The following is a 144,179-nucleotide window of genomic DNA, read 5'->3' as shown; positions in this document are numbered from 1 at the left end:
AGTGGATCACCTCCTTCCTCGCCGGAAGGACACAGAGAGTCCGCCTCCCTCCGTTCAGATCTGAAGCCACCGAAGTCATCTGCGGCGCCCCTCAAGGCTCCTCGCTCAGTCCAACCCTCTTCAACATCTACATGAGCCCCCTCGCAGACATCGCACGCCAGCACAACCTCAACATCATCTCCTACGCCGACGACACCCAGCTGATCCTCTCCCTTACCAACGCCCCCGCCACCGCCAGAGCCAACCTTCACGAAGGGATGAAAGAGGTAGCCGAATGGATGAAGAACAGCCGCCTGAAACTGAACTCAGATAAGACGGAAGTCCTCATCCTGGGATCCTCAGCCGCCGCTTGGGACGACTCCTGGTGGCCCCCCGCCCTAGGCAGCGCACCCAAACCAACAGACCACGCACGCAACCTGGGCTTCATCCTGGACTCCTCCCTTTCCATAACCAGACAAGTCAACGCCGTCTCCTCGTCGTGCTTAAACATCCTGCGCATGCTACGTAAGATCTTCCGGTGGATCCCCACCGAGACCGGGAAGACGGTCACCCAGGCCCTCGTCACCAGCCGCCTGGACTACGGCAACACCCTCTACGCCGGAACCACCGCCAAACTCCAGAAGAGACTCCAGCGGATCTAGAACGCCTCAGCACGACTCATCCTGGACATCCCCCGTCGCAGCCACATCTCCGGACACCTGAGAGACCTGCACTGGCTCCCGGTCAACAAAAGAATCACCTTCCGTCTCCTCACCAACGCACACAAAGCCCTACACAGCCAAGGCCCAGGATACCTCAACAGCCGCCTCAACTTCTACGCTCCCAAACGCCAGCTTCGATCGACCAGCCACGCCCTCGCCACTGTCCCCCGCATCCGTCGAGCCACCACAGGGGGACGGTCCTTCTCCTACCTCGCCGCCAAGACATGGAACTCCCTCCCCACCCACCTCCGCCTGACCCAGGACCACCTCGCCTTCAGGAAGCAACTCAAGACCTGGTTGTTCGAGCAGTAGCAGATCCCCCTCCCCCAGCGCCTTGAGACCCTCTGGGTAAGTAGTGCGCTATATAAATGCGATGATTGATTGATTGATTGATTGAATGTTTAAAAGCAAATATATGAAGTTTTATTCAAATACGGATGTAGCCTTCTATTAGCTTGAAGTTTTCAGTACCACTGAAATACTTGTACACCTTTCACAGCTCTGATCCACCTGGGAGCAATATTGCTCAGTGTTCTACTTGGCACATTTCCCAATGGCACAGCCTTGTTTTCAAAGTTGGCAAGGGAAGAGGGATATTGTGAGAGTAATGAATTACATCTTCCCTCAAGGCCCCTCTGCGCTTTCTTGAGGGGAAGATCCTGACACCTAGATATTAGATACGTTTTTGGTGAGAGTAAAAGGTTTCTATCATGTTATCATGCAGCATTGCATGGGTCGGAAGGGGCGCCTGGTTTGGTTAGTTGTATTAATTCTGACACTCTCTCAGTGGTAATAGATAGGAGCTTGAGTAATGTCTGGTAATTGGGATCAAAAAGATCAATGGGTATTGATAGTCGTAATAGTGTTGGATGCCGGGCCACTAACCTCATCATTTTTTAAAAGTTTTATTATTTGTGCCATTCATTTGCATATTGCAGATGTTTTTAAAAACTACGAAAAAATCGCTTGCTTGTCAAGGCAGATCTATTCGATTTGCCAATGTCTGTTCTCATTAGAACTAACTCCTGAGCTGTATTGTAAATCATGATAATAATTCTAGTGAACAGGCAGAGCAGAACACAGTACATATGGTGTCTTAGGGAAGACGTATAAATAGTGGATTCACATTTCATAAAACTACCATTTGTAGTTAAAAACAAACCCCTTCACGCCTCGGAACACATGAGTGGTTAGGAATAATGTGGAAGACTCATAGGTTCATCCTCCTCAATACCCGCCTTCTCTGCGGAAGGGTGTGAGTGCACTACCTTCACACCTACCCATTACTTTGACTGACAAGTGCATCCAACTTCTGCTGGTGGCTCTCAGGAGCTAAATTGCCTTTGAAAACAAATGGGGCTGCCAAAGAGGCCTCTTATACCATTCAATAAGAACTCTACCATGAATGATCTTCAGAAAATACTGGTGGATTCTGTGTGAATGTCATTATGGACCAATCATTTTTAGGTTTCGCCTGGCCGTAGCACTGCGCAGCAGTGCTCGCGCAGGCGAAATCTTTTTATCTACAGTATGGGGCTTTGTCCCGCCTCTCTCTTCCATTGGCTAGCTCCATAAATGGAGGCTAGCCATTGGAAGAGATGGTTGTCAATTACTCTTCCCCCCGTCACGACACGATTCAGGGGCGTTTCCGTGTCTTTTTAAGTCCCGCCCCTTTTGTCGTCATGCCTTTCTGGGCGTTTTTTGTTGCCGGATTGATTTTTTTCTGTTTGTATCTTTTACTAACAGCCCGTCCCGACGTTGTCCGGGAGCAAAAGGCTGCTTCAGGGCACCCGCCTGTCCGCAGAAGAGTTGTCTGTGCAAGTCCTGGCCCTGTTCAACTGATTTGGCCCACTTGTGTTATTTTTTTAATTCGTATGTATTGTTTTCCGCATTTTATGTTGTCCGCAAGATGTGAAGAAAGTCTCGTGAATGCGCAGTCGATTGCGTTTCTCCGTTAAGAAATGCCGGCTTTTTTTGTACGTGTTTACCCCCCTGTGACATCGTTGGTCAATGGCCAATGGTTAAAGACTTTTTTTTTTGGTAAGCCGAAGTTGTGTGTGTGTTTTCTTTAGTGCGTTGTGATTGGTGTAGTATGCGATTGATCCTGCCCCCTGTGTGGCGTCATTTGACACTCCTCGTCGATGGAAGGCCCGCCCGGTTTTTAATGCGAAGGCGTCAATGTTGTCTGGGTAACTGCAACGAATGTGTGTATATTTCTTATAGCGCGCACCTCTGCTGTTATTGTATATTGGTGTTACCGCGCTGTATGTGTGAATTTAAATTCATTGAAAGCGCATTTCCGCTGTATGTGTTGGGATTTGCAAATGTTTGTTAGAAATTCATTGAAAGCGCATTTCCGCTCTATGTCTGCATATTGTGGATTCTAAATTCAGTGAAAGCGCTTTTCCGCTCTATGTGTGCATATGTAAGTGTGTTGTGAAGTCGCTTGGCCTATGTTTGTTATTTGCACTTGGCACGGCCCTGTAAACGCCCACATTTGTTGTTTGAGACGCCCACGGCCAAGATAACGCCCCCAAGGGACTACTTTACCGCTTTTGGCGTTTTTGCTTTTTTAATGTATATGGTGTACATATCTATAGCCTATGTCCTTCTGCCACATCCCCCCTTTCAAATGGTGTATTGGGTGTAGTGATTGGTGCATTACTTTTGTAGTTTACCTGGCTCAAAGGTTTGTGTTCTCTCTTTATAATAGTAGTATAGATGTAATCCTAAGTCCTTATGTATCGCAACTGGTTCTTTTGTAAAGCGCTCGGACATCTTCGGGTAATGTTCGCGCTATATAAAATCGCATTAAATAAATAAAATTAATAATTCCATGATTTATTGAAGTTGGGCTAGATTTGGTAGAAGTTTAGGGCTAGTTTGGGCTTCTTTCATAGAGGAAAGTGCTCGTTTTCGAATTCGAGTTTAGAAACACAATTGGGGGACACCTGTCCGTTTGCAGACGGAAATTCCACATATCCTCGCTAACTTAACTACTACTGGTGAGTGCAATAATTTCCGAGGCAAGTATGCCCTTTCCTCCGATCCAGATCCGCCTGGCAGCCAGTGTGGCTCTAGACACTGCCCAGAGCCACCCGGGCTATACCATGGTCAGGACGACGTCACTTCCTGCGCCCAGCCTTCTGTTGCTTGCTGCTGCTGGCCTCGGGTCTCCCCGCCAGGTCCTGTAGTCTCACCCCTCCCTAACGGTACCGGTAATGTGAGTGTTCTGTAAGGGGTGGGCGAACTCTGCCAGCCCCCGTTTCTTTGCCACAGGCCCCAAGTCACGCTCCATCTTGTGCCCGCGCTGCTGAAAGTGCTCCAGTGTGCATGGCCATCTCCTAGCCTGGCCAGACAATCACCACCTCTGGGCTGCCTGGAGCAGCGGTGAATATTACTTTCGGTTATAGAATGGGTCTGCCCCTTCATCCCCGCATCTATCCCAGATAAGGGTGTGTGTGCCTGCTAGATGCATAGCATCACTAAGGATCCAGGTGGCTATGCCATGTTCGGGACGACGTCACTTCCACGTGCATAGTGTTGTTTGCCTGTGGTTTAAATTGGGAACTAGTAGTTAAGCCTTGTTGCTGCTCCCTATAACTAGACATGGAAATGAGTTAGAAGGCATCACACAGGTGTTAACAAAAACCTGGCCAAAAACGTCAGTGTCACTGTATACTTTATCATTACTAACCGTTATATACTATACCCTCTGGGGCCCGCTGCAATGACACTAAATAAAACCAAAAACAGGGAGAGGGAAAGAAATCGTTTTATTATTAAATGTTAATTTGTTCTTCTGTTTTCCTGGACAAGTTTTATACAATATTTTAGCCTCTGCTTTGACGAGTATCTATCTGTCTGTCTATCCTTGCCTACTCACTTCTTTTCCTCACTGTTTACCTCTTACCAACTGCCACCATTTATCCCTGCAACCATCCACCCACGCATCATCCATCCATTCATCCGTCCGTCCATGCAGTCCTTCATTCATCCGCACATCCATCTCTCTTTTGGTCGTTCTTTCCTGCCTACCTTCCTCTTTCCCTACACCCCTCATTGCATCCACCTGTCCATCAATCAGTCCAATCACCCACCTATCATTATATTCGTCATAACTCCAATGCATGTTAAGCTACCATATTCATTCACTTTTTTTTTTTTTTTTTTAATTTTTAAAACCTTTATTTTGAAAAGAGCACACAGCTATTCAGCCTAACATCCCGGAGGCAAGGCAGCATGGTGAATCAGGAGCGCAATAGTGCAAGAACATTCGTAACAGAACAGTGAAGGTTGTTTTTTATATTTTATATTGAAAGAGAACAGAAACAAAGGAAGGAAACGCCAAACGGCGCCAAAGAGTGGCAATGGAGTAAAGAAATCTGTCAAGGTATTGGTAGCGGGTAGTGGAGAGCAAGCAGAGAGTCACTGATACAGGAGAATGAAGCAGGATGGCAGAAGGAAGGAGGAGAGACAGGATCAATCAGTTCAGCGTGTCACAGTTGGTGTCACAGGCTAAGGTCACATATGTTCATCTAGAGAAACAGGCTCTGGCGGCAGGCATACATCACCCCGGTAAGCATTCCAGGCTCCCCACACTTTACTCTATTTCTGGGGCCTACCCCTGGCCACATAGACCGTCTTTTCCCGGAACATACACCAATCCATGTTGGCTTTCCACTGCACCACAAGGGGAGCCATGGCTGCACCCCACTTTTGAGCGATGTCCCGCTTGGCCACCATGTTACCCAGGGTCACCCACTGTGTCTGCGCCGTGTTGTGATCAGATGGTTCCCAGATGTTGAGGAGACACCTTCGAGCTTCCGCAACAGTCACCACTCCAGTCACTGCACTCATAATCTGGTGCACTCTTCTCCAGTAGGAGGCTATGACGGGACATTCCCATAGGATGTGTAGGAAGGTAGCAAGGGCACCACAGCCACGACGACAAAGTCCGTCTGGCGAGTATCCCATGCGCACAAGCCGGGGGCCAGTCACATACACTCTGTGCAAGATCTTGAATTGCACCAGCCTAAGACGAGAGGAGATGGCAACCTCTTTAGGGGAGGACACTGCACTCTGCCAATCCTCATCGTCGATCTCTAGGCCATCTCCCACCCATTGATCACGCACTCCAAGGAGAAGGTCAGTGCGGACATTGATTAGTTTTTTATATGACAATGAGATAGCACTATCGGACATATGGCCATCCAACACTCTGTCTTCTAAGGGAGAGCTCTCTGGTATTGCCCCCTCCGCCGGTTTGGCAGAGAGCAGCGCGTGCCGCAGCTGGGCGTAGCGGAAGAACTCCGAGCCGCCCAACTGGTATTCAGCCTGTAACTGAGGAAAGGTCTTGATTTCGCCCTTAGAGATCATATCGTCCACCCTGGAGATGCCTATGAGGTCCCATTTGTCGAAGCCCTTGGTGTGCCACAACCTGCCCAAAATATCAGAGTCATACAGAGGGGTGAATCTGGTCAGCCTGCCCTGCCAGCCCTGCGCCTTGGTAATCGCCCGCCAGATGTGGACCGCCGTCTTCGTTGGACCCGACATCCGCCGATCTAAGGACCTCGAGTACAGGGCCCGGTAATAGTTACCACCGCCCAGGAGCCATCTATCCATGGCGTAGCCGGGGCTGTTCATCTGACCGTAGAGTCTCCTGAGGCGAAAAGCCGGGAGAAGCTGCTAATATTGTATAGATTGTGTCTTAAATACTTTTACTTGCTGCTATTTGCACTTTGCATACTGAGGGCGCCGTGTAGCGGATCCATCGCTCACGTGACCCCCTCCTACCGGCTATCATCGACGCTGGCCACGCCCACCTGCAGGCCACGCCCCCTTCCCGCCCTTCTTAAGCGCTGGCTCACGAGCGCTCTGTTGGTTCGAGTCTCCTGAGGCGAAAAGCCAGGAGAAGCTGCTAATATTGTATAGATTGTGTTTTAAATACTTTTACTTGCTGCTATTTGCACTTTGCACACTGAGGGCGCCGTGTAGCGGATCTATCGCTCACGTGACCCCCTCCTACCGGCTATCATCGATGCTGGCCACGCCCACCTGCAGGCCACGCCCCCTTCCCGCCCTTCTTAAGCGCAGGCTCACGAGCGCTCTGTTGGTTCGAGTCTCCTGAGGCGAAAAGCCGGGAGAAGCTGCTAATATTGTATAGATTGTGTCTTAAATACTTTTACTTGCTGCTATTTGCACTTTGCATACTGAGGGCGCCGTGTAGCAGATCTATCGCTCACGTGACCCCCTCCTACCGGCTATCATCGACGCTGGCCACGCCCACCTGCAGGCCACGCCCCCTTCCCGCCCTTCTTAAGCGCTGGCTCACGATCGCTCTGTTGGTTCGAGTCTCCTGAGGCGAAAAGCCGGGAGAAGCTGCTAATATTGTATAGATTGTGTTTTAAATACTTTTACTTGCTGCTATTTGCACTTTGCACACTGAGGGCGCCGTGTAGCGGATCTATCGCTCACGTGACCCCCTCCTACCGGCTATCATCGACGCTGGCCACGCCCACCTGCAGGCCACGCCCCCTTCCCGCCCTTCTTAAGCGCTGGCTCACGAGCGCTCTGTTGGTTCGAGTCTCCTGAGGCGAAAAGCCGGGAGAAGCTGCTAATATTGTATAGATTGTGTTTTAACCCCTTCGAGGCTATTGACGAGCTGGGCTCGTCATCGCGCTTACCTGTCCTGCGCGGATGACAAGGCCAGCTCGTCACGTAACGCGGTAATTTCGAATTTGCCGCGCACAGCGGGAAAAGCCGCCGCAGCGATCCGGTTAAATACTTTTACTTGCTGCTATTTGCACTTTGCACACTGAGGGCGCCGTGTAGCGGATCTATCGCTCACGTGACCCCCTCCTACCGGCTATCATCGACGCTGGCCACGCCCACCTGCAGGCCACGCCCCCTTCCCGCCCTTCTTAAGCGCTGGCTCACGAGCGCTCTGTTGGTTCGAGTCTCCTGAGGCGAAAAGCCGGGAGAAGCTGCTAATATTGTATAGATTGTGTCTTAAATACTTTTACTTGCTGCTATTTGCACTTTGCACACTGAGGGCGCCGTGTAGCGGATCTATCGCTCACGTGACCCCCTCCTACCGGCTATCATCGATGCTGGCCACGCCCACCTGCAGGCCACGCCCCCTTCCCGCCCTTCTTAAGCGCAGGCTCACGAGCGCTCTGTTGGTTCGAGTCTCCTGAGGCGAAAAGCCGGGAGAAGCTGCTAATATTGTATAGATTGTGTCTTAAATACTTTTACTTGCTGCTATTTGCACTTTGCATACTGAGGGCGCCGTGTAGCAGATCTATCGCTCACGTGACCCCCTCCTACCGGCTATCATCGACGCTGGCCACGCCCACCTGCAGGCCACGCCCCCTTCCCGCCCTTCTTAAGCGCTGGCTCACGATCGCTCTGTTGGTTCGAGTCTCCTGAGGCGAAAAGCCGGGAGAAGCTGCTAATATTGTATAGATTGTGTTTTAAATACTTTTACTTGCTGCTATTTGCACTTTGCACACTGAGGGCGCCGTGTAGCGGATCTATCGCTCACGTGACCCCCTCCTACCGGCTATCATCGACGCTGGCCACGCCCACCTGCAGGCCACGCCCCCTTCCCGCCCTTCTTAAGCGCTGGCTCACGAGCGCTCTGTTGGTTCGAGTCTCCTGAGGCGAAAAGCCGGGAGAAGCTGCTAATATTGTATAGATTGTGTTTTAACCCCTTCGAGGCTATTGACGAGCTGGGCTCGTCATCGCGCTTACCTGTCCTGCGCGGATGACAAGGCCAGCTCGTCACGTAACGCGGTAATTTCGAATTTGCCGCGCACAGCAGGAAAAGCCGCCGCAGCGATCCGGTTAAATACTTTTACTTGCTGCTATTTGCACTTTGCACACTGAGGGCGCCGTGTAGCGGATCTATCGCTCACGTGACCCCCTCCTACCGGCTATCATCGACGCTGGCCACGCCCACCTGCAGGCCACGCCCCCTTCCCGCCCTTCTTAAGCGCTGGCTCACGAGCGCTCTGTTGGTTCGAGTCTCCTGAGGCGAAAAGCCGGGAGAAGCTGCTAATATTGTATAGATTGTGTCTTAAATACTTTTACTTGCTGCTATTTGCACTTTGCATACTGAGGGCGCCGTGTAGCCGATCTATCGCTCACGTGACCCCCTCCTACCGGCTATCATCGACGCTGGCCACGCCCACCTGCAGGCCACGCCCCCTTCCCGCCCTTCTTAAGCGCTGGCTCACGAGCGCTCTGTTGGTTCGAGTCTCCTGAGGCGAAAAGCCGGGAGAAGCTGCTAATATTGTATAGATTGTGTTTTAAATACTTTTACTTGCTGCTATTTGCACTTTGCACACTGAGGGCGCCGTGTAGCGGATCTATCGCTCACGTGACCCCCTCCTACTGGCTATCATCGACGCTGGCCACGCCCACCTGCAGGCCACGCCCCCTTCCCGCCCTTGAAGCTGCCTATATCAATGTGCAATTTCAGAACGCGCTGCGGGCGAGCGCAGCGGGCGCGCCTAAGGCAAGCCCGTCTGCGCCCGTCCGCGGCCGGACGGGGCCAGGGGCACGACACCATGCCAAAGTCATATCATACTCCTTTAAGGAACTGACCACCCTTCAAGGCCATTGGCCACTTTCGGATACCGTCCGTAGGCTCATCACCTCATTGGGGCTTGCCCCTTCTTTTCCTCCTATACTACATCCTTCGGTGCCGGCTCCTCCGCTACATTGTTCCTCCCCCCACCAAACCCCCCCCTACCATTCCGTCACTATCTGTTCTCTTACTCAACACCAGGTCAGCGGTCAAGCACCACCATGAGCTGTTTGTCCTACTCGATTCAGAGAAGCCTGACTTACTGCTCTTGACCGAAACCTGGTTTTGTGATTCTTCCCTCCCCGTTCTCTTGGCTACCCTTCCCCCCTCCTACGTTGCCCTTCGTGCCGACCGCCCGGCGGGCAGGGTTGGTGGTGGTGTGGTGTTAATCGCTCGGTCTGAACTGAACTTTCAAACACTTCCCTCTCTCCCCATCCCCCCCACAGATTTCCTGGTTGTTCGTTCCCTTTTCTTCTCTCCCCCGATTACCTGCCTCCTAATGTATCGCCCACCCCAGTCTTCGTCCCTATTCCTACCGGCATTTCAAGACCTGCTGGCCAACCTGGTGGTCAACTACGCTTCGGTCTTGGTGCTAGGGGATTTCAATTACTGGCCCTCAGACCCACTTGAGTGTACTGCCTCGAAAGAATTCACAGAATCCCTTCTTTCTCTTAACTTTGTACCACACATAACTGTCCCCACTCATTCTCACGGGCACATACATGACCAGGTCTGGTCCCTCAACCTTCCAGTGTCTTCGGTAACTGTCTCTCCCTGTCCCTGGTCCGATCATGCTCTTATCTCTTTCTCCATCTCCCTAAACCCGGTACCCAAAGCTCCGCATGCCAAAAACACCTGGGCGCGGAATTGGAACAGATTGGATCTTCCCTCCTTGACCTCCTTGGTATTCCATCCGTCTCTCAAGCCAACGCCATTAACACCTGGCTGGCTGGAGGCTGTGACTCAGTGGCTCCCCTTCGTCGCATTTCCATCCGTCGACCTAAGGATTCCAACAGGTGGTTTAACGACCACCTCAAAGAGCTTAAACTGATCACCCGACAGGCTGAGAGGCAATGGAGGAAAAATTACTGTCCCTTACTTAAAACCCTTTTTCTCACATCACTGGCCAAATATAAAACTGCAATTCTTGCTGCCAAAACCACCTACTTTTCAACAAAAATAATGTCAGCCGAAAATAAACCCAGAGAAATTTTCGGTATAGTGAATGACTTGGCCTTTTCAGATAGAACTTCACCCCAAATCCCCCCTTCCCAGCTTCTATGCGAACAACTTAACACCTATTTCTTGGATAAGATCGTAACCATCAAGGCCAACATCCCCCCTCCTTCGCCTGCCTTTGTTGATCCCTCCCCCCCCACTGTTCAATGCCATCTTACCTCCATTCCCCCCCTCACCCAGGAAACATTCCTGGAGATACTTCCCAAAGTGAAGTCGGGTTCCCCGGCAGATGTCTGTCCGGCACGAATCCTGCAACAAATCTACTCCTGTTGCCCTGAACCCCCCATTACTTTCCTCAATAGCTCCCTAGCACAGGGAGTAGTGACCCCTGCGCTCAAAGCAGCCACCATAGTGCCCATCTTGAAAAAACCTGGCGCGGACCCGTCCATCTCAGCCAACTACCGCCCCATTTCCCTGCTGCCCTATTTGGGCAAGGTGCTGGAACGCCATGTTACCGCAGTTCTCAGCGCCCATGTAGAGGCTAATGGGGGACTGGCATCCCGCCAGGCCGGCTTCCGTCCTAGGCATTTGACTGAATCAGTTGTGGTCTCAGTCCTAGACAACCTCAGGAAGGGTATGGATGATAACAAACACCAGGCACTGGTCCTTGTCGATCTCTCCGCCGCCTTTGACACGGTGGACCATACCATCTTACTCTCCCGTGTCAAGGCGGCTGGAATCGGGGGATCAGCCCTGGTCTGGCTCTCCTCCTTTCTGAGGGACCGCACCCAGGCGGTCCGGTTAGGAGACTTTACTACCACCCCACTTCCTGTCACTTGTGGTGTCCCCCAGGGTTCCTCTCTCTCTCCTTTACTTTTCAACCTCTATATCTTTCCTCTTATTTTCGCACTCCAGCAGCTGGAGGTCACCGTGTATAATTATGCGGATGACCTCCAGCTCATCTTTGACCTATCTTCCTCTCCTCTCTCTGTCTCTAATTTCCAGTCAATCATGACATTCATCAGGGACTGGATGAACCACAACCATCTTAAGCTGAACCGGGACAAAACCGAGTTGGTTCTCACCGGTGGTTCATCCAGCCCCGGGAACTCCCTGTTCTGGCCCCCCTCCCTCGGCCCCGCACCCTCACCCTCAACCACGGTCAAAACACTGGGTGTCAAAATGAACAACCAGCTCACCCTCCACTCTCAAATTGGTTCTGTGGTCTCCTCCTGTTTCCTCACTCTTCGAACCATCCGCACTGTTTCCCGCTTTTTCTCCCCACAGGCACTTAAGTTGATCATGGCCGCCCTGGTGATATCGCGGCTGGACTATGCCAACGCCCTCTATCATGGCATCCCAGCATACAGCCTGCGGAGACTCCAGATGATCCAGAACCAGGCGGCCCGGTTGGTCTATGGTCTCCCACGCTATCACCACTCCACACCTCTTCTCAGGGAGCTTCACTGGCTTCCTGTAAAGGAACGCTCCCTCTTTAAGACCGGCTGCATGGTCTTCCAGGCCCGTCAAGGCACTGCCCCCGCCTTCATAAAAGAATACGTTCCCACCAGAGAGCTTCGCTCTTCTTCCAAGTCCCTCCTTCAGATCCCACGTTTCAAACGCAAAAAGTGGGGTGGGACCAACTTCTCTACCCTGGCTCCCACGTTCTGGAACTCCCTCCCTGACCATCTCCGTTCTGCCACTCACTATCTTTCCTTCCGCAAGGATCTAAAAACGTTCCTTTTCAATCAGGCCTTCTCCGTGTGACCCCCCCCGTCTCTTTCCCACAGGCTCCATGTTTTTGTCCTCAGTTGCCGAACCTCCTACCAGCGCCAAAAAACCGTACGGTGCACGCTGCGCTTTATAAATGTTTTAAATTAGAAATTAGAAGCCATGATTGAGTGCCGCGAGCTGGGAGGCCCAGTAGTACCTACGCACTTCCGGCAGTGCTATGCCCCCGTCGTACCACGGAAGCGTGAGCTTCGTGATAGCGACGCGGGGGCGACCGTCCCAGAGCAAGGCCCTTTGAAGACTCTCAATCTCCCTAAAGTAGCGGGCCGGAACCGGATCCTGGGTGTTCTGCAAGGCATATAGGAACCTGGGCAAAGACATCATCTTAAATAATGCCGCACGGCCAAGTAGGGAGAGCGGAAGCTTGCGCCAACTGTCCACGTCGCGCCGGAGACGCTGGAGAGGAGGGAGCAAGTTGCGATCGTATTGCGCCTTCGAACTCCCGGAGATGTAAATCCCTAAGTACTTGAAACCATGTCCGGCCACCTGGATGTTGCAGCCTCGGGTACGACGCGGCTGGCCATCTCCCTCCTGTCCAACCAGGCCAGCAACTTCCCAGCCTTGTCACCAACGTCATAAATGCAACCTTGCTGTTCCTTAGCCAAGGACAGGGCAGCATTTGTGGCAAGATCGTGGTATTCCGACTGTTTGAGGGAAAGGGCATGTAGGAGCTCGGGATAGGGTTTGGGCCCCAACTGGGAGTCAAGGTTCATAACCTCCTCCTCGATGCGTAGCAAGTCGGCATCCCTGGTTCTACGGGCCTCCGCTATAAGAGCGAAAGCCTCGCCCCTCAAAACAGGCTTGAATGCCTCCCACAGGGTCTCGGCCGAGTCAACCGAGCCCTCATTTTCAGAAAAATAAAGGTTGATGGCCTTGGCTAGGAGAGTGCGAGTTTTAGGATTTCGGAAATACCACGGGTTAATTGCCACCGGTCGGTCCGACAAGACGATGTCAAAATCAAATGAAACCCATAACGGGGAGTGGTCGGAAATGCCCCGCGCCAGAAATCGGGCCTCAGACACGGCAGGCGCGTGCGCTGCCAAGGTGAGAACATAGTCTATACGAGAAAGACTACCATGTGCACCGGAAAGGAAGGAGAAATGGCAGAGTGTAGTGTGTAAAAGCCGCCAGCTATCCACTAAGCCCATGGACTCAAGGAAAGAAGGCAACCACAATTGGGAACTCCGGAGGTCTCTAGGCGGATGTCGGTCCAAGGAGCCAGAGCAAACTGAGTTGAAGTCACCCCCCACAATCAGCAAACCAGCGGGCAGAGTTAAAATGGCGCCACCAAGGTCTTGGAAAGTACTAGACTGTAGGCCTGGGGGAACGTAAACCGAAAGTAACGTCAGGGCACGCCCTTCCCACCTCCCCGCCACTGCAGCAAAACGCCCTCTCTCATCAATCATGGTGACGTCTATCTCAAGCGGAAGGGAAGTACGTACAAGGACACCCGCCCCCCGAGAGCCCGAAGAGAACCCCGAGTGGGCCACCATCTTATACCCTTTACGATTAAGTGCTTTGCACGAGTTACCAACCAAGTGCCTCTCCTGTAGAAGGACAACATCAGGCATGTGGCGTTTAAGCAGTTGAGTCACAACCCCTCTCTTGATACGGTCACCCAGCCCATTAACATTCCAACTGATTACTCTTAGTTTCCTACCCCCCATCATCGTGCCGCCCGCCCCACCCAACCCCAACAATCCTCAACAGCAAGTGAAACTCAGCAGTATACACGACCCATTGCCTAAGAGAAGAAAGAAAGAAAGAACAAACAAACAAATAAACTTGCCCAATCCCACCCCCCACCCTGCACCCCTGCATCAGACTAAAGAGCCCCCCCAACCAGCAGTGTGCCTGTCGCCCCATTAACTAGTCTACGAGAAGCCCCCAGAGGAGTAAGGAATCCCCACGAACACCTCCCGCCACCCTCCTTGTAAGCGACAGGAGAATTGGCAAAGTCAACGCAAAAACAGTATCGACAGTCACATACAGCAGGGCCACCAACCGCCAAAGTCCTTGCAGTAGAGCCAAGTGTCATTGATCGGAACCACCAGTCGCGCCCCCCGTGTGTCCGCCGTGGTCATCCCGGCGCTGCGGCAGAGTGTCCAGCCAGTCGCTCACATTTTCAGGGACGTCAAAGAACAGGGCATGACCATCATGTTCAATCCGAAGCTTGGCAGGGAACAACATCGAGTACTTAAAGCCCATGTCCCTCAGGCGCCGTTTCACTCCCGCGTAGCTCTGGCGCTGTCTCTGAACAGCCCTGGTAAAATCAGGATAGAAATGTACTTCCGAGTTCTGGAATTTAAGCGGTCCATGCCTTCTGGATGCTTGTAGGATCGCGTTCCGGTCCCGGAAATTGAGGAGCCGTGCAATGATGGGTCTAGGTGCTACGCCCGACTTCGGCGGGCCACCCGGTACACGGTGAGCGCGCTCCACTGAGAAGAAATTACTCAGACCAGAAGGCGCTAGATGGGTCTGCACCAATTCCTCCACAAAAAGGTCCACTGCCGCTTCCTCAGAGCCTTCCGGAACACCAATGATGCGGACATTCTGCCGCCTGGCACGTCCCTCAAAATCCTCCAGCCTCCTGGAGAAGTGATCAGTAGTCAACCGCAAAGTCCGGACCTCAGTCTGCAGGTCCGAGACGTCGGTGGTTAGGCTAGAGGTTTTGATATCCAACGACTTCACACGGTCATTAGTCTTACCCAGGTCGGCCCTGATAAGGGTGAGATCAACTGCCAAAGTGTCCACCTTGTGGGTCAAGACCTCATGCTGTTTCTGCAGTTCGGCCCGTATGCCCGCGATGGCCCCCATAATGTCAGTGAGGGTGGGCTCGGAGCCATCGGGCGAGCCCGCTGAAGGAAGGTCTTTAGTGGAGGCCACTGCAGCAGGTGGCGTCCGCGGCTGAACATACCGCTCGATCCTGTTCAGTTGTGTTTGGGACTTGCCGCGAACGCCTTTGTTCGACGTCTTGTCGGGGTCCCCTCTGCCCGCCATGATGGGTCCGATGAGAACAAAGGGGCACACCACCCAAGCCAGAGCCAAGCGAACCAAGGAAAGGGGTAGAAGCCAGATATTCAGGCCAGGCCGATGGTAGGGAGCACCGCAATCAGAAGCACTTCGCCAGTAGGGACCTCAAGCAGCCACTACGTATTCCAGTCGTGCGGAGTGGCGGAGATCGGGGAGACAATGGCGCATCCCTGGCACGGAGTTCCACTCGACGTAGTTCAGCGTAGGAACCACCGATTTGGAGGCGGAAGGCGGCTCCCACTTCAGTGACCCGTCAGCAAGTAGAATCCACCAACGTGGATCAGGATTTCGAGCAGGATATTTGCGGAGGATCGGAGGGTCCGCGGAGCTCCGAGCTTACGCGGCCATCTTGGTTGCCCGCGAAGCTCCTCCCTATTCATTCACTTTTAACTCACTTTTAAGATCAGTATTCACTGAGGGCTCTATTCTTATCTACATTAAAATAAACGTGAAAATAACTTGTGGCTTCCGAGGGGACTAATCTTCATAAGCATGCTCGCCCCTTCCGAGTGCTGGATGCTGACTTGTAAAAGAATTACACACCAGGTGCCCACCAATAGTGATTTCTCTAACAGAGCCTAGTTATGATGGTTGTTTTGAGATCTGGCCTTTCAGGCAGATTTAGCCGTATCACCAGTCTACTGTTTTTTTTTTGTTCGGTCTGGCCTTTAAGACCTTTGTTTTCTCTAAACATTTCCCTCATAATCTATCCACTTAGAGGGGCTTTGGTCAGAAAATCTTCTTCCGTAAATCTGTTAAAAAACAAAAACAGCCATCAAGTCCAGACCTATTTGTTTTGCCAAAGCTTGTTTGCTGGTGTTTGTCTAGTTTCTGTCTAGTGTTTGTCTGTCGAGCAGTCTTTTCTCCTCCACCTTTATTCCCTCTCTCCCCTTTAGTCTTCAGAGCTTGTTGCTTCCATTCCCTCTTGAAGCCGGCTTCTCTCCTTAACTCCTCGCTGCTGACATCAGCCATTCGTACCTCCGCTCTCGGCTCATGCTGTCTCTTCTCCTCTGCCCTTCTTTCCTCTCTCCCTTTCAGTCTTCAGAGCTTGTTGCTTCCATTTCCTCTTGAAGCCGGCTTCTCTCCTTAACCTCTCGCTGCTGTCATCAGCCTCTCATGCCTCCACTCTCGTCTCATGCTGTCACTACAGCAGTCTCTACTCCTCCACCCTTCTTACCTCTCTCCTCTTCAGTCTTCAGAGCTTGTTGCATCCATTCCCTCTTGAAGCCGGCTTCTCTCTTTAACTCTTTGCTGCTGACATCAGCCATTTGTACCTCCGCTCTCGTCTCATGCTTTCACTCCAGCAGTCTCTTCTCCTCCGCCCTCCTTCCCTCTCTCAAAGCTGCCAACTTTATAGCTGGAGAAGCAGGTTCAAGTTTTGTTATTATAGTCCAATTTTCTTATTTTTGAAGAATGCAGTTCTACCGCTTATATTTGTCCATCGGCCTCCCATTTAGTTGTTCCCCAAATCCTTTTTGTCTCGAGAAAGTGAGGTCATGTCGTCGTTGTTAGAGACGTAGTAAAGTGACAACTTGAAACCTGCGTTGAATGTGTGTGGGGGTCTGTCTGTGTGTGGGGGGTTCTGTCTGTGTGTGTGTGGAGTTCTGTCTGTGTGTGCGTGGGGTTCTGTCTGTGTGTGCGTGGGGTTCTGTCTGTGTGTGTGTGGGGTTCTGTCTGTGTGTGCGGGGTTCTGTCTGTGTGTGGTTCTGTATGTGTGTGTGGTTCTGTGTGTGTGTGTGTGTGTGTGTGTCGTTCTGTCTGTGTGTGGGTGCATGTGGCTCTGTGTGTTGCTCTGTGTGGGTGCAAATGCAATAGGTCTCGTATTTGCGAGAGATTAGCTATTGGCATTGTAAATGACCATGCCATTTATTTATCTATTTTCAAAATCAACACATAAATAAAAATGTTGTCAATTACAATGCCAATAGCTCTAACTTTTGCAAAGGCGAGACTGTTGCATTGTAAATGCTCGTTTTTTATGCTGCCAAACACAAAAAGGTGGGTTGAAGATGCACACTTCCGGGACGGGCATGCCATGCAGGAAGCTGCCTCCTGACTATCCATTGACTCATAATAGAGTATAGAATATCTCTCAAACGGAACCAAGTGGTCAACAACAACCATCCAACAAAAAGAGAATGCGAGTGCCCAAGAAAACGAAAATTGTGATTTTGTTTCCATTGGTAAGTACAGGAGAACAGGAAGGAGCTATTAATTAATATGAGTGATTCTCCCACTGCAAGCGTGGTTCTCACTGGGAAAAGATACTGAGTGAGATGCGGAAAGTGCATGAACAGAAGTCTAATGTGCTGTCCGACATTAAACACGGTGGCTTTCTCTCTGTGAGAGTACTGTCTGAGGTACGGTAGAGGACGTTATGGAAAGTCAAACTATATAAATCAAGTACGGAACAGAAACCTTTTGTTTGGAGAGCAGAGGCGTAGCTCAGTCAGTGAGATCTGGGGGAGGGGAGGAGTCTGAGATTCCCCCACTATCTCCTCAGTGGACCCTATTAAGACTAGAGTGTTCGTCAAACATGGGGTTGTATGATTGAATAACCAACATCAGGAGGGAAAGGGTTTTGATTGTCAAAGGAGTCAACGGGAAGAAAGACAATTGTTTTGAAAATGAATCACCATTCTTCAAGACCTTCAAATATATCTTTTCATTTTGTGTTGTTTATGAAGAGTTTTCGAACAGCCGGCAGAAGACTGGTTAGTTGGGCGCCGGCTATTAGAAACTGTCTTCTGTGGAAACTGTAACCTACACTTTACAGGTTTCGATCAAATACATACAACATGGTGTTCTGCTTGCGGAAGACAAAAGATAAATATAATGTGGAGGTAGAGGATAGAAACGTCATAGAACACAGTGGATAATTTGCAATCTACGTCTTCCGCCAAAAGGAGCCAACGTACACAACTGATACACTATACAATCACTTTAATGAGGGTACAGTATATCAATTAGTTCAAGAAACAATTGACTTTGAGAGACATATAATACTTTTCATTTAATGTATATATTTATATTTATGGTCTGATGGCAGCAGCATACGTGGACGAGCCTTGTAATCTCTGGTTGAGGGGATTTGGAGATAAAGAAAGAGTTAAAGCAATATATAGTATTGCATGTTGTGAAGAGAAGAGGATGGTCCCCACCTCCCTGCTGATGCTGCTGTCCCGGGATGGGTGCTCCATTCCTTGTGGTGCCTAGGAGACATACTGACGGGGTTAAGAAGTTTATGCTGAAGAGTTGGGCCGTTAAAATATTATGGGGTGTCTCCCCATGAAGAACACTGTGTCGGAGGCTCCCAGTGCTCCAGTCTATGTATGGTTGGGTGCTGTTGGAATGGGTAAGAGCCTTGCTAACTCTAGTGGAGTGCTGATTGGTTTTAGAATAATTGTTGTATGGTCATGAGCCAGCTCAGTGGTAGGAGGCCCAACCACTAATCACCTCTAGCGAGCGAGTAGCACTGCAACAATACTACAGACAGGCTGACTGGTAGCCTGACATACAGTGCTTCTGGAAATCCCATCAGATCCACTGAAGGAATTTGATTCCTTTCCTCCCCCTCGCTCCAGTGTTCTGGGAGGTTTCTACCCTGTGCCACAACTGAGAGCTCAGCAGATGCCTGAACACCTAAGAGAGAAGATGGGACATAAGTGTGCAACCCTCTCACAACCATAGAATAAACTAGATCAACACACGTTCATTCGTGGTGAAGACCCCAGGAGCAGTGGGAACAACCGCAGGTGTGCTACGTGTTAAGTAGTGACCCTTCCAAGTTCACAAGGTGATATGTGTGGATGGCACTAGCAACATGTGTTGATGGAACTGAAGGACTCTATAACTGCTCTGGAATAAAAATCGGCCTTAATCTCTTGCTCACTGACCTCAGTAAAGTTTCTGAAAGAGTATTTGACTTTTTTGGCGATTACCTGATTCTCAAACAACTATTCCCTAGGAGTTTGTCTGTCCTCTTCTTGCTTTAGAGAGTCCATAGGGGCCCGCTGCCTATACTTTACCAAGGTGCCCTCCATAGTCTGATGATTGCCCAGATCTTTAATTTCCGGATAGGCATGTAACCTTCTAGGCAACCAGACAGCATGATAAAGCCAGGACCCTACTCTTCCCTGATTTTACATAAGTTGTGCAACAACAGCAGTGTACATTGGAGGCTGTAAAAAAGGAACGTAGGAAGTTTAGTGTTCAATATATGCTGATTTTTCCATCCAGACTAGATGTTAACGCTGAAATGAAAATTAATGGCACTGCCTCAATCCTGATGATGTCTGGAAGTGGTTGAAAAGATGGCATCCAACAGGAGATCCTCAGGCTGCTGACTGTCCCAACACTCAAAGGTTCCCAACTAATGGGAACAAAGATGGAGTGCTGGCCACAGCTCCCGCATCTGTCCTCCCTTGGGCTGCATGAGCCTATGAACTGCACCCCACCATTCATCAGACAATGCCTGAACCCCAAACAAATGTGGAACATGAAGACAACACTGCCACTGTGATGAAGGTGATGGGACTCTGGCTAACCAGCATGCTTACCCTTGCGATCTATGGTAGTGGTGTTAAATAATATATTGGGTAATTACCCTTCTGGTGTTGTTATTCGAAGACTGATGTTCAGCTCCCCATTGAGTATGAAGTACAATATATTAATTGGCGGAACCATGTGTTTTTTTTAGTTGTGCACTTTTGGGATGTGGGATGGTGACATGGAAGATGTTTTTGTTCACTTGTGAAGCAGGTACTCCTTCCACTGTGATGTCATTTCTAGCACTAAATCCATGTATAATGTTTGTCAGACAGGCACCTTCAGCACTGGGAGGCGAGTAAGTTAAGATGCATTGCACAAGGATAAATAGGAGTACATTGTTTCATTTATTCTTTTTATTCAGCTTCCCATATACAGAAATATCGAATGGTATATTGATAAACGTGGGGGTATATTAAATGATGGACATGGACCAGATGTTAGGTAATATCAAGATACTTACATGGAATATTAATGTCTCATGCCATTATTTAAAGATAGGGGTTGTGCTGCTATTTCTTAATAGTCATTATGGGCCAGATGTAAGACCATTTTTTGCACTCGTAAACGGGTAATCGGCCCATTTGCGACTGCAAAATAGGTTTGCCCTATTTAAGAACCCGGTTTTGTGGGTCAGTAACCTACTAACGACTCGCACTTCAATGTAAGATTGTTTCGCGGCCGCAAAACACTCATAGTTCACCACCCATCTCAAATGGGTGGTAACCAACTTGCAAATGGGAAGGCTTCCCCTTTGTGACTGGCATTGGAAATATTTTTTAAGTGCAGGCAGTGGTCCCACGGACCACTGCCTATTCTTAAAAAATGAAACAGTAAAGTTTCATTTTTCTATTTTAAATGCATCCCGTTTTCCGTCAGGGAAAATGAGTTGCATTAAAAAAAAACTGCTTTATTTAAAAAGCAAATGCAAAAAGAACAATTGATGGACAGAATGCAGAACACTGTCATTCATTCACCAGAGTACAGAGATCTAGGCCTAAATCCATCGTTTTTTTGCTCAACAAGCCATTCCAATTTGGACCCAGCCATATGCAAATCTTGACCCTGCGCCCAATGGGAACAGTCCAACCCGAACTGCCAGGCCAGGTCCTCCCTGGAATGGAAACAAGCATCCTAATACCGGTTTCGGACTTTCAGCCCTCATCAGCCAGGATAGCTTAACTCCGTCCATCAATTGTGTGTCTTTTGCTTATTTAAAAAGCAGTCACAGACATGGTGGTCTGCTGACCCCAGCAGGCCACCATCCCTGGGAGTGCTAGCCAATCTTAATTGGGTCGCAAATCGCACCTGCCTCATGAATATTAATGAGGCAGGCAATTTGCAACCCCATGAGGAATAGCAAACAGTGTCTGTGACATTGTTGTACATTCCTATTTGCAAATCGTAAATTTCAAGTCATAAAACAATGTAATTTGCGACTCGCATATTGGTAGGTTCGTACATCTGGTCCTAAGTCCATTATGGTTTTGCTTCAAGAAATATACCTAATAGGCCATGATAATAGGTTTGTTGGTAGGGTCCAATATAATCTAGCATATTCAAGATTACACTTGTGTCTTGGAGGTGGAGATTCTGGTCAGGACGTCACCCCCATTTAAAGTAGAATAATGTGACCGCATCCCCTGAGTTGCAAATCCACGGGTGTGGGAGTGGGATATTGGTCTAGTGAGAAGATTGCACTGGTATTGATGTGTTTGACTCCAAGGCCTCAATTGAGTAAACTGGGCGAATTGGGAACTGCGCTATTACAGATCCCAGGGACGACATTGGTGTTGGGATGGAATTTTATTTTGGTACTGCAGGATAGGTTGGATAGGTTAATCCCTCCAGGGAAAATAGTTATGGGAGAAACAAAATTGCATACATTTATCAAGTTTGATCCGGACTGACATTTAAAGGGAAAAGGACAGTGAAAAAATTCTATGCTCCATTTTTTCGAGTGTGAGTAGTTCTTCTTGAGACCAGACTACCATTATGTCTGATGGCCGAGAGCTCGATATTTAAGAGCAGGCCTTATTATGTTAAGGCCACTTGTGATAAGTTTCTCATAGAAGAAATCCTTACCGCCAATGCCCTTCATTTACAGTTTGGTGGTTGGGATACTCCATCAAAACATGATGTCTATCCCATCTGCTATGTCACAAGTACCATAGGCTAAAGTACAGTAGTAATACGGCGGATGATTGTGACGAAGTATCCCATCTGCCAAACTCTAACAGTCCCTTGGATTAGGGATCTGGAGAGTTGACACACGATACCTGTATGACATGGAGGTACTGTCAGACTGTTTTGTTATAAAATATATATATATATTTAAAGTGTGTTGAAAAAAAATATACCACACTTTGCGACCGGAAAGCTTGGACTTTTGGTACATCACCTCATGCTTGGCATGGATGAGCAATATGAAAGATCTTCGGAGTTACTGAACATATTCGCCCAGCACACAGGAGCTCAAACTAGCAAGTTTTCTAAAGATTTAAAGCTCATCAATAGCCTAGAGGAATAACACTCATGTTGATACAGGTTTGATTCCTAAAGAATCTCTTTTTTGTATCAACAGTGTACAGCTAGTCATTATAAGAAACAAAATAAGGCTTTCGTTGTTTGCCAGAATGTAGGGCAAACATTAAACAAATCAATGTTACCAAAAACACATTTTCCAGTCTGGAGATAGCACTTTTATTTCCATTACTTCAGACTCCACTCCTCACAATGCCAGACAATGCATTGAGGGTTTTATTAGTCCCAGTGACCGTGTGGCATAACGGCCATATGAGCCCTCATTCTATGACCCTGGGGCACTTTGGTATTAAAGAATGGGTCGCAAACGCTTGTAATTTCCTGACAATTAGATCTGGGGAAAAGCAGTACCTAGCAATTACTGCTTCCCTGAGCATACCAAACAAGTTGATCCTCTGCATACATATTTTCCTTGCTACTCAAGGAAATATTCTTCAAAACAAGGGGCAAGATATCAAAGACAATTACTAACATAGTGAAAAGTGTGTTGTCTTGCTTTCTTATGTGGACAGTCTGTGTTTAATTGGTTGATGTTGTATTGTAGTGTAGTCCATATCAGAGCCTCCCCTGATTCGATGTCATTTAGAAAGGCACTGAAAACATGGTTTTTCAGTACTTAGGGGCAGACCAAGGTCTTCATGCTATCCTGCTGTAGCGACTGTTTGAGCTAAGCGCTAGGACGCCCTCGGGTAACCGCTGCGCTTTATAAATGTATATAACATAACTTGATGATGGGAGTGGTATTGACTATTGACTCTCCCATTTCCTTGCATTAGCCAGTGTGTTTAAGATGAATGAAGCCTCATTCCTATGAGTGTTCTCTACTAATTCTAGTTATGTTTATTATTGTTTGTGTTTTAATTGCAAGATAAAAAAATTAAAAGGTATGATAGTTTACAATACATAAAATTTTCTCCCTTGTATTTTTCTACTTGTTCTTATGGGCGGTTAGTGTTATTCCTTGCCTCATCTGATTTGTATGTGCCTACCCTGTGGTTCCAGTGAGTGGCCTGGTGTGGTGTTTGACTTACTCCAAGGCTTGCCTGGAGGAGATTTACACCTATTTGGGTTATAGTGCCATTGGAGTAGATCTGGATCTAACTTTTGTAGATAGCAATTGTCTTCCTCTATTGAAGGTATTTTTTTATTAGCATATCCATCAACCCCTACTTAGTGTTCCCATAACTCCTCCCATTTATCAACAGATATTCCCCATTTTCCAACTACACCCCTTTGTCCCCATCCCCATATTTACCTCAAAAATATAGATCTCCATGTGCCATGTTGTCCCCGCTTGTGGCAGAGAACCCCAAACAAGTGAGAAAGGGCAGGCATTAATTAAGTAGATATCTCCTCTCCGCCCGCGTTAATGAATAGCAATTGTGAGTACTTAAGCTGGTGAGACTGGACTACTGCTTTGGTGACTAGGCATCATGGTGCTTGTGTGTATGTATGCTACTATAGATGACAGAATAAACCTAACTTGTTATGGCCTCCTTTTTCCCGTGCACGTCCAGTGTAGGGAAATCTACAAAAGACCTCCCTTGTTGCCAAGATAGACATCATTGCCAAGATACGCCAATATAAACTCCACAATAGAGCCAACGAGTTAAAAGCATACACCCTACTCAGCACGCCTAAATAAAAGCTGTGCTTGGTTTCAAGATAAAACTCCTCCCACCTTACTTAGGGAAACCCACAACTAGTTACCATCATGGTTCTCCGACTTCCAACAGTCATAAGGCACAAAGGCACCCACCCTAAATTCCTTAGCAAAAACCCCATACCTTTGGGAGTCACATTGGAGTAACTGCATTTATAGCAGATGCCACTCTAATACTTTGAGGCGAAGCAGCAGCAATAGTGCCAAGCCTACAAAACGCGACGCCACTGTGGCGCTTCTGGGTCGGAGGAATGGTCCTAAGATGCAGCAGTCCATTGCATGCCACTGGTTTATCTCACAAAGGTCTGCTAGGGTAGCAGTGAGGTGCGCCCAGTCGGAGGACAGTGTGAGGCAGTCCCATAACATGTGTAATAAGTTGGCATCTGGTTTGTGGCATGACGAAGGTAACTGGGGAACACGGTATGACGTCTGTGGGGGGTGAGATAAGCTTGGTTTAAGATGGAGAACTGTATAAAGTTAAACTGAGAGTTGCTGGAGATTTTACGGGGGTATGCTGTAAGGAATTCCCACTGGAGGTTTTGAGCTGAGTCGTGCTCCCTTTGGGCCCTTAAAAAAGTCAGTGTGACCACTGAGAGGGTATTCATTCTTGCAGAGCAATTATTGTGTTTAGATCTTGAATTAGCCAATGTTTAGGTCGTGAGTCAGCCAAGACCTTTTAATTTTACTAAAATGCTTTATAAATGTACTTACTTATAGTCAACCCTCTTCGCTCATTAGTCCACTGTTGTGTAACTCACTTTTTTATTCTGAGCACTACAGCTTACAGCAAGGGGCACTTGCTAAACCCACTTCAGCCTCTGGTTAACTTCACCCTGAGTGACAGCATTCTGCTGTTTCACAAAGCGCACATCCACACAAAGGAGCAATGGCAAAGCGTGCTTTGTAAGGCCCCAAACATATTTTTGCTTTTAGCCATTGTTTATTTATTCTATTAGAGAAAGCCCAGAAGCCCCTTCAAAATTAGATTTTACAAAAACCAGGCTAAAACAAACACAAACTTTGACAAAGCGAAAAGGCTGTTTAGCCAACGCCAGGCATGTTTGCTTTGCCAATGCTTGTTGATATTTCCGAGCACTACCACCTGACTGTCGAGTGAGGTTACTAGTGTACATTTACGTATATGTGTTTGAAAGCACATTAACTGAAAGCCATGCAGGTGATATACATTTCACAGGTGCAGTTTGAAGTGGACTCCATGAAACGTGAGACAGGCTGATGTCCAATTGTAATTGTCACTGAGCCACCACGTATCGGCTCACTCTGGCCTGTTCCGTGCTCTGAAGATTACAAGCGCTCTCGGGTTGCAGGGAAGAGACCTTCGGAGCGGCGCGAGCTGCGAGAGGCCTTTACCTGGGATCAGAGAAGACGGTGGGCCCGCAGCTCTGACGGGACAGGACTCCACCGATGTCGGTTCGCTGCACGCGCGCTCCGCTCTGGGGGTGAAGATTGTCTGTTCTGGCACGTTGCCAGCTGCAGGATTACTTACAGGATTTAAGGTTCGACGTATTTCGCCAAAATGAAGAGAAATGGCCACGCGGTCGCCTCGGTGTGGATTCTGTTTGCAGCTTGGAATCTGAAAGGTGAGGAGGCATTAAGTGGAACGATGATGAGTAAGATGCACTGAGGGTATTTTTCATGTATCATGTTTACGTTGACGTCATTTTTTCACGTATATTATTTAAGCATTATTTTCTGTTTTAAGTGGGTTGTTTAAAGGTATACACAGTGCTTTAAATGGAAAACATAGGGGCAGGTACTCATCAAATTGAGATAGAGGAGTGGCTATGGGTTGGGCTAGAGGTGGGACATGATACAATGACACTACTTTCATCTGTTGTGTATTCATTTTGTACTTGTTAGTAATCTCAAATTTACCATATGTGCGGATTCCCTCTGCGCATGTGACAGAACACAATAATTAATAGCTCTGCTGTTATGACCCACTAAAATATGTATGCAGACCAATACACTTTAAATGATCTTGACCTATTCTGCATGGTCTTTGGCCAGAAATGTGTGCAAACCGATACCGCTCAACACTGTGATTTTTAAACCTTCCTTGTCTGATAATGAGCCCTTGCTGTGATTCAGGCCAGCCCTGAGTGACGTTAGGCCACCAATGTACTGTCTTGTGCCAGTAATGTGGGGACCAGGTTCAGCCGTATCAAACCTTGCCTCTGGAATTTCAGATCTTTGCTCGGTGCCTTGTTCCTCACAGAGAACACAGACCATGAAAAGATCAGGACGAGCTCACGAAGAGTAGCACTTAGTTCAACATGGCATGCATGCGAAAACTTGTGAAACAAAGGCGAGACTTTTAGCTTTAAATTATATTTTAACTTTCTCATCCTTTTTCCTTTATTATGAAGCAAGCTAACAGAAAATAAAAGTGAAACGTATCTCTCTAATATTAACTCCTAGGTATTCCCAATATGTTGACATGTATGCATTGGGGGTCCGTAATGTAAGTGGTCATGGTCCTTCCACCTATCTTTACTACATGAAAGGAGATTGCAGGGGAAAACTCTGGCAAACCAGCTTCAACATGCACACTCATAGACTACTGATTTACAATTTTTTCTTTAAATCGGGTAAACCCAAACAGTATTTAAACAGTCCTGGGCATTGTCCCTCCTTTGGCACCAAAGTTTCCAAGAGATCCTCATTTAAAGGGCACATCCTTGTTTCCTCTTATACACAATGGGCATATTCATGCATCCTGTTCTATTTATATGGACTGGCCAGATCAGAAAATGTGAAGGAATCCTCAGAAAGAGTTTGACAAATTAAAAAACATGAACATTGGTCATCACTGTCAGGGCCGGACTGGGAACCAGAACCGGCCCTGGCAAAGTGCTCGGCCGCCCCCCCCCCCCCCACCCCCCTCCAGGAGGAGAGGGGAGGGGGGAGAGGTGCGACCGCGCTCTGTGACAGGGCCGGTTTTCGGCCGTTTTTGTTACAGGGCCGTTTTTCCAGCATAACGGCCCTGTAACAAAAAACGGCCCCAGGGGCCCAAAACCGGCCCCAACCATGCGGCCCACCGGGGGATTGCCCGGTGCCCTCAAAGGCCAGTCCGGGCCTGATCACTGTGGGTTAGGCTAGGCCTGCATGGTGTTGTAGGCCAGCATTATGAGATCTCAGCACTGTGGGGTAGTGGGTGTTGGTAGTTTAGTATGTTAATTTGGGTCATTGCTGCACACCGGACAAGCACTGTGTCATACTGGTTCTGCGGAGCAGAGGAGAGGCAGTGATGGGTGGGACCCTTGTTGGTTCATGGTTTTTAAGCACTATGGAAACCAATGACCAACATTTTTAGGTTCTGAATGGGGAATGTTAAACACCTCAACTATCCCTATTTATGAGTCATGAATGAATCCAACAGCCAAGGTGTGGCACAGCCGAGCATGAAGGCTGATATGTAATTATGTCTCCCTCCCACCGGATCTTCTTACATTGTCGTTCATTGGTATCAGAAGGTGAATAGATAAATATTCTAGGGTACATTCTTTGCAACATTATGCACATCTCATTATCTTAGCTCAGTTATCCCTAAAGATGACATCACATTATTTGAACAGTATTATTATTCATTCATTACAGCCACCACACTATAAAATACTTACCATCTGCCACCCTCTGTTTGAAGCCACCGACCTTCTAGGAATTTCTAGGGTCATTGTTCTCGCTATCCTACGTAAAACTTGGAAATATGTTTGAGACCTCAAATAATCAAGACTGACTGACTTGTGGTGTCTTCTGGCTGAAAATGAAGCCAGCTGACCCCTTTTGATTGTTAGGCTAGGTCAAAGACAGCTTTAGCTGTCGTATCAGCATTATGAAATTAAAATACATCCATAAATAAAAAATGCATACATGTAGAGGGGCATTTACTCAACCCTCTTCATCCATGGGTCTGTTCAGCTACCATTCACATTCTGCTTCCACGCTCCACAACAAATAGCATGGGGTAAAGTGTCATGAAGGGAACTAACCATCTTGCACAGTGAGTGACAACATTTTTCCTGATCACGGGCAAATTTGCCTTAAAATGTGCACTTCAATGCCAGGCTGGTGCTTTAGTTAAGTTTAGTTTAGTTACTTTAGTTACTTTAGTTTAGAAATTATTTTTTTCTTTCCACTTTTTATCAATTTTTTTGTCATTGTATTTGTTTAAAATAGGTCTTTAGGTTACAGTAATTAAGGGCCAATAGTAGCCTTTCCTTGCACCAACAAAGATCATACTTCCATGTGATGTGTATTAAAACTAAAAAGGGGTTCAAAACCAATTGGGGAGAGGATGTGGCCGAACGGCTAGAGAGGTCGACCTTGAAGCTGGGGAACCGGGTTCAAGTCTTGACAGGGATGCTCAACATCATGTGAATCTGGGCAAATCATGTAATCACGTGAGTACCGGGCCATTTAAAGCACTGGGTATACACAATACAGGGTGACAGCGAATAGGAAATTTGCTGGAGTGACTGGCCCTACCGGAAATATGAACGTTGGCTAAGCCCATTACAGTTAAATTACGGTGTTGTAATCATAAACCGTGGATGTACCAGACATCAAATATCCTGCTTCCCGCCATCTAAGTAGCCATCTACAGATCCACCAGAAACCACCTTTTCTCATGTAATTGTTTTGTTTACTGGCATTTCTCAAATATTTTTTATTTACATTGTTGCTTTTTCTTTCTTGCATCTACCACACTCAAATCAAGTTCTGTCTTTTCTTCTAAATGTATTATGTATTTTACATACACACACGCATGCGCGCACACACACACACATACACACACACACACACCTCTTCCTAAATCGAACCCATTTTACTTCCACACTAACTCACATCAACCGTTTTGAAACCAGGCATTAAAATACTCTCTACTAACTACAAGCAAACAACATTTATTATCAAATCATGCCAGGAGAAAGAACCTGAGGTTCCCAAATAATGCTAAAAAGCCATATTCGAATGCAATAACACAATATTACATACAATACATACATCTGCCCACATACCATCTGACACCATCACACATGCTATCTACATCATTAGAGACACAGCACACATAATAGGTCTCTCTAACATACACATAGGCAGACAATCACACACATGCAATGCCTGAAGCTTGCACTTTTGCTGTGCATTCAGTACATTGAGTGGCTCAGGAGCATGCGCCACAGCTTTTGTGGTGCTGTTTAGTGTTGTGGGGCACCAGCACTAGGCGGTTGGCTGTCAGTGCTTGTGTCACTGTGGAACTTTGCTCCACATCGTTCAACCATTCAGTGGTTGTTGGAACTGAAGTATGGTGCCAGAGCCACCCAGGCAAGGCAGAAAAAGAGCTATGACAAACGCTTTGCCTGCTTGCCCTGGCCTGCCCATAGTAGATAGTGATGGTTGCATGTCCGAACCACGCATGCATTTACCACGCAGGCCTTTACAGTGCGATCTGAACCACGAATGGGTCTTTACAGCACATTCCCTTACCACTCAAGTTGTTACGACTTGCCTTAGGGAAAGTGCTGGACTTTGGAATAGTATAATTTACTAATTCCAACCCCAGTCTGCACAAAGGTAGGGGAACTGTTTTACTTAAAGTCTACCATCAGTCCAACAACGATTTACTTAGGGCAAGTAGTTGTAACGACTTGCGTAGTAAAAGAATGTGTAGTAAAGATGCATTCGTGGCTCAGACAGCGTTTTAAAGGCACAGAATGGTTCGAGCTGCATTGTAAAGGCTGTTTTCCGACAGTGACAACTCCAGAGGTTAGAACCTGGCTTGTCAGACATTAGTGTGAATCCTGGGCCAAGAATGTAATGCTTCTTTTGTCTTAGCCATGTGTGATAAGCATCATCTGTTTCTAAGTATTAAAAAATGTTCTTCAAGGAAAGAGAAATCAGGGCATCTGGCACTGTGAGTGGTTTGGCCACACAAACGGCCGAATATTTAATAAAGATGACAGGCTTGCTTACAATTCAAAATCTATAAATGTTGCTGAAGGAGAGCAGTACTTTGAAAAGCACATGGTCTGGGGCCTTATGCCCCCTCGGAACAGGATCCTTCTAGTGATCGCTCTTGCAAGAGCCACGAACCTCATTTTTGTCTCTTTCACTTTTCAGCAGTAGAGTACTTTTAGACAACAGCTCCACATGAGCCCTTTGTTCCAGAATACCACAGGACAGGATTCTCGAGGCAACCCTCAGTGAAGTACACTAAAATGTAAAATAAAGTCAATTAAGAAACTAATCACAAAAACTACCTAGAGCTAAGGCCTATGAGTTATGGCGTCAGACATTAAAATATGCAAATGCTTTTCACGATCAAGTCCCCAAAGCATCACTTCTCTCTATAAATATAAAATATACATGCATTGTTCCTTTTTTGCAGAATAATTTTCTGCTTAAATTTGCCTGCAAAACACCAATTAATAAATAGTGTAATATTCCCATATTACATGTACTACGAACATATCTAAATGTATCTCACTGATAGAATTATGGTTATCATACATTTTACCAAGCATACCGTGAAGTACATTTGTCACCTTAAATAGGACATTTCATCATGGATTCATTGTCTTCACCTTAAGTAAATTTTCTCTTTTCTTTTATTTGCACTTTGTGAATAATTGGTGACAAATGTGAATTCACTCCATACTTAAAAAGGTTGCATTCGGTGTTTTACCTGCATTTGTTCGCACCTGTTATACAACAAATTCTGCCTGATTCCTGCAGTAATGTTCCTCTGTTGCTGTTATCTTGCCTGCAGCTTTGTGGTTTACTGGTAGCACTAACTCCTAAATGTAATCCCGGTTGCCCTAAAAACATTTGTAATGTTATCTCTCCAGTGAACCAGAGATTCACTTCTTCATCTCTTCACAGTTAGACAACTGCTTTTGATTAAAGATCTCCTGGAATAGAAGCAGATGCATAATTTAGCAGCACCCTTGCTGCAGCTCCCCAGGAATCGAGAGTCCATTACATCAGTAGCGGCCGGTGTCAGGGAAAAAGGGTGAGACAGCACTGGTGAGGGGGTTTCTACATTAACAAAGTAAAACATGACAAACAAAAAAAGAACAAACCTGCCGCCTCGCCGCTCTCCTGCTCCTTTGATTCCACAGCAGCACAGGCTGAAGCTCCCAAACTCCCGTACGGCTAATCAAGATGCTGCTCTCATGCTGCTGTCAGCAAGAGAGAAGCGCCGGGATCGGCCTGAGCGGGCTAGATGTGCGCTCCCACAGGGCCTGAGAGCCTGTGCCTGCTGTCTCCAACCCAGCAACAACTCAGCTCGGGGTGGAGGCATCTCAGTATGTATGTCAGTTTGGCCATCCTAAGATGGCCGGCCAAACCACCATGCGCACTTGCAGCAATGTCCACAACTCCTCCTCCATGCCGGTCATCACGATGGCCCCGCCCCCAAGACAGCTCTGGGAAGAAAAATAAAATTATAAAAAACCTATTTTATTATAATTTTATTTTTCCCAGGTTTGCATCTGCTGGCAGGGTGGGAAACGCTCCTCCGCCATAAAGGAGAAGCTGCCCCTAAATTACACGGTCTTGTCTAGACTTGCACTAGTAAGCTAATGGTTGATGAAAAACTTCATTCGATTCATCACTCACATTGCCTCCGATTACTTCGTGGTTGGTATTGTATGTACTAACAGTCCTCAATTTGGGGCTGCATAGTTCAGTTGGTATTTGAGTTCATGGGCATTACGGCATTGTAGGCCTTTTAGAAAGCACTGTTTGTAAATTGCTTTGATGGGAAAATAATACATGCAGAACAATGCAGGAAATACTATGTTGGTGCCTATTGCAACTATTCTTTCAAGAAACCACGTATTATGTCATGTCTGCCCTCACAAATGCCATCCAGTGCTACCCTTCATAAACCTATTATTTGATAAAGTATTGCGGGCCTCTTGGCTCTGCTCCATACTAAAGTATTTATCAACATTGCACACCTACACATTTGTATTTGAAAAAATAAATATCAGAAATTGTAAAGAACACTTAACAATGGAAATGTTTAAAACAGCAATTGAGAACAACTAATGAATGGTAAAGGCAGCAAGCCTAGCTCCAAGGTGCTATCTCAGAAAAGTTTAATTTGTTCATGCTTACATTTGGATGAGTAACCACCTTTAAATCAATCATGTTGGCTTTGCCAATGCTTGCTTTTTAATAGTACATTGTAACCATCAAATACATAATACTGACCTGCTAAATTTTATATATGAAGCATATCTGTCAATTTGTGGTTCTGGAGTGTAACTTCGGGTGTCGGCAACTGCTCAGGAATTAATAGTTACAAAAGCTGATATATTGTACAGATTCAAACATACACATCGCACTAAATGCTCAAGGTGCATCTGTTGCTAAAATTGATTGAAACCTTTTTTATCCATCTAAATTTAATACATCTCTTCCTTAAAAAAGTTAGAGCAGCCAGTTCAGTAAAATAAATATTGCTTTCCCTGTCATTACATGCATTTTGGGACTGACATTACCCTTCCTCAGGAGATCACCTGCATATTAATAGTCCAACGTCTTTAAGGAAGAAGTACTATAAAAGAAAAATTTACTTTTAAATAAACTTAGTTATGAACATATCGTCTTCAGTACTTAGTGTGGAGTGTAAGTTTGAACCTACACAATATATTCTGGTGTGGGACTACACATTGTAACCTAGAGCCGTACATTTACATTGTATTAAACAAATGAAAGCTGTGGATTATGGAGGATGCACCACTAACTGTATCTTTAAAATAATTGCAATATTTTGTAAAAAAAACATGGTTGATTTCAAAGTCACGGTTATGTTATATTAAACGTATGTGATGACAATAGGGTGGGCGGATGAATTCACCATCGCAAAACCGTATGAAGTCAATTTAACTTCAACTTATATTTACAGGTCTACATCAATGTGAGTGGGCTAAAATAAATGTCCAGCTAAAATATTAAGCATCCTTCAAAATGTAACTCTCTCGTGTGAATATCAAATGTAAGTACATTTTGAAAAAATGATGAAAGATTTTACATGGTTTCTTAAGACTAAAGGTAGAATCAGCATACGTAAGTCGAAAATTCAGGCGGTTTGTGTTCCCTAAAGAAATACTCCTAAGAATTCATACAATCACACGGTCTGTAGTGGTTACTGCAGAACTTGCCAGAAACTCCCAGATGGGTCATAATGGAGAAAGAAGGGTTACACAACAAGTGCATCACAGTATTGCGAACTTCAGAAAGATATATAACCAAAGTAGACACTATACTCTTTGCTAGCTCAGGATTTCAACATCAGCTGAAGGGAGTAAGCAAAATCTATACCTATCCTAAAGGACACCATAATTGGAAATCCCTCACATTCAAATTAAAACAATCAACCATTAGAGAAACAGAGGCAGGATTGGAAAAGGGAGCCAAGCAATGACATCCCTTCACCCATTTGGCAGAAATACATGTCTGTTCCGAAAACTAACATTAATGTGCAAACAGATTACACCACATAGCACATTTTAACGGGGTATTATTGGACGTCAAGCAAACTATTCAAACTAGGTCTTATAAAAAAAAGATGGTTGCTTGAGGTGCGACTGCCCAGATAACAATTGAATGCACATCTTTGTGGACTTAAGAAATCCTACATTCAGGTGTATATAAATAGCTGACATAATCTATTTTTTTTTTTGAAAACCTTTATTGACATTTCTACCAAATACGAGTATGGGCCTACAACCCCCGGGGCTGGCCGCTAAGCAGTTAGATGAGCAGAAAGCAAATTTTGAATCACGTGCAGAACCTCGGGGAGCAGAATCACCATGCTAGCGTAATCTTAGTCACTGAATAGCACAATTAGAAAAACAGGATATAAAAGGTTCTCATTTTGTAGTATAAGATGGAAGGATCAGGTGCCGAACAATTTCCCAGCAGTGAAAAATGGCAGGCAGAATAGTAAACATGTCAACAGTAAACAGTAATCGGTCAAATCAATGGCGCTAAAACAGGCGGTTCAGGATATAAAGAAACATTACGATCAGTTCGCGCCTGCTAGTCACTTGCCCCAAGACCCAGAGATCACCACGAAAATTGAGGCACAGATGAAAAAGCAGTGATTGATACCAAAGGAAACCCACTGCACTGACCCAGAGTAAGAAAAAGACAAAGGAAGATAAGAGAAGAGAACAAAGGCCATAGAAACAAAATAAAAAATAAAAATCCCCTCCCCCAACTCCCCACCCTGCACCCCTGCAGATGACTACGGCCCTCCCCCCCCAGCAGTGTGCCTGTCGCCCAAGAACCAAACCCGAAATATAGAAGAACAGAGAAAAAGGAGACAGAAAGGAAACCCCACCCAACGGGGAAATGGAGGAGGGCGATAGTCTCTGCGCTCCCGGTCTCTCCCCCCCGCCCTAACAAAGGGGGCCCCCCTAAGCCAGCACGAATAAAGTTGTCCACCGTACAAAAATTCCCCGGGGAAACCACAAACCCCCCGCCCCGGAATCCGTCTGTTAATGAAGCAGTCCCGTTACCAATAGGTCCATCGTGAACAATTCAACCCACAATCTCAGCCTTGGCCCCGTCTATCAAAGTTGCAGAGTCCCTCGGATAAGTAAAGCCCCATCCCCGGAAAGTCAAAAGTCACACAGTAGCAGCCGAAGATTGGGCCAGCAAATGGGAGAGGAATAGCAGATCCCTAAGCGCACGGCTTGCACAAACAATGTCCCTCCCCGTCTCCGAAGCCAAGCATCTTTACATCCGCCATGTTGGGAGACCGATTGGGGAGGGGGTGCGACTCGTTCCAATACAAGTTATAGTGTGGGCCATCAGTGTCCAGGATGGGGGAAGCAGTAGAATGTTCCGATGACTCTAGGACCGATGTTTCCGAGAACGTAAGAAAGTCACCAATCTCAGCACACACAATGAGTTCTATTTCCTCGGGGCCGGGCACAGCTTCCAGCACCGGGTCCAAACGTGCCCAACAGGAGGCAAGTCGGCTGCCTGGTCTCAAAAATCAAGTCAGGGCTTGCTCCCGGTCCAATGATCCCATCTGCTGCCGACAGCAAACGATTGACCTGGGCCCTCATCGTTGCGCGAAGCGCCGCAAGTTCCGCCATTACCATCCGCAAGGAAGGCCCACATTGAGTCCGTTCCGCCAAGTTCCGTACGTCCGCAGGCATAACGATCCCCACGGGGAAGCACCCCTCTGGGGCAGGATACGCCGGAGCAGAATCAAGCCGTGAGGGACGGGCCAGCAGCACGCAGCAACGCGCCGCGGGACCCCCGCCCCGGGGCACCAGCGGTGCTAGTGCCGGGCCTCCGGGCCGGGACCCCCCGCAACGCAGCAACGCGCGTCCCCGCCACCTCACCTCAGGTACAACACCAGGCAGCAGATGGTTGCAAAGTAGTCCAGAGAAATTTTCAAAAGTTCCAAGGACCGGACCAAACCACTCTCCTCAGTCCGTTGTTGTTCACTTTGGACCCGGGTAGACAAGCAATCGAGACCCCGGCTTCCAGTCTGGGTTAGGCCTCAAAACATTTTCGATTGCACTTCACCCCAGAACATCAGAAAAATTCCGTGGTCACACCATCGGGGTGCCGACTAGTTCACCCACACGAATCCGGGACAGGAGATCAGGATATTCGACAGGATAAGCGAGCGTAGGATGGAGGTCAGCGAAGCCGGGAGACTATGCGGCCATCTTGGTTGGTGTTGTAGCTCCTCCTGACATAATCTATTTGATAACCTCTTTTGACATTTGTTTATACAAGTCAGTTGTTCTCTTCAACATTGTCTTAGAATAGTGTACATGTGAAAAAACTAAAATAGAATAGATTGTCTAAAGCTTAATGGTGGCAAAAAAAGTAATTCTAAAAAACTGGAAATGTACCTCCTGCTGGACAACAAAACCTGAATTACTGACAAGTTAAATCTGTCACTGAGTGACCACTGTTCAAGATGTGAAATGATGTCCAACTCTTTCAATGCTTTTGGAATTATTTCCTTCAAATAAATAGCCATTATTAGATTTAATTAGACATTCTTTGACAAGAAGTTATATCTCCAGTGCATAAATTTTTGGCAGAAGAATTTTAGTCAATGTATTTAAGTCTTAAATGTATCTTTATATAATAATAATAATTAATATTTTTACCTAGAGTACACTTAAAATGGATGGTAGAACTCATGTCACTTTATCATTTGATTGGTTTGACAAACCTACCTGTTGGATATTTTAATATGTATAGTATCATTCTACTAAACTATCTGATATTAGTAAGAATGTTCATTTTATTCAATTGATACAATAGGACATTCAAGCCCAGTCCAACAATACAGTGTACATATTAAAAGGTTGCTGAATATTTGTCACCTTACTGTTTTAATGAAGTTACCTCACTATAGAAAGTCTAAAATGCATATAGCATTGTCCACTAACTAGTCACGCAGTCAACATAGAGTAGTTGTGGAGAGTATGAGATTGACAATGCCTGGTTGCAGGTTGGTTTTGTCTTTGCATTTGGACAGCCTGTCCCAACAATGACTGCCCCGTAGGTCAACATGGCTGCACCTTTTGTTGCTCATTTTGCAAGTCTTCAGGGAGGCTACAGTGGTGTCTCATTGTTCTAATGGCAAAGACAAAATACAAACAACACCAATAAAAGATAGGTGCAATGTTCAGGTTAGCAAGGTGTAGAAAGAGCCACTAAAAAAAGACAAGGTGAGAAGAGAAGCATTGGGACTAGACATAGTCCAACGGGATGATAACATTGTAAACTATCATGGATAAAGGACTGCAATAGTCAAATCAGAGGTGCAAGAAGAGACAAGGAGAAAAACTGGGAAATGAAAATGAAGGAGGTGAAGAGGGCAGGGCGACAGGAAGGATTCAAACAAGAGAAGTGATGTGCAGTGGGAGGTCCCAAATCTGGATCACTATGTTAACATAGTCATGTTAAGAGTTTACCACAATTAAGCAATTTGAACCAATAGGTAACAGAGCTGCGTGTGCATTCACAGCACAGCCTCTCTGACTGTACCACATCTGAAAGCCATGTATGAGGAGAGTTTGGAAGAGGGTCAGCTACCCCTAGATCAGCGTCCAGCCACTATTGTAGTTATCTATAAACAAGGTAAGCCAAAGGAAGACTGCAGCACCTATAGGCCGATCTCACTGATAAATGTGAAAACGAAGATATTAGCAAAAGTACTGGCGAATAGGTTGGCGACAGTTATGACCTCATTGGTCCCCTCGGACCAATCTGGTTTTATGCCAGGGAGAAACACGCCCCTCAATTTACCTCGTGTACACAACATAATGGCTCGTAGACAATACATTGAAAAAGACGCAGCGATACTGTCCCTCGACACCTCCATGGCGTTCGATTCCATAGAATGGCCATACCTATTCGAGATGCTGCAAATGGTGGGGCTGGGCCCCAAATATGTGGCCTGGGTGAGACTCCTCTATACTGGGTTATTGGGACAGGGGAGGGTTAACGGTTTTACATCCCGGACATTCGAACTCCGTAGGTGTACGAGGCAGGGGTGTCCGCTGTCCCCACTGATCTTTACTCTAGTACTGGAGCCACTCGCGGCCTGGATACACGGGGATGTGATGGTACATGACATGCGCTTGGCAATTGATGTACAAAACCGCATATCGCTCTATGCAGACAACATCCTACTTTACTTGGCATCCCCTTTATAAATCGATTAGTGTTGTTTTGGACATATTCACAAATGTTGGCAAATATTCGGGATACGCAATTAATTGGCACAAGTCAGTCTTGTTCATGCTGAAAGGAGATGTCTCCCACCACAGTGTGCTATAACGGTTGCAACTGACGGATTTCGCTACTTGGGGATTTTGTTACCTCGGACCCCGCCTGTTTTCATGACTCGAATTTGGCCCCACCTCTGGCCAGACTGCGTGCAGATGTGAAGCATTGGAGGACCCTGCCCTTGACACTGGTGGGGAGGGCGGCACTTTTCAAGATGCTGGCCCTTCCTCGCTTTCTCTACGTTCTGCATAACTGCCCCCACAAAGTCCCAGATTCGAATTTTAGAGCTGTTGAGGGTGAGATTAACACGCTGCTATGGGACGGCAGGGTCGCTAGAATTCCAAGGCAGAAACTGACAAAAAGTTGGTACGATGGGGGCATTGCCCTCCCAGACCTGCAACGATACTACTGGGCGGCACAACTGGTGACTGTTAACCACTGGATATATTACCCCCCAGACGACCCAGCGTACGCCCTCAACAGATACCAAACTGACCGCTCTGGATATCTGGGGGCTCTATACACCACTGATAGGAACAATAAGGGGAAGTTCTTCGGACCGACCAAACATACACTGGAAATATGGCGTATAGTCTAGGCTGGGTTGGACAGGCACTCTCTCACTAGCCACTCCATTGTGGTTTGCTCAAAAACTGGGAAGGCTAGGATATCAGCCCGAATTTGACAAATGGGACCTCATCTAGGCTGGGTTGGACAGGCACTCTCTCACTAGCCACTCCATTGTGGTTTGCTCAAAAACTGGGAAGGCTAGGATATCAGCCCGAATTTGACAAATGGGACCTCATCTAGTTATCCACAGTGGGGTATCTGTTCAAAAAGGGGGCAATACTGACCTTTAGTGAGCTCCAGAAACTATATCAGTTGGCACACGGAGAAATGTACAGATACCTACAAATCAGACACGCGCTGCAGTCAGCTTTTCCGTCTCTTGCAGACATACCGGAGTCGTCACCTCTGGAAGACCGCCTGCTTGATGGGCCTCTCAAGTCGAAGGCAATATCTTTAACCTATAAGAAACTGAGTAATAACCTTCCGGATACCTTCCCGTAGCTCAGAGAGCACTGGCAAGACGACATAGGTACTATAGAGGACGAAGACTGGCAGTCGGCACTGATGTCCCCACGTGAGGCAGCTATCACTCAGAGATTTCGACTGATACAACTTAGAATACTCCACCGCTTGTATATTACAGGGGCAGTCTTGTCCAAAATAGGGTCCAAACCTGATGACAGATGTGTAAGGGGGTGTGGCCAGCAGGCCACATTTTACCATACTCTGTGGTCCTGCCCCAAGGTACGCCCCCTCTGGGAGGGAGCCACGAATCACATGTTCACTGCCCTAGGAAAAGCTATAACACTAACCCTGCAACTCGGATTATTGAACATCTGGGAGGCCACTGACCTAACGGAAACAAACAACAATTCACAACACTGGGCTACACGCTGGTATAGAGAGAAGTGGCTAAGGGCTGGGGGGTACATAAACCCACCTCGTGTCACCCTATGGGTCAAAGAAATGGACAGATGTATGCTGGTAGAGACTGAGGTCTATAAGGCTAGGGGATGCCCCAAAAAATGGGACAAGAAGTGGTCACAATAGACCAGGCACAGGGGAGATTATGTGTGTCACCCACGATCGAAATGGAAATGCGAAGGCAAGAAAGACTGGTAGGAGATATGTAATGAGTAATCTTGATTGATGTTTGCTGGAATATTTTGGTGAAAGCATGCAATGTGTCGTACAATCATGTAATGTACTACTGTGATTTCAATCAATAAACAAAGTTTTCAACAAAAAAAAACCTAGAAAAACACAGCAATCATCTTGTCTGTATGTCCTGAGGTCAGGCAGTCTCCCTTTTCAAATATGTATTTGCTTACCATACACAATGTGCTGCTTGTAATTGGGAAAGCCTAATTTTCAAGATACATTCTTAAAAAATATATATGTTTATTGAGTGTCAAAGCACAAAACAATAAAAAGGGCCTGTGTATTACAAAAACCATCATATTATTTCACAAGATCTTCCATATTAGAGACGCCTTATCATGTCTCTGGTGGGGTCCACTCCTCTGGTGTCCTCGGCTACTGCCAATCCTGGATCTATCTACTGTCCCAGCAGTGTCTTTAGGGGGATAGTGAGTGTGTTTACAACAGTTCTTTGTATCATCAGGCTGAATCCTTACTCATATAGATTGAGTCAAAAGTCCATTTTTGTGTAGAAAAAGGATCTTTATTGATTCTAGTAAAAACATGAACAGCCGACACGTGTTTTGCCCCCTATGGTGATTTGCGCCAGGGCTTTTTCAAGGCTATTTACATATCAGTCTGCTCATTGCAGTTCTTCATCATTATTGTACTGTTTTCCAACAATCATCTGGTCTTTCAGAGAGTAAATTTGTGAGGGGAATCCCTAGGTTTCAAAGTCGGGCATCTGTGACTCGTTCCTGCCGCTTTCGCGTGTTCGCGGCAGGAACGAGTCACAGACGCCCGTCTTTGAAACCTAGGGATTCCCCTCACAAATTTACTCTCTGAAAGACCAGATGATTGTTGGAAAACAGTACAATAATGATGAAGAACTGCAATGAGCAGACTGATATGTAAATATCCTTGAAAAAGCCCTGGCGCAAATCGCCATAGGGGGCGAAACACGTGTCGGCTGTTCATGTTTTTACTAGAATCAATAAAGATCCTTTTTCTACACAAAAATGGACTTTTGACTCAATCTATATGAGTAAGGATTCAGCCTGATGATACAAAGAACTGTTGTAAACACACTCACTATCCCCCTAAAGACTTTACTGTTTAAAACTCAAGAGGTCCAGAGTTTTTTTGAGTGTGTTCCTCTTACACAAAACTACGTGAAAACTGATATAGCCTTGGATTCTCCTTTGGACCACTTCCCTTTTCTACAAACTGTCCCAGCAGTGTGCCTCTCTTCACCTCCCCCCCTCACTATTCCCCAGTCTTCATTCCGCTCCATGAGCCCCATACCTTAGTCAACTTCCTGGGGCATCTCTTGCCATATATATCTGCTCTTCCGATCTCATGCACTAGTCGATGTTAGATTCCCATGCCTGTATAGTCAGAGTCTCTGTCCATCCCCAGCATTGTATGATATCCTGCCGGGCCACTATCAATACAACATTTCAGAAGAAGGACGAGTATCTATCTAATGTTTGCGTCCTCCAAATCCCCAGTGACACCACCTGAGGGATAAGCTTCAGGACACCATCCAAGGCCTGTAAGACCCTCTGCTTACTCCGTCTCGGGCATTCCAATATTGTGTGTATGATAGTACCCCTTTGGTTATAACCTCTCAGACACTGATCATCTGTGATGTGTCCCACAGCATAAAGTCTGGTCCTGGTGTAATATGATCTATGAAGAAGTTTTAAATGAATCAGTCGAAACCTCACTTTAATGGCCAATTTCCTCGGTTATTTAATTGCCGTACCCCAGTCATCATCCCCCACTCTGCCCAGGTCCCTTGCCCACCTCTCCCTCAGTGCTGCTAGTAGGGGCTGTTTGTTATTTAACAGAGTGGAGGAGGTTAGGAATATTGCGAGTCTATGTAACTGTGCCTATAAAATCCGGAATTCAAAGGGCTTCTATTTAGCAATTTCTTGGTTGGGTTTGGTGCAAACCTGTAAAGTATGTTAGACTTGTATATCTCTCTGAAATGGTTGCTGGTTAACTCATTTTGTTGTTGGAGTTCAGGGAAGGGTAATTGATAAGCGTGGCTCAAATCCACCCGAGTGACTTACCGCACTCACCTATAATTACCAAGTAAGAAGTCAGCCGGACAGTGGAGAAGAAATAACAAAGTAATTTATTAGGCCAGAAACTCCCATATGAGAGGGCCCTGTCCGACCTCACCCCTAAGAGTGCGCCAAGAGGACTGACCCATCTCATCACAGCAATACATTATAACATGGTACAGCAAAGTAGAACACGCCCATACTGGAAAAGTACTGGACCCCAGAGAGGGCGAACAATGGCCTCACACAAGAGGCATCTGCACCTGCAATAGCAACATTTGGTTATCTCTGCCCAAGGCCGCGGAGCCGGGCCTCAGCGTCTCCAGCGCATGAGAACATTACTGATTAGGATTTTGTTATTAGTTTCGGCCACAGTTAGCTAAGAAACGAAAACTGCTGCGTTCAGGGTTTTTCCTATTCCTACGGGAGGGGGAATGAGCGAGTGTGACTCGCACGCAGAGAGAAGCACCCAAAATGGTGGCACACAAGCTAAGCTAAGAAAACTGAATATTATCACACGCATAAATGAATAATGAAATGGAGAATACAAACGTAAATGCATAAATTAATACATCATTAGTTAGACACATTATGCTAACTCATATATGTAAATGTAAGTGGGCTGGGCATCGGAAAATGAAACCTATCAGACCCTCCTTTTCGCAATATGTGGCTAACATGAGCGTAGCCGTTATTAGCCAAAAGATAAGGCCTTTACACATCATGCTAGGGACGGGGAAACATATCAATCAAAAACATCATCATCAATAAGCATCAACCAGTGAATATCAGGAAGCTCCATATCATTAGAAACAGGATACTGGCGAGTCAATCTTTTAGGAGATTGCAAATTACTGGCACACATGGAGCAACAAGGGGGAAGGCAATAAACACAGAGGCAACAAGTCAGCAATACACCCACTACTCCTACAACACCCATCAGAATCTTCCAGCCCCAAGAGGAGAAAACGCCCCACATCCATTTCTGAAGTGACCAAGTACCAGTGTCCTGATGAAGTTCAGTCGCTAATCTATGAAGCTTCTGTACAGCTAAGTTAACAGTGGGGGCCGAGTCTGGAATATACACACAGCAAGACGTCCCGATGACGCGACAGGCTCCACCCCTATCAGCAAGAATGACGTCAAGCACCATCCTATTCTGAATCGTAAATAATCTCATAGCCTGCATTTCGACGTACATATTAGCTGCGATGTCTGCCTCAGTATTCACTACTTTCTCCATCACCCATGACAGTCTCCGAATAGCCACACTGTTAAATATGGGACCCCAGAACGGCAGTAGACCCTTAGAAAAATCTGTCCATTGTTGTAAAGAAGTATCAGTCTGATCCACATCCTCAACTTGGAGTGCCCTCCTTGTACGCTGTCCAGGCATTATAGCAAACCGACAATGAGTTTTATGATAGTCTGAGGGTGCTACATAGACAGGAGGAAGCAGGTAAGCCAAATAGCAGATCCCACCCCAACCCTCAGGCAACCACAGGTATCCATTATCTCCACAAACGAAGTAAATATTCGGGGGAGTGACCGAGAAGGACTAAAGAGCAAGCGGATCGAATCAGTCACATTGCAAGAACTGTTCCCAACCTTTATAGGGCCTCTCCCCATGATACAGAAGAATGGTGAGGGCCCAACAACTGCCAGAGGCACCAAAGAATGACTACTACTATTTGTCGCAGGAGCGTGTCTATAAGCCAGAGAAGAGTTCAACTGTAGAAAACTCTCCCTAACTTTGTCAGTGTCGTTAGGAGTCACAAATCGTCCCACTTTCTTCGAACATGTGTCCAGAAATGTCTGATCGAAACGTCCGTCAGTAAACAGCTGTCCAAGAGAAGGGGTAGGCATAGGGCGTACTCGCATGGTCAACGTAGATCCTCTACTAGGTAATCGAGGATCTAGAAAATCGGGTTGTTGAAAGAATTTCACCATACCAATTAAAGTGTACCATCCCACACAACTATTCACAGGTGTTAAAGGGAGTGCCAGCAATCTATCCTTTTTATACGCAGCAGAAGGTAGCAACCCACAAACCCAACAATCTGTCACATTATACACAGCATGGGCATGATGTAGAGTCTTAATAAAAACATTATCACAGTAACCTTTGCGCAAACATTGGTCACCACAATCAACAGTAACCATATTGTGCTCAGGAAGGGCAGAAGGGGTAGGAATAAACATATGAACAGGGTAGGCTTTATCCAAGAAAAACAGTATTCCAAGAATTATCAGAAACACAATGATGAATATCACAATGGCCACAATTTTTGCTTTTCGGGGCAAAGCTAGCCATGGAGAGTCGGGTTCTGGTCTACGAGGAGCTGCAAAAGGCTGCTCCTCTTCAGGGATGGGACGGCCAAAAGGGTACATATTCCCTAACTAAAAGTCCAAAACTAAACTAAAAAGTAATCAAACAGTCACAGGCACACTGAAGCTGGCCAAGAGGGTTCTTCACCCTCAGAAGGGATCTTCTCCCTGTGTCCGTTAAAGCCTCACAGGCAGCCTTCTATTGTTCATTCCCTAATCCCACGATGGAGTCGCACAGCTTTTGCAACTCAGGAGCACTTAATCCGGGCCCAGGCGCAGTCCTAGTGTCCCATCTGACAATGTCTCGACTGTGCACCAGGGCTCTTCCAGCAGTCCGTCCCTAACACTTAACTATTTGTCAGCACCGTACTCTTCTAAGTCCCTATCTCAGCCCTTCTTCCAGTGCTCAGTTCTCCTTTCTTCCCTACCTGGGCCGCAGATTATAACGAGTGCTCCCTCGCACCTCTGGATCTGTGAACAGAATGGGGGGCTCAATGGCAGGGGACTTATCCGCTGATGTTTGCTCACTGTGATCAGAAGAGGCCTCACCACTAGCAATCAGAGCCGGTCTCTTCTCCTTTTGATCCGGCTCCTCACCTCCCAATAAAGCATCCGAGAAGGGTATGTACCGAGGAACTAGTTCGCATTCGTCATCAGCGACGCCTTTTCTCACCCATTCGTCATATGGCACTGGTAGTGGGACGCGCTTCACGTGCGATGCATGTGTCCACGCCTTGCGGCCCTGGATCCGGAGTGCGGTGCGGGTGGTAAGGAGAACGTGCCTCGACTCCGACCACCTTGGATCCAAGCAGGACTTCTGCTGGTACTTCTTGACGACAACCCAGTCCCCGGGTTTTATAGTGTGTCCCTCCTCCTCCGGCCGTGGCTTCAGGGTGTCTGCTACCTGCTGATGAACAGAACGGAGATCTTTAGTCAACGCATACAGGTAATCTATCAACAAAGGGTATTCTATTTCTGAGAAGCATTTAGGTCTATTGACACCCCACACATTGGCTGGACGGCCAAAAATAACTTTGTGAGGTGAGACGCCTGTTGTGGAATTGACTGTCACTCTAGTGGAAAGCAAAGCCAGGGGGAGTGCATCCGGCCAACGTAACCTTGTACTCTCTTGTATCTTGGTCATTTTCAGCTTCAACGTCCCATTAAACCTCTCTACCAAACCCGCAGCCTGGGGGTGTCGTGCTGCATGAAATTTCTGTGATATCTGTAGTCCCTTACATATCTATTCCATCAATTTGGCATTAAAGGATGTGCCATTGTCACTCCAGATCACCCGGGGCAATCCGTAGCGAGAGAAGTATTCCTTTATCAACATCTTAGCTGTTGAGCTAGCTGTACAATCCTTAGTTGGGACAGCCTCCACCTACCCACTAAAGGAGCATACCACCACCAGGATGTACTTGAGGTTATTGACTCTTTCCATCTCAATATAATCCATTTGGATCACTTCAAAAGGGAAAGAAGGAGGAGCAAAATTTCCAACAGGGACAGGTGTTCCCCCTGGATCCGGAGTGCGGTGCGGGTGGTAAGGAGAACTTGCCTCGGCTCCGACCACCTTGGATCCAAGCAGGACTTCCGCTGGTACTTCTTGACAACAACCCAGTCCCCGGGTTGTATAGTGTGTCCTTCCCCCTCCGGCCGTGGCTTCAGGGTGTCTGCTACCTGCTGATGAACAGAACGGAGATCTTTAGTCAACGCATACAGGTAATCTATCAACAAAGGGTATTCTATTTCTGAGAAGCATTTAGGTTTAGGGACACCCCACACATTGGCCGGACGGCCAAAAATAACTTCGTGAGGTGAGACCCCTTTCGTGGAATTGACTGTCACTCTAGTGGAAAGCAAAGCCAGGGGGAGTGCATCCGGCCAACGTAACCCTGTACTCTCTTGTATCTTGGCCATTTTCAGCTTCAACGTCCCATTAAACCTCTCTACCAAACCCGCAGCCTGGGGGTGTCATGCTGCATGAAATTTCTGTGATATCTGTAGTCCCTTAAATATCTGTTCCATCAATTTGGCATTAAAGGATGTGCCATTGTCACTCCAGATCACCCGGGGCAATCCGTAGCGAGAGGAGTATTCCTTTATCAACATCTTAGCTGTTGAGCTAGCTGTACAATCCTTAGTTGGGAAAGCCCCCACCCACCTACTGAAGGAGCATACCACCACCAGGACGTACTTGAGGTTATTGACTCTTTCCATCTCAATATAATCCATTTGGATCACTTCAAAAGTGAAAGAAGGAGGAGCAAAATTTCCAACCGGGACAGGTGTTCCCTTTCCAGGATTATGTCTTAAACAAACCATGCACTGCTGCACTAAGTGGGTTGCCATCTTGGAAATGTTCTTATTACTCCACACTGGGTCTAGTAGTTTACATATTCCCTTTGCACTAATATGAGCTGGCCCATGAGCCATTGTCACCACTGGGAGGACATATGCATCCAGGAGTAACCATCGTCTTTTGTCTGACACATCCGTCCAACACAAATCCGCGTCCAACCGTCACCCACCATCCTTCCATGTCCTCAACTCATCCTCAGTCGCTTTTTCTTGTATGTTCCGCACACTTTGTACAGTATTCATAAAAATGTCAACGTCTGGTACCCACCTAGCTGGTCCTGCCACAAACATTCGTGGGAGTTTTGTCCTAGCTGTCTCCTTAGCTGTCTGATCTGCAAATTCGTTGCCCCGTCCTACATCATCTACCACCGCTTTGTGTGCACTACATTTGATCACAGCCAGTCGTCTGGGAAGCGTCAATGCTGTCAATAATCGTAATATCAATGGACCATTCTGGATCCTTTGTCCGTGTGATGTCAAAAACCCTCTCTCCGCCCACAGTTGCCCATAACTATGAGCCACGCCGAAGACGTATTGGCTGTCAGTGTAAATATTCACGTCCAGTCCTTCACTCAATTCACACGCTCGCATCAATGCTATTATTTCTGCAGCTTGGGCTGAGTGGTACGGGACCCTAGAAGTCTCCACCACTGTTTTCAATGTCGTGACTGCGTATGCTGCAGTTGAGGTACCATCCGCAAGTTTGAAACAGGAACCATCAACATACAGCTCCCCGTCGGGATCATCTAGGGGAGTGTCCGTTAAATCTATCCTTCCCTTCGTCTCCTCCTCCGTCCGAAACAAACAATCATGGACTTCATCGTCCTTTTCATATGAAGGGATGGGTAGCAACGTGGCTGGGTTCAAGGTGGCACATCTTTTAATTGTAACATGGGGTGCGAATAATGTGAGCTCATAACCAGTGAGACGAGCACTAGTTAAATGCTGCGTCTGCGTTTTGTTCAATAATGTGTCCACAGCATGCGGTACCATTACTGTGAGATCAGAAACCAGCACGAGCCCCGCCGATTGCCTAATTGGGACCGCAGCAGCCGCTGTAGCCCTTAGACAGCTCGGCAATGCTCTCGCCACATTCAGACCCTCCAGGATATCGCGATTTCGCGATTTTGAGATTTGCCGCGAAATCGGCACTTTTATAAAAATGCAGCGATTTTTACAAAGGTGCCTGCGAAATCGGCACTTTTGTAGAAATCCCGGTATTTTTACAAAAGCTAATCCATGCCACATACTGGGGGGGTCTGACTGAGGGGCAGCAGCCGACGCCTGGGGGCCTGGGAAGAACATGTGCTACTTGACGACTCATTAGCACCCCCCTCACAGATGTTACACCACGGAGGGCGGGGGAGGGGCCCAGCAGCCAGGCAGACGTGAGAGAGTCTAATGGAAGCGAGAAACAAGGCCATGGGGAGCAGGTGCCCGTGTGCACAGGCAGGATGCAGGAGTCTCGGAAGGGAGGGACTGATGGAGCACAGAAACAACATCTTCTGTGCACATCACGGCAAAGGAAACTTAGCAGGTATGAGGTGGTGACACCAGAACAGAGGCCTCATGACCATTCATTTCACAGTAAAAAAAACAAAAAACCATTGTGCCACAAAAGGTCTTGTCTCAAAATAGGAAAGGTGATATATTTGTCGAGGTGGAGGACAGGGCTAGAGAGTTCATTAAGGTTAAGTAAGGTCAGGGATCAGCCAGCGTAAGTGCAGAGGGAGGCATAAGGGGAGCTGCAAGGAATGATATTAGGATTAGGGTTCAGGTCAAGGATCAGGGTAGCATTTATTTAATTTGTAAAAAAATAAATAAATAAACCAGTGCAAGGGCCCAAAATTGTTTTATGTAGCCTGCTGCCAGGGTTGGAGAATACCAAAGCTGCCTGATCTTGATTCCACCTCGTGCCTCTTCATTCCACCGCCCTGCACTTTCTGTCTCTTTATCTGATACTGAGGCTGTCTGGTCTTGATTCCACCTCATGCCTTTTTCTTCCACCACTACACTTCCTGTCTGTTTTTCTGAAGAATACTAAGGGTGTCTAGTCTTCAATAAATCAATGTCCCTGTCCGAGACGCAGGAAGCATATTAAAATACCAAAAAACAGGAGAGGCATTCACAGTACACATATAGCTGCAGAGAACCGAAAGTGCACCGTGCATCACGATGAGGCATAACTAGGGCCGTGAGCCAAAGGGTGTGCATCACTGTGGACTCAGGTGAACTCTGTATTTGACATCTCACTCGGTCACGCCATCACCTACTCCAGGTCTGGTTCGACAACATGCAGAGCACACACTTCAAGAGACCAATGGTGCGGACTGTCCAATGACGTCACGCCCCTGGAATACTTCACCACTTCATTTCCCCACGACCAGCACCAGGATTTGACACGTTGAGAATTCCCAAACCATACCCAGAGATACACTCGAATATCTGTACATGCTTTTCGAGGGGAAAAAAGTGTCTACATTGTAATTAAACCAAATATACATAGCTTCATGTTGTTAAATAACTAAAAAAGCTAAGATTTCTGTGTTTGTTGTAGGAAATATGGTCAAATAAAATGCCGCAAAATTGCCGCTAAATTTCCATATTTGTGCCGCTAAATTTCCATTTTTGTGCCACTAAATTTGCGAATCCATGCCGCTATATCCTGGGGGGTCTGCACATTGTCAAGCATAGCAGAAAAATAAGCGCAAGGTCTCTGTTTCCCGCCGAAACATTGAGTTAGGACAGACAACGCGCAACCTTCTGCCTCATGTACATAAAGTACAAAAGGCTTCTGGTAATCAGGAGTTCCCAGAACAGGTGCAGAACACAAAGCAGTTTTTAGTGAATCAAAAGCTTCTTGACATGCTGGAGTCCAGGGTAGGGGTTCGCGCACCTCTTTAGTAGTCAGATACAGAAGGGGTTTGGTTAGTAAGGCAAAATTAGGTATCCACTGGCGACAATACGAGGTTATGCCCAAAAACGCACGCACCTCTCGCTGCGTGTTAGGTACAGCCATGTTAGTTATCGCCTTGATGCGCTCCGGTGTTAACCTCCTCCCCTCCTTCGATAGGAGATGACCTAAGTAGGTAACCTCCTGTCGACAGTATTGAAATTTGGGAAGGGACACTTTATGTCCATTCCGAGCCAAATGATGCAACAATTTAGCCGTAGCATCCTGACACCCATCTTCGGTGTCAGACACTATCAAAAGATCGTCCACATATTGCAATAAAACATTGCCCTCGGAGAGTTCCAAATCATCCAATTGAGCCTTCAAAGCCTGACTATAAATGCTGGGGCTCTCAGCCTTGAGGAATTCTACAAAATCTGAAGCTGCGGCCAGCCAATGAGAATCCGAAAAGATGAAGGCTGTCAGGGTATACCGGGATACTAAAGAAAGCATTCTTCAAATCCAAAACAGAAAATATCTGGTGGTGGGAGGGATCATAGTCAAAATCGTTGTAAAATCAGAGACCACTGGATATTGGGGCTCAACCACTTTATTAATGTGGCGTAAATCAATCACAAAACGATAAACATCAGGTGCACCATCACCTGCATCAGCAGAGGGTCGTTTAAGAATCAGGAGAATGGGGCTATTACAAATGTTAGAGGCCGTCTCCTCCACTACACCCAACTGTATCAAATCCTGTATTATTTGTAGCAGAGCCATTTCACCATCCCTAGATATTTTATACTGCGGTATTCGGGGCAAACGAGCTCCCACCTTAACCCTGATGGACACGGGGTCAATATCCACCTTTTCCACATCAGTATCACTACTGGCCCACAATGTCTCCGGGATCCCCACGAACTCAACTGGAAGAGGCTCGTCTTTTGAGAAACACTGTTGCGCACGCGCGACAGTCGGACCCAAAGTGACGTACACACAGCCTGGGGAACAGTAAATGGTAGAATGCAGTCTCTTCAACAAATCCAAACCCAGCAAATTCTCACCACAATTCGAAGTCAGAAGGAAAGAAGAGTCAATGGTGAAAGGATCAATCGTAAGCGTTAGGGGCTTAGAAATGGGGCTAATTACCGGAGTACCTGAGAACCCAACAGAAATATTATTCCTGCTAGACAGAGCCGCCCCTGGGACCTGAGAACGTGCTACAGAACTTTTCATAGCACCTGTGTCCACCAAAACTTTCTGAGGAGACCCCAACAAATCCGCAGTCACATTGGGTCCTCGTTGATCAACATCCACAGAAACTGGTCCCATGCCCTGTCCTACACTGTCCTAGTTATGGGAGAAGCCAGTCATGTCATCCATTGCGTATGCATCGTTGTAGTACTGGTTGTAGTACTGTCTGTCACTGTCATGGCCACCCTCAGTCTGGAAATGCTGTCGATCCCTCTCCCCTTCAAAGCAATTTCTCCCTGGTCGCCTTTCTTCACCACACTGTCTGTCTCTGTCATCCCTGCGATATTCACCACGACCTCTGCCTCTACCCTGACCAGCATTGGACCGAAGCTCCGGACAATCTTTCTACCAGGGCCCCTCCTTTTTACAGTTCGCACACTGATTCGGCCCCAGCCTCTCTCTCCTCTCTCCCCTTCCATAGCTACTTTCACCTCGACCTGCTACCATAGGTGGGGCTCCACGTCCCGACCCTTCGACACCTGCTGCAACAACACTCTTGTCTTCAAATCTTTGGCTTTCTTTTCCTGTATGTCTTTGTTCTCGTTCTCTCTATGTTCATAATACTGAGCCATACTCAGAATACCAGAGGGGGTGGACGTCGTCCACGTACTCTCCGATGCTTGCAATCTAGCCGCTATTTCTGGTAACAAGTTTGTTACAAACCTGTTCACAAAAAGTTGCAAGCCCCCATCCTGAGAAAGATACTGACCACTAAAATCCAAAATGGCTTCTTCAAAACGAGTAAAAAAATCTGAAACCGCTTCATCCTTCTTTTGCTTACATGCAGTCAACTTATCCCAATCCACCTTCTTTGGAGGAATAAGAGAGTGCATAAATTTTAATATTCGCCCCGGTAATGCTAGAATTTCAGTTTTTCGGTTTGTCTCCTGGCTTTCGTTCCTTATCCCAGTACTTAAATTCCTCCCAAGTACCTCCCAATTCCTCCACATGATCTGTACCCTTCACCTGCCTCCACACGCCCGCCGGAACCAGTAATCCAAAGAACAATTCTATGTCAGCTAAAGTCATGACCGTCGAAGAAGCTGCTTCCGTCAATTCTTTGTAATAAGCAGTCGGGTTTTTTCTAGAGTCAGGCAATTGCGCCTTCAGCGCCAACACCTCGCTCCGTTTCCAAGGGGTGTATACCCACTGTTCCTGGAAACGAGCCTCTACACGAGCTCTTGTCACATTCTGAGTTACTGGGTCCATCACTGCAGGCACTTCAGGATGGAAAATGGGGTGAACCTCGCGTATTGGGTGCACTCCAGAAAAAGAGGCCCCTCCTACTGACGGCAATTCATCTCTATATTCCAGCAAAGTCCGCAAATTCTGTAACACATCCTTCATTCTGGTATTAGCCCTATGGGCTCTGTCCTTAATGTTATAAAGAACCCGGGGCGCCGTTCCACCAAAACCCTGTTCCCACAATGCTATCAACGTCGTTGACATATGCCACAAAGCATGCTGCTGCATCAGAGGCTCGTAATCCTTCACTGTGGACCAGATGTCTTCCAGTAGGTAAATAGGATTCCTAGCCCACTGACAAGCCTTATTAGCCACCATCGTTTTTTTGTCCAACCCAACAGTAGAGCGTGTAAGCAATTTATGTACTTGGGTAAGTAGCCCACTTGCGGCACTTCGAATCGGGGTCGTCAACTCACCTTGGGGGGTAGCGCTAGCAGAAACAGTGGGAAGTGCAGAAGAGATCACAGAGGGGGCAGGTGGGCTCGCCGCAAAGAGAGAAATCAAAGGCGCGGTCACAGAAGAAGTGACAGAAGACAATGCTTGTTCAACATCTCTCAACAAAGTAGGGGCCGAAACAGAGGAAGTGGGGGTGCCGAGCAGGGGCGTAGCAACCGTTTGTGGAACTGAAACCACTGCAGGTGAAGCAGAACCTGTCAACATGGGATATAATGATTGTGGTGCATACGGGGGAGGGGGCCGAACATTCAAAATGTCCTCCATCTCATCTTGCTCTTCTTCTCTTACTACATAATTTTTATCCGTCAGCAACCTATGGAGTCTGTCTGCACGCTCAATCTGCGTCTCATTCTCTTTCTTAGAATGTTCTCTCGCCTTTTGTGCCATCGTCTGCGCTGCTCTCTTCTGAGTCACCTTCTCCTCTCTCATCTGTTGTTCCCTTACTTCCTTTTGCCACACTCTCAAAGAATCGAACATACTCTGGCGGCTACGCTTAGCAAATAATCTGTCCTGCAAATAATCTAGTTTTGCCACATCAAAAGAACCAGTCAACGGCCATTGCAGATCTACGTTACCTTTAGTATATTTGTGCCACAAGGTGTTGAACAAAATTGGAGTCAATCCATGCTTAACATACAGCTCAAAATTAGGTGAGCCCTCCACCGGGGCGGGTTGGCTCTCAGCCAATCTAGTGTCCGAGGCGCCGCAGCAGCACCCGAGGCACCGTAGCTTACTGAAACGCTGCATCTTCACCCACTCAATCACACACCAACACAAAATTCACACTTACCCTCTCACCAACACCCAGACCGCGCAATCACTACTAAACACACACACATATATTCACGCTTCCTATGCATCAAATCCCTACCAAACACGTGTTACCAAAATGGGAAAGGCCCGTCGACCAAGTCCTGGGGAACCTGGACCCTACCGCAGACCGAACAGTACACTAACTGTTCTGAGGTTGGAGGACACATCCGCCACCCGGGCAGCACTACAGATTGCTGCGCACTTTACCATGGGAGACCCTGGACCCACTCCCAATGAACCACACACTAGGGGTTCGGGTGAGTCCCAGAATCCGCCCGCAATGAGCCACGCCTCCACCGCAGTACCACCCGGTTGGATGACCACAAACAAACGTCCACCCAACCTCCTCCAAGTCTGTCAGAGCACCGCTCACACTCTGAGTTCCCCGGAGCATGCTAGCCCCAGGAGCACACCGGCTCTTCCAACCACTCGAGACACACCGGTCTCGGAGACACACCGGTCTCTTGGAGCGTCCCAGCTCCCTCAATCAACAGTCAGACCACTCACCTTCTATACGCTGTACCGACCTCTACCGTTCTCCACCGCCGGCTGCTGGGACCAAAACGGTCAGCTCCAAAGTTCGGCCTTCCAGACCCCGGCGCTGGATCATGAACCGGGACCTCTCCCGATCAGCAGGGTGGGGCAGTGCTGCGAGAACCAAACTCGGCATCAAAGTGGGTACCCAGACCGACTGTGCCGACCAGAGGGTCCCAGGCCCTCTGCTATCCACTTACGGGTGAGAAATATCTTTATCACGGCGTCCCTGTTCGGGCGCCATCTGATAAGCGTGGCTCAAATCCACCCGAGTGACTTACCGCACTCACCTATAATTACCAAGTAAGAAGTCAGCCGGACAGTGGAGAAGAAATAACAAAGTAATTTATTAGGCCACAAACTCCCATATGAGAGGGCCCTGTCCGACCTCACCCCTAAGAGTGCGCCAAGAGGACTGACCCATCTCATCACAACAATACATTATAACATGGTACAGCAAAGTAGAACACGCCCATACTGGAAAAGTACTGGACCCCAGAGAGGGTGAACAATGGCCTCACACAAGAGACATCTGCACCTGCAATAGCAACATTTCCCAAGGCTGCCCAAGGCCGCGGAGCCGGGCCTCAGCGTCTCCAGCGCATGAGAACATTACTGATTAAGATTTTGTTATTAGTTTCGGCCACAGTTAGCTAAGAAACGAAAACTGCTGCGTTCAGGGTTTTTCCTATTCCTACGGGAGGGGGAATGAGCGAGTGCGACTCGCACGCAGAGAGAAGCACCCAAAATGGTGGCACACAAGCTAAGCTAAGAAAACGGACTATAATCACACGCATAAATGAATAATGAAATGGAGAATACAAACTTTAATGCATAAATGAATACATCATTAGTTAGACACATTATGCTAACTCATATATGTAAATGTAAGTGGGCAGGGCATCGGAAAATGAAACCTATCAGTAATAACCAGGTTGAATCCAGTTATTCCCCAGTTTGTAGATGCCCAGCAGGTCCCATTTTCTATAACCCACTACTTCTCGCAGTGCTGCCAGAGTAACCACCTCCTATAAGGGGGTCTTCAATGTTAGTGTGTCATACCAACCCAGCTTCATAACCATCGTCTCCAAGTTTTAACCATCACTGCCATCGGGGAGGGGATGCTGTTTAGTTTTCCCTTGCCATAGAGATATGGCACATAGCCGAGCGGGTCTAGTTCCCATCTGTGTGCCATCAGTGACCATAGCTAACTGGGATGCCCAATAGCAAAGATCCATATCCGCCAGTGCTAGTGGGTGATGACAGTGCTATCCCTGGAGGTTCATTTTTTTAATTTTTTTTTATTGATTTTCACAAAGTCTGAGTCTTAACAAAGTAACCAAAGAAAGATAATTCATGACCCCCCCTCCACCCTCCTCCCGCCTTACATCTTCATTACAAACCAGTGGCACAGATACTTATAAACAAAGATGAAGAAAATAGGACAAAACTGGAAAAGTGTGACAAGAGAATATGTCTTAAAAAGAAAGAAAAAAAAAAAAAGAAGGAAAGAAGAGAAAAAGAAAAAAAAAGAAACAAGGTTTTGTGGATTTCTGGTGGCCCTGCTATGTCTCTAGATCCACCTGCCCTTGTTGATCAATCCATTTGGAGAATGCCCCCTTAACTTCAATACCCATCTTCCTTTTCCTTCGTCCTTTCTTAGCATATACAGATTTTTCAAGATGGTATGTAGCAACTAATCTAGCCAACCAGTGTGCATAGGAGGGGGACTCTGAGTCTAACCATCCGGAAGAAATACATATCCTCCATACTGCCATTGCAACAAATATCAACCCTTCTTCTTTTACTCTCAAGGAGTCAGATTGTGCTCCCAAAAGAATAGTTGTAGGGTTCAGAAGGATTGATTGATTTGTTATTTTACTCAGTAAGTTCTGTATTCTGAGTAGGGTGGAATTGATAATTGGGCATGTTGCAAATATGTGTATAGAGTCGGCCCCTATCCCAGAACAGCGTGGGCATAATGTTCCTCTCCCAGATCCCCATTTAATGATTTTGCTAGGTGTCATATACAAAAAAAATATAGTTTTAAAATGTTGTGCTTGTAATTTGGCCGAAATAAGGATTTGCTGTGATAAACACAGGGAGTTGAAAAATATGCTTTGAGAGGAATCAAGTTTAGTATGCCATTTGGAAGCAATAGTTTCTAAATCATCAGGGGTTTCCTTGTTTATTAATTGGTATATACTTCCAATACGAGCAGAGGTGATATTCCGGAGAGTGTTCATAAGCTCAACCTCGGCAAATCCGTTGGCTCCTCCCACTTTCCTGGCAAGGTAATCGTAAATAGCCGTGTATTTAAATAGGTCTTGACTTTTTAATTTAAATCTAGTCTGCAAAGTTGAGAAGGTCTCAATTCCCCTAGTTGTTATAAGGTCCCCTAATTTTGTTACCCCTGCTCTATGCCATTCGGATAGATAAGATGAACTAAATATAGCAGGTGGGTTGTTGTTATTGATTATAGGGGAATAATAGTTATATCTACCCATTCCAAACGTTTTCCGGACATGGCGAAAAACTTTATAAGAATTCATTAGCGTCTTAAATTTAACGCGATTGTAATATCCATAGGCTGTTTCTCGGACTAAACAGCCCCATTGTTGTTCCCCTAGCAAGGACCGGAAGGGTGAGGGCAGAGACGGTTCAGCTCCACAGGAGGATTCTCTTAATAGAACTGAACTGTATTGAAGGACTGCCGCCCAGTAATATAGGATAATGTTGGGAAAAGCCCATCCCCCTCTGTCTTTCGGTAACGTAAGATGTTTTAATGCACGTCTAGGTTGAGCGTATGACCAAATGAACTGGGTAAAAATGTGTTGGAATTTAAGTAGATCTTTTTTACTAAACTCAAGAGGGATACAGCGGAAAAAATAAAGTAGTTTAGGAAAATAAGTCATTTTAATGACATTGCACCTGCCAACCAGCGTTAGATGTAGATTATCTATTTGTTTTAGTGCCTTCTTAGTCTGAAAAGCAAGGGGAGCCAGATTAGCTGCAACTATTTCCTCCAGTCTAGGTGATACTAGTACGCCCAGGTATTTGGCCTTTAGTACCACTCTAGCATCAGCCCAGATGATTTTGTTATTTACTAAAATCTGTGTTTTGCTTTTATTTAAGGCATACCCAGATAATATCCCAAATTTGTGGGCCTCCCTTTCTAGTGCCTGTGTAGAATTGGCAGGGTCTGGAGTAGTGATGGCGAGATCGTCAGCATAGGCCAGGATTTTACAGCTGTTTTGAGAATATGTTACTGGAGAAATGTTGTGATTTTTCTCTATTTGTTTAATGAGAGGGTCTAGGTAGAGCGCAAACAGTAACGGGGAGCAGGGGCAACCCTGCCTGGTGCCTCGTGAGATTTTAAAGGGCTGCGTCAGATGTCCATTTATGACGACGCTAGCAATTGGATTGTGATAGAGTGCCTGTGTCGCCTGCATGAACCTGCCCCCGAATCCCATGCTGTCCATTACTCTCCAAAGAAATCGCCATGAGACCCGGTCGAAGGCCTTTTCGGCGTCGAGTAATATTAATGACATCGGATCTCCAGCGACTTAAGCAGCGTCAAACAGAGTAATAACTCTCCGGACATGTTCAGTGGTCCCTTTCTTAGGTATAAAACCATGTTGCCATTTTGAAACAAGGGGTTCCACTACTCGAGATATTCTGGAGGCTAATACCTTGGAGAAAATTTTAGAGTCGCAGTTGATGAGGGTTATTGGTCTGTAGGAGCTCATATCTAATGGAGATTTATCCTTTTTTGGAAAGATAGATATTCTGGCACTAGACCAAGAGACTGGAGGTAAAGTGCCGCTGAAGATGGAAGTAATTACCTCTGAGAATATGACCTTGATTTGGCTGGCAGAGATTTAAAAAAATTCGACAGGAATGCCGTCAGGGCCAGAAGCTTTTCCGTCAGGGAAGCTTTTGAGGGCATCCAGGATTTCTTCCCATGTAGGGGTGAGGTCTAATAGTTCACTTTCTTCTAAGCTAAGCTTGTTTAATTCGATCTCGCTAAGATATTCAAGGATCTCTCTATCTAGAACATCGGTAATGCAGCAGTTTTCTTCCTTATATAGCTTAGCATAAAACTCCTGGAACTCATGCCGAATACAGCTAGGATCAGTGACCTCAGTGCCTGAAGACAATCTAATTTTGTGGATTTCATTAGAGGTAGTTTGTTGTCTCGTCCTAACAGCTAAGTGATGTCCAATACTGTCACTGCACTCATATGTCTTGTCTCTTGCTGCTGCCCACTTAGCCGCGATTTTACCCATAAACACCGCCCCTATTTCCGCCCTAGCCAGGATCGCTTCTTGCTGGACTGGCTGGCAATCTAGCCCTGCATGGATTGTTTGAGTTAACTTCATTTCTATTTTTCTTAATTTTTCTTGGAGATCTTTGACCTGGGCTTTTTCTGCTCTATTTTTTTGAACAGAGAACCTAAGGGTCTCACCTCTAATCCCTGCCTTTAAAGTGTCCCATACTATCATTTGGGAGGCGGAGCCAATATTAATCCCCAGGAACTCTGGGATCCATCCTCGCATGTGATTGATGTAACTAGGATCGTATAGTAACGCTTTCTCAAAGCTCCATCTAGAAGCCTCTCTAGGTTGCCCAAACTCCCTTATAGTAAGAATGATGGGATTATGATCGGACATAAAGCGGGGTGCTATATCTATAGTAAAACTGGTAGCTAATGATGCGGAAACAAAAAAATAGTCCAGCCTAACCAGTACTTGGTGCGGAGCCGAGTAAAAGGTGTATCCAGGTAATGAAGGGTTTTTGCTCGCCCAACTATCTATCAGCCCATGGGTTTGTAAAAGGTTAGTTAGGGCTTGGAAGACTTGGGGTTTCCTTCCTTTGTATTTCCAGGTTGTATTGACATCCCAATTACCAGGTAGGTGTATATTAAAATCCCCACATAAAACTATCGGGGTGGGCCAGTGTGCTAATTCGTTTGAGACCTGGTTAATAACCCCGGGATCATCAGAATTACTCCCGTATAGTGAGCAAAGAGTAAAAGAGATATTATTAGGGAGTTGAATCCGAGTGATAGCCCACCTTCCTGATGGATCTGATTTAGTTCGTGGATTGCTGATAGCAAATTTTCTATCGGTTAAGATTCCAACCCCCTTTGTTTTGGCTCCTTGTGTGGTGGCGCACACTACTTTGAACCCTAATGTGTTTAGCAGGTGTTTTTGGGACTGTTCTACATGGGTTTCCTGTAAACATATTATATTTCCCCCAAGTGTTCGCAAACCCATAGCCACCTTTTGTCTCTTTGATGTATCGTTCAGGCCACAAACATTGACTGAGACAATTCGTAGTGGATCTAACCTAGCCATCTAGAGGGTATTGGAGTGCCCGTCTGGATTCCATAAAAAAAGTTATAAAGAAAGAGACAACAACTAATCAATAAAATTTGGTGTGTATATGTGTGTGTACAGTGAGTACCTCTGTGTGCCTGCTGTAACCCTACCCTCCCCTCCCACCCCACCCCCCAGGGACCCCCCTCCACCCACCCACCCACCCTCCCCCTTGTGTGAGCAATCAGGCAGAGCCTGAATGATGAAGGTCAGTCATAAGCCATGGCCGCCAGCCACGCCAAGCGTCTGCGAAAAAGTGGCCAAGCTTGACAATATACTCAAGTGATCCATCATCTAAAGTTACAGTCATCCCCAGTTCCTTTCGTCCCCTTCTTCCCGCCCTTTCCCCATCAAAGGAGGAGTCAGGCTCTAGGAAAAGATATGGGGTAAAAGAGAAAAAAAAGAAAAAAATAGACTAATCTAAGGGGAGAGAAAAAAAATGGTAATGTTATACACATAGAGTATATGCGTACGCAGTCCAAAATGTATGTCAATATTTTTCTTTTCTATTCTATCCCTCTATAGGATGGGAGATAGCGTCAGATTAACATCAAGTAGCCAATTAGGTCGTTTGTTAGTTTGCCCCTTTATGTCCTTTCTTTCGTTTAATCTCTTCCAAGTACTCTTTGGCTTTGATCTCTGAAGTAAAGACCTTGATAGTACCATGCAGGATAACTTTCAGTCTTGCAGGGTTCATAAGGTATACCTCTGCACCTAGTTGTTGTAAGGGAGGGATCAGCTGTCGCAGGTGCCATCTACGCTCAACGGTCTGATGGCAGAAATCCGGTTTAGAAAAAAAGGTAATCCTATGAGCTCCTTTTTTTGAGTTGGGTCGAGCCTTGTCGTATACCAATTGTCTCAAGAGAAAGTTGCCAAAGTATACAAGGAAGACCCGGGGCTGACCTTCAGTCACATTACCATTCTTATATTGCTTTTTCAAAAAAAAGGGAAACCTATGTGCTCGCTGCACTTCACGGTCCCAGTCCCATTCTGAGTGTTCTGGAAAAGAATCTTGCAGCAGTTTGACAATGAACTGTCTGGGGTCTTCCCCCTCCTTTCCTTCAGGAATTCCCAGCAGGCGCAGGTTGTTCCGGCGTTGCCTATTTTCATTTTCTTCCATTTTCACCATTAGATCTATAAGACAAGCAGAGTTGGAGTCAGTGACTTGTTTGGTTGCCACTGCTTCTGTCTCCAAGTGTTCAGTCCTAGCCTCGACCATGCCCACTCTCTCGCTGATGTCTATGCAGGTCTTGTTCAGCCGTCTGAGACCACCCTGTAGTTTCTTTGCTGCTTTTTTAGCTGCCCGATTTTCACCTCTCACCTCTTCCTGGAAATCCTTGATCGAGGTAAGTATGGCGGCGAGTGAGGGTTCCAGTACCTCATTTGTTTTAACTTGCAGTCTTCTCGAGCTACGCCCCTGTAATAGTGAGTGTGATGTGGTCGGCTCGTCTTCTTCTAGGTGATAAGACATCTGTGAGTCCGAGTAATCCCATTTAAGCTGACTCCTTCGTTTAGTCTTATTCCTTAATTTTTTGGGACGGACGATTGTACCAGTATTATAAAGGGAGGCCTCGCTTTCCTCTTCGCTGGTACTGTTAGTATTGCCTTCGTTTTCTTCTTGAAATGGAGAATACAAACTTAAATGCATAAATGAATACATCATTAGTTAGACACATTATGCTAACTCATATATGTAAATGTAAGTGGGCGGGGCATCGGAAAATGAATCCTATCAGTAATAACCAGGTTGAATCCAGTTATTCCCCAGTTTGTAGATGCCCAGCAGGTCCCATTTTCTATAACCCCCTACTTCTCGCAGTGCTGCCAGAGTAACCACCTCCTATAAGGGGGTCTTCAATGTTAGTGTGTCATACCAACCCAGCTTCATAACCATTGTCTCCAAGTTTTAACCATCACTGCCATCGGGGAGGGGATGCTGTTTAGTTTTCCCTTGCCATAGAGATATGGCACATAGCCGAGCGGGTCTAGTTCCCATCTGTGTGCCATCAGTGACCATAGCTAACTGGGATGCCCAATAGCAAAGATCCATATCCGCCAGTGCTAGTGGGTGATGACAGTGCTATCCCTGGAGCTTCAAATCAAAACACATTCTTCATTTACAAATAGTCTCTGTCACATGCTAAAAATAATGCACCTCAATCATTGCAATGCATAGCTGTCAAGATTTCAAATTGCTTATGTTTTACATTTTCAAGGTTTCAGTGTACTTATGAGTGATATTCAACACCCAAATGTGTACCACTTACAGTGACAGTTTCTTGTGAGCAAAACCAAGCAATAAAGTCCATGGAAACAGAGAAATGTCAGAAACTATTGCAATTGAAACTGCTGCAAAGCATCTGAAATGTTAGATCATTAACCTATTGCCCCTTTGTTATAGTCCACCCTTCTTCAGCTTTATATCATGCGCATATTCCTTCAAATCACATGGCTGTCTCTGACCTTTGTAAAATTGCAAGACCATGTTTGGCTACATATCCCTTATCACAAATCCAAACTCCTTTCTTTCATTGTAATACCACACATTACACCTCTCCAATGGACAACACTCACTAGACGGTGCTTGCCCTGCCTTCTGTACTAAATGGCCATTTACCAACTGCTGGGAAATGTGGGATGTCACCGGTAGTGGTGTCTTGTTGCAGTGTGGTGAACTCACTTCCGAGCCGTGATCCGCTATTGCCTGTTCAAAAACAGTGCTGATGAAGTCAGACTGGTTATTAAGGCTTCACACTGGTTAGCAGGCTCATCGCTCTCTGACCTTCTTCTGGGGGTTGCTCAAGCAGTCCTGCTACAGTCAAGGAGAGCTGAGATTGGCAACACCGTGGGAGTTTGTGACATGCTGGTGGTCAGCACTGTCTTTTAAAGACAGCAGCGGTGCAGCACTGGTCACCATGGCCAGATGCAATCCCAAGGCCCACGCTACCAACGCCAACATGTGGAGGAAGCAATGATGTCTTCCTGGGTGGTTGGTCTGCTGAAGTGGGGGCTGTCAGGACTTACAAAACATCCTGTCTAGTGACAATCATGCACGCTGACCTTCTCACAATTAGCAGGACTGAGTGGTCAGCTGTGGACCACAGAGGCCTCAATCGGACAGTGGCGAGCACAGCAAAAAAAACAAAGCCCCATCTCACTGTTTATGGGGGCCAATCAACACATTGGGAGGGAGGGGTGCGGTACCAAAAATGGGCCACTTTTGTGTGTGAAACAAGGTGCTTTATAGAAACAGGTGCACATCGCAAATGTTTTTGGTAATACCGCTTTTCAAAACTAAAACCTCGCTATACATCCAATGACCAAGCTCCTACCACCCTTACAGTCCCCTCCAACATCTCCACACTGCAGCTAACTCATTTAACAGTATTTAATTTCAGCATTTCTAATGTTCTATGCCCCCTACATCTGATGATTAAATGTATGAACTTGTAAGTAACCAAATGTCCTAAACTGAAACTTGAGCTACATTCGTACTCGAACACCTTGCACATTGTTCCCCAACTGGGAATTCCAACTAGCTTCTGCCAACTCCTTGCAAACTTGTCATTCCCCTGAAGCCCCTTTTCCAAGCGACAATGTTCGCAACCACTCCCCTGCTCACCCATCTCAACAACAGAGCTCTTATTGCCAGCCCGCCACATTGCACCCTAGGAAACCCTAGCAAAAGGGACGGGTGGGAGGTGAAATTTCTCAAACTCTAAGCACCCTGCTACCAGCCACCAGGTCACCTGAACCTAAAATGGTGGCTGGTAGCCCAACCTGACCCCCTAAATATATGCTGGACTATGTGTGGGCTACAAAAGGAGCCCAATACAAAATGGCAGTCACTGGACTACACCACTCTCACAATCTGCCCGGGGGGCCTATTCCCCTCTGGTCAGCTGACCCCCAGGCCACTTTGGAGGGAGGGATGCAGTGCAGAAAACGGACCACTTTTTGTGTACAAAATCGGCCGCTTTATTGAAACAGGCACACATGACCAATTTTCCTGCAAAACTGCCTTACAGAACTAAAACTTCGCTACACATCCAGTGAACTAGCCCCTACCGCACCCCCACCCCTACGGCCACTCTCCTTAACATAACAACCCTGCAGCTAACTCATTTAACTGTATTGCGCCTCAATATTTCCAACTTTCTATTTCCCCTACATCCTATGAATATATTTATGAACCTGTAAGTAACCAAATGTCCTAAACTGAACCTTGAACTACCTACCTTCCCTCCACTGCACATGGTTCCCCAACTGGCAATGTCAACCAACTTCTGCCAACTCATGGCAAACATTTCATGCCCCTGCCACCCAGACTAGGGGGATTGGGACCTTACCCCCCTTTTTCTGCCCACTCCTCAATGTGTGGTGGGTGGTCTGATCGCCTACTGCCTAACATTCAAAGCTTTAGCCAAAACCACTCTGATCTCCAACAGGTATAAGGCCATTCCTATCCAAGAAAGATGTATCCCATCCCCCTTAAAAAACTATGTGGTCTCAAATTTAATGTCAGAGTAGCAAATTCAACCAAAACCAATCTCCCTACAAACCTGTGACGTCTCCCTATTCAATTTCTTCTGAGTTCTGTCTATGGCCGCCAGCTTGTCTGCCTCTCCTCGAAGACCGCCGCGGCACAAACTCGGCCCATTCAACATAACACCCTTCCCAACAGTCTTTTATTTCCAACAAGTCTCTTTTCTTTTTGCTCAACAACACAATTCCTTCGTCCCTCAGTCATTCTCCTCAGGGTGAATAAGCAACACTTCCCTGCTCAATGTGTATAAAATATCCCTCCAGAGCATTCCCCCTTTCCACTCCAAGTAACTTTAAAAAGACAATCATTGAAACCCAAATTAGCCCCAGCCCCTCTGGTGCATCTGGAAAGCTGCCCCTTTGATGAAGGAGTGGCCCACCACCCAATATTCCAATGTCTTGGCCTCTGGGTCAGCTACCCCACCTGGAAGGAAACAAACAAGCAGTAAGTAATTCACCATGTAGCACCCGCCTCGCGTCCCTCTTCCCTCAGTACACGCACAATGTGCCTACAGCACTCAGATGGCCAGCGGCCCAGCAGCTGGATATCCTCACGCATCCTAACTCTATTTCCAACTTCAGACGACACCTAAATGTGAAAAGAATGTGGTCTGTACTGTAATCCCTGAAAGGGGGGGGCACACTATAGGAAGACCACTTGCTGTAAAGATGGTCATATCCAGCTATGCAGGCCAATAGTTTTCTGCTCCAGATCCAAGCCCAGTTCCCCCCATTTTGCCTCTGGATCCCTAGTCATGCCTTGCATTCCTTGTCATATTTTGCCCTCACGTATTCCCCTCCTGTGTGTTGGGCTTTCCGTATCACATCCATGTATTTGAGCATGGCTGCGCACTACTCCAGATATTTCTCACAGTACACACTGACATAAATCAGAAATGCTGTGGTCACTATTTTCGATTGTGAGGGGTACCCTTGGCCGCTTAGCCAACTTGAATTCTTCCTCTTTTGATCCCGCCTTTCACGGGCACCACTCTGTATAGGAGTTTTAGAAACTCCACACACTCCCCCTTCTAAATGCGCTTCGTTGTGGCTAACATTAAATGAGCCTCAAAATTGGTTTGGTCACACCCATAGAGGGTAACTGTTTTATCTTTAGCTCCTTGCTTTCGGGTCCCACCTTCTGCTCTCTCTACCTCTTCCAACCCCCGCTACCTACCCCAGAGCTTTCCTTTTTGCTTGTGCCACTGCCTTGACTGAGAGCACAGTCCATCTCCTCAGTACCCACTCCCATATCCATCACGTATGTCCCTTTGCGCAGACTTTCCCACCTTCCCCCAACAAGCCTCTGGCATCCATGCCAGTGGAGACCATCTTTGGTGCATCTGCCATCCCCTTGATCTTACCTGGCACCAAGGTCGGTGCTCATGCAATTGCATTCTGCCTCCTGAGTGGTCTCTTCTCCGCCTCTTTTCACTGAGCGGCCCGCGCACTCACATCTCCCGCTGCCCACTATTTCCTCATTGGAGACCAGGGTATAATGGCTGCTGCCACACCTGCGGACGCCAGCCTCCCCTTCCAGCACGAGGTCCCCAAGTCCCCCCACTTCATAATTTTTTTAATTAATTTTTTTATTTTTAAAAAGACCTTCATTGTACAGCTTTGATATGACACAGCAAATAGCCTACAACCCTCTGGGGGCCGGCTGCGTGGAATACAGTGACTATTCAGCATTGGCAGAGGAACACAGCCTTTCAGCCGACAACCCTGGGGTCCGACGGCGTGATAGAGTAAAGTGTGTACAGATCATAGAATTCGCTTATCGGACAATTTATAGGTCTATGGTTTTTTATTGTTTTTTTATTTTGGTTGCTTTTGGTTTTGGATATATGCTACCGGCACCGCGCAATCATAGGCAGTCATTTTTGGTACACATGTCAACATTAAACAGCGGTAGTGAAAATATAAAGATTAGGTGTGTCTTGCAGTTCTTAGAAAAATGTTCCACAGCGGATCAAACGACCAGCACCTCAAATTTCCAATGTCCCTTAAGTATTCAGTCTTGGTGTGCTGACAACCTCCAGGACCTGCTGCAGTTCGGTCCCACTGGAATTCTAGATAGATAATTCAGAGAAGAATGGAGGCAGCACCAAGCGCGAAGTAAATCAACAGGACCAGAGTTGTATCAAAAAATATATTTTTCTTTTATTTTCATTTTTTCAAAGTGCACAGGACAGCCAACGCGTTTCGCTCCCCAACCATGGGAGCTTCGTCAGGGCTGAAAACGTGAAATATACACATATATTAATGACATATACTAAGATAAAACAGTCACAATAAAAACATACAAGTATAAAAACAGGAGGTCAGGCATTCGAAAGCCAAGGAGATGACACAACACCTAAGGGGACACAATGACAATCCTACATGTTGCCCCAAATCGAGATGTACAGACAGAAATGATAATACAACATGATAAAATACAGTGACTAGAACAGTAACAGTTAAGCAAAATAATATACAACCATGTATTGTATCTAAGATTTAAGAAAAATGGGTCAATAAAGAGAATAGGATAGGGCAGAGTTCAAGAATGGAGGAAGCTAGAGAGAAATAAAGATAAAGAATAAAATCCATTTAAAGAACTAAGAAGGAATCGGGGACCGAGCAAGGTGTGGAATGATAACCAGTTCTAAAAAAATACTCAATAAACCAATCCCATTGGTTCAAAAAGTATATACATTATGTGTCTTACCAAAAGTATTGGATGGTTAGTCTTGCTGTAGCGTCATAGAGTTGACAAAGAAGCTGGCCAGTGTAATAATAAAGATACTGTACTAACAAAGGACAGGATGTATTAATATGGAAATAAAAGCGAAATTGTTAAATCCTCAAAGGGGAAACACCTCAAGTATGGGGTCATAAATACTATAAAGAAAGAGAACAATGTCTAGTCAGGATATGTTAGATGTAGAGGTAAAAGCAGAATTGTTAAATCCTAAAGTAAAACACATCCAAAATATGATGTCATCACTGCTATGAAGTAAGGGAGACCAGTGTCAAATCAGCCTAGGCACCTAGAAGAGAGTAAACGGTGGGAGTCTGAAAAATCAATCAAACAATAAATACCATAAACTCCTCATAAGGTACACCCCTTGAGCCATGAGGATATTATGGTTAACATAAGGGGAAGACTTGAAATCCTTGTCTCCTCACCCAGTGTAAAGATTCCAAAATTGGAAATAGAAGTGTCAGTACACGTCACGGGCCGTCGGGTTGTTCAAGCCAGTAGCGATGAAAGATTATCACTCAAAAAGAATCTAGAAGAATAATAAAATAAAGAAGTGTCATGAATATAGCGACACACAGGTAGTATGACCCGATTCAGGAATCCCAGGCAGTTCCAATGGAATTGGTCCTATAGTGCTCCAGGGCAATACACATAATGCAAGGTGATAAACCCAATAGAAGTTATAGTATAGTATTATAGTATTTATGATCCCATACTTGAGGTGTTTCCCCTTTGAGGATTTAACAATTTCACTTTTATTTCCATATTAATACATCCTGTCCTTTGTTATTACAGTACCTTTATTATTACACTGGCCAGCTTCTTTGTCAATTCTACTGCGCTACAGCAAGACTAACCATCCAAAACTTTTGGTAAGACACATAATGTATATACTTTTGGAACCAATCGGATTGGTTTATTGAGTATTTATTAGAACTGGTTATCATTCCACACTTTGCTCGGTCCCCGATTCCTTCTTAGTTCTTTAAATGGATTTTATTCTTTATCTTTATTTCTCTCTAGCTTCCTCCATTCTTGAACTCTGCCCTATCCTATTCTCTTTATTGACCCATTTTTCTTAAATCTTAGATACAATGCATGGTTGTATATTATTTTGCTTAACAGTTACTGTTCTAGTCACTGTATTTTATCATGTTGTATTATCATTTCTGTCTGTACATCTCGAATTGGGGCAACATGTAGGATTGTCATTGTGTCCCCTTAGGTGTTGTGTCATCTCCTTGGCTTTTGAATGCCTGACCTCCTGTTTTTATACTTGTATGTTTTTATTGTGACTCTTTTATGTTAGTATATGTCATTAATATATGTGTATATTTCACGTTTTCAGCCCTGACGAAGCTCCCATGGTTGGGGAGCGAAACGCGTTGGCTGTCCTGTGCACTTTGAAAGAATGAAAATAAAAGAAAAATATATTTTCTGATACAACTCTGGTCCTGTTGATTTACTTCGCGCTTGGTGCTGCCTCCATTCTTCTCCGAATTGTCTTGCAGTTCTTACAGTGCCATAACAACTACATAAATAAACAGTGATATGCTCTGTGATAGAAGATTGGCCATGTACAGTGGCAGTGTTATGAATAGACTGTTGAGGTCGCAGGTCCCCCTACTTCATCATGGTGAGGTGACGCCAGTCACTGGAAAAACAACAATAGGCAATGCGCTGTATTCCGGATTCACATGGGCACTGCTGGGTCCTACTAAATGGGGATAGAATATGTGTTTGTTTTTTACTCTGATGCACTGTTTATGACCACATGGTATGCTGAGGCCGCCAGGCTCGGCTTGACTGAATGCAGCTCAGTAGGTGGCAGCGCTAATAATTATTTAACTTTGAGTTCTATACAAGTAAGTTCCGCGCATTGTTGGTTTGTTTATATTTAAGAGCGGCCAGTATTAGACAGCAGACTCAGTCTCACACAGCACATGACAGTGTGCACTCACGCCAGCAGCGTGCTCACTGCTAAATGCAGCACCTCTTTAGCATGTCTCATGTGGAGTGGTCAGAGGAAACACTCTAATTACGTCACTGTTTTGTGTGGTGGTAGACACATCACTGAAATGTGTTATTCTAAACCTTGATGCGTGTTACCTGACAAGGCTACACATCACTGAAATGTGTTATTCGAAACCTTGATGAGTGTTACTTGACAAGGCTAGAAATGTTGCCCCATTAGCAATGGACGACCCCGCACTTTCTGCCACACATGCAGGCTTTTTAAAAAATGCATCTCACTCTGATAATTAAAAATCATCTGAGCGCACTGCGCGCTACCTGCTGGGAAAAGCCCGACAGAATCGGACATCGTATAGAAGTGGGCCGTGGGGGGGCGGGGCTGCGGGAGAGAGTGACAGGCAGCGCACAGGCAGAGCAGTTGTAGACTCCGGAGTAGACAGCGCAACAATGCGCATGTGGAATCCGATAGTATCACAAATTTCGACTTGCCCGCGCATGCCCATACTGGGTTAGACCTTCCCCCCCACACCCCCTCTATAGCACTCGAGACACAGTCTGCCAGGCAGGGACCAGGGGGCCCCCCGTCTCCTAATGGGCAGATAGTATCCTTCTCGTAGCCAATCCTGGCGCAGTGTTGCTGGTAACGCTGCACCAGGATTGGCTGCTGCAGCAGGATGGTGCCGCGCGTGGGTGTTGGCTGCTCTTCTGAGGGGCCGCACTGTATGGCCAATCACCATATGGCTATTCCCGCCATGTCAAGGTGATTGGCCATTTCTAATGCTGTGTGTCACGTCACCGTGCGTGGTGCACTGCTGCACAACAACAAGTAGTAAAACAGAAAGTGAAAGTACAAACAAAGTAGAACAAAGCAGCACTGAAAGCAGACAGAGTCTGGAGAATCACCAACGAAGACAAGGCCAGTGAGTGACCAGTTCCAGTTCGTCGTCGTTGGTTGTGTGCTGAGTGAGCTGGTTTAGAGTCTGACTGTGTGTGTGTCACAGTGTGCCTGCCTACTACAGACGGTCGAGTCCGGACCACCTGGTGCTTAAGTTTCGCGCCGTCCACCACCACCACGTACGCATTTTTCATGTGCCGCCAGCACTGATAACGAAGCCATGGGGACGACACGCAGTTCAATCTGTTGTGGTCCAACGTCCAAATACATTGATTGAGATGAGACTCATGTGCCTTGATCTGCTGTCCGGGTCTGCTCGTGCTAGTCAGGCTGGCAATGGCAACCAACCAACTGAGTCGTGAAGCGCAACACCGCCCGCAAAGTCATGTGAAAAAACTAATTATCCTCCGGCCCGGGCATATCTGTAGGACGACGTGTTCCTCTTATGAATATTATCATAATGATAATATACATTAGAGGAACACGTCTTCCTGACAGATATGCCCGGGCCGGAGAATACTTAGTTTTTTCACATGACTGACCTCAGTTACCCGTGCCCGCCTAGGCTACTAGTACTAAACAACTCTTAAGAGGAGTTGAGTCTTGCTATGTGGTAACAAATGGCCAGGATGGGACAGGCTCACAGTGCACATCACTACCTAAAGGTACCAGCTGGTGTTTATTGCACACTGCTACGTGACAATCGCGGAAAACTGGTGGCTTCTGGTCTGACTCTCCATCGTGGTGAAAGAACTTTCTAATTTTCAGACATCAGACTTCTAAATTTATCAGCTCTCACCATAATTTTTATTTGTAATAAGCCTCAATTGAGCACGCGTAGCCATGTGGTGCTGTTGAGTTCCACAGGCAAAACCACTGCTCTATTGGCTCAGGTGCATGCTCGTTAGGGCATGGTTTGAAGGGCTGCCCAGATTTGAGTCATGGATGAGGCTGCGGCTGCCTTTCATCCTTTCAAGGTCGATGGCGTGAGCACCTGTGGCGTGTGTTACCAACGTCCCTGTCGACAGCTCATTTTTTAGGGTGTGCATGCCATACAAACGGTGCAGTGTATACATGTTATTTTGCTTATCCCAAGGATCCCATAAGCCATGATGAAAATAAATACAGGTTGTAACATTAACTGAATCTGGTGAAAATAATTCTCACTCTATGGCCTAACATACTAACAATAATGGCCTTCTGTAGCAGTCACCCCAGTGCAAAGGGCCGCTGGACGATTTTTGGATCTTAAATTAGTACAAGCAAGGTCCTAAATTTGCTCTGACATTTCTAATTTGCTTTACAATTGCAAAATATTTCTGCCATGATTTGTGCCACAGTTCTCCACATAATTTGACTTTTCTTGCCGGACAATTTTGTCACCCTTCCATTGTGGCATAATTCAAGTAGCTCGGTACGCCTTCCATTTGGGATAGAGCGGACAGTGCACTCAAAGAAATCCTCAGCAGACAGCTGCCTGTGATTTCGCTGACTGCTACGCTTAAGTAAAATAAACCAGAATATTGAGTTATCCAGCCTGCTGTGTTTCACAGGCTCAGCATGTGCGCGTGGGATCAACGAGCAAGGCCTCGCGCTCAGAAAAGCAGCTTTAAAAGGGAGAGGCTACAGAGAGAGAAATATCACTGACACGGATGAACCAACGTCGGGTGTTTATACAACGGAAGTGCGTAGTATATTATCAACCCCAAGGCAGTGAAAGGGTTAGTAGAATCCGTGCTTGCGGGTTAAAATACTGGGTCACTGAGAACAGCAAAGGGTGCTGAAAGGCTGAGCACAACCTGTCACTTTCAATTTTTAAAAAAAGAGCTCACGTACTAAAGTAAAAAAAAAAATAGTGGATGAAAAAGCACTACAGCAACTTACGGTCTCGTGTCTGCACCAATAGTTGGCATTAATTGAGGCCATGTTTTGTTTTCCTCGGAAAAACAGACCTGCTGCATTGGCATGGACAGACTGAGCTGCCTTGAGAGAAATGACAGATCCCAATTAGATGAAAGGATGTTGGAGCATGTACTGCACGACTCTAGACACCAGACCCTCCCATGCTGTTTGACAAGCTACGTGATGCTATGTGTGCCCCTCTGCACATTCCACATTTACCTGGTCCGTCTCCTGTGGCGGGCTCCGGCTCCAGCTGCTCCCTGGACCTCGGGCCCTGCAGGGCACCCTTGGACTTCCAGAGGAGCCTGCTAGGACACCTTTGCATGATTTTCTCTCTGTCCGATTGGTAACACAATCAGTGCAGATAACAGTGTGTGCATTAACAGAAAGAAACAGAATTGAATCCTGCGTGGCGCAGTGGCGAACACGGACTTGTATATTTATAGTGGAACAAGGTTCTAGCCTGCGATTGAAAGAATTGTCAATATGCAAGCCATTATTTCAAAAAGGGAATTGCACACAGTCTGAGATTGGCTGCCGCAAAAGGCAGAGAGATTTAGGGCCCGATGTAGGTAGGCCGCTACCGATCGGTAACGGCTGAAAATACCGATTTTGGGCCCTTACCGATCGGTATACAGCCATCGAGATGTAGGGCAAAGAAAAACGTCCAAATCGGTACAAATACCGATTCGGAATGACTACCGATTCGAAAATAATCCTATTCGGACATACCCTGAATCGGAAATGTAACGAATTGGTAACATACCAAATCGGATAAAAAGACCGATTCGGTCCATGTACCGAATCGGTAGTGACACCGAATCGGAAATCATCCGAATCGGACCATGTACCGAATCGGTAGTGACACCGAATCAGAAAAATTCCGATTCGGTCCATGTATCGATTCGGTAGAGACAGCGAATCGGAAATAAGCCGATTCGGATAACCTACCGAATCGGTAGAATCACCGAATGGGAAAATCCCCGATTCGGACAGATAGGGAGATGTAGGGAAGCACAGAACTACCGATTTTGGCTCTAAATCGGTATTTCTCACTCAGTATTTACCATGGATTACAATCAGGTGGTAACCAACTCCAACCCATAAAAATAGACCCAAAATGCATTGCAACTTGCAGGATGGCAGCTTTTTATGTCATTGCAAGGCGGCTACGGCTACAGCAGGAAGGACAGAGGGAATGGCAAAGAGAGGAACAGGTCTACAGACAGAGGATCACCCTGTTCATGCTCACAGAGGCAGAGATCCTACAGAGGTACAGGCTGGACTCAGACACCATTCTGGAGCTCATCAGGGACCTCAAACCACTGTTGGACCACCCCACCCCAAGGGCACACGCCATCCCAGCGCACGTCCAGGTGCTATGCAGCTTACACCTGCTTGCTTCTGGCAGCTATCAAAGTGGAGTTGCAGCGGTAGGAGGGGTGATCCAGAGCAGCCTGTCAAGGTTCTTCCACACATTCCTTGATGCCATGATACACAGGATGGACCAATACATCTCTTTCCCTGCAACCCACGCAGAACTGGTACAAACTAAAGCTGACTTCTACCAGATGGCACAATTTCCCCAAATCATTGGCTGTATAGATGGCACGCACATTCCGATTTGCCCCCCAGCTGACACAGAATACATATACCGCAATCGGAAGTCTACGCACACCATCAACGTTCAGGTGATCTGCAATGCGAAGTGCACCATCACAGACCTGATAGCAAAATTCCCCGGGAGTACCCACGACTCCTACATTTTTCAACAGAGCGGCATCTATGCACGGCTGATGGCTGGCGAATTTGGTGAAGGATACCTCCTAGGTGAGACACATCATCAGACCCCCATAACACAAAGTAGCTAAGTGTAATACATGTATGCATTTGAGTAATGTTACCCCTTTTCCTTCTAGGCGACAGTGCATATGCCCTCCGCTCATTCATACTCACCCCCTACCTCAACCCCTCCACACCCAGCCAAAGGAGGTATAACCGGGCCCACAAAAGCACAAGGAATGTAGTTGAACGGACCTTTGGCATCTGGAAAAGTAGATTCAGATGCCTGCACAAGAGTGGAGGTGCAAGGCAGTATACCCCCATCACCTGCTGCAAGATCATAGCTGTCTGTGCAATGTTGCACAACCTTGCGGTGAAGAAGGGCACTGAGGTGGAGTTGTCTGACTACGAGGACCATGACGACGACATTGCTGTGCCACAAACACAACCTGCTGGGGTGTCTACGCCAAGTGATGGCAGATACAGACGTGAGGAGATAACAGAAAACTATTTCTGAGTGAGTACAGATGCACAGACAGGTAAATGGTTGTGAGGAAAAGAAAATTTTAATAATGTTGCAAAACCGTTACTGCACTGATGTGCAACAAAAGAAAATGTCAATGTAAAGAAAATAAATGTCAAAGGTCCGGGTTGCCTTACCCGCCCTGGCAAGCCTACTTTTTGCTGCGCTTAGCAGCACCACTGGGGTGTGCCTCTCCCCCTTCCGCATGTCCTGCGGCTTCTGCAGAGCGCCTGGTGCTCCGGCGCGGCTCCGACACAGCGCTGGCCGGGCTGCTGCGGCTGCTGCCGTCCCCAGCCTCCCCCAGGTCCAGGGCTGGATTGGCCGCAGTGTTGGAGATGATCATTGCCTCCATGGCTGTTGTTATGCGGGCCATTCCCCTGGTGACCTCAGCGGTGTTCTGTGTCAAGCTTGCCTCCATATTAGCCCCACGTTGGCACAGTTGCGCGGTAGCAGCAGCAAGGCGGCTAATAGATCTGTTGTGCATGCGGGCATCCCGCCTGTGCGAGTGCTCGTGCTCGTCAAGTCTGCCGCATAGCTGTGTGATGGCTGTGGTCAGCCTGCCAAGACCTGCTGCAACTTCCTTATTTGTGTCAACGAAAGCCTTAAACCCTTGCACCATCTCGCCCATCTGCAGGTTGTGCTGGCGAAGCTGGCGCTGGCAGGCCATGATGGACTTTGCCTGCATGCGCTGGATCTTGACCATGCTGCCTTCAAGCCCCTGGAAGACGCTGCCCTCCCGTGCCGGAGGTGCAGTGCTGGAAATGGCACGCCTCCGGGAACTGCTGCTGCCGCCCTGCTGTGTGGGCTGGGGTGCCACTGGTGTTGTTGTGGTGGTGGCTGGGGCCTGACCCGCTGCTCCCTGGATAGGGTTGAGTGGAGCCACAACCATACTCCTGGCAGGAGATGTGTTAGGTGCAGGGTGGGCCGTTGTTGGAGAGTTCTCAGGGGAGAACAGCAATGGGGGTGTGCCAGACATTTGTGGGGAGTGAAGAAATGCATAGTCAAGTCCCAGGTCTCCCTCATTTCCCTGGCCAATGGTGTTGTCCTCCTCCTCCTCCTCCAGGGCAGCCTGACTTGTGCTAGGCCCTGCCACCGCACTGGAAGTTGGTGCTGGTGCTGGTGCCTCAGTAGCTTGTGCACCTCCGCCTGATGGTGTCCCTAGGTATAAAGAAGCATTTGTGAATTGAGTGCCGATGTATTACAGTCACTACAATTAAAGCATTGCACATGTCCTTGCATATACTTTGAATGTGTTCCACTGTTTTCTATATTGTGGTTCTGCACTGCCATATTTTGCCTACTTCTGCTGACTACATTTACCATGATGCTTTTCTCTTGTATGTTGGTTACAGTACTGGGCTGGGGTTTGGCTGTGCATTGTGTCTAAAGGGGAGGTGTCTGGTAGGTTGTGTCATGATGCGCATGCTTCTTACCTGTAGCTGTAGCTCTGGCTGAGCTATCCAGGGTCCCGATTCCAGTCACACTCTCCCTCTCGATGGTGCTGGACACCAGTTCCTCCAGCTCAGTGAGGGGTGGCGCCGGGTTCCTGCCTCCACCAGTCAGTGCAGCTTGCCTCTGCAGCTCAGCCATTTTGCGTTTCGTCAGGCTGCGGATGTCATAAAATCTTTTTTTTAAGTCATCAAGGGTCCTGGGGGTGACACCAACTGAGTTGACCTTCTCAGCAATCTCGCTCCAGAGCCTCCTCTTCGTGCTGTCCGGTACAGTGAGGGACAGCCTCCCAAAGAGCTGCCTGTGCACCCTCACCACTTCCTCCACCAACACCTGCAGCTCCATGGTACTAAACTTGGGTTTTCTCTTGTGGCCAGCCTTCTGGCTCTCACTGCTGCTTGCCATCTTTCTATCACAGTGCTCTGGCTCCTGCTTCCACTGCTGCTCACTGTGAATGTTCAGCTCAGGCTGCCTCTCCAGAAAGTTCTTAATGAGCTGCACCTGCCTGGGTAGCCACTCCCTGCTTGGGTGGGGGAGGGTGGATCCACCTCATTGGCTGTTTCGGATTTTACCGAATCGGATTTTACCGATTCGGATTCTACCGAATCGGATTTTGCCGATTCGGATTGTTCAATGCATTCCTATGGGCATTTTGGCCATGGGGGTGTATTTCGACCTCCGAATCGGTAATTGCCGAATCGGTATTTGCCGATTCGGCAATTTCCGAATCGGTGGTAGCCGATTCGGTACATTCCGATTCGGTCCATGCCGATTCGGTATGTATCGAATCACATTACCGATGACGAACGAATCGGTATTTTTTCGTTTTTTTTTTCCTACATCTCGTTTTCCGATTTCAGAATACCGATTCGGTGCGCCTCGGTATTTTGAAATCGGAAAAAGCGATTTACCTACATCGGGCCCTTAGTGTTTATTATTAAATAGCTCATTTTCGTATATACATAATACACAAAAGTAATCGAATAGTAAATAACATCAGTGGAATTGTTACAATATGAAATCTGTTAGTTTATTAAATCACCGTAGGGCCTGTGTATTGAATGTGCATGCATGTATATAGAGACAGATTTGAATCCTGGTTGGTGAAGTAGGGTATCATGTATTAGTAGTGCTACAAGGCCCCTGAATGCAACAAAAAGCACTGTGAATATGCAAGTCATTATTTTAAAAGAGGGAGATGGTCAGTGCCTTTATCGTTCATGTTTTATAGCGGTTTCAAGAGCTGCTCATTGCTCAAAAGCGTGTCATTTCTGATATGTGTCTTTTTCCGTGGACTTTATTGCTTGGGTTTACTCACGAGAAAGTGTCACAGATTTGGGAGCTGAATGTCACTCATAAGTACACTGAAACCCAAACAAATGACACGTAAGCAATCTTAAAAGGTGGCAGCTGTGTCCTTTTCAAATGAAAGAAGTGCACATACTAAGGCTGACAGTACCTGCTAAGCCCATTTACGTATCTGTAGTAATTCATTTGGGGATTTGTAACGGCTGTGGCGTGAACTGGTAACACCCCTCCTGTCTAAAGTTCGTCTGTGTTCACATGTACCATGGAAATTCTGGCAGCATGTACTTTTGCACATATCCACACCTTGCCTGCTTAGCTCCAAGTGGTTCTTGTAGTGTTCGCGGCTTGTACTTTGTTTTTTACTATGTGAAACTTAGGGCAGACCTATGCCGCGCTTAATAGCACGAATTGAGCCATGTACCACCTCCTCATAACAGGCACTTCGAAGTTACGATGATTTTGTGCGCTCGTGGTCCACAGCGGGCGTCTCTCATGTTTTACATAAACAATGAGGATGTCAGACGCTCGGCACTTGGAGGCAAACAGTTGTTCCGGCAACTGGCAAGAAGTCAGACAGTCTCTTCATTCGACGCCTGCCGTAACAGAAACGGAAGGTAGGAATGTACCGCAGAGAAAGCAAACATACAAGAAAGGGCCAAAGAAGAAATAATGCCCAATATATGAGAGTCAGGAATGGCTACCATCAGCAGTAAACTGAGAGGCTGTAGTTAAGCACAGATATATATATATATATATATATATATATATATATATATATATATATATATATATATATATATATATATATATATATATATATATATATATATATATATATATATATATATATATAAACAGATTCACTACCTTACAAACATATCAGAAGAGTGTCTGGAGTTCTAACCTTAATGATGGCCCCATGTCAGAAATAGATCAGAGACTAATCCACAGAAAGATATAGGGCTAAAAGAAAAATGACGACAAGTATCTAGAAACAGTAGGATATGCAAAAAGGGTTTAAAGGTATATCTGGACCGGTAGTCAGTGGATGGTCCACTAACCTGGGCATACGAGCCCTAATTAAACAAATTGAGAAATCTGACAGAGAAGCTTTTTTCTCCTTTGTCCCTTTCTGGTCTGAAAACCTAAAGCCAGGTCCTTGGACCCAAAAACTAAGATTGGTTGACAATAAGAGAAAAATATTTTTGTGTTGGTCTGCATATCCTGTAAAAAAGATGATAGTGCTATAAGGGGCAATGGGAGCATCCCCTGACACCTCGACCCTCTGAGGGTCCCCCAGAATAACCCCCTGAGGTGCAATGCAAAAAAGGTAAATTTTGTTGCAGGTACGCTGACCACAAAAATGGATTTGCAGACATCAAGCATGGCTCTGAGTTCCAGAAAGCCTGTCATGGGGTCTACAAACACAGTAGGGACATGGGACTGGGTCTGCAAACTCAAGAGGTGTGACTCTTGACCCTGTTTAAGCAAGTCGCTCTCCACGCCGCACAGCACCACCTGTGTATTGCACCCTTGAGCCCTGCTGCTGCTCTGCCGTGAGTTCGAGGCCCTCCTCCACCCGCAGGCTACCACCCGCGCCTCATCCCTGGTGGGCAGTGGTAGGCCATATGTTTAGGCTTGCTTGCTTTGTTTTTGCCTGTATTGTAATTGTTTTTAATTGTTTTTACTGTACTCGCTTTTCGCCCCTTCATCCCTCCTGTTTCTGCTGTGCCTCTCTTGCTTGGTTTTTGCCTGTATTGTAATTGTTTTTAATTGTTTTTACTGTACTCGTTTTTTGCCCCTTTATACCCCCTGTTTCTGCTGTGCCCCTCTTTTCCCTTCGGTACCCTACGCCCATCCCGCTTTCCCGCCGCTGTGTCCCCTACGGACCCGCCCACTGCTCCCATTCGTCCGCTCCCTCCTCCCAGCTGCTTTTCTCTCCCACCTCCCCTTCTTATGGCGGCCGCTGCGCAGCCACGCCGCTGGCACGCCCGTCTGCGCCCGTCAGCGCCTGGACCGCACCCAGTGCCAGAACGCCACAACACCCGTCTACGCTACGATGCCAGCACCCTCCACGCACTCAACACCGGACAAGCACACACCTGCTTCCAGACTGCCCCTAAGCGCACCCAAGGACCCTTCTCCTGCCAGAACTGCAGCTTCACCAGCAGCAGACCCGCCTATCCACCCACCAGAACAGGATGCAACCACCTCAGATGATACTCCTGAACACCTGCTCTGCACGCAAACACGCCGTTGAACTCTGGGACCTGTTCGACACGTCCTCCACGGACGTCGCCTTCCTGACAGAGACCTGGATGAACAACTCCTCGGCACCCGAAATCACCATAGCCAACCCGGACGCCTACAAGATCACAAAGCAGAGACCGCACCAACTGAGTAGGAGGTGGAATCTCCATCATCCACAAGTCCACCCTCAAGGTCTCAACCAACTCCGACGACACCCACAACACCGCCGAACACCTGCACTTCCAGATACACACTGATCCCAACACCACCCTCAGAGGAACTCTGATCTACAGGCCCCCGGACCTAGGCCACAGTTCAGCGACCAAGTAAGTCTAGAGAAAATCCCTGGAATAGTACTAGAGATTGTGGTATGCAAAGGACCGATGCTCTTTTGTGTCCACAACACCCATAGGCCTATTGTTAGGGGGCACACCAAAAACCAAAGTATGACGTTTACAATCTTTTATTAAAATGAAAATATGGTATTAAAATTTCAGAAAAAATCAATTCTTCTGAAAACATACAATGTCAACAATGTAAATTGCATTTCATACTAATAAAAATTATTTAAAAAAACACATAAATAACATTATCTAAATTCAAAAAGAAAGCTACATAAGGATCTAAACGCGGAACAAATACATTACAGTACAGTGATATCAGTAACACAAAATATACAGAACAAAAACCCCAATGGTAATACTCGCTCGAATGTTATTTCAACCGATCAATGGGATCCAATAGCCTTACTACATTTGCATGTTTATACCACAGTTGTGGTCCATCGTCGAATTAGTCAGCACGCACGTCCTTGCGTCCACGGACTACATCCTCCTCAGGGACCTGAACTTCCACCTCGAGAACAACAATGACACCAACTCCACCACCCTGATCGCCAACCTCGGACTCAGACAGCTTGTGACAACGCCCACCCACTCCGCCGGCCACAGGCTTAATCCCATCTTCTCTGCAAGCTCTCACGTCTTCTTCTGCCACACCACCGAACTCCACTGGACCGATCATCGCTTCGTCCATTTCACCTTCGAGAAGTCCACCACGCACCACCGCACCCAACAGATCTCCCGCGGCTGCTGGAGCAAAATAAAAGAAGACCAGCTACACACCGCCCGAAGCCCACCCACAGACCGCACAGACCCCACAGACCCCACGGACCCCGCCGCCACCGCCAGCAACCTCAGATGCTGGATCGAAGACTGCGCCAACATTCTCGCCCCGATCAAGAATCCCTCCAACACACGCACCAACAAGACTGCCAGCTGGTTCACCACGGACCTCCAGACCTCCAAGCAAAACTGATGAAAGCTGAAGAAGAAATGGCGCCGCGAACAGACATCGAGAACCAAGCTGCCCACAAGAACGCCTTGCGCCACACACCATCACCTCATCAGATCCGCCAAAAAGACCTCCTTCAAAGACCGCCTCGACAACAACGCACACAACAGTAAAGAGCTCTTCAACATTGTGAAGGAACTCTCCAACCCCACCTCCAACACCAACAGCATCCCACCATCGCAAGACCTGTGCAACTCCCAGGCCTCCTTCTTCCACCGCAGGATCGCAGATATCCACGACAGCTTCGACAACCAGTCCACCACAGCAGCAACAACACCTCAGAACCCATGGCCACCACCCACAGTGACCCCCTACTCACCTGGACCAACATCAACAACGACGACACCATCAAAGTCATGAGCAACATCCACTTCGGCTTCGCGTCAGACCCGTGCCCTCAACACATCTTCAACAAGCCAGCGCCACTGTTGCACCCCACCTCCACAAGGCCATCAACATCTCCTTTGAGACCGCGACCTTCCCGGAGAGCTGGAAGCACGTCAAGATCAACACCCTGTTCAAGAAACCCAAGGAAGACCCGAGGGACCTCAAGAACTTCCGGCCCATCTCTCTGCTCCCGTTCCCGGCGAAGGTCATTGTGAAAACTGTCAACAAACAGCTGACCCGCTACCTCGAGGAGAACAACATCCTGGACCCATCCCAGTCCTGGTTCCGCAGCAACTACAGCTCCAAAACGGCCCTCATAGCCACCACCGATGACATCAGGGCCCTGCTGGACAATGGCGAAGCAGGAGCCCTCATCCTTCTGGACCAATCAGCCGTGTTCGACACGGTCTGCTACCGCACCCTACGCACTCACCTCCATGACGCAGGAATCCGAGGCAAAGAACTGGACTGGACCACCTTCTTCCTCTCCAGCAGAAGACAGAGTGCCCGCCTCCCTTCCTTCCAATCCAAAGCCTCCGAGATCATCTGTGGCGTACCCCAAGGATCCTCCTTCAGCCCGACGCTGTCCAACATCTACATGGCCCAGCTCGCCCACATCCCCAGACTGCACAACCTCAACATCATCTCCTATGCCGACGACACACAACTGATCCTCTCCCTCACCAAGGACCCTCTCACCGCCAAACCCAACCTCCATGAAGGAATGAAAGCCGTCTCCGAATGGATGAAGCACAGCCGTCTGAAGCTGAACTCAGACAAGACGGAGGTCCTCATCCTCGGCCCACCCCATCTGCCTGGGAAGATTCCTGGTGGCTGACGGCCCTGGGAGCAACACCAACACCCACCAATTGCGCACGCCACCTGGGATTCATCCTTGAGCCAACACTCTCCATGACCAAGCAAGTCAACGACATCTCATCCTCCTGTTTCAACACCCTCCGCATGCTCCGAAGGATCTACAGGTGGATCCCCACCGACACTAGAAGAACTGTCACCCAGGCCCTCGTCAGCAGCAGACTGGACTACGGAAACGCCCTCTACGTGGGAGCTACGGCCAGACTACTGAAACAACTGCAATGCTTACAGAACGCCTCTGCACGCCTGATCTTCGACATCCCTCACCTCAGCCACATCACACCCCACCTGAGAGACCTGCACCGGCTTCCCGTCAACAAGAGGATCACCTTCAAACTCCTCACCTACATACACAAGGAACTTCACAACACCGGACCAGCATACCTCAACAAACGACTCACCTTCTACACCCAGAACCGCCAGCTCCGCTCCACCGACCTCGCCACCGCCCCCGCATCCGAAGATCGACCACTGGCGGCATATCATTCTCCCACCTTTCCGCCAAGTCCTGGAACACCCTCCCCATACTCCTACAGCAGACCAAAGACCTACTAACCTTCAGGAGGCTACTCAAGACCTGTCTGTTTGAGCAGTAGCAGCACCCTCCCTCCCAGCGCCTTGAGACCGTTATGAGTGAGTAGTGTGCTTTACAAATGTCTGGATTGATTGATTGATTATAAGAGTTTCTAAGGTTTCCCAAAGTAAACAAACCGCATTTTTTAAAAAAAATTAAATAAATGAATAAAAAATAAAAAAGTTTCAAAAATGTGAAAGAAGCTTCCTCTTGGTCATTCAAGGGCAGTTCAAAGGGCGATAAGTTCACCCATGGCAGGTTTGTCATATGGCCTGATCATAAGATGAAGGCTGTGGACACAGGAGTTGTCAGCCAATGGTGGGTTGGATGTAGGCTGTGGCTAGGCCTTGTGGCCAACTCCCGTCTCCCGCTGCACACCACCAAAGGCCATGCTAAACAGGGAAGATAATAATTTATAAGTTGGTTGTTGTATATGGTTAAAAAAACATATTCACTGAAGTAACAACAGTTAACACAATAGCCATGCAAATCATAACTCACACACCAAATTCATTGCTTATATTCCTACAATATTTATACCAATAAGTAACAACACCTAAAAACATGTCATTTATTTACAAAACATACTCATACCGATCCATCATGCTACATCCACAGCTGTCTTATTCATGGTGTTAACGGCAATGTTATGTAACTTCCCTTTGACTTACCTTTTTCATGTATTTTTAAACATACATTAAGGTGTTATAACCATTCCTAACCTGGAACTCACTCTTCTTGAATATATGTGAGAACACCAACCATAAATCATTTAGGATATTATTGACCTGATCATTCTTATAGTAATTCAATGCCACTTCCTTCGACGCCCAGTGTTCCATTAGTGGAACAAGCACCCTATAAATAAATTAAAGTAAACTAAGATGGTAGTTTCAATGCTGTGATCACTGGTACTCTGGTTCATCAGCCCCATAGGGCCCTAGGTGGTGGAGCCCCTCGCTTCACTGGGTTCCTTGAGGCACCTGGCCTTGTTGATGCTTGGCGTTTCCGTTACTCCGAGACCGACAATTTACCTTCCATTCGGGAGTACACAATAGTCTATCTTGAATAGATTATGTTTTAACCTCAGCGAACAGTCTGGGAAATATATTGGATATCAACACCCTACCTAGAGGTATCTCAGATCACTCTCCAGTGGTAATGACTTATGCGTGCCGGACTCCAACCCAACGTCGTATTTACCCCATATACCCCGGTTATATGCAGAACTCTAAAATCCATAAAAGTATCACTACCGCAACGTAACACTATTTTAACAACAATGAGCACTCAGTAGATTTCCCTTTAACACTTTGGGAGACCTACAAGATGGTCATTAGGGGCCAGGCCATCGCATCTATAATAGGTCACAATAACGAAAAGAAGGCAGAGGTCAGTACCCTAGAATCTAGAATCTGGGACCTAAATGTCTTGTGCAGTTTGAAATCCTGTCTGGAAAGCCTCTTCAAAAAAAGTTCTAAATATATGATTTTTAAACTGTCTAGTGAATTTCAGTCTTGACCACAGTCAACATTTTTCAATTCTTGTTTTTTGGTCTCGTGGCGTTGAACCGTGCGAAAGCGCGGTGTCGCCAGAGACCTATTGTGAGCGACTCTGCTTTCCAGGAGAGGGGACAGGAGCTGGCCGCGCGCTCGAAATTGAGCGGGCCATGCGCACGCGAACGCGCTCGCTGTACCCAGCTCCTGTCTCCTCTCCTGGAAAGCTGTACCACACAGCCACACCTCCCCCTGCTTACGCATGCGCACACACACGAGCGCACCTACAGACACGCACGCACGCACACACACATACAGAGACCCCCGGCTCTCCCCCCGCACACATAAACACACGCGCGCACACACACACAAGCGCACCCCCCTCCCCCCTACAACTAAGCCCCACTTACCGCCACTCCGGACTTCTGCAGCCTCCGTGGGGCTCTCCCTCGGGCATGGGAGCCCCGCGTCACCACTGCCAGGCACTCCGTGGGCGCGGGCTTCACAAGACGGAAGTCCCGCCCCACAATAGGTTTTGTTTTTGTAATTGCGTGCACACGTCTCAGTGCCGACGAGCGCGAGGCGTATGTTTTTTGAGCTGAAGGGAGCAGGCAATTTTGTGGGCACTCCAGGGGTAGCAGGCATATAATATTGGGCGGAGGGAGAGAGGGAGCTTTAATATAATCATGGCGCCAGCAGCAGCGGGCTCTTTCCGACCCGGTCTGCCACGTGCTTCTTAGCTGTTATTGAGGAGAGAATTCAATATTTTTCTGCGGCCAACGGAAGGGAATCGGTGACACAGGAGCCGCCAGGACAGACAGTCTGTTAGTGGGTGGCCCCACCCGGAACTCTCTGGCCAGGCCAAAGCCCTTTGTGGCAGGATCGTCTCTCTGTCCCGAGGCAACCTGCTAAGGCAATACAGCAGTGCAGTAGGGGTCCATCCAACCCTCCAATGCGCTGCACTATTAGCAACAGGACGCTCAGCCTGTGTCTCGGCCCGCGCCCGTGACTGTTCCCACCTTCAGCAGGGCCGCCGCGTTGCTCCGTGCCGTTCCTCCGTCGCAGTCTGATCTGCACTGGTGATGCATTAGTGCAGTTTGGGCCTGTTCTCCTTCCCACCTCTCAGTGTCAGAGGTGCCGTCCTCAGCTGCCGCCGTCTGTCCCCTCACCGCTGGGAGGTCCTAGCCTGCCAGTCTGATCCTCCCCCTTTCAAGCAAGGTCTCAGAAAGGGGCTCTCCTGCTCACGAACTCTCGAAGTTGGTCCTCTCCTATTCCGTGCTCCCACCTCATCTTTGCCAGCTCCTCGGATCAGTGGCAGGTCTATCTTTCCCCTGAGCCTTCATCGCCTGCGGTTGCAGCCATCTTAATATGCGGCTGCACGCCTCCCTTGGAGTTGTAATATAAGCCTGTGGCCTCTGTTTTGAAAAAGTGTGGGCATCGTCTAAGTCCCTCACACAGTGGGGCTGCTGGCGAGCCAATCAGGGCCCCAGGACAGTCTCATTTCTGCAGCATGGCACTGGGTGGGGATCGGCAAGAGTCAGTGACAGGACAGTGCCCAGGCCTGGGCGACCATCACTTGAGGAGGGCAGTGGGGGCAAACTCTAATTGCCACAGCCCCCGCCTGCCTGCAATTTGTGGAGCGCCATAAAGTTCAAGGGCAGATTTGGTAAAGAGTGTTATGAGAGCCCGACAACCAATTTGCTACCTCAAACTCTGAAGTTGTCCAGGGGACCGTCTTCATGCACATGGGAAGAAAATGTGACAAGGCCTGCACGACTATCACTGGAGGAGGGCCGGGGGTCAAACTCTAATTGCTATGGCCTCCCGCGGTGGCTGGCGGCCCAAGCATGCCTGCAAGTTATGGAGCGCCAAAAAGTGCAAGGACAGATTTGGTTAAGAATGTTATGAGAGCCCGACAACCAATCTGCTACCTCTGAAGTTGTCCAGGGGATCGTCATAATGCACTTGACGCATACCTCACCTAGATGATGGTAAGACAATATTTTAATAAGCAGTTGATATTGTGACGTGGATACTGTGATGATATTAATATGTTCCCCTCGTCTCCATTGCTTGATTTTGCTGATGAGAAAGTGTCACTCATAGATGTTGAAATGTCACTCATAATTATACTGAAATTATGAAAATGTCACACATAGCAATCTCAAACCTTGGCAGCTATGGCTACTGTACACCTACCTGTTCACGAGCCACCATATTGCAGTGCTGATGTGTTTTAAAATGAAGTTAAAGTGCAATCTGGATTTGTAATGAAAGCATCTGATAACTTGCTGTGGGGGAATTAGTGTGAATTACTATGGTCAATGTTTCTGATTTTACTTCATAGGCTGCATACAGTACATGTATTTTACCCCATCATTTTGCTTGCAGTAACATTTAAATTGCTTAATATTCGAAGGGAAAATGATGGCTTATTCTCACAGCAAACTGGATATTGTTGGATGTTTGTGTCCCTGGTGCCGTTTTAAGAAGTGTAAATGTGTCAGATGCCAGGATCCTATCAACTCTGTTTTGAATACAATGAGTGCACTTTAGCTTTGGCCCTTCGTTTAAGCCTTTCCCCCATATGTTGCTAGCACATAGTGGAAAAATCAGGCGGGCGTCTTCATGGGTCTTTTTAAAATAGTTTGCTTGGCAAAGTTCAAGGAAGAGGTTGTGAAAATGAATTTTGCCTTTTTTTCCTTCAAATTTCCCTACTCATGTCATGCCAACCAGGACAGTTTGCACATTACCAGACTTCCTCATGTCAAGCCAACCAGGACAGTTTGCCCATTACCAGACTTATTGTGATATGCAGAGACAGTAGCGTAGGAAGGTGCAGACTGCCCCCGGGGTCCTCACTGTGCGTGAATAATAACAGCTGTGAGGCAGTGCATGAGGTGCATCATCAGAGCTGTGTGAATAATAACAGCTGTGAGCCCCGTGCTGAGGTGCATCATCAGAGCTGTGTGAATAATAACAGCTGTAAGCCCGTGATAGAGGTGCATCATCAGAGCTGTGTGAATAATAACAGCTGTGAGCCCGTGCTTAAGGTGCATCATCAGAGCTGTGTGATTAATAACTGCGTCAGCCCCGTGCGTCAGGTGCATCATCAGAGCTGTGTGAATAATAACAGCTGTGAGCCCGTGCGTGAGGTGCATCATCAGAGCTGTGTGAATAATAACAGCTGTAAGCCCGTGCCAGAGGTGCATCATCAGAGCTGTGTGAATAATAACAGCTGTGAGCCCGTGCCTGAGGTGCATCATCAGAGCTGTGTGAATAATAACTGTGTCAGCCCCGTGCGTGAGGTGCATCATCAGAGCTATGTGAATAATAACAGCTGTAAGCCCGTGCCAGAGGTGCATCATCAGAGCTGTGTGAATAATAACAGCTGTGAGCCCGTGCCTAAGGTGCATTATCAGAGCTGTGTGAATAATAACTGTGTCAGCCCCGTGCGTGAGGTGCATCATCAGAGCTGTGTGAATAATAACAGCTGTGAGCCCGTGCGTGAGGTGCATCATCAGAGCTGTGTGAATAATAACAGCTGTGAGCCCCGTGCCTGAGATGCAGCATCAGAGCTGTGTGAATAATAACTGTGTCAGCCCCATGCCTAAGGTGCATCATCAGAGCTGTGTAAATAAGAACAGATGTGAGGCTGTGCGTGAGTTGCATCACTTATTTGCCTCTCTTTCGAGTTTCAAGGGAGGCTCAGAAATACAGGCACTTACAGGAGGCGTCAGCCCCGTGCGTGAGGTGCATCATCAAAGCTGTGTGAATAAAAACTGCGTCAGCCCGTGCGTGAGGTGCATCATCAAAGCTGTGTGAATAATAACAGCTGTGAGCCCGTACCTGAGGTGCATCATCAGAGCTGTGTGAATAATAACTGCATCAGCCCTGTGCGTGAGGTGCATCATCCACATTGCTCAGGTCACCCCAATTCCTGCACTCTATACCACACTGCTTTCAAGAACAGCAAACTCTTGCACACACTCACACTGCTCACCACTTCAAAGTTTGCTAAAAATTTGATGCTACGCATTGTGATACACAATGCCAATAACTCAAACTTGAATGCTGCAAGACCTATTGCATTGTAAATGCTTGTTTAAAAGTGTACTGATTATCATGGTTTTGGTTCTGAACCATTATCATAATAAAATCAAGGTAATTAATCAAGCTAGTGCATCATTTATTATGATAAACCTGCAAAGCAGTTAACGACAAACCTCACTGCTATAATACGCTTCACTTTTATTGATAAACGTGAACGCACTCATTTTTAACCAGAAATGATAAGTTAGCAGTCTGCTAAAAACATTTTAAACCTTGCCAAGGTTGGACAAAGTTGTTATTCAGGTGGTAAATTTGAGAAGTCAACAGTTTAGCACATTGAGTGAAAATTCATTGACGTATACCAAGGATGCAGGATTAAACGATGTGTGTCTATATGTGTTCATGTTATATGTTTACACTTTAAACTCATTAGTGATCTATTTTTTATGAAGGCATGGAGGCAGCGCATGGAAAATATGCTCAGATGCTGTTTAAAGATTTATTTGAAACATATTCTAACGCATTGAGACCGGTGGAGGACACAGATAAAGCGCTGAACGTCACGCTGCAGATAACACTTTCTCAGATTAAAGATATGGTACGTATCAAGCAACAACATTATCTGTGCCAACTATAACTTTAGTTCAGTTATAGGCATAAACCATGAGTTGCGTTACATGAGTGAAAATGTACTTCAAAGACAGTCTGTCAGTCTGGTTATCAGTTATCTGTAAAACCTAAGTCTATCTGTCTGAAAAGCTGTAACTTTCACACTTTGCCTGTCTATCCGCCATCCATCATCCAGCCACCCATCCATCTATCCATCTACCTTTCCACTCTGCAAAGGACAGCTGTGAACATTATGGTGTAGACTGGTGTTTACCAAACTGTGGGTTGCAAGCTGATTTTTGGTTGGTCTCGAAAGCTCAAGCAATAAATAAAGATGCCTTTAACTTCTGTATTTGTCTTGTCACATTTGCTGTAACTTAATGTCAGAGGTCAAATGTCAGGCTATGTCTTCTGACAAATTGCTGCTTATGTTTGTTAACACGGGGATTGGTGTTTACAGACTCTTCTCACTTTGCAGTCAGAGAAAGAAAAGTCAAGTGAATTATGTGCCAATCTTGCTGGGGTGAAAGGAGTGTGAAAGAAGGGACTATAGGATGACATTTTTTGTAACACACAACAAAATGAAAATACCTGCAAATGATATTCAGCAGTTATGAAAACAAAACATAAGCAAATTTTTTGAAATTCTGAAGTGTGATGGAAACAAAGATTTTAATAGGATCAAAACAAACCAAGACACTTTAATAGGTGATGTACAAATAATAAATATTCACTTAAACCCACTTTCCATGACACTGGACTACCACAGAATGCTTTATATGCTACATTACTAAATCACACACTTCATGGTCATTAAAGCTGGGTGGGTTGCAAAAGCTTGTTTTTCCAAAAAATGGGTTCCGATTCTAAAAGTGGCATAGACAGTTGTCCTATGGATGACAATATGCCCCCCACCACCGCCCATGGCCATTTCTACAACTGCCACCTTTTTTTACATTGCAACTTATACCCAATTTAGACATAGGGCTAATTTGTGATTGTAAATTGAGAGTTGAAGGTCTTCTGCTCTTTGCAGGATCCTATCACTGCATTTGCTTCTGGATGCATAGATTCACAGATGAAATCTTGCCTCATGAATATTGATGAGGGTGGATTTATGTGAAACTTATGGTAATATCAATTGTGATATGCTAGATCGATACATCTCGCACATTACAAAGAATTGTTCAGCTTGCATCACAAACTCTTTGCAAGCACAGCATCTGTATGGTTACCTGCTTAATAATACATCAATCCCACATTTCCACAATTAGCAGAATGATGCTCATCTGTATTTAAAAGAAAGCCCAATCCAGCATCCAGCATTCTCCATTCTCAGATAGCCATCAGCCTCATTAAACATAGAAGCCTGCCTTAAGTTGAGAGAGCTTGTCAGGGCTGTCATACAACCTACTGCCTGGAAGAGATTCCTTCAGAAATTGGAAGGGTTAAGACTAACCCTGGACGAAGTTTGCGGAGTTTTGAAAAAAAAACCTCTGCAGTGCTAAGCGGAGCTCCGCAAGCGGCAGAGTGCGATATGAAATGCTGGTCGCATGATTTTCAAAGCTGAATGCTTGTCCACACTGTGCAATCATCGCAAACGGCACCATGCACAGCGCAGGTGGGCCTGCTTTCCTTTCTGCCGCTCAAGTAGATGTTTACTCGAGCGGCAGCTTTCTCAACGCGAACAGGCAGTTTCTCAATGCGAGCGGTCGCGAGCATACGCGACCACTTGCAATGAGAAACCTGACCCCCTGCATTGAGAAATCTCACCAGGAGGTTTATTTTCCACACCCGCGCTTGCAAACTTGATGTTGACGATCTAGAATGAGGAAAAATCCTGCCGGAAGGTGGATTTTCCTCGCTCGCACTCGCCAACTTGACGTTGACAAACGAGAGCGAGAAAACAAAACTCCACTACACAGGGCGGAGTTTTTTGGAACTCTGGGAGCTCTGTGTAAAGCGGAGTGTGGAAAACTCAGCAAACTCCGCGAGCGGAGCAGAATTCAACCCCCAGGCTTAGTTAAGACTCATGTAGGACTTCGTCATCCTATTGCAGTCAGTTGTGAATTATGTTCGTACTGGCAGGTCCACTGTGTTTTGAATGGGTCTTTGCCTCATCAGGAGGAGAGCCAAGTGTCCCCACATATCTCTACTTTTTAGTATGGGCTTGGCAATTGAACACAGCGTTTATAGAGCCCAGTTGCATGTATGCCCGCAGCTTGACTCAGATGATAGAGCAGATTTCTCCCATTACTGCTGGTAGACACAGTGGCATAGTTCAAAATGTTGGTACCACCCTGATGAGGGGCTACCAAGACTCTGTTGCTGTTTGGCATTAATAAATTAACAGGGCCGATGTGCAGGATCGAGTCATATGAGTCTCAAAGGAAGGGGCTTTCATATAAAAAAAGAGAACCTTCGCAGGACAATATTCAAAGTCAAAACCATGAAGGTTTATCCAAAATTCAGAATCATAACAGAAGTCAAAAAGTAGTTAGTTATTCAGATTCAAATCAGCATCAATAATGCATGAAAATAAAATCAGCATCAATAATGCATAAAAATAAAGTAAATTGTGAGAGGTCATAACATAAGAGAATTATCCATAATCAAAATTTAGATCAATAATCAAAATTAGGACCGACATTTAGTCTGCATCTGAGCATACATATGATTGAGTGATTTATATGTGCCTTTATGAATAGTAAATATACTTATATATATGTATATATACTTACCTTGACGATACTGTAGTAGTCAATATTTTAGCCTTGTTATTTTGACAGGTTTTTAATAAATTCTGGTAAAAACCCAGCAGTAATATTTATATCTTGATTACTATTTTCAACTTGTTCAATCCCAAATAGCAATATAAACACCAAATTAAAGCAGGGTAGGGACAATTTTTATTCAAGGCCCATAAGGAAAAAAATAACCCAAATAAACTATACCCACCAAACATGAATGCTGTACATTAAACATCTTATGTTACAATAAAAGAATATTACAACATAATATTGTATCTACTTACTGATATTCGATATACAACTGTTATAACATGAGACTGCCTTTAATAGCAGGTATAGACCAGCCTTATAGCCCACCGTAGAGGGCTATACCGGCTATTAAAGGCCCTCTCCAGCGTTAAAAGCCAAAGGCAAGGGCCTTTAACAAGGGAGAGGGACTTAAATAGCCAGTATAGCCCAGCTACGAAGGGGTATAAGGCTATTGGAACATTCTGCGACTAGAGAACAAAATTTTCTAACAAAAAAAACACAAAGCCTTATGGGAGAGTGAGGGGATTGGAATCCCCTCAGGCTCCCTGAAGCCTTTGTTCACAGCCAGAGCTGTGAACAAAGAAACATTGGAATGTTGGAGCTCCAGGCTGATACCAGCCATTATAAGCCCGGAGCACTCTATTGTTTTCAATGGAGCTCCCAACATTCCAATGTTCTAATAGCCATTATTGACCCTGAACCATCCCATTGCATTAAATGAAGTACCCAACATGCCAATGTTTTACTATAAATTAGAGTAGGATAATCTGCCTTTCCAATTGTTGAACATGTTGTGTCATGAGACGTTTCTTCAGTTAAGATAGTAGACCTATTATTGTTTCTACACTTATTACAGGATGAGAGAAACCAGGTCTTGACGGCCTACTTGTGGATTCGGCAAAGCTGGTATGATGCCTACCTCACGTGGGACAAGGATGAGTATGATGGTCTTGATTCTATCAGAATTCCCGGCAACATGGTGTGGCGACCAGATATTGTCCTATACAACAAGTATGTGACACTTCAATGTATATTCTTCTAATCTGCTATGTTAATGGGCCAAAATGAATAAATAGATAATTGAATTGGTACTAGTAGTACACATAGATTTGCTGTTGAGCTATATTTGTCACCATAACGGAGATATAACATACTTATTTCATGAATTAGGCATCATTTTTTATTAAACCATTCTTATGGTGCGTAGGTTGTGTAAACGTGTGTATCATCACAATATCACCATTCTCATATCAGAGCATTAGCACTATCATTATTGGGCTATTGAGGTTCTCTCAGCCAAGGCTTTGGTTAGGGTGCCAAGGGTGTAAAACAAAGTTTCATGGTCCATAATGAACACAAGAGCTACAGAACATCAATCTACAGTTTCTCACCACCTTCCTTTGCTGCAGATGAAGTGGAAGATTAAATTCAACACCCTCTGCACTAAAGGCCCTTAATAGGAAGGGCATGTTCTACCCTCAAAGATAACTTGGGGTGTGCCATCCTTGAAGAGTGTAAATAAGAATCAGTCAACATCGACCATGAACTACTGGCAACCAAGACAAATCTGCCGATACCTACCACCCAATGTACTTCAATCGTGGAACATGGACTATTCTACAAACATCCAAAAACACTAAAAGATAGATTTTCTCACAAAGTTCTTCTAGGGCAGCTGTTATAATCATACAATTTAATAATGGCTCAGTCTTGCTCTGCACATTGACAGAGCCTGATGGGAAGTGCCCTTTGGGTGGCTTCAAAAGTATTTAGCCTAGCATCACTGTGATATGGAAATCTAAATACAGTACACCTCTTACCCATCTGTGGTCCTCAGACAGCCAATAACATACGTCCCAAGAACACTGCTCAATTTGGAACAAAACTGAGAGCAGAGACCCAAAGTTTTTCTTAGGAGTCTGCCATTGATGCTCCAGAATGCCAATTTTACTGAATACGAAGGCTGCCTAGTGGTTATTCAATTAGTTGCCCCTTTCTTCAACTACCCTACACTTTCTGTCACTTTATATCAGTGGCAGCTAGAGATAGAAAATAATGGTGAGGCACAAATACAAACGTGCAATTTGTGCTGTGCGAGTGTGTCTCAGTACCCACTTACTTCCATTAACCTACTCACCCACCCGCATTCGACAATTCACTCACATTCACACATTGCCTTTGTTCACCTACGAATTTACATTCACTCATCCACATTAAGCCATACATTGCCATTCACCCAACTCATATACACAGCCACCCACATTTTTCCAACCCCTGCAATCACTGACTCATCCATTCACACAAATGTGCATAGCTTCACTTATCTAGTAGGAACAAAGCAAACACAAGGAGATGATGGACAGAGTGCTGAAACTTTTCAAACACTCTCCACCAGTCACAAATCTGGGTTGAATCCATCATCATTCTTTAGCTCCCTTTGCCACCCCAGTTCAGACACAACTATATGAAAATAAAGTCTTGACCCTGTGCCTCATGGGATCAGTTCAGCCCGAACGCCAAGCCATGTCTTCCCTGGACCAGTAACAAGCATCCTGGGACCGGTTTAGGGCTAACAGCCCTCATCAGCCAGGTTAGCTTGAATCCAGTGGCAAAGTGAGCACGGGACCCACGTCTGGGTATACCCTGCCAACTTAGGGCGAACAAAGCAAACATAAGGAGATGATGGACTGAGTGCTGAAACTTTTCAAACACTCAACCCAGTTACAGATCTGGGTTGAACCCATCATCATTCTTTAGCTCCCTTTGCCACCCCAGTTCAGACACAACTATATGCAAATAAAGTCTTGACCCTGTGCCTCATGGGAACAGTCCAGTCCGAACGCCAAGCCATGTCTTCCCTGGACCAGAACCAAGCATCCAGGAGCCGGTTTCGGGATAACAGCCCTCATCAGCCAGGATAGCTTGAAACCAGTGGGAAAGTGAGCAAGGGTCCCACGTCTGCGCATACCCGGAGAACTAAGGGCAAACAAAGCAAACTCAAGGAGATGATGGACAGAGTGCTGAAACTTTTCAAACACTCACCCCCAGTCACAGGTCTGGGTTGAATCCATCATCATTCTTTAGCTCATTTTGCCACCCCAGTTTAGATACAGCTATATGAATATCAGTCTTGATCCTGTGCCTCATGTGAGCAGTCCAGCCCTTACTGCCAAGCCATGTCTTCCCTGGACCAGAAACAAGCACCCTAGGACTGGTTTCGGGCTTTCAGAGAGCCTGGCTCTTAACCTTCATCACAGGTAAAATGTTATAGTATGATAAATGTTTTGTGGTGTATTTTTTAACTGTAGTGGTTTTATTCTATTGCCAGCCAAAACAAAAAGAGGTGCTGACTCAGAGATTTAGTACCCTGAAACTATTGTATCTCTACTCCATGTTAAAACACCAACTACCTCCTTCCACAGATTCACATTTATACTGACGTCATACTTACTTCTTCTGGTGTGTTTTGTGTAATTTCCACATATTTTGTACTAATCACATAGGTTGCTCACCAGCGCTCACACATTAATTAAATAAAAAATACAATAGAGGCAGGATTAATATGAGGCAGGATTAATATGTTTGTATGACCAACCAATGGGTTAGCAGCAATTCTATACAGCCTAAGTGTCAGCTGACCTTATGATGAGAACAGTAATCACTAACCTACCCTAGTTATTCAAGGGTTTCAAAGAAAGATTAACAAAGTGTATGTAACTAGCAATCTCTTGCAATTAGCTGAATGGGTTCCATTTTGAATTGGTAACATTCAACTCATGATTCCAAACAACATCAAAATGTTACAAGTTAGAATTGATCATTTTCATTCTTTGGAGGGTTCATCACATTACTTATTCCTCCAGTGGAACTCTGTAGAACTTGTGCCTGCAATTATGGCTGTTCACTTGGGTTAGCACCCTCCCTCTTGCTCTCTTCATTGGCCCTTTTCAACAGACATTTTTCTTTAGCCAAAGCTCTTTTCAAGTATGAATCATAATAAATTGAATATTGAAAATTCTTTAACACATTGAAATGTGTCGCATCTCAGAATACTGATTGAAAATGTAGAGCTTCTTGATCTAGGGCAATATTGTCCTACACAATTCTTTATAGTGCAAGCCAGTAATATATATTTTTTTAAATTTCTTTATTATGGTTTCAAGGTACAATCCATATGCATAGACAGTTATATCCCATAGACAACCATTAACAGTGCGCAGCACATTTCCCATTCAACAGCAATTTTCCGATCTAGGTTGCCCCTTAAAGGTGTTTACTGATCCCACAATTAGTATGGTCACTTTTATTGCTAATTAGATAAACTTGTAACTAAACACCCCCTCCCAACCCCTCACCCTACTGGGCCCACCCACCTAGAGGTCCATCTAGCAGAAGCTCAATCAGAGGTATCCTTTTGTCTCCCCGCTTGTCAATCAATCAATCAAAGCATTTGTATAGCGCGCTACTCACCCGGAGGGTCTCAAATCGCTTGGGGTAGGGGGGTCCGCTACTGCTCGAACAGCCAGGTCTTGAGTTGCTTCCTGAAGGCGAGGTGGTCTTGGGTCAGGCGGAGGTGGGTGGGGAGGTAGTTCCACGTCTTGGCGGCCAGGTAGGAGAAGGATCTTCCTCCCGTTGTGGCTCTTCCGATGCGGGGGATGGCGGCGAGGGCGTGGCTGGTCGATCGAAGCTGGCGGGTGGGAGTGTAGAAGTTCAGGCGGTCGTTGAGGTATCTTGGGTCTTGGTTGTGGAGAGCTTTGTGTGCGTGGGTGAGGAGTTGGAACGTGATTCTCTTGCTGACGGGAAGCCAGTGCAGGTTTCTCAGGTGTGCGGAGATGTGGCTGTGTCGGGGGATGTCCAGGATAAGTCTTGCTGAGGCGTTCTGAATGCGCTGGGGTCTTTTCTGGAGTTTTACAGTGGTTCCGGCGTAGAGGGAGTTGCCGTAGTCCAGTCGGCTGGTGACGAGGGCCTGGGTGACCGTCTTCCTGGTTTCGGTGGGGTTCCACCGGAAGATCTTACGTAGCATGCGTAGGATGTTGAAGCATGACGAGGAGACGGCGTTGACTTGTCTGGTCATGGAGAGGGAGGTGTCCAGGATGAAGCCCAGGTTGCGTGCGTGGTCTGTTGTTTTGGGTGCGCTGCCCAGGGCAGGGGACCACCATGAGTCATCCCAGGCAGAGGGGGACGATCCCAGGATGAGGACTTCCATCTTATCTGAGTTCAGTTTCAGGTGGCTGTTCGTCATCCACTCGGCTACGTCTTTCATCTCTTCGTGTAGGTTGGTTCTGGCGGTGGCGGGGTCGTCGGTGAGGGAGAGGATCAGCTGGGTGTCGGCGGCGTAGGAGATGATGTTGAGGTTGTGTTGGCGTGCGATGGCCGCGAGGGGGCTCATGTAGATGTTGAACAGCGTGGGGCTGAGTGATGATCCTTGTGGTATGCCGCAGATGACTTTGGTGGCTTCTGATCTGAACGGGGGGAGGCGGACTCTCTGTGTCCTTCCGGCAAGGAAGGAGATGATCCATTCCAGTGCCTTCTCCTGGATTCCGATGTTGCTGAGGCGCTGTACTAGGGTGCAGTGGCAGACCATGTCGAACGCCGCGGAGAGGTCCAGGAGGATGAGGGCCGCTGTTTCCCTGTTGTCGAGCAGGGTTCGGATGTCGTCGGTGGCTGCGATGAGGGCGTCTCGGTACTGTGGTTGGTCCGGAAGCCGGACTGCGAGTGGTCGAGGGATCCATTCGTCTCGAGGAAGGCGGCCAGCTGTCTGTTGACGGTCTTCTCGATGACTTTGGCAGGAAACGGGAGGAGCGAGATGGGGCGGTAGTTTTTGAGGTCGGTGGGGTCTGCTGATGGTTTCTTCAGTAGGGCGCTGAGTTCGGCGTGCTTCCAGCTCTCTGGGAAGGTTGCGGTGTCGAAGGAGGCGTTGATGATGTCCCGTAGATGGGGTGCGATGACGGAGTCAGCCTTGTTGAAGACGTGGTGAGGGCAGGGGTCGGTTGGTGATCCGGAGGAGTTCATCGTGCGGATGGAGTCTTCGGTGTTGATCGGGGTCCAGGCGCGGAGGGTTGCGATGGGGTGATGTTGTTGTTTCCGGCGCTGGGGTTGGAGAGCTCTTTGACGATGTTGAAGAGTTCCTTGCTGTTGTGGGTGTTGTTGTCCAGTTGTTCCTTGAATGCGGTTTTCTTAGTGGCGTGGATCAGTTGGTGGTGTTCTCGAGTGGCGAGCTTGAGGGTGGTCATGTTGTCTGGTGTCGGGTCTCTGTGCCAGGCTTTCTCGAGGGCACGGCAGTTCTTCTTGGAGCTCTTGAGTTGTCGGTGAACCAGAATGCTTTCTTGCTGCCGGGTCTGCTGGGAGGGGTCTTCAGTGGAGCGAGGTCGTCTACGCAGTTGCTGATCCACCTCGTGAGGTTGTTGGCGGCTTGGTTGGGGTTCGCTGAGCTGGCGGGAGGGTTCTGGCTCAGGGATGCGGCGAGCTGGTCGGCTGTGATCTTGTTCCAGCTTCTGCGGGGAACCTGTTGCTGGTGGTGGTGGAGCGTGGTCCTTCTGAAGCTGAAGTGGACGCAGCTGTGGTCCGTCCAGTGGAGTCCGGTGGCGTGGCTGAAGGAGATGTCCTTGCTGGAGGAGAAGACGGGGTTTAGCGTGTGGCTGGCGCAGTGGGTGGGGGTGGTCACCAGTTGGTTGAGTCCGAGGTTGGCGAGGTTGTCCAGCAGGGTGGTGGTGTTGCGGTCGTTGTTGTTCTCCAGGTGGAAGTTGAGGTCCTCGAGGAGGATGTAGTCTGCGGAGGGGAGGGCGTGTGGGCTGATGAAGTAGGCGATGTCTTCGCTGAATTGTGTGCGTGGTCCCGGGGGTCTGTAGATGAGGGTGCCTCTGAGGGTTGTCTTGGGGTCGGTGTGGATCTGGAAGTGCAGGTGTTTGGCGGCTGTGAGGGTGTCGTCGGAGTTGGTCGTGATGCGCATGGTGTTCTTGTGGACGATGGCGATGCCTCCTCCCGTCTGGTTGGCGCGGTCCCTCCGGTGATCTTGTATCCGTCCGGGATGGCGATGGCGATGTCGGGTGCTGAGGAGGCGTTCATCCAGGTTTCCGTGAGGAAGGCGACGTCTGGAGCTGTGGTGTCGAGGAGGTTCCAGAGTTCTACGGCGTGTCTGTGGACGGAGCGGGTGTTCAGCAGGATGAATTTCAGGTGGTTGCTGCTGTTGCTCGTCTTGGTGGGTGCGGTGCAGATCCGGATGCAGGGGAACTTGAAGGATTGGCAGGTGAAGGGTCCGTCCTGGGGTGGCTCGGTGGCAGCCGGGGGTCCGCCCGGTGTTGAGAGCATTGAGGATGGCGTGGTCGTAAGTCCGGCTATATAAAGGGGATGATTCTTTTAGGAGAACAGGGGCTTGAATCAAGTAAACTGGAATTTCAAAAATAGTTACCCCTGACACCATAGATGACGCACGTTTTTTGCTAACAGAAGTCCTTTTTATTGACTCTGTGTGTTAAATATCTGTTTTCTGTATTTTTTCTATATATATTTTTATGACACACACCTATTATACATTTTATATATAATACACATTGACAATATTTACATCATATTCTTCAATCATATTTTTCATACTGTACATATATCTACATTTTTTGTTGTACCTAAAGTTGCAAAATCAACACTTGTATATACAGACACCATATCCTACTGCACTGAAATTTGCAAGATAGCACCTTTGTTTTGTCATAATTTGCCCGCTGTATATACAGACATAAAGGGTCCTACTTTCTTAATGTAGTCAAAATCCACTCATTTTTTGATCATAAACATATGTTCGTGGTCCTGAAAAACTGTAATCGCCAAATGAAATTTATATTATTAGTTCATAATATATATATATATCGGGGAATTTTTATCTTTTTTCCACCAGATATTTTTAACTTATTGTAATGTTCATTTGTGATTATACGACCATTATAATCTCGCCGACGCGTTTCGACCTTGTCGATGTGGGACCTTCACTCGCAATTCTGTTAAGGTCTTCTTCAGGGCTTGTTTTTGATAAGTTGTAGGACAATTTTAAATCTATGAAAGAATAAATTTATCTCCTTTAGTAGCCAGAATCTCTATCAAGATTGTATAGCATTGCATATCATGATGTCATTCACCATGTTTACTTTTATGAAATACATACCCGCCTTCTTGCTGGATGGGGGCGTATTTTCTATTCTCACCTGTGTGTCATAATAGGATATTTAATTAAAACCCATTTTCTATCACGTTTCTAGCGAACTTGGGGAGCAGTAGTTTATAAACATCTGCTACCTACCCCTGATGTGGCGCTGTTGTTCTGTGGAATTAATCCTGTTGCTGTTGCGTGTTCCTTAAATGTAATTTAGATATAGGTGTCTCGCACCTTAGTTGTTTCTTTATACTGTTGGTTTCACTGTTGGATGAAGTGAAAAAATGTCATGAGTCCATATGTATTACATAACCTTTCATTTTTGCTAGTTATATCACTTGGCTTCTAAACACGCATTTTCTGTTTAATGAACAGGATGCCATTTGTTGTTTTGTGAAGGAGAGTCCTCCTGATTAAACATTGCACAGCCATTCTTTTAAATTCAATCATGCTGTCTCTTAATCTTAGATGGTACTGATTGAATTTAAAAGAATGGCTGTGCAATGTTTAATCAGGAGGACTCTCCTTCACAAAACAACAAATGGCATCCTGTTCATTAAACAGAAAATGCGTGTTTAGAAGCCAAGTGATATAACTAGCAAAAATGAAAGGTTATGTAATACATATGGACTCATGACATTTTTTCACTTCATCCAACAGTGAAACCAACAGTATAAAGAAACAACTAAGGTGCGAGACACCTATATCTAAATTACATTTAAGGAACACGCAACAGCAACAGGATTAATTCCACAGAACAACAGCGCCACATCAGGGGTAGGTAGCAGATGTTTATAAACTACTGCTCCCCAAGTTCGCTAGAAACGTGATAGAAAATGGGTTTTAATTAAATATCCTATTATGACACACAGGTGAGAATAGAAAATACGCCCCCATCCAGCAAGAAGGCGGGTATGTATTTCATAAAAGTAAACATGGTGAATGACATCATGATATGCAATGCTATACAATCTTGATAGAGATTCTGGCTACTAAAGGAGATAAATTTATTCTTTCATAGATTTAAAATTGTCCTACAACTTATCAAAAACAAGCCCTGAAGAAGACCTTAACAGAATTGCGAGTGAAGGTCCCACATCGACAAGGTCGAAACGCGTCGGCGAGATTATAATGGTCGTATAATCACAAATGAACATTACAATAAGTTAAAAATATCTGGTGGAAAAAAGATAAAAATTCCCCGATATATATATATATTATGAACTAATAATATAAATTTCATTTGGCGATTACAGTTTTTCAGGACCACGAACATATGTTTATGATCAAAAAATGAGTGGATTTTGACTACATTAAGAAAGTAGGACCCTTTATGTCTGTATATACAGCGGGCAAATTATGACAAAACAAAGGTGCTATCTTGCAAATTTCAGTGCAGTAGGATATGGTGTCTGTATATACAAGTGTTGATTTTGCAACTTTAGGTACAACAAAAAATGTAGATATATGTACAGTATGAAAAATATGATTGAAGAATATGATGTAAATATTGTCAATGTGTATTATATATAAAATGTATAATAGGTGTGTGTCATAAAAATATATATAGAAAAAATACAGAAAACAGATATTTAACACACAGAGTCAATAAAAAGGACTTCTGTTAGCAAAAAACGTGCGTCATCTATGGTGTCAGGGGTAACTATTTTTGAAATTCCAGTTTACTTGATTCAAGCCCCTGTTCTCCTAAAAGAATCATCCCCTTTATATAGCCAGATTTCAGAGTAGACACCACGTCTACGAGGGAATTAGATAAAGTAAAACGTAAAAAATATATATACGTACAGCAGGTTATTCACAACCGAGCTAAGGAAAATTTGAGGCACACCGATCAATCATAACTTATCTCAACACCGGAGAAGAGGAAAACCTCTAAATGTAACTTCAAGTTAGTAATAGTCAGATACTAAAACTACATTGTGTATAGATGTCAGAGCCAAAGACATTAAGTTTCAGAGAAGAAGATATTGAAGAATTTCTTAAACGACCATCCACGCTCAACCCAGGAACTAGCGCAAATAATCCTAGTCAACAATCGGAAGTAGATAAAATAACGAGACTAAAAAAGAAACAAATAAGAACTGCATTACACGGTGAAGTCCTCTTTGAACATATGAGAGCAGGGACCATTCCAGTAGGCCTGCAAGTTAAAAATGTTCCTGTGATTTTTGTTGATCAACCTGAATATCTCGAGGGCTTTAGCCATATAGGAACAAAATGCTCAAGAGATTGGATGTTCCACTCAATTAAAACAGCAGAACGCCTGAGTCTAAAAGAACTTGAATTAATTCAAGAATTGGAGGAAGCCCTGAGAAATAATACTGCAATAGAGAATGCACAAGCATTACTATTAAAGATACAAAAAGAGAATGAAATATTCAAGAAAACAACAGAAGACGCCAAAAAATTCAAACTTCAGAAAGACATCAGCAATTTCTCCGAAATCAAGACTTATCCATACCTAGATAAGGATTTCTACAAACAGCCCCAAAACACAGGAGCCTTAAGAACATACGGAGGAAGAAGCAGAAGACAATTTCTGACCTTCTCGGATGCTTCTTCATCATCAGAGAGCTCAAGTGACACGAATCCATCAACAAGTGCAGCCACAAACCAACAGGGACAAACTTATCAATCGGCACCTTTTTTAGGCAGAGGAAATCGCCGACCCAGAGGCAGAGCACGATGGTACAATCCTCAACCAGGACAAATTACAACGAGAAGGAATGTTTACCGTTGGTGATCACAGAAGAAACTCCAATATACAATATATCTGAATATGAATTAACACCACAAGAAATCAACGTACTACAAAGAGGGCTGTCATTCATACCAACAGTTAGACCAGATTTAGGATTGACCAAACTAGAAATCATACAACTATTCAGAAAAATGAGATTGAAAATCTTTTTTGAGGACACACCTGATTATGTGGAGAGAAACTACTCAGGATTAAAAAATCAGTCAACTTTCTTCCCCAACTCAACCAACATGCCAATCGAGTTATTGACGTTTGAGAGAAATGTACTACGAGATCTAGCCATCTTAGAAAACAAAAGAACTTTCATCAAATGGAATATGCCACAACAAGATAAATTGGCATTAGAAAACCTTAAAAAAAACGATACTATTATCGTAAAGCCGGCCGACAAAGGCGGTGGAGTGGTGATACTCCAACGAGAAAACTATGAAGCCGAAGTCCTTAGGCAACTAAGTGATGAACAATACTATAGAAGAACAGAAGAAGACTGGAATAACAAAATCAAGTCAAAACTTGTGACACTAAAGAACATTGGAGAGAAGGAAGGATGGCTGTCAAAAAAGGAAGCGAAATTCCTGATTAACGAAAACCCACGGACACCACTCATGTACATCTTACCAAAGATACACAAAGACCAAAGAAACCCTCCGGGAAGACCAATAATATCTGGTGTGAACTCTATATTGGAACGTCCAGCAAAATATGTGGATACTTTTTTAAAACCTTTAGTATCAGAAACAACAAGCTACATCAAAGATACCATGCAGGCAATCAACATCTTAGAGCATCATCCTTTTGAGGAAGCAGAGGAATTTCTAGTCACATTAGATATTGTGAGCCTCTACTCCAATATACAACAAGACGCAGGCTTAGAGGTGATGAACATCTTTTTAGAAAAAAGAGATCGTCCACACAACGTACCAACAGACTTCCTTTTACAATTGGCTGCAATTTGCTTGAAAAACAACTTTTTCACCTTTAATGGCATCAAGTATATCCAAGTAAAGGGCACCGCGATGGGGTGTCCTTTTGCTCCGGAAATGGCAATAATGTTTATGGCAATGTTCGAAGAAAGGTGGATTTTTTCCAATAACCCATATGATGGCCACATCAAAATGTGGTACCGTTATATTGATGACGTTTTTATGCTTTGGAGAGGAGGAGCGGAGCAACTATCGGACTTTACCAAATGGTTAAATGACAGGAATTGCGATATACAATTTACCGTAAATAAAAGTAAAATCGAGATGAATTTCTTGGATTTGTTAATCAAACACGAAGCTGGCCATATATACACGACCCTTTACACCAAGGCTACTGATAGAAACACCTTTCTACATTATGGCAGCTTCCATCAGAGGAACTTAAGAGATAACCTGCCTTTCAGTCAATTCATGAGAATTCACCGGAATTGCACAAAAAAGGAGGATTATTTTAGCAACGCTACAATACTCCTAGAAAAACTACTAACGAGAGGCTATCCAAAAAAACTTCTGAAAAAGGCCATGAAACGGGCTTGGTATGTCCCGAGAGAGTCTCTGTTAACTCCAAGAAATAAAGAAGAAAAGTCTCCATTGGTATGTGTCACAACCTTCTCCGGAATCACAAATGAAATCCAGAAGATAATTCGAAAAAATTGGAACACTGTCAAAAGTATTGAACCATTCAAAAATTTACCCATCTTTGCCTTAAAAAGAAACTCAAGCATCAAAGACAAGCTGGTGAGGGCCAATACAACTGTAAGAAGACAGGACACATCACTGCGATCTATGTTATCACTACCGCCAGTAAAAGGACATAAAAAGTGTGGAAATTGTGTCTCATGTGAAAACACCATAGAAGGTACAAAATTCCAATATGGAACCAAATACATCGTCCATGATGAATTCACAAATTGCAACACGCAAAATGTAATTTACTGTGTATTATGCCCGTGCATGAAAGCCTATATAGGCAAAACAAGCCAACAAATAAGGAAAAGGATCACACAACATAGATCACGCATTAAATGCCAAACCCAAAACGCTCCGATGGTCGCACACTGTATCGAGATGGGACATTCAGAGAAAGAGATTAAGTGGACAGTACTAAAACATATTGTGGGTAACAATGTGGAAAATGTCATGTCAAAATTTGAGGCTAAATTAATTCTATATTTTGACACGATAGAGAATGGTCTGAACGAGATGTCAGAACTCACTCACTTCACGTAAATAGTGACCGAAAGCGGAAAGCTCTGCAACCCAAGACCCCCTATCACTTAATCAGGCTGCTGATATTAACTGGACAATATGTAATTAAAAGTGCCCATCATGCATGAGGACATCTTCAGCTGACAAACATGCATCAAAAACGCTCACGTTGCCAAAAGCGGAAAGACCAGCAACCCAAGATCACATATCACTCAATCAGGCTGCTGATATAAACTAGACAAAATGTAATTAGAAGTGCCCGTCCTGCCTGAGGATGCTTTCAGCTGGTAAACATGCATCAAATACGCTCACGTTACCTTGCTTTCTTGATTTCACATTAACAAAAGTAAAGACCGAGTTGTAAAATGTTTTCCTTTCTTTTTTAAAAAAAACGGGACGTATTCGACACATAAAGACTACATTTCCCAGCAGTCTATACCCAGACGCGATGAGATGACGGGGAAATCAGGTCATCAAAAAACTATGTGGACACAAACCCGGAAGTAAATCGGCAAAGAAGACGGAGACGCCGAAGGCACGAAGGCAGCAGAGAAGACGAAGACGCTGCGGGCCCAGAGAAGGACAGACTTGTGAGACGCCAAGCACATCGAGCTGAAACGTGAAGAACAAGGTACAGAGCAAAATAAATTATACACGAAAAGGCTGCGCAACCCAGAAACACTACGCAGGTCACCCTGCAACAACATGAATGCTGCACGAGTGAGAACTTGAAGTACCATCTAAGATTAAGAGACAGCATGATTGAATTTAAAAGAATGGCTGTGCAATGTTTAATCAGGAGGACTCTCCTTCACAAAACAACAAATGGCATCCTGTTCATTAAACAGAAAATGCGTGTTTAGAAGCCAAGTGATATAACTAGCAAAAATGAAAGGTTATGTAATACATATGGACTCATGACATTTTTTCACTTCATCCAACAGTGAAACCAACAGTATAAAGAAACAACTAAGGTGCGAGACACCTATATCTAAATTACATTTAAGGAACACGCAACAGCAACAGGATTAATTCCACAGAACAACAGCGCCACATCAGGGGTAGGTAGCAGATGTTTATAAACTACTGCTCCCCAAGTTCGCTAGAAACGTGATAGAAAATGGGTTTTAATTAAATATCCTATTATGACACACAGGTGAGAATAGAAAATACGCCCCCATCCAGCAAGAAGGCGGGTATGTATTTCATAAAAGTAAACATGGTGAATGACATCATGATATGCAATGCTATACAATCTTGATAGAGATTCTGGCTACTAAAGGAGATAAATTTATTCTTTCATAGATTTAAAATTGTCCTACAACTTATCAAAAACAAGCCCTGAAGAAGACCTTAACAGAATTGCGAGTGAAGGTCCCACATCGACAAGGTCGAAACGCGTCGGCGAGATTATAATGGTCGTATAATCACAAATGAACATTACAATAAGTTAAAAATATCTGGTGGAAAAAAGATAAAAATTCCCCGATATATATATATATTATGAACTAATAATATAAATTTCATTTGGCGATTACAGTTTTTCAGGACCACGAACATATGTTTATGATCAAAAAATGAGTGGATTTTGACTACATTAAGAAAGTAGGACCCTTTATGTCTGTATATACAGCGGGCAAATTATGACAAAACAAAGGTGCTATCTTGCAAATTTCAGTGCAGTAGGATATGGTGTCTGTATATACAAGTGTTGATTTTGCAACTTTAGGTACAACAAAAAATGTAGATATATGTACAGTATGAAAAATATGATTGAAGAATATGATGTAAATATTGTCAATGTGTATTATATATAAAATGTATAATAGGTGTGTGTCATAAAAATATATATAGAAAAAATACAGAAAACAGATATTTAACACACAGAGTCAATAAAAAGGACTTCTGTTAGCAAAAAACGTGCGTCATCTATGGTGTCAGGGGTAACTATTTTTGAAATTCCAGTGGTCGTAAGTCCGGCGGGTGGGCTGGCATCCTCGGGGGCCAGGGGGTCTGGCGCAGGGTGCGGTCCAGGCGCGGACGGGCGCAGACGGGCTTACCTTTGGCGGGCCTTCGGCGCACCATTGGCGCGCCCTCTGCGCGCGGTCGCTGTGCCTGCGCGTGGACTCCGCCATAAATAGCGTAGTGGGGGCGCGGAGCGAGGGAGAAGCAGCTGGGAGGCGGGAGCGGGGTGGCGAGTGGGGGGGAGCGTGCGGGGATGCCGGAGGGAGCAGTGGTGGGGCCGTGGGGGAGCAGCGGCAGGGAGCGGAGTGGGGCAGGCAACAACTAGGGACAGAGGGAGAACCAAAGGGCACACACGAGAAAGAGAACGCCAGCAAAGAAACGTACAGTTACCAAAACAAAAAAAACGGCAAGCAGGCACAGGGACAGTCAGGGAACAGGGGCCAACCAAGACAGGGGCACTCTTGAGCTCGGCAGCAGCGGGAGGAGAGCGGGCACACTCGGGGTGGCCACGCGGCAGGAGGAGCAACCGGGCTGACCAGGTCAGGTCAGGTCACAGCTCCTGGCCCCGTGAGCCACTCCTTAAGTACCTAAGTGGGAGGGAGGAGCAGCTGGGAGGCGGGAGCGGGGTGGCGAGTGAGGGGGAGTGTGCGGGGATGCCGGAGGGAGCGGGGGTGTGGCCGCGGGGCAGCAGCGGCAGGGAGCAGGGTGGGGCAGGCAACAACGAGGGACAGAGGGACAACTAAAGGGCACACACGAGAACGAGAACGGCAGCAAAGAAAAGTACAGTTACCAAAACGAAAAAAACGGCAAGCAGGCACAGGGACAGTCAGGGAACAGGGTCCAACCAAGACAGGGGCAGTCTTGAGCTCGGCAGCGGCGGCAGCAGCGGGAGGAGAGCGGGCACACTCGGGGTGGCCACGCGGCAGGAGGAGCGACAGGGCCGACCAGGTCAGGTCAGGTCACAGCTCCTGGCCCCGTGAGCCACCCCTTAAGTACCTAAGTGGGAGGGAGGAGTAGCTGGGAGGCGGGGTGGCAAGTGGGGGAGAGCGTGCGGGGATGCCGGAGGGAGCGGGGGTGGGGCCGCGGGGGAGCAGCGGCAGGGAGCGGGGTGGGGCAGGCAACAACGAGGGACAGAGGGACAACTAAAGGGCACACACGAGAACGAGAACGGCAACAAAGAAAAGTACAGTTACCAAATCGAAAAAACCGGCAAGCAGGCACAGGGACAGTCAGGGAACAAGGGCCAACCAAGACAGGGGCAGTCTTGAGCTCGGCAGCGGCGGCAGCAGCGGGAGGAGAGCGGGCACACTCAGGGTGGCCACGCGGCAGGAGGAGCGACCGGGCCGACCAGGTCAGGTCAGGTCACCGGGGACTCATTTCCCAGGTGACTCTCCTCATCCGCCAATTCCTGCGTGTAATTAGGGGAGCTTCTCTCTATCTCTTGGACCGTTAACCACCACGCCTGCAAAACTTCCGGGAGTTTGACATCTCTTCTAGTATTACGCATGTGCCCCTCCTCCGCCTGTGGCCATTCCCTCAAGTCCGTTTTCCAGTTCACTATCAGCAGCCCTGGTTGTGCCAGCCAGTGGATCGCTATTCACCGCCTGGCTGTCACAAGCCCCAAAACTAGGAACTTCCTGCTGGTTTTTCATTTAGGGTCTCGGGAATTAAATCAAGGAGACAAGTACGCACCTCTAGGGCAATCTTCCACCCTGTTATTCTGTTCAGGTCCTCTAGGGCAGCTGTCCAGTATACCTGAATCATCGGCCATGTCCAAACCATATGTGGGAAATCTGCCTGTGCATAATGACATCTGGGGCGCCTTAGATCTCTCGAACCATCTATAGTATGTAGGCGCTTGGACGAGAGGTATATCATGTGAACTATATTGTACTGTATCTGTTTAAACCTATTGCACTGAAGTAGTGTGGCTCACTGGTTAGAGGCGGCAGACCCGAGAGCAGAGGACGGCCCGGGACCAGGGTTCGATTCCCGGCGCGGCAGGTTTCTGGACCAGGGTCAGCGGACTCGATAATTCTCTCGCCTCGGTGCCCAATCTGATCAGCGATCACACTCGGCAACTCTGGGCATTAGCTTGCCTCATCTTCACTAACGGCCCCACCAGACCGCCGGGGATGCCTGGTCTCACCCTGGAGATACCCATTAAGGGACCATCTCTCAGGGAAGCCAGGAAGGGTTTCGCAGCGGTCGAAGCGCCTTGGGACCCTACGGGTAAGTAGTGCGCTATATAAATGCCAATACATTACATTACAATACATTACACACCGCCACCTTGCGTACGTTTTCGGGAATTTTTTCCCAATCTCTTGGGGTAATCTCCTGTGGACCCACCTCCTGCCATTTTCCTTCTATTTTTCGAGGTGCACATTTTTTGTCTTCCCTGAGCGCCCTGTACAGGTGGGTGACAAGTTTCCGCCCTCCCGCCATCACAATCATCGCGACCTGGGTATGTGTGTGTCCTGGGACTTCCGGGAATGTAGGCCATAGTTGTTGTGCCATTGCCGCTATTTTGGCGTAGTGCAAAAATTACCCCGATCCCAACCCAAAGGTATCTACCGCTTCCTGATATGTTATAAACCGTTGAGCCGTGTAGAGGTCCGACAGCATAAGACAACCTCCCGCCTTCCATTTATCGGTACACATGACCAGCTCAATGAGCGCGAAAGGTGGCATTAGCCAGAAGTCCGCCTCCTGGGCAAATGGTCATGCCTTATTCAGTCTCCTGATCACCCTGTTCCAAATGGCAGCAAGCAATCTGCCCAGTGGTGTTCCTGTTGCCCAGTCGTTTACCAGAGTAGTGCGCCCAACTGTTGACCTCCATATGTGTCCGCTAGTAGTGATCTTTCCCAGGAGGGGTCTGTATCTAGCCAGGCTATGGCGTGCTGTAATTGGGACGCAAAATAATAAAGTTCTAGGTCAGTGATTTCCAGACCGCCCCTACCCCAAGTGCGTTTCATGACTTCTAGGCTCACCCGACAGCGTTTCCCGTTCCATAGCAATTGTATAATCATTGCGTTGAGTTCCTTGAATACCTGATGTGGGAGTACAAAGAAGGAGCCCTGCATTGTGAAGAGACATCGGAGCAGCACCACCATTTTTATCAAGGCGATCTTTCCCATCAGTGAGAGTTTGAGCATGTTCCAAAAGGCAATACTGCCTCAGAGACCCCTGAGTATCTCCCCATATTATGTTGATAAAAGATGTCCCTGTCCCTACTTATCCAGATCCCAAGATAGCGCAGAGTATCTGGCACCCACGCTGGGTAGTGGACTCCACCCCTCTCGGCTTCTGACCCAACCGGATATAGTTGGGATAATGTAGTATTAACGTAGAGTCCAAAGGCCTTGGCAAACCGATCCAGAGCCGACAGTAGTATTGGAAGCGACTGCGCAGGCTCCTGCAGATACACCAGCACATCAACAGCATACAATGATACAATATGTTCCATGGTCCCAATTCGAACGTCCAGCCCCTGGAGGACCCTATGGAGATGACACGCTAATGGCTCCATTGCCAGGGCGAATAACAAGGGGGAAAGCAGACACCCCTGCTGTGTCCCCCTGGCTATTGGCATTGCATCTGAGACATAACGCCCCGTGCGAACCCTTGCCACCGGCTGAGTATAAAGGAGTCTCACCCAATTCACGAACCCTTCACCCACCCCCATTTTTAAAAGCACTTGCCATAAACACTCCCATTTCATCAAATCGAATGCCTGTTTGATATCCAGGAATGCCAAGGTACTCTGTTGGGCCCTGTCCCCTAGTGATTGCATAACGGGGGCAAGATGGCGGATATTCCGCAGCGCATTCCTCCCTGGTATAGAACCAGACTGGTCATCATGAACCAGTTGCCTCAGATACGGAAGTAATCTGCTTGCTAGAACCTGACTAATGATTTTAAGATCCATATTTAGCATAGGGATTGGCCTGTAGGAGGCGGGGAGTAAGGGGTGCTTTCTCGGCTTGGAGATCATCACAATCAGTGCTTTCCGCATGGAGTTAGGTAGTACGCCTGTCTCACCGGCTTCCAGAACAATTTCCAGGTGCTTAGGAATCAAGACTCCCCCACATTCTTTATACAGCTCTGCCGCCAGACCATCCATCCCAGGGGTTTTAGCTGTTTTCAGGTGAGCGATCGCCACTCTCACCTCCTCCCCTCTAAAGGAAGCCCCTAGGGACTCCTGACTCTCTGGGTCAAGGCATGGTAGGTCCATCTCGGCAAGGTAGGCTTCCAAAACCTGGGGGGCGACATTGGGCTTGGGCTCGGAATATATCTTTTGTAAGTGTGCTGTAAATACCCTATTCATCTTGTGTTGCATATAAACCATTCGACCCTGATAGAGGCTGTGTCTCCATCCTGATCAAGCGCAACAGTAGGCGTATGGCATTGTCCCCCTCTGTGTACCAACGGAGTCTACTCGTAGTCCTATTATATTTTCCCAGTGACTCCCATAGGTCCCCTATCTTTTGTCATTGCCTATTTGGCCGTCCCCTCCGGGTCTGTGGGAAACTCTATTTCTAGGGCCACTAAGCGTTCCTCTTGATGTTTTAAGTCCCGCTCTAGCACTCTCCTCACCCCCACCTCAGTGGACATACATACCCCCTGCATCACTACTTTCATCGCATCCCACTCGAGTGCCCTTGAGCTGGCCGTGTTCCAATTCAATTCAAAATAGCCTTCCAGCCCTGCCTTGATCGTCTCCTTATAAAACGGGTCGGTTAAAGCCTCGGTGTTGAGTCTCCACAGTAGTATTCTGGATCGTAGTTGGCACAAAGTGTATGCCAACAGCAGGGGGAGTGATCAGAAAGATGTCGGGCCAGGTACTGTGTCTCTACTATCTGATTGGCTGCCGCCTTCTGTATAAAGCAATAGCCAAGCCTGCTATATGTGTTAGCTGCCGAAGTGTGACAAGAGTATACCCGACCATCAGGGTTGCGATGCCGCCATACATCTAATAAATTATAATTGCTAAGCATCTGGTGCATAGCTTCTCGTGTCTTGGGCTTAGCATCCCCTTTCGATGGGTGCCTATCTATCTCTCCATCAATGGCACAGTTAAAGTCTCCTGCAATAATCAGTTCCACATCTGGTGCCAATTCCAAATGTCCCAGGACCTTACCCAAAAATTCCCCATGTCAGTATTCGGAGATCACTAGACACATGTGGCTCTAATCCAATGTCCCCTCCACCACCACAAATCGTCCATTTGGATCAGGGCTACATTTTAACTCCTTAGAGGGGACTCTGGGCGCCACCCATTTTAGCGCCCCTCTGGCATACCCCGAGAAGGAAGTCGTGAAAAACTGGCCCCTCTACCGACCTTGGACATACTTCAGACAGTCTCGCCAGAGATGAGTCTATTGTAGAAAGGCTATGCTTATCCTATACCGCCTAAGATATGTCGCTACCTGAATCCTTTCGACTATATTATTGAGCCCCCTAACGTTCCACTTTATAAGTTTATGCCTGTTGCTCACCTGGCATTAGTAGTATAGTGTTGGGACCACCCCCTTCTTTTCCCCCTCAAAGCTCTCAGGACCTCTGGCGACCCGGCACAAAACATTCCCAACATAGAACAGTATAACACAGGGGTCTTCAAAGTGTGGGGCCTGACCCCCAGGGGGGCCGTGGAGTGATGGAAAGGGGGTCGCGCATTCCCGATCACACTTCTGCCCGGGCCCATCCAACTACAGGGATTCAGCCCCCCTCCTCCCCCGTACTGTGTCTCAGCTTGAGCTGCTGTGAGCTCCGCTGGGCTTTGTCTGCAGTCTTATCTCCAGCACAGCCCGGCACCCCTGAGTTTTTCACAGGTCGTTAACGACCATTTGCATATTTACATACCTTTTGAAAACTGATTACTGAGGCTTAGTTTTTTTTATAGTTCCAGTACCCCCTGGGCCCCAACTCAGCCTTTTCCTTACATTTGTATTTTACATTTACTCCAATAGTGTGAGAATGTATTTCATGAAAAGAAATAATAAAAAGTAGAGTTACCAGAAGAAAAAAATACCAGCCATTTCTCTTGTAACACACCGTTTGCTACCTCTCACATTTTGTTTGCTTTATATACTTGCACAAGTGCCACCATTGCCTACGTAACTTTTGTTCTTGTGTTCAAGTGTCTGCCATTTATTGCATTATTATACCTCTACTTGTACTTTGTACGCTTTCGTAACCTGCACACATATCACTTTTTCCTCCTGTAATGTACCGTTTGCTACCTCTTGTATTTTGGTTGCTCACTATTGTCACTTTTGCCTCATGTAACTTAACGTTTGCTTTTGTAATTTGTTCACTTGTAATTTTCTCCTCATGTAACATTACTATTCCTATTGTGAAGCGCTCTGACACCTTCAGGTAAAGTCTGCGCTATATAAAAACGCATAAATAAATACATTCGTAATGAGACTTTTCTGTCTTTGTTCCCTTTAATTATCAGTCATGGATCATTGAGGCAGCCCTAGAACACAATTAAAAGTGCTTTCTATTTAGATTTGCTGTTCCAAGTATGCACAGATGAGTGCTGAAATATACAGCTTTAGGTGACTGCTTATTTTTGTACCGTCTGCGACATGAAAATAATGAGCAGGCAACCCTAACCATAGGACTGGAAGCATGTTGCAAGATCAGCATATTATTTATTTCCTCCACCCTCGATCCCTGATTAATGTCATAATAGCAATAGTTTAACTTATATCTTAAACCCTACACCGCCGTCAATAATATGTTGAGTTACTTCAAGTGTCTGGAAATGCACCCTGCATTCAGAGAACTCACTTCTCATTCTCGCACTTCACTTTCATGCTTACCCTGCATTCACAGCGATCACAATGTACTCACACTGATAATCCATGCACTCACATCATTCACCCTCTCACCCTGCACTCACAGTGATCACTCTGCAATCACAATGCACTTGCGTTGTTCACCCTGTACCTCAGCCTGCAGACACGCTACTCATCTGCACTCATCCTGCACTCATGTGACACCTCATTCACCTGCCCCCTCACTGCTCTATTTGCAACTCGCTCAAACAAGCCCATCTTTAACCATGCATTCATTCATCCCACTCTGCACTTATATCCACACCCAAATTCATATGGCCATCTCACTCACCCTGCAGTCACTCCTCTTTCCCTACTCTCATTCTGTTGCATCGCTCACTGTGCACTCACATGGGCACTCTTCTCATCCACAGAGGAAAGAGGGTTAATGTGCCTGCTACAAAGAATATGTACTATGCAGATCACAGAACTGAGTGTGAGTAAACTATGCGTGGCACTATAAAAACAATGTTTGTCAGAAAGGTGCTACAGAGTGATGAGGTGCATTGTTGGTGCCACTGCAACTTTAACCACCCGCCCATTGCCTTGCCTGTGCGGCCACTGACAATACCTATGCAACTACCAACCATAACACTGTACAAGTATGACTATTTCAAGCCCCCAAAGCTATAAGAATGGCATGGATGTCAGGAGTTTATCATTTTTAATGTATATTGAATTAATAAACAGCTGTTCTGCTCATCTCTAAATTACACAGACAGAGCCACCATGTGGCAGACGGTCACAGTGCCTGTGTGCACAATTAGGTGCCAGTGCCGAGCACCGGAAACCACCTGCTTTAATTAAGCACTGGTGCTGAGGTAACAGGGGAGAGGGACATTTGTTCAAGGAGGTGTGAAAGAACAAAGTAGAGATGTGAAAGATGAATAGGGGGACTGAAGAGGTGTAAGATACAAATAGACAACAATTTGAATGGAGAGACTTGAGGTGAATGAGAAGTGCAGATGGGCAGGGGAGGTGACGGGGCCAGAGAGGCCATGAGATAAATGCAAGAAACTGTTAGAGATGAGGGCAGTGAAAGACAGAATGGCAAGAGGTGATTAAGGGTGAAGTGAGAAGTTGAATGGGGAGAGTTCAGAAGTTGTAAAAAGGGGTGAAATAAAATGCCGACAATATGAGAGAGGGATACAGGGTTGGGAGAGGCGAGAGGGATGGAAGGGAGGGAGTGAGAGGAAAGCGGCATGGGTAAATTGCTTAACTCTGCACAAGACCGCCAGGGTTTTAGGGACCCCTGCTGCTCCCGGCCAGGGCCAGGTGAGCTTCTAATGTGGCAGCACGTATTCCTGCGGAGTGGAAGGCCCATCACAAAGGTTGACTAGACATCTTTCTGATGTTAATTGCTGTATTTTGGTTATAAACTGGTACTGCGTTATTGTGAGCAAAAAATGTCAAAATAATGAAGCAATTCTATCCCAAAATAACGTGACATCACATAACATTATTTACATTTTCCTCTCACACAATTTAGTCAAGCCTTTCGTGTAATTTGGTCCTCATCTGCCTCGTAATTCCAGAAGCCCTGCCTACAGGTTTAGAAGTGTTGTTCAGGAGGGGGTCCTTACGACTGAAAATGTTGACAGGGGGGTCTCGGCGTCCAAAAGTTTGAAGACCTCTGGTATAACAGAACCTTGTGAACACCCACCGCCCCCAGACCTCAGGCAGTAGAACCTCATTCTCACAACCCATCCCTGGTCTGAGGACTCAAGACTCCACCACACAGCTGCCACCTCCCCGCAAGTCGCCCCGCTACATTGTAAGCAACAACGATTGTCAGCAAGAACCCTCAGTCCCTGATATACAGCCAATCTGCCTGGCACTGCACAACCCCGCCCAACCAGCAGTCTAGCCAGGCCGCCGCAGTGCACTACAGTTGGAGTGTCTGGACTTCAATGTGGCGGAATAGTGCCCCACCCCCAGCAACGCTCCCCTCCCATAGTCCCCTAGATTGAAGTGCCCCCATAAGTGCTCTGCATCAGAGTCAAGCTCCATCCCGGTCGAGGTCCGTACTTACAGTTCCACGTACAGCTCCATAGACCAGTATCCCCAGTATGGCAGTCCATTTACTTGTGCGCAGGTGTCTCAAGAGCTGCCAACCATTAGACCGGCAGGGCCCTCTGGTTCTGATTGAGTTTCTTGGACAAGGCACAGTGGGGAAAACTGGTTTTGTGTCGGTATGCCCCCCAACTCTTCCCTTAGAGTGCTGTCCGGCTCCACCATGATGCGACCTCTGTCTGACATCTCCTGTGACACGGGCCGTTGTTCTCCAGTGCGGCGATGCAGGCCCATCGAATCCATCCACTCTGTGGCCTCCTGAGGAACACTGAAGAAGTGGACTCTGTCCGCCTACTGTACTCGGAGCCGGGCCAGAAACATTAGGCTGTACTTTATATTAAGGTCTCGTAATCGATGTTTGACTCTCAGGAAGTCGTTCCGCAAGTCTTGTACCTTTTTGGTATAGTCCAGGTAAATTTGGATCTCTCGGTTTTCAAACCTGGGGGGATCATTTGAGCGAATAAACTAAAGGATCATGTCCCGGTCCCTAAAAAGTGAACAAGCGGGCAGTCAAAGCTCTAGGTGGCTACCCCGGTTTCGGGGGGGACCGAGGGAGCCGTGGGCCCTTTCCACCGCAAACCTCTTAGAGATTCGGAGACCCAGAAAGGCAGAACCGATCCATTCTTCCAAAAATAGGTCCGCTGGAGGACTCTCCGCTTTATACGGAAAGCCCAAAAAACGGAGGTTGTTTCTTCTCGAACACCCCTCAGCGTCTTCCGCCCTGTCCTCGAGATGAGAGGTGAGCAAGCGGCTCCTTGTTATGGGCGTCGGGGCTCCGCCCCCTTTAATTTTTCCTTAAAATAGTTAATTAATTTGGTATTGAATTTAAAGGTGGTGGGTGATTTGCTGAAAATAATAAAGTCGAAAGCTGGCTGAGAACAGAATATGTCTTTCTACACAGCCGCGTAGCTAGGAGGGGGCGAGGGGGGCGGTCCGCCCCAGGCGGCACCCTTTTTGAGGCGGCCGGCCGTGCAGCACTTGAGGCCCGTTGCGGACGCATTTATAATTTATTTGGGGAAGTGTTGTTGCCCCGACCCGGTGGCTCATTGCTGCGTTGGCTGCATAAATAAGTATTCCTTATAGCACAGATGCTGCAAGCCGGTCAGGGACATGGCATTCACGTGACGTGGTCACGTGATTGCAACAGTGTATCGCCCAACTCGGGCCGGGCCCGACCAGAGCCTGCTGGCGGGCTGCTGACTGAGCATGTCCCAGCCCGGGGTGGGGGCACCTATTCAATTGCCATGGCGCCATCTTCGCTCGTCGCCTTGAAGTAAGTGAAAAATCTGAACTTGTTAAACTGTCAGTGCTTTTCAATAAAACTGATGTCCCTTTACTCGTTTCATTATGGAGGTTGCACACGAAATTTGAAAGGGTTTTCTGAACGACCAATCTACTCCTAACGGTCACCTGTGGAAAGTGGAAAACAATCAACTTGGGTCCAAAAAAAACATAGAAGAGTGCATGAGTGGTGTAAAGAACAGAATGTAACACAAGCGCTTCACTGAAAGTGGGACTCATTAAAACACATCAATGAAGCACACAGATTTGACAATCCTCAGGCCTCCGAGAAGTCAGCAGTAATCCTGAAGCATAAGTTGCTTTGCTTCAGTAATGCTTTTTGGGTGGATTCCCTAGCTCACTACAGATTCCGCACTTTTAAAATACCCCAAGGTGCCAGACTGGGTCAAGAAATATTTACACAGCAGTATCCACACTTTCTAATAGTTGCACTGTGCGGCTCCGCTTTGATATTATTGAGTCCGGATGGGGCAAAGAGATCTGCAATTAAGCGCCACCCCCACGTACTGACATCTTTCTTGACTCGCTCAGTGCCCTTGGCCGCAGAGCCAAAATAACAATCAAGGTAAAAGTGTGCATCTCTATCTTGAGACCTTTTAGATGGAAAAAGAGCCCAATTTCAAAGAATGAGTGGGGGTTTGAGGGGGGCATTGAGGAATGTGCCTTTACTCATTTGATTAGGCCACATTTATAACGACCGAGCAGTCTAGAAAGCGATTAGGTAAAGCTTGTTATTTTACGTTAGAGCAGAAGAAATTAAAGTACACCTGCTCAAAATTTCGGTAGTGGAGTCTGCAGTGCACCGTGGCTACATTCCATACCCCAGCGAACGTTGAGGTGTGCTACTGCTTTCAAGTGGGAGGACCCATGAAAAAAAGTCCTTATCCGCCTCCCTCTCTGTTTATCCCCCACTACAGCAGTCGTTATTCTCTGTACCTGAGGTGAGCAAGTGGCAAGCAAACTGTGCAGTTTTTTGAAAAACATAATCTAACCCACTACAATAACTGACCACTAAAATTTACAGAAACATTCTTTTGTTTGCAGTGGCACAGCACACACTATAAATGACTGGTGCAGACATGAGTCCTCGTTTTGTATAACAGTACGAACAGTTTAGAACAGAACTAGGTGCTTCAGTTTCTGGTGCTTTGCTTTCCAGCAGTTTTAACATCTTCTTAGAATGTCTTGTTGCTCAAATGGGTTTAACTGCTCATATTTATATGTTTTTCTGTTTTTCATTGCTTGATTTTGGTTGCGACAAAGTGTCCCTCATATTTGTTGAAATGTCACTCATAATTACGCTGAATTTATGAAAATGTCACACACAGCAATCTGAAACCTTGCCAGCTATGGTTTTTCAGCCACTACTGTGCTTAAATAAAGAACACATGTTGGATGAATAGGTAGAATCAGTACTAATAGGGGAACAAAGTTAGACCTTGCCTGGAGCAAGTGAGGTAAGAGGAGAGCAGCAACAGATTCAGAGGGGTGGGTGGCTGACTCTGTGGCTCATCCATGATAGCTGCCATGGTTTCAGATTGCTATGTGTGGTACTTTCAGAATTTCTTTGTAATTATGAGTGACATTTCAACGTCTAGAAGTCACACTTTCTCAGGGGCAAAATTAAAATCCCTCAATAAAGATGAAGGAAACATATGAATACCAGAAATTACACCCATTTGATTATGGGGAAACTCTTAACATTTTGAAACAGGTGCAAAGCAGTGTCATGTATGTTCATGTTTGCATTGTGCTGAGGGGTACTTGTTCACAAAGCTTTCTGATGGATGTCACATGCCGTTTTTCTGAGTCCCCAGATAGATCATGCAGTGTGTGTGTTCTCATTTGTACTGCCAGTCACCGGTGTATTCAACTGTGTAGCCTTTGACCATGTCATGTATGTGCATGTAACTTGCATCATGATGGAGGTAACTATTAGCAGCAATACTACGTGTCTCTCGGGGATCTTACAAGTGCTCACCATCCTATTTCCCCAGCACCCTCCCTCTCCACCCAAGGGGCGGCAATCTGAGGGATAGCCCCGGGCGCCACAAGCTCTAGCTACGCCCCTGTTTCTACAGGCTTCTATGCACGAATTCGCACCTCCAGCCAGGTTCCGCATGATCCCCGTCTACGGGGCCGATGATTTCACAGCCCTGAGGTCTGTGAGGTCATCAGCCTGGCATTGCCATTGTGTGCAATGCTACGGCCCAACACCCTACTAACAAAGACGTAAACTTCGCCCTGGGCTCTTCAGTCTGAAGCCCTGTAGAAATAGGAGCTAAGCGTCAATCAAACGCTGGCGCTGTGACATCTCTGCTTCCATAGCATCGTCACAGGTTCTGGTGGGGTTAGCAAGCCTCTCTGTCCCCACCCCTCTGCCATGACGATATGGCAAGCTCAGATGGAGACTGAGGCCAAACAGCTGCGTGGAAGGCTGCGCAAAAGTTTTGCCCCGTGAGTGTTCAGAAAATGCTGCAGGCTCCAATGGTATGATTCTGTGATGTACTGTACATCACAGAGTACTTAAAAAAAATGGCAATAGCAGTCAACATTCAGTCGCTGTTTCGGTCAAGACACGAGAGTATCGCACACTGGAGAGCAGGAGTACAAGGCAGAGCAGGTAGTTTTATTCATTTACTTTAAAAGGAGGTCAACAAAACGCACTTCACCACGGCACAGGCAGGGATTGAACTGCAGGCCCGGGGTCGGCCTTTCTTGTGTAAAATTGACAGCAAATGAAAATGTTTAAATGCTAGGTGTTGTGGGCGTGTTGTATTTGACATGTTTTATGTGCCTGCCAGAAAGTTACTCTGCAGAAACAAGCGGAGGAAAAAGATAAAACGTGTAAAAGAATCTGCTTGCGGATGTTCGGTTTAGTATGAATTTTATATGGGGGCTTCTTATAAGATATGTTTTTATCTTGTTCCTCACTTTCTGACACCCATAAAACATGCCATTTAAAAGAAACAACATTAAACTCACAGTTTAAAGGCGTGAATGATGTCCAAAATAAAGAGTAAGATAAACGAAGTGGCAACATTTTTACCCAAAACGTGCCCCTCTCCAGCTTAAATCATAACTGTTCTCTGCAGACCTTGTGATGGTTAAAGGAATGTGGGCAGCCTCTTTGGTGGTAGGAGCATCTGTTAGTGCACCTCCTTATTTGGAATCCCTTTTTTTGTTTTGACAGTGCACAGTTTTATAATAATTATCTTACAAATGTGAAGCCGTGCAATCAGTTATAGTTTAATAGTTGAGTGAAATTGCAAACACTTTTCCATTTTTTTAATTAGTGTTTGCAATCTGTGCCATTATTAACTTTTGATGTTTGTCTAGTCAAACAAATAGCACGTTCCTCCAGGCAACATCTCTCTGTCTATAAAAGCTTCAACCTCTACATGTGTCCCTCCTACGTACAGGTTGTTGTCACAGGGTTCTTTGGTGGCTGATGACTTAAATATATGAAAGATGATATTTTACGCAACACACAATCAATCTCTTTTCAGATCATTATGTTACATGCCGTGCTTGGTTTATAGTGCTCAACTGGATCCAGTGTACTTGGCAGTGCAAACATGAGGAGAAATCATATCAAGGAAAGAATGCTTTTAACTTAAGTAGACCATGCCATTATAACTCCCCTCCCCCTTTGGGGAGATTGCGGTCGCTCACTGCGTTCACTGTCTTAGGCAATTGCATGGGTTCATCTGGAGCCCTACCACTTTGAAACTTCACCAGCCGCCACTGGAGGTGTGCTCTTTGAGTGTGGACACCGTCGCCTGTAATTGCTGAACTTCAGTCCGTAAGGAGTCCAGGTCCCCCTCTGTGGTAGTAACTCAGTCCGCCACCTTCCGTAGGTCTAGGCGCAAATGATTTATATCCATGGCCATACCATCCATTTTTTATTCCAATGCCACTTGTGAGTCTCTAATGGCCTCCAGAATGTCAGCCTTGTCTTGGGCCGCCGATCCCTGTGGCAGTCCTTGGTCAGGGTCTGGTCTGACTCACTCCACCGAGGTTGGGCCCGGCACTGTGTACTGCATAATCTTGTTGGTTTGCCCTCCTCTGAGGGCCTATCTTTCCCCATCTCCAGTGGGGGCTCATCAAGGTTGGCTCTGGGGCCCTTCACCCCTTAACCACAGGCACAAGAATCTGTATCGGGCCTATCCGAGGCCAGAGGGTGCCTATGCAGGTCCCCCGCACCACCCTACGTCCAGGACAGCTGAACACCGCTTAAGTAACCGACCCTCAGTGCTCCTCGCACCAGGCCCTAAGGCAGCTGATGGTCGTCCACGGCCCAATGCTCAACAGGGACCAGCTTGCAGCCCCCCAGTTCTCCTCCGCAGGGGATTCCGGATGGCACCTCCACTGATCCGCGAAGCGAGTGCCCCCGCCGCCGACAGCCCTGGCGCCTTTGGTAATGTGACCCCAAGCGGGGGTCCACGCCCCACTTCACAGCAGTCTGGCCACGCGGACTGCACAGCGTCTTCAACGGTCCTCATAGGGAGGAACACAGCCTGAGCAGGCCTATACCGGGCCTCTTGAAGCCCCGGGCTCGCGTGAAGAGCGCTCCCGGATACAGGTTTGAGCTCCCCGGGTCCCCTTCTCAATGTGGCAAGGTTCTGGGCTCCAATCGGCTCTCCAGCTTAGGTCTCCGCAGCAGGGCCATGCCCCCGTCGTCGATGGCCGTCTTAGAAGGTATGGCTCAGGCGTCTTTGTTAATGGGACTCCCAGCAGGGGTTCGGACCCTACTTCCCATCAGTCCACGCACGCGGACCGCGCAGCGTCGTCACCGGCCCACACAGAGATGAACACAGTCTATGTGGGCCTATCACGGCCCTCCTGAGCCCCGTGGTCGCGTGGAACGCGCTCCCAGAGATCGGCTCATGTAGCAGCTAGCAAGTCGTCGCAGCTCCTCACCTCCAGACTTGAGCTCTCCGGGTCCCCCTCACAAGGCAGTACGGTTCCGGGCTTCGATTGGCTCCTCAGCGCAGGTCCCCGCAGCAGGGCCGAACCAGAGCGAACAGCAGGAAGGCTTATTGGCAGTCAGCTGAGGTCCGCGCCGCCATCTTGGGTAAAGAGTAACCGCTGCAGCTCCGGGGAAGAAAAGTTGTTTTCACAGTCCTCAGGCATTTGAAACAGCACCTGGCTGGGACTCCCGTGACCAGGGGTGGTTCTGACCCCGGTTTCAGCACAATGGGCACTATTCCGCCAGGATTTATGCAGGATTATGGCATACAGGGCAGGGGCTGCGCTAAATTGCGACTAGGTGGCCATGCCATCAGGCCACGCCTCCAGTAGGATTTGTTAAGTTAGCACAGCACTGTGTGAATAGGTCGGTCTGTTACCTGCACATCGCAGACTTACATCGTGCCTTGACCAATTATGTTTTTATTCTTCTCTTTTGGATAAAGTCTTCCCATTTAGGTGAGCAATAGTCACACCAATTTTTGAAGTTTCTATGATAATAAGTGCATCTTGTAAGCAAATTATTTTGTTTCTACACACGGCATTTTTCACAAGCCCGTAAATTAGTTAGACCAGAAACCATATTAGATACTTCTCTGAGTGTTACACTGTTTACCAAATTTCATTTTTCAAGTACAACATATTTTCTGTGTTTTCCTCAACCAATCCAGTTTGTCAGTATCCTCTCTGTAAGTGACATCCACCCAAAGACTCTTTTGAGGTTAACTTAAATATATATTCAGTACCCAACATGGAAACACCCAAGCAATGGTGGACATTAGCAAATCCACTTCAAAGTCCAATTGAGCTATTTCGATCAATGTATAGTTAGTTATATGTAGATTTTTAAGTACTTTTTGGGATGCATGGAGAAAATCAGTCAACTGATTTTAAAACTCCCTTTTAGCATGATCATTATTTCTTTGTATCTTAAAACATAATTTTAAGTAGATTTCAGAGCACATTGGGAGATTATACAATATTTTTTTATATAGCGCAATCTCTTAGTAGAATTGGCAAAGTTGAATTAATAATATTCATTAATATTTTACAGTTTGCCTCAAACCTTGTCATATTTTACCCACATCACGTGATAACTATTACTATACAGAGATGGATGTACCCACTGACTTTATAAAGCATAGCATTAGATGGAATGAAGACGTTTATGTGCCTGTTACTGCTATACCTGGCAACTAAAAACAAGCACTGGCGTTGCCAATAGGTCTCGCAGTAGGAAAGTTGGAGCTATTACAATTGCAAATAAAAATGCCTTTTATTTTAGTTTTCATTTTAAAAACATAAAGGGCTTTGTCATTTACAAAACCAATAGCTCCAACTTTCCTACTGCGAGACCTATTGGCAACGCCAGTGCTTGTTTATTTAGGTTTTGTTTTTTAAAACAGCGAAATTAATAGCTTTGTCATTTACAATGCCAATAGTTATAACTCTTGCAAATGTGACACCTATAGCATTTGTAATGCAATATGTGTTGTATTTACGTGACTTACATGTATTGATATTACAAATAACAATGTTTTTTTTATTTTTATAATTAATACTTAAATAAAAGTTATTGTAATTTATAATGGCAATAGCTTAAACTTTTGTAAATAACATTTGTGAAGATTATGTTCAGTGTATTTTATTGTGACGAAAATCCAAGAACATATGTCAAATATTAACATCTTTTTGTTACATTTGTAATAAAGCTTGAAACATTGAGAGAACATATTTGAACCAGTTGTTGTTGAATAGTTGCACAGATTGATGCTGTGGTGGAGTTCAGTGATGCTGTGGTGCCACAGAGTGATGCTGTGGTGGTGCTGAGTGATGCTGTATGCTATGCTATGTTTTGTTTTGCTATCCTATGTTTTGTTTTGCTATGCTATGCTGTTTTGTTATGCTATGCTGTTTTGCTACGCTATGCTATGTTTTGTTATGCTATGCGATGTTATGCTATGCTATGTTTTGTTGTGTTTTATTATGCTATGCTTTGTTTTGCTATGCTATGTTTTGTTGTGTTGGTATGCTATGCTGTGTTTTGCTACGCTATTATGTTTTGTTATGTTTTGTTCAGCCATGCTATGTTTTGTTTTGTTAAGCTATGCTGTTTTGTTGTGTTTTGTTATGCTATGTTTTGTTATGTTATGCTATGTTTTGTTATGTTATGCTATGTTTTGTTATGCTATGCTATGTTTTGTTATCCTATGCTTTGTTTTGTTATGCTATGCTATGCTTTGTTTTGCTATCCTATGCTTTGTTTTGGTATGCTATGTTTTGTTGTGTTTTGTTATGCTATGCTATGTTTTGTTGTGTTTTGCTATGCTATGCTTTGTTATGCTATGCTATGTTTTGTTATGCTATGCTTTGTTATGCCATGTTTTTTATGCTATGCTTTGTTGTGTTTTATTATGCTATGCTTTGTTTTGCTATGCTATGTTTTGTTAAGCTATGCTATGTTTTCCTGTGTTTGGTATGCTATGCTGTGTTTTGCTATGCTATTATATGTTTTGTTATGTTTTGTTAAGCCATGCTATGTTTTGTTGTGTTTTGTTATGCTATGTGTTGTTGTATTTTGTTATGCTATGTTTTGTTATGTTATGCTATGTTTTGTTATGCTATGCTATGTTTTGTTATGCTATGCTAAGCTTTGTTTCATGGAAAAACGTTGCATGCTAACTAAATGTTTAGCAAACAATATTAAACAATACATACACTGGGATAGGAGAAAACCTAAAAAAATAACCTGACCTGGTGTAATGTAGTTTGGTGCTCATGTAAGGCGCTCTGGTGTTTTTGTGCCTGTCGCGCTATTGCAAAAAAGTCTGGGTCGCATGAAGCTATTGACCACATATACATAACCATAACACAAAAGTATGAAGCATTCTGAGAGAGGGGAAGGTGCAAGGAAATGTAAATACGTTCACGATATAACCCGCGTGGTATTTCCACAGTATATACCCATATCCCTGGAGGGGAGTGAACGACGGGAGCAAGGGAAAGGACAGTGCACAGAATGCAATAATTAGAAGTTTATATGCACACCACCCAATATAAGAGTTGCTGAAAGGGGGCAGTAGAAAGCATAATCAATAGGATTGCAACTAAAAATACGCATGTAAGTAGTGAACCCCTCCTACCAATGGAGGAGGCGAACATGGCGGCTGGAGCTGTCACGAATGCATGTTCCACGTAAATGTGTAAATATGGTATGACAAGGCCATATTACGTCACACCCAAGAAGGCCAGAGGGGGAAAAACCGAGCATAATTATAAGCCATGTAATAATTAATAGGCTTGTAGGTAGGGAACGCCGAACGGGTGAACCACTCCTACCTAGGGAGGGGGCTAACGTGGCCGATGGAAGTATCGCGAATGAATGTACCATTAATAAGTAAATATGGCATTACGAGGCTATATTAAGTCATAATGGACTAGGATGGCAAACAAGGCCATCTTAAGCCATGCACGAGGCCAGCAGGGGTAGATGAGAAGACGAATCGGGCAAATACAAAATGATGTATTATGTTCCTTCGCTTTATGGTAAATTGTGCCACACCTTAACACGCTGTTTTTTTGTTGCTATAGGAATTATTTTTAACTTTTTATGAAGAGCGTTTGTAAAAGTGAAATGTAAATATCGTTTCATTAGTCTTTGGGAAGCTGTGATCATAAACAGATAAAAAAAATAAAAGCTTAAAGGAAGCGCGAGCCCAGCTTTAACATTGCCACCGCATCCATAAGTGAACCCACGGCGACCGGGCGCAAAGTTTGGAAACCACGGGAGAGGGGTCTGTCGGAGGAAGAGGAGCATGCCAGTGGGCAACACGGGTAGCTGCGGGGTGACTCCGAGAACCGATGGCCGGCTTGTCGCGGGGACACCGGCAGAGGGCTCAACTGGACACCGTCAGCACAGAGTGGACTGACGACAGAGTGGGCATCTGGCTGTTATTTCTATATGTATTACCCGTAAGTAGCGCCTGGCAAGGCATCGAAGCGCATTCGGTGTCCGGGTATGACATGTGCTTCATGTGTATGATGCCCCCATCTAGCTCCCAATATGTCTGAGGCACGTAAAATATACCCATGACGAGGTCAGCATCAGTGCACCGCCGAGAAGCCTTGGGCGAGGTGACTTCACAGCGCGCCGGCACTTCATATTCGACTTTAACCTCGAATTGAGTGTTCGAGTTTACAGTTGCGCCCTCCACGTGTTGTCACACAAAAGCCTGTGAATTCTACATCCGACACCCACTGTCTCTGCCCCATATGCTGCATTCTTTAGGTCAAAGACACGGAGTTAGGGTGAAATCATTCATAAAACCTAGAAGCACTCCAACGCCTTATGGTTAAGCCGAGGGCACTCCACCGAATCCTGCAGCCTAACGCTTTATTCTGGAACTTATCATACATAACCTCAGGAAGTGACCCTGCCTAGCAACAGCTCTTCTCTCTGAACAGCGCACGCAGCAAACACTGACAGTCCCGTTGCGAAACCGCCCTCCCCCACTACCTGAGGTGCGGCCCGCATTGCACGCCCTGCCCAAAACACGACCTGCAGCTTTATGCCCTGGCTGGCAAGCTGATCACACAGCGTGGAAAACTCACAGGGCTGCGCATTGACCAGTGTAAGTGGATACGGGGGCAGGGAACACGATGTTGTCCTGGAGTCCTCAACACTCCACCCCAATCTGTTTCTAGGCACTCAAAAATTGCCTATTATAGTATTTACACAAGCGCTACTAAATTATTTGCTTGAGGGCTTCCCTTCCCCTGAAAAGTCATATTTGTATAAAAATTGCATCAGCGTACTATTAATGGTAAATGTTGGTGTTTCTCGTCTGTGGTCACAAGATTGATTTCTACTCACTGTGCGAGGTGCTTTGTTATCTGTTAGGCACAGGGAGATTAAGTGATTTCCCCCGAATTACAGGATGTTGAGCGTGCCTTCGAGACGTGGGCAATATCTGCAATTTAAGTATCTTACATGCCTGTCCCAATATTTGTTCTGCAAGTGCTGTATAAATAACTTCAGAGCGCTATATAATTTCCCCTCGTTTCTTGGTAAAAGAAGATTGGGCTGCTCGCCGTCAGTAGCCTCTAAGCATGTTGGCTCTTCATAAATAGCGTCATTCCAATGATGAACGTTGGTGTCCGCGCCTACGTCTTTTCTTAGACGAGATAAGCCTGTTAATGAGGGGAAAGAGAAGGTCTGATGCTCCGATGCGAGGCACAGCAAATGGTGGTGTGTGACATGGCTGATAAGCAATTGGGGGGAGAAGTGAGGCCAGCGCGGGGTGCATCAGGGGGCGGAGCGGATCGCTTTGAAGCAGCTCACGGCCTGGCGACTGTGAAAAAAAAGCAATTAGGGGGGAGGAGAAGGGAGCTGGGGGAGGCTGATGGCTTTGAGGTGGGGAAATGCTTGTGGTTGTGGTCACGTGATTTCAAATGAACTGTTAAAAAACTGCATTTCAATCCGGATGGTTTAACTTTGTGGTTTCACCACTATAGGTCTTTCTACGAGACCTAAAAAGGCTTGGTCAAGAAAGCTGAAACCTAGGGAAGTTTCACTCTGCAGCTGCCTTGAGAAGGTTGGGTATCACCTTTCAGTCTAATACTTGATTATCTCTCTCCTTACCACCTGTAAATCTTTCATAAAGGCCATTACCTATCAGAAGATTGTGTAATTCAAGTCTAGCTCTGCTACGTGAGCTCTTTAACTGTTCAATTTGATGCAATTGAAATTTATTCTTTTGGTCTGGAATTAGCCACTACCTTATGATGTCACTAACATGTTATGTATAATTTACTAAGTTATTGGGGTTTTCAGCCAGCCCTCTTCATTCAATGGACTGTTATTTTGTTATTCACATGTTTGTTTTCATCATGGGGTAATGGGTCAGCCCACTTTAGTCCTTGATTAACTTCACTGTGAGTGATGACATTCTGCTCTTTCACAAGTAGTTGCCTTCGGTGCTGTGTGCTATGAACTATGGCCATGAGTCCTTACCAGACCAAACACTATTTTTGATTTCAATGAATTGCTTTTAGATTGACAAGTGTTCTCTAGCTTTCTCTACATAAAGGCATGCAAAAACCAGGACACGACAAAACAAGCATTGAGGATGCCAAAAGGTTGACCCCCAATACCAGACCTATTGGCTTTGCCAATGCATTTTTGAAGTGAAGACATTACTGTAGGGAAGCCGAATTCCCCTTTCCTAGAGGACTGTGTTGGAATAAACAAATTACGTCATGCCAATGAGTGCTTTCTTGGAGCGTGCACTACGGTGAACATGATAACTTAATTGAAAATTAAACTCTCTTATCCAGTTATGTGTCTCTATCAATTGTCAACATTAGGCATTATAAAATGTTCATTTGTTTGATGATCTCAGGTGAGGTTTTGAGATCTATTATGGCATCATTCATCGGATGGCCCCCTTAAATACAGCATCTGTGAACACAACATCTCTTATCAGTAAGCAGAAGTTTCTAAAAGAGTTCTCATGACACCAAGGAAGCAGCGCCTCATTGATGACTTAAGAATTTTCCAAAGAGGCTTCATTATATTCTTATAGAGACAACACAAAAAGTTCCTCAGAAGCCTAGAAAAGTGGACTTTTACGGATATTAAGAATGTCTCTCTTTTCAAAACAATATTTAAATCTGAGTTCATAGGCATGATAAATTGCTTTTTGTTCTTTTCCAAACTGGATAATCTCAACAAGTATATTTTAAACACAAAAAAATATATTCTCTTTAAGATATTTTGGGCCTGATTTAAAACTTGAAGGACTGCTTATTCCATCACTAATGTGACAGGTATTCCATTCGCCTTACAACAAACGCATTATATCCTCTGGTACTTGTAATAAAGCTGACAAGATGTCTATAAAATAACATGCCAAACTCTAAATCAGACCCTTTGTTTTTTGTTTAGTTTTGTTTTTAACAGAAAATGTAGCAGAGGCAATTTATTAATTAGCCTACGTTGACACATATAGAAATCTTATTTGACATATGAAGGAAAACAAATAAGCCCCCAAGACTCTATTGTCAGCTAATTAACTGGAACTGGGCTACTTTTTAATCGATGGCCTTTAGATTTCCTGGATACATAGACTCTGTGATTCTAGAACGTTTATATGATAGATCTGCACTATGTGATAGCAAGCAGTTGAATCTTTATTTCCTAAAAGTGAATAGAGCAGGACTATAACAATAGTTCTCTCTTCACAACAATGTATGTTATATATGTTTTTCTATAAGCCATGAGAGCAATAGTGTGTTGTATATTTAACCCCTTCCATGCTGGGCCGTTTCCGCCGCTGTGCGGTAAACAAAAGAACAGGGCGGGGCCGTGACGAACCCCAGCCTTCATCAGCACACGAGCGTCGCAGAGCGTGACGGCTGGGGTTCGTCACCAGCATGGAAGGGGTTAACCAAAAGGCTAACATCACAGTGCCATTGGCGTATATGGGAAGGTTTCCCTTATCCAAGTATATATTAAAGTTCATATACCCCAATTGAAACTTGTCACATATGCTTCAGAGTAAGAGGCAAGTAACAGTCTACTGATCAACAAATAATTTAATGTTAAGGCATACCATTTACTGCAAAGGATAAGGATTTGGATAACATGATCAAAACAAGGAAAACAGTGTTACTCTAGCAAGTCTCCTAGCCCATAAAAAAACTTTCTGTTAAAGATCGCTTTATCATCTAGTTTATTCAATTCTGCTTGCGGATCTGGTGGAATTTTGGTGACTCCATGTTGGCAACCCCTAGTACAATTTCCAATCACTAAGAAGACATCTGGAGAGACTGTTCAAACTTGGACGGTCGCTAATGGTCGCAACAGTTTGCGATCAGAAGACTGCCACTCGAGTAGAAAATCTATTCGAACAGCAGCGAAATCAACCTGAGTAGCTGGCGGTATCTGGTGCACCACGTGGTGCCATTTGCATGAATTTTTCTGCCCAGAATGTGTTTCCGGCTCTAAATCACAGCATGAGCAGGGCAATGTGTCTATTTCCACCCATTGGTGGAACTCTGCAGAATCTCATGGAGTTTTGTAATTCAGGAGAGTCAAAATCTGCAAGTTTCTCCCACCTCTACTTTGGCTTTTAGCGGTCCCATTTATCGATCATTTCTTCATTTGCTCAGGCCATATAACTCTTTATTCATTTGCAATAGCCGACTCATTTATTTTCATTAATATACAATACCGCACAATACAATTAGCATGTGTTTTGACAGTATGCTTATAGTTAATAATTTTGTAATTCATTTAAATAGATGGTGCTTAGGAGAAAACAAGAAAGCTTCAAGTTTTTGCATTAGTACGGAAGAGAATTCTCATGTTATTTATCTCACCTTGCATCACAATCATGAGGTTTAGTTTTATCAAAATGAAAGACTTGAAAAGTACAGTTCACAGTCCTCTCTGTTAGAGGAAGGGAGTGAGATTTTGACAACATTTCAGGCCCAAGAACAGCAGCATGGCTCCGAGTAGAGCCATCCAAGTCCATCTTGGCATTTTATCACAGAACATTTCTTCTGGTACAGACATAACTCAGTCTTGTCTTGCAGACAGAAATGCATAACATAAATGAAGTACAAGTAAGAATATGTGTTGATGTATTGAAAATGTTTGATGCACAGAATTATTTAAAAAAAAAATAATTGCATTTGTGAAACACAAAAAAAAGAAAAATAACAATGACATTCAGCAAGACAATCAGTAATCGTCATGCGGTCTACAGGTCATAGAGCTATGGCCAGCCATAGCGGATACAGCACATGTCGGATAAACTCAATAGCAGTACATTACACTGTTATCATGTTTGGTCAACAAATAATGTCCCAAATTCAAACTCTGGTGTATTTGTTAATTTCACCCTTGAGGCGGAAGCCGGGGGTTCTCTGTGCTCTTTGCACTCTCTGGTAATTCATTTGAATTGTGCGCTTGTTATTGATTCAAAAATAACGAATTTTAAAATTTGTAAATATTTTAACTAGCAGATCTTAAATTGAGCACCTACCTTGGCGCAAGATTTGCGTCGCCCAAGGCTGCTTCCCTACCTGCCTAGCTGACATAGCGCCGCCGCTACCAGGCGCTAGTCACTTACTTTAGCCACTTTAGTCGCCATCTTGGGCAGGGGAAGGCTGGCGGTCTAGCTGGTCGCTTCTCCCGCCCTCCCAGGATACAAAAAGGTGCCTCCCTCCCTTCTCGAGGTATTTGTTAATTTCACCCTTGAGGCGGAAGCCGGGGGTTCTCTGTGCTCTTTGCACTCTCTGGTAATTCATTTGAATTGTGCGCTTGTTATTGATTCAAAAATAACGAAGTTTAAAATTTGTAAATATTTTAACTAGCAGATCTTAAATTGAGCCCCTACCTTGGCGCGAGATTTGCGTCGCCCAAGGCTGCTTCCCTACCTGCCTAGCTGACATAGCGCCGCCGCTAGTCACTTACTTTAGCCACTTTAGTCGCCATCTTGGGCAGGGGAAGGCTGGCGATCTAGCTGGTCGCTTCTCCCACCCTCCTCCCACCCCTGAACATGGATAAAAACACAAGACTCACCCGTCCGCGCAGCGGGCGGGCGCAGCGGGCACGCCGGCGGCGCGCCGAAGGCCGGGCCGAGGGCCAGTCCCCCTGGTCTCCCGAGTCCCCCTGGCCCAGATTCATCTAGACCATATACGTCCAACATGCTCAGGCTTTTACGACCCCCTCAACATCAGTCATGTCTTGTACTGGATCTGCTGTTACTTGCTGTGGACTCTCCCCAAATCTGTCCCTGTTGTCAAACACAGATTCCCTCCTACCTCAACTCCTCCCCTCCCACCAATTCCAAGTCCTACTCACCCAAATCCTTCTCACTTGCCCTCATAAATGTCCGTTCGTTCGGGAAACACCGACAGGACATAGCTGACCTGATGGAGGACAACAACTTAGATATGCTATTTATGACAGAAACCTGGATGGACAGTTCGTCCGAGCCAGATATATTAATTGCAGTCCCTAAAGGCTTCTCCATCCACAGACTGGACAGACAACGCAGGAAAGGTGGTGGGATTGCCTTCATTGTACGTGACACTTTCACTGTCAGAACCAATATGATCCCTCTACCATCCTGTGAAGCCCTGCAATTCTCTGTCAAGTTGACCCCCTCCTATAATTTTAAAGGGATCCTTTTGTATCGTCCACCGGGATCAAGAACTGGATTTATCTATGACCTTAGGTCCATTTTGGAATCATCCGCTCTCGACAGTTCCTTCACTGTCCTCGGTGATTTTAATTTTAATTTTGATAAAATGGAGGACAAAGACACTGCCGTGTTCCTAGGGGATATGACCCCTTTTGGTTTACCTCTTCTGGTCAAATCATCCACGTATGATGGGGGCCATACACTGGACGGTATCTTCACTAATTCACAAAATGTACATGTCTCTCAAATTCTCCCTGTCACTTAGTCAGACCACCATGTTATCATGGCGTCATTAACCACTCATCATACAGCTGCTTCCTTACTCCCCTTCAACACCCATCAGGCATTCCAGGCGTGGAACGACATTGATAGCTCCAGCCTGGCAACTTCTTTAATCATTTCTACCCCTTCTCTATCAACCGACCCTAATATCGCTACCACTCAATTCTATGAGTGGGTGGGTTCAGCGGCATCCTCGCTGGTTCTGGTTAAACAACGGTCGCGCAATAGATCCACTCCATCGGCCCCTTGGTATTCCGCAGCCTTAAGAAAACAAAAACAACAGTGCAGGAATAGGGAGAGGCACTGGCGGAAAGACTACTCAGAGGAGGCTAAAATAAAATATAAAGAAACGGTTGCCAAATATAAAACCATGATTGATGAGGCCAAGAAAATATTCTTTAGTCATAGAATTGAGATAGCCAAAAATTCCAATAAAGCCCTGTATGAAACCGCTAAGCAGTTAGCCGGCTACTCCCCCAATCTGACTCCACCCCCCTCACAACCCCTTTGTGATGCATTAGCGAGTTTCTTCTTTAGTAAAGTCAACGATATTTATTCTGCCTTTGCCAAAAATGCCAAAAGTCCCTCTAACATGTTGACCGACATACATACTGGACCTATTCTCTCTCAATTCGCAGAAATTTCCAGTTCTCAGGTCATGGATATAATATCCACCATCAGATCAGGTTCGGCACTTGACCCATGTCCATTCAAAGTACTACTGCCGGTCATTGAAGTGGTTCTCCCTGCTATTTCTTCCATATGCAATGCTATGTTTAGCACAGGTATCTACCCTGATAGCTTAAAAAAAAACCTTATTAAACCACTCCTAAAGAAACCACACCTTGATATGGACGAACCTAAGAGCTACCGGCCTATTGCCAGCCTACCAGTTTTGGCTAAAATAGCAGAAAAAGCTCTGAATAAACAGCTCTCCACCTTTTTAGAGCAACATCATTTACTTGATGAAACCTAGTTTGGCTTCCGCCAATTCCATGGGACGGAGACGGCTCTGATTAAAGCAGCGGATGACATCAGATCCATACGTGACGCTGGGGGCACAGCAGTCTTGATACTGCTTGATTTATCAGCAGCCTTCGACACGGTTGATCACGCTACTTTGATCGACCGTGTCGAAAACATGGGTGTTCAAAGGAATGCCAGCAAACTTCTGGCTTCTTTTCTGGCCGACAGAACCCAGGTAGTCACAATGGGACCCTTCCACTCGTCCACCTTGTCTCTGCCATGTGGAGTACCTCAAGGCTCATCCCTAAGTCCGACACTTTTTAACATCTACGTGTCGGACTTAGCCAATGTCATTCGGGCTTATGGGATGAGCCTTACATCCTATGCAGATGACACACAGCTGGTCCTAGCCATCAAGAACAATGGCCATAAAATAGCGGACAATCTTAAATCAGGCATGGTAGCAATTGGGAGTTGGATGGCCTCCAATTGTTTAAAGTTAAACTCCGATAAGACGGAAGTACTCATCTTTGGACCGCTAACTCCTGAGTGGTCGTCCAATTGGTGGCCATCTTCACTAGGCCCCCCTCCCGAGCCTGTTAGCAAGGTGAGGAATCTGGGTGTAATTTTTGATGACCGCCTCACCTTTCACCCACATGCCAACCAGATCACTTCCTCAGCCTTCTACAAATTGAAACTCATTAAAAAAAATCCTCCCTTTTCTTCCAGACACAGCTGGTAAAACCCTGGTCACTTCCCTTGTGCTGTCCACTTTGGACTATTGCAATGCTTTATTCCTCAATGCACAAGAAGGAGTCTTAAACAAACTGCAAATAATACAGAACTCAGCTGCCAGGCTTTTGGGAAAAATTCCCAAACATCAATCTGCCTCGAATACCATCAGAGAGTTACACTGGCTATCCATCAGAAACAGAATAAAGTTTAAGACTCTATGCATTGTGTATAAGGCACTGCATAATCTAGGACCAGCCTATCTCGTCCACAATCTGATTCCCTATCGCCCGTCTAGAACACTACGTTCCTCAAGTCTAATTGATCTTGTGGTTCCCCGCACTAAAACTGTTTCATGGGGTGACAGAAGATTTCTGGTGTCAGCTCCAAAGCTGTGGAATACTTTTCCCCACTTGATCAAAGCCAGCCCTTCTCTCTGGTCTTTTCGTAAGCAACTCAAGACCTGGCTTTTTAATCAATAGATCCCGCTCCTGCCTCTTAGGGTAAATACTTCAGATACCTAGCACCGAGACGCCCACCGGCCTTTGTTTGCGCTTTAGAAATATCAAAAATAAAATAAATAAATAAATAAATAATATGTGGTGGGATCTCAGACTCTTGCTCCAGGGTGGGGCCTATATACCAGTTGTGCCTGCTAAAACTCATCTAATTCCACAGTATTTAGCCAGTCTACAAATGACTCCAAAAAACACAGGGGACGGGATCTCACTGGTAGCTGTTCCCTGTATGTCTCTAGTTGCGTTTTACAATGTGTGACACTAGTTATTCAATTTTTTTTAGTCGGCGGTCGCGACGCTCTCTAATGAATGGCGACTTGGCGTTTCGCCATGATTAGCAACATCGCAGTCAGCCTCTTGCGGTTGGGTGTAATATCAGTGTTGTCGCCCAGCAACGCCGCCAGCGGCGTACAAGGTAGCTTATGTCCAGTAATGCTTCTGTCGGTCTCTGTCTCCCACCCTGCTTTAGCCTCAGGGATGATTAGTGGGGATTCGCTCTGCGTTATATATCATATATGTGGGTGATCAGTTTGCGGCCGTGGTCGACCGCCAATACGTTTTCCAGAGTAGCCAGTGTCGGAGGGGGATATGGGAATGTGTTAAATCTACTCCTGCAAGAAGAACGCAGCTGGTAATATAGGAGCATGTCCGCTGCTGTTGGGGGAGTCTGTCCGCATATCTGCTCCATTGTCAAGAAGGTGTTTGCAGGAAAATGGTCCTTGCCTTTGCATACCTTAAGCTGTGTCACCCTCTCTCATGCCCTGCGCTCTCCCAGCAGGGGGAATCTGTGGGTGACTTGCTACCTGCATCGTAGAAGCATATAGTGTGTCTATCTTTTCTCTTTTGCGTAGTCCTGCCCAGGCCCAGCGCTGCGCATCCTCTGTGTCAACCTTCTCTCTTGCTGTCTTTTAAATGCTTGAAAAATGGCGTGGCCAGTGGCAGTGGTGCTGCTCTATCCATTTCTATAGCTACATGAGCTTGAAAGGGTGTAGGGTGTACCCAATAGTGAAGTAAGTGAGCCTGCGCGCTATAGGCATATAGTACAAAATCTGGTGCGGCCAGTCCCCCCTGGGATTGGGGTAGGGGATGTACCTCCCACGCAATCCTGGGTTGTTTCCCGACCCATACTAGTTCGATCATAAGGGATTGCAGTGTTTTGAAGAAGTGTGTCCTTAGTGGGATGGGGATATTAACAAAAAGGTAAAGTAGCTTGGGCAGTATGATCATTTTGGCCAGTGCTACGCGCCCTATCAATAAGAGGGGCAGTTTCTTCCATCTGTGTACCATTTCCGTGATCCAGTTAATAGTCCTGCCATCGTTTTCGGACGACAGCTCAGTCCGATTATTACTGAGTCAAATACCCAGATACCGTGTTGGACCTGTCGCCCAAGTGATGGGATACCCCGTCTCGAAGGGGCGAGTTCCGGAAGTTAAGGGAAATATGACAGAGTTGCTCCAATTTATTCGCACCCCGGAGTTCCCCATACCTGATCAGTTCCCTCGTCATAAGTGCCAGATTTTCCCTGTGGCCGGTCATGTAAAGTGTGATGTCCTCAGCGTAGAGGGAGATCAACAAGCCACGTGAGGTAAACCCTATACTGCGGTGTGCGAGATGTTGTCGAATACCGGCTGTCAGTGACTCTGTGGCGATGGCAAAAAGAAGGGGCAAAAGTGGACAGCCTTGATTTGTGCCCCAGGTTATGTGGAAGAGTTCAGAGACCAGTCCGTTCACTCTAACTCGCGCCATGGGCATTGTGTACGATAATTGTATCTGTTTAATAAAAATGGGGCTAAGACCTTTTCAATGTAGCAGAGGAAAGAGGAAACTCCACTCCAGGGAGTCGAATGCCTTAGTGGCATCAAGCAGGGCTGCAATTGCAGGGACGTGTGGTCCTAAATAGTGCAATAAAGCAAATACTTGCCAGAGATTGTGAGATGTCAGCCGTCCTGGTATGAAACCGATTGGTCTGGTAAAACTTTTCGGGTAAGCAAAAGTTACATTCAGGTAGCTAAAAGTTTGGAAATATTTTTACATCTATAATTATTAACGAAATTGGGCGATAGGAGTCACGGTGGGTGGGGTCTTTATCTGGCTTTAAATTGTTATAATAAGAGCTTCTCTCATCGAAGGAGGAAATTGTCCCACTTCCATGGCTTCGTGGTACACCGCCAGAATGCGAGGAGCTAGAATCTCCACATATTCCTTATCAAATTGGGCTGTCAGGCCGTCAGGGCCAGGGGCTTTATCGGCTGGCATTCCCCCTATTGTTTGTTTGATATTCTCTACTGTAGAGGGCATATCCATGTATTCTTGGGCTCTTTCAAACCACACCAGTGCTATGGAGTCCAAATATTCATTCAATAAGGTATCCGTCAAGCCGGTATCAATTGTGCATAAAAACTGAGCATTTTATCAAGGCTGGCTGGTGGAGAGCGGATTGGCTCCCACTCCGCGTTAGATAATTCAGTTATGATTGGGCAGCCCCTGGTTTTACGTAGGAGATTGGCCAGTGTCTTGCTCGGTCTGTCCCCTTCTCCATATCTACAGGCTGTGGCCTGTTTGTGTGAAAATGTGAGTTCCCGTTCAGCCTCCTCTTGGTGGGACATGAGTGCATTGCATATCTTAGCCAATAGAGAGGGTGTTGAGGTTGTGCAATATTGTTCTTCCAGATCATGTAATTTCTTTTCAATCTGGTGTGTAATGCAGGTACCCTCCCTCAACGTGGGATGAAGTGCCCGCCAGGGTCAGATAGGTCATAGTCTTTTATTGTACTACATAATATTGTTGTTGCATGGGGGTGATGGGGACTGTGCTGTGCCTTCCCTATCCATGTGAGGGGAGAGCGTGATGTTGAAGTCCCCACCCCAGAGTAGTGCAGCGTCTCCCATAGACTGGATTTTGTGCCAAAGGTGTTGAGAGAAAATGGGATTCTCAATATTCGGCCCATAGACGTTAGCTATAATCAGCGGGTGGTGATATAATGTACCTTTTAAGAGGAGAAATCGTCCCTCTGGATCCTTAATCGTTTGGTGCGTCTGCCAGGGGACCCCTTTACGAATGATAATTACCACCCTGTCTGGAATAGTTAGAGTAGCCCGCACTATGGACTTCAATCCAGCGAGCAGCAGACAGTCTTGTGCCTGCCACCTCTAGGAGGTGAGTCTCTTGTTGGAGGTCAATATCAATTTGGTGTCCAGATAAGTAAGATTGCACAAGCCTGGATTTTCGGTGGTCATTCAGACCCCTAACATTCAAAGTAAAGTATGTGAGTTTAGACAGGCAGCTGTAACGGCAATTCTAAGGTCATAGCAGATGTGTCCCTGTCTGGTTCATTCCCCCACTTTGTCCTCCTTCTCGCATGGAATTCACTATCTGTCATACGTGTATGTCTGCATATTGCTGTGTTTAGTCGCCGCTGACTGTGAATGAAATCATATAATTCCATGACTGTATTGTCTTGCATCAAACAACAACAAACAATAACTCCCCACCCACACCAACCCCCCAATCAGGTTGTGCATCCCTTAATGAACATCTTCCTTAGTGAGGGAACCCGTAGAACTTCATAGAACAGGGAATCATCCCTCAGGGGGCGCGTGTTTGCCAGCTAACAGCCCTGTCAATCTTGGACAGGGTGGCAGAGCGTATATGGACGGCTCTGGCATACATTGTTAACAACAGTGGCTCCCCCGGAACCATAACATACATTTCCCCAAGGCGTACATGTTATCAGTCATTGTCACTCATCTGGTTGTTAGGATTGTGTAAAGCCTCCGCTTTTTGTTGTCGGTTCTTCTTGGCATGCTGTTTCGCGAACTTCAAGGCAGCGTTAGCGTCTGTGAAAAACAGAGGCTTTTCTCCGGTTTGAACTCTCAATTTGACTGTGTACATCCTAGCATATTTCGTACCAGTCTTTTGAAGCAGTTTTTTGGCCGATGTGAATTCTCGTCTTGCAGTCTGACTGCCTGGGTAAAATCTGGGTAAAGCGCAATTCTGTTGCCCTGATATTGAACGTCCCCTTTCTCTCTGGCGGATCTCAACACTGTGTCCCTGTAGTTAAGCAGGCAGGCAATGATTGGTCTTGGGGGGGGGGGGGTGCTCCTGGAGCTGGTCTGGGACCCAAGGTGCGATGCGCTCGTTCTACTAAGAACATCGGGGTGAAGTCGGCCGCACAGGTCCCGGAGCAGGTCTTCTACATATCGTGCCATGTTTTGGATATTTGTCGATTCCGGAATCCCCTTGATACAGATGTTGTTTTTCCTAGGCCTCGCCTCCAAATCTTCATTGCGTACCTTAATCACTTCAAGTACTCTCTCCATGCGGAGTTTACTTCCACATGACGTTTCTTGACAATCCTCCGAGTCTCATTGTTCCAGCGTGTCTATTCGACTTTCATGCTTCATGTGATCCATTTGTTCTGCCATGTTGTCTAATTTGGTATCAATGGTTTTCAAGCTGCCACGCACCTCGCACAGCATTGCTCAGATGTCATTGTCTGGATCTGAGTCCATTTGGGTCTCGGGGACTACTGTGAGCGAAGGAGTTAGAGGTTCCTGAAGGCGTGTTGATCTTTTCTCAAAGGTGAGTTTCGATTGTTTGTTCTCGGCCTTCCCCATAATGATAGACAGTTTTTATCCCCTCCCTCTCGCTGCTCCTGTTTCACTGAGGTTACGCTTTGCTCCCATCAAGTGTGGTATAGGGTAGTCTTAGGTGTGGGTAAGTTGCTCTGTATTGCAATGCTGCAGAGTCACACCACTGGTAGTGTACCCATTGTTACTACAGTTCGGGTGGGTTGGCCTGTGTCTCAAGGGTGGCCCTGCGCGTCGTCCGGCCAGGGCCAAACAGGGCTTGCTGCAGTCGCTGCTGTTTCTGGAGGGCAGGCAGTTGTTGTGCCATTGGTTGTGTCGCAGGATACCCACAGTAAGTCTCTGTGTCGCTCCGGCTTCACCCCAAACAGCTTCTCATGCAGGTTGTATGGGCTGTTATGGCCTTCCTCAGCTCAACCCCTTCCCGGCATCTGCTAAGCTACTGCTCTAATGTGGCTAGTGTGGACTTTAGAATTGTTCACTCCTACCGTCTTATTACCAGTGCTGTGGTGTACTAGGGTGGGGCCAATTGTGGCGAGTCTCTCTAGGGCATCTGCCCAGTATGGACCGTATACCCTGTGTTGTGTTATCCAGAGGGAGGGCCTCTTCCCTGCTGTCACCTCTCCTCTGTCACCGTGAATTGTCCAGGCTAGGCCCGCTCCATTTTATGACCATCACCGGTGTGGGACCTCAGGATGTTACAGTAAATCAGTCTCCCTCCGAGACTTGAGGCCCCCGGGAATGGGGTCTGCCTGTGGTGAGCGGAGGGGGGAGTACAGCGGGAGGTACTGCAGGCTCTCAGCAGGCAGCAGCTCTGGGGCTACGTTCATGCTGGTATCGCTCCTGCATGCTGTCCCAGCAGGGCTGCCCTCCGCGTCGGCGGCCCTCTTTCACCATGCCCGCTCTCATTCACCGGCCCCGCCACTCATGCCAGCCCGCTTCCGCCTGCCACGGGCCAACGCCGAACTAGTCGACCGCGGCGGGCGGGGGGGAGAACAGGGATTCTCCAGCCAGCGGGACTCCCCGCGGACGATGTTCGATGCCGGTTCTCTCAGCTCCCGAGCATGTTCAAGGGCGTCTCCGGCTGCAGGGGGTCGCCATCTTGGGTCAGGTCTTGCCACCGCTTGTGTTCCACGACCCTCTGTCACCGCGCTCCGTACGGCTCGCGTCCGGACTGCGCTTCCGAAGTGAACAGTTTATGCGGCAGTGTCGTAGGGTGGTCTCAGACTCACGTTGCCGGTGATCTCAGCTGCTGTGTGCCCCCGACGTGTCCGCCAGGCGCTATACAGGCCTATTTTGCCGCTTCTCATCGGATTTCTCGGTTTGGAGGTCCACAAGTTATTGCCAGAGGGTAAGTAGGGTATTTCTTAAACGTGGATTGTACGCCAGGCCTCGGATTTTATACGGATTATGTGCTCTGCCGGCAGAGCCACCTTATTATGCGGCCATCTTGCTGCTCGGCTTAGCCACGCCCCTTGATGCACAGAATTTAAGTATGTACAAATTCTTACAATGTATCACATTTAAAACTTTGCTGACTTTCATTAAAAAGGTTTTTTTCTTTTGCTTGCCCACAATTTTACTGAATGTTGCAATTATTTAATTTCATTTATCCAGCACTAAAACTGGCTTAAAAAAACGTATAAAAATAGTGGTGTGGATTTCTGGTGTGTGTGTATGTGTGTGTGTGTGTGTGTGTGTGTGCTTGTGGTTACCAGAACTCACAACAACAATAGAAATATATGCCTTATAGTCTCTGGCATTGCTATGAGCCTGATATGCAGCATCTCCAGGTAAGCTGAGGGACATGCAGGGGTCATACGTTGTCTGTGCCTTCGGCCCAGAATTAGAACATTGGCCATACCTACATTTGCCGAAGGGCCGCAAAGGGTCTACCACGTAGGGTTTACATAATGCTTATAAACACACAACACCTTCATGTGTGAAAGACAACTGAATCTAATATCCTATGCCTCTCACTATTTTTCACTCCCTATACATACATAGTTTTTATACTTTTGGTATTTTCCGGTATAGCACAATGATATTTCTCTAAATGTCCTAAGGTTGTCTAGACATTTCTCTGTCAATGCATTTTAATTGTATTTATCTCAAAAGTGTGAAAGTGTCATAACCAGGTTTTCAGTTCTAAAGCTTTTACTATTTTTTTTCTAAAAACTACTTTTCTTTTCCTAGGGCTGATGATGAATTCTCAGAACCAGTCAATACAAATGTGGTTTTGAGATATGATGGGAAAATTACATGGGATACACCTTCGATTACAAAGAGCTCCTGTGTTTTGGATGTGTCATATTTCCCCTTTGACAGTCAACAATGTAACCTCACCTTTGGATCCTGGACCTACAATGGCAACCAAGTAGACATCATCAATGCACTGGACCATGGAGATCTTTCTGACTTTGTGGAAAATGTGGAGTGGGAAATGCATGGGATGCCCGCCGTCAAGAATGTCATCACCTATGGCTGCTGTTCAGAGCCCTACCCGGATGTCACATTCACTTTGATTTTAAAACGGAGATCAATTTTCTATATATTCAACCTGCTGGTACCTTGTGTGATGATTTCATTCTTGGCCCCTCTGGGATTCTACCTCCCAGCCGACTCAGGCGAAAAAGTATCTCTGGGTGTAACCGTTCTCCTTGCATTGACGGTTTTCCAATTAATGGTTGCGGAGAGTATGCCACCCTCGGAGAATGTGCCACTTATTGGTAAGTGGTGTGTACTATTATTGGGAGCCATGGATGCAGGATTTAACTAGATCTGGGTCACAACATAAAATGCTATTATTTTCATAGAACTCTCTGGCCCAGAGGCGATTTTTCAATTCACAGAATAAGGAAAGAATCCAGCTAGCAGAGGAATATGTGCATGTTTTATTAGAAGTGGACATCTTATTAAGACAAGCAATGGAGTCCTCACAGTTAAGCACTCCAACATTCTGAAAACAGCGGGAGACTCAGGGCAAGAGCCGGTGGAAAGATGGGATGGAAAGAGAGTGCATGGTGTGTACCAAGTTATAATAAGTGGTAATGAAAGAAAACTGTACCCAACACATAGTATAATGTAATATATAACTTCTACTTTCTTATACAGAAGTTAAAACAGAAAAAAACATTTATGATAGCCTTTGTGCCACCCCATATCTTGCCTGGCTTTCTTTTACAGACCTATGAACATGTCTTGTAAGCAGGCACAATTGCATGACCATTGATTGACATTACCTTCCAATATCATGCAAACTTTGGACAGCCTAATCCATGTTCTTAGGCTGTCCAGCTTTGAGTTTTACTACATCACATCTTATTTCTATAATTCACAAGTTTTTTGTAAACAAGGGATGTTGTTTTCTTCATGCACCACAGGTTTTTTTCTTTGCACCAACTTGCAACCAACCAAACTTTCTTTTATATTCTTTCTGAATAGTACTTACTTTATCCATAACTGTAAGAAATATGGATTTTGGTTGAGAGGGTGAAACCCATCTTATGCAGCATACATGGATAAAATCACAAGCAAACCCCAAATTAACTTGTGGTCAACCCTCTGGTAGCTTGGCCCAGAGCAGTCAGGCTTAACTTAGCGGCAACATTTAAAGCATGTTTGCAGCACTTCAAACAGTAATAAAGTGAGAACACCACACAAGAGTCCCACACCAAATTGGAATAATGAGTACATTTTAATAAATAAAACAAGATCAAAACAACAAAAATCCAATCAGTAGAACTGGGATATATTTCAGTGAAGATAGCACCAATAAGCACAACGTGCCATCTGTGGTTAAGTGGTTGCACTAGACTGGGACAAAGTCACAAGTTCAGGTGAACTGTGATGAAGTGCAGGCCGGCTGCAGGGAACCAGTTAGGCCAGCTGAACAAGAGTATTGTAAGTAATGGTTGCAGAGCGATGCAGTCTTTGTGTTCAGTTACACTGGCTGGTGTCAAGAAACTGTTGATATGGAGCTTGCTGGTAAAGCCATGGTGCTCATGACGACTTGGGTTGATCTGCAATGCGTGGAGCTGGTCCGGTTATCCCAGTCGAGATATATTGCGCTGGGTTAGGCTGGCAGAGACACGAGGCGATGCATGGTCCGGCGTTGGAACTGCGGGGAGCTACAGGCCCTATCCTGGGTGACTTATAAGTTTTGAAAATGAAGGTTTAGGCCTGACCCTATTTTTTGGGGAAAAGGCTCCCTTGAACTAATGAGCTGATGAGCTCTAGCTGATGGACCTGTGCCCAGTGAACAGTACAAAGGCCTAAGAAGTCTTTGGACAGCATTTCTAGCACCCCCAAAACGATGTGTTGCTCTCTACTGAAGAAGGACAACTATCCTAAAGCACAATTCTAGAGATACACTGTACTGACCGCACCAACAAGGGTGAAAAATGAAAAATTGTCACTGAAGTAACTGTTATGTGTGTGTGTGTGTGTCTCTGTGTGTCTCTGTGTGTGTGTGTGTGTGCGTGTGTGGGTGTGTGTGTGTATATATATATATATATAATATGTAGTCGATGGGCTGCAATAATAACAACAAACAATATTGTCAAATTTGAGAAAAGATGACTTATGTACATACTGAAAGCAATACAAAATATCTTAAAACATGAATCTCATAATCGGTTACCAATTCATTTCTTTCATAAAACCTACTACAATATGATCTAACGTATACAGATGGTATTGCCTTCAACATATAGACTGATGTTTTGAAATTCCTAGACTGGCAACCTGTGTGGTACAATTAATAAACCTCAAATGTAGTTTTCTATCTATGCATATTGCTTCAAAAGGTACAGGGTGGCAGCACAATATAAACAAGTTAAAAAAGGATTTATCTCATTGATTGCAACATATTGATTGCTTTTCGTTAGGGTCCCTATAAATGACCAGTACTTTTCTCTGTTTACATTTCACAGGTAAATATTACATAGCAACCATGACAATGATCACCGCATCCACTGCGCTCACCATCATTATCATGAACATCCACCACTGTGGGGCAGAAGCTAAACCTGTGCCCCAGTGGGCCAGGGTGGTGATACTGGACTACATGTCGAAGATCTTCTTTGTGTATGATGTGGGTGAGAATTGTACTGGCCCACCAAACAGAAGAGAGCATGAGTGCAATCTGAACAGCGATGGCTCTAAACCTTACGAAAAAGCCTCCAATGGGCATGATTCCTACAAAGGCGCGAAGAGGCAACTGCCCAAAAATGAAGACTGTGTCTGCGATATTGTCATCCAGAAGGAGCAAAATGGACATCTGGATGGCATTCCAGGGGCGCTGGGTGGAAGCCTAGAGAGAGTCGATGCTTACTGCTGCCCGCATTATGAAATATTAACAAGGAATATTGAGTATATCACAAATTGCTTTAGGGAACACAGAGCAACCACAATCAAAGGAATTGAGTGGAAAAAGGTGGCCAAGGTGATGGATAGGTTTTTCATGTGGGTGTTTTTCCTCATGGTATTTTTTATGAGTCTTTTGATCATTGCGAAGGCCGCCTGATGCCCTTTGAGTGACTGAAGTAAGATTTTGTTTCTGTTCAGCTCAATAAAGCTCTAAGTGTCCTCAGCTCTTCTCATTTTTTGTGTGTGAAGGCATTGGTGCCCGTTCAAGAACTTCTAAAAATTGCAAAGTGGGATGTTGACATTGATGGAGCAGAATCTACTTAAGAGTTTAGACCCACGTGTAACTGCAGATTATCTGCATGTTGAACGGAGCAAATTATCGTAGGTAGAACAGAATGAAGTTTACTCTAAAGGCCTCTTAGCTTTTTGCAATTTGGTGTGTTCTGCAAGTATTGGGGTACAAGTGCCAAAGAAACAGCCGGAAAGCAGGTTTATCCGGAAGCAGCTTAAGAAGTGAGTACAGCAGCATCTGGGAACAACAATTTAATTTGTGAATGAGGATCAGAAAAGTGGGGCAATTTAGTTGGAAGGAAAAATAATAAAACTAGCTTTTAGCTTCTCAAGTCAGCACTCCAAGGCATGTTAAAGTTAGGGGGTCACGCTACCTAATCCATTGTATGTCCTTCTCTGGACATAGTAACATCATGGCAACAGACCCCTACCCCTCTTAGTATGCATCCCGTAAATGAAACACTCCACACCAGTGTTAACTTGGGAAAAGCTGCTGCAGGTTTATTACATACAACGTTATG

The 144,179-nt window shown here is 46.2% G+C and overlaps 1 protein-coding gene and 1 pseudogene across 1 annotated transcript; one reads left to right on the top strand and one right to left on the bottom strand.

Annotated features, from left to right (window-relative positions):
• The first annotated feature begins 25,523 nt into the window (after positions 1-25,523).
• Positions 25,524-143,586, top strand: CHRNA9 (cholinergic receptor nicotinic alpha 9 subunit). The gene is made up of 5 exons (XM_086964501.1): positions 25,524-25,653; positions 87,486-87,631; positions 91,279-91,433; positions 140,194-140,726; positions 142,932-143,586. The coding sequence occupies exons 1-5, from the start codon at positions 25,590-25,592 to the stop codon at positions 143,522-143,524; spliced, it is 1,491 nt and encodes a 496-aa protein (XP_086820627.1). The 5' UTR covers positions 25,524-25,589; the 3' UTR covers positions 143,525-143,586.
• Positions 42,392-44,037, bottom strand: LOC147725285 (uncharacterized; annotated as a pseudogene).
• Positions 143,587-144,179: the final 593 nt, after the last annotated feature.

The sequence above is a fragment of the Lissotriton vulgaris genome, chromosome 3_2 (genome assembly GCF_964263255.1).
Source record: "Lissotriton vulgaris chromosome 3_2, aLisVul1.2, whole genome shotgun sequence".
Taxonomy (NCBI): Eukaryota; Metazoa; Chordata; class Amphibia; order Caudata; family Salamandridae; genus Lissotriton; species Lissotriton vulgaris.
This window is presented reverse-complemented; position numbering and strand designations above follow the sequence as displayed.

Excerpts from the sequence above, each read along its gene's own strand:
- CHRNA9 (XM_086964501.1), top strand. The coding sequence starts at position 25,590 with ATGAAGAGAAATGGCCACGCGGTCGCCTCGGTGTGGATTCTGTTTGCA. Across the intron at positions 25,654-87,485 it reads TGCAGCTTGGAATCTGAAAG|GCATGGAGGCAGCGCATGGA; the intron begins GTGAGGAGGCAT and ends TTTTTTATGAAG. Across the intron at positions 140,727-142,931 it reads GGAGAATGTGCCACTTATTG|GTAAATATTACATAGCAACC; the intron begins GTAAGTGGTGTG and ends TACATTTCACAG.